General features: G+C 41.6%; 1 protein-coding gene and 2 pseudogenes across 1 annotated transcript; 1 reads left to right on the top strand and 2 right to left on the bottom strand.

The window, feature by feature from the left end:
- Window positions 1–37,801: 37,801 nt before the first annotated feature.
- Window positions 37,802–113,567, bottom strand: prkd1 (protein kinase D1). The gene is made up of 21 exons (XM_076165981.1): window positions 113,361–113,567; window positions 92,721–92,859; window positions 83,228–83,359; window positions 81,014–81,183; window positions 80,885–80,908; window positions 80,589–80,796; window positions 79,491–79,568; window positions 79,126–79,303; window positions 78,888–79,011; window positions 77,945–78,022; window positions 75,265–75,432; window positions 74,797–74,908; window positions 67,918–67,970; window positions 65,766–65,838; window positions 64,864–64,970; window positions 62,784–62,945; window positions 62,389–62,487; window positions 61,456–61,616; window positions 60,375–60,481; window positions 49,723–49,808; window positions 37,802–38,029 (listed from the first exon to the last, which is right to left on the bottom strand). Exons 1-21 carry the CDS (start codon window positions 113,565–113,567, stop codon window positions 37,802–37,804), a joined length of 2,694 nt encoding a protein of 897 aa, XP_076022096.1.
- LOC143012737 (general transcription factor II-I repeat domain-containing protein 2B-like) lies at window positions 55,781–58,873 on the bottom strand (annotated as a pseudogene).
- A 29,177-nt stretch (window positions 113,568–142,744) lies between the features above and the next one.
- Window positions 142,745–144,179, top strand: part of LOC143012741 (uncharacterized) — a 22,349-nt pseudogene continuing 20,914 nt past the window's right edge.

Genomic DNA, 144,179 nt, shown 5'->3' with positions numbered 1-144,179 from the left:
GGGAATATTGCCCACATATGCATCTGACAATTGGGCAAACCCATCTTATGTAAAACAGACGCAGTTGTTATGGATGTCACACATACTAATGATCAAAATAACTGCAGCCACACCTCTTCAAATTTATACAGGGCACTTCCGTGTTCTGTATGGCCCCCCAAGATCACGATTTTAGCCATGCGACACTTCTCTGTGCTTCCACATCCAGTTTAGACCGACACCCAATATAGACAAAGATTAGGCCACTAGTAACATATTACCATGTTAGAAAGCATGACTACTGAAGACAGTTATGTTAAGTATTTAATATTGACTAAGAGCCGGCTGTATTTCATTGGGGAATAATGCAGTGCATACTTTGTTTTGTTACATTTGTTTGTTTTCAATGGAAGATGATTGAAACGAATATTGAAAAAAAAAAAAAAAGGAGTTCTCTTCTCTCTCTACCTGTGCCTCTCTCCTCTACTATGTTATAAACATTAAAAAATAAGTAAATAACTAAACGAATAATCTGTTTATACCAATGTGCTACACGCATGGACCCAACTAACAGAAATGTGACAATGTTGCCTCACTAACATCACTTTGGTACAGAAAACAAATATCCATCACCATCAACGCTGGTATGAACAGCTTGACTGTATAGGTCATTTGCGAGTCCCCTCATACATTTTGTCCACATGTCTATCACATTCCCAAGGTCCCAATCAAGATTTCTTTCCTTTTTTTCCTTCTCTTTTGTTTTTACCCTTCTCTTTGTATAAAAATCTCCCCAAAAAATGTCATTGTTATGTCAAATGCCTTCTCCATTAGGTAAATATATGACAATATGACAAATATTAACCTTCCGGAAGAGAATACACCACCAACTCACAGAAAATGACGACACTTAAAAGTGTAAGTAAAACAGTAAAACCTTCAGAAAAATGTTTTTATTTTACAGCTGGTCATGGCCACTGGGCTTAGATGGCTCAATTTGGGACAGATTCAGAGAGGAGCATTTAGAGCACACATGTATCGTTTCTAGGTTGTTCTATGAATCCTGTGAAAAGTTATTGATATTAAACAAAAAAGAGTTATAAGCGAAAATAACAAGCCAAAAAGAAAGAGACAGACAGACTGACAGACAGACTTTTTTTGATCCCGAACTGGGAAATTGTTTTGTCGTAGCAGCATTACAGGTAACAGTAAAAACACAGTAGTAAATAAAGACACACAAGGGAACATAAGGGGGCAGAACAGAGTGGGCGATACAAGCGTGATTTAACATTGCTCCTTTAACAGGTAGCCTAGCATATAATGTCATAATTCAAAATATTTTGGTGGATAATTTCGTGCTTTGACCCCTAAAAATCTGCACTTCATGCAAAGACCCCTAATAGTAAAAATCAGAGTAGAGACAATACGGTTCCAGCACTTTGTGCTTGGACCCCTAATAAATAAATAGTAAAAACCAGAGCAAAAACTCTAGGGTTCCAGCACATTGGGCTTGGATCACTAATAATAAAAATCTGAGCAAAAACAATAGCGATCAGCTTTTCATGCTTGGACCCCTAATAAGCAGGCTAATGGTCTTGCCTCAATCATATCCTATCAGCTGCAGATCCCAAGCTTGTCAAAGCAGTGAGTTGAAAAGGTGTTTGTACATTGGGGAAAGCTAAGGCATCATGTGTCATGTGCCTTCAGCTGCTCCACCCGCCTACCAACATGTGACAGCGCGAAGCTCCGCCTGCTACCTGTCTGTCAAGATGTCCTCTAATCAATTGTGCGTGTGAGAGAGACTTATAAAAGATGGTTTTCATGTAAATAATGACAAGAAAACAGGAGTTGAGGAGCTGAAAGATGGGAAACAAAATGGCTCATTAGAAGACTATGGGAAGATGAGAAAGAAGAGTCAAAGAAAAAGAAATGGAAATGCTGAAAAAGGAGGAATGATTAACTTAGGAATGGCTAGAGTGTATGGTGTCATGCTCGGTCAGAAATGTTTACATTAACTAATATGTGCCATCTGTTTTCAGACATGAATCCTAAACTGGTAGATCCTGAACCAATAGAATTCTTTCATAGATTATTTGGTTTGTTTTGTTTGTGGTGTATGTTCTGTTGATCCTTCAGTTTCTCACTTGCATTTATTTCCTTTCTTCACCTTTTTCTTTTCATGTTAAAGTACAAATAAACCAAAATATGATTAGATATGTGGCACCATCATCTTCAATCATCTCCTGTGTAAGGAGACAAATTGTTTGAGTGCTTAAAAATATTTAAATCAGCAGCCTGTCACTTTAATAACAAAGTGTAATTTCAACCAAACTTTGTTCCAATTCGTCTGCGGAAATTGTAATAACCACTTTGTTTTTCTGAAGACACGTTCAAAGACACTTCAAAGTCTAAATTTGTGTTTTTGAAATTACATTTCAACAAAATTTTAATTAAACTTTAGGAACATTGGGACATTCTGACATCTCCTTCATTATCTCGTCAAGTCAACTCTGAAGTTCAAAAATCAGCTCCAAAAATAAAACCACCTAAATTAAATAACACATGGTCGCTGTGTTTGCTCTGGTTATTTGTGTTTTGTGGGGAGATTATTGAAGCAGCAAAGCAGTGTGATTCTTAACCTGATATACAGGAGCAATACAATTGCACAGAACTGTTACCAGGACTGTTTTAATTGTGTATTTATTCGTTACTATTTTACCAATTTTGAACACTTAGCAAATATTGGTGTGGTCTGGCTCTAACTGCTTGGCTCAATCTCAGGGGGCTGTACTATGTAGAAAGATTAAATGACTTTGGCCTTGTTTGCGTAAACTGGCTTGACAAAATCTAAACACCACAATCACGCTTAATCAGTATCAAGATGCTGGTAACACTGGTTCCCTCCAATAAAAGATGAGCCTATAGCACCTAGGTCACCAACAGGTGGACTGCGGTACGGACACAGAAGCCGTCCCATAAGGACCCTGACCTACAGCGAAAACAGAAAGCTATGGTTTAAAACTGTGCCGCCGGGGCACACTAGTGTGCCATGAGTAACCACCAGGTGTGCCGTGGGGAATTATCTGACGTCACTTAATTAGTCCAAAAGTGTAGTCCGCATGCAGCTCTTTGCCAGCTGACGTGGGGCTCAGCTCCAGCCGGAGTGCTCACTGATTTTTCTCTTGGTGTACATACTTTTTATATTGTAAAATAAACATCTAAAATGCATTTGCTATATTTGACAATACAGACACAATTCTTTGAATATTAATTAATATATGTTTTGTCATCACGCGATCTTGAGAGATGTCTTTAAGTAACGTTAGAGCATTGTAAGAGCGCATGGCTCCTTTAAGAAGAGAGACGCAGGTATCGCAGGTATATGATACATCTCAGGGTTTGTCTATGTGTGTATTGTCCTATTTTCTGATGATTCTATGTGTACTGAGACATTCACGTCAAATGTCCTTTCAACAAAAAAAAATTGTTTTGATTTCAATTGCAAAATACAAGTTGTCTTCTGTTTTATTAATATGCCTTGTTGATTAAATATCATCTATGATATATACCTTGGACACAGCATTATTCTCGCTAAGTAAAGCAAGTAAGAAGCTCATATAAATACTGTTTGGCTTCTGCAGAGAATCTGTAGCATGGGTAAAGAATATCCTCAAGTATTCTCGCCCCGCCCCATGGTGAGACCCCATAATGACACGTGCACTTAGTTCAACGGGATCCTGTAGGAATGGTGACACTATTTTGATTGCGTGTTTTTTGATCTACTTAAAAAAGAAAGGTATTAACAGCTCAATTCATGGAGTGCATTTGTTTCATGGACATTTTCATAATGCACATTTTCTTTGTAGATACCCTGTGGTTCTGATTAGGTTACCATACCCCTGTTGCTGCTTTGAAGGGCAAATTTTAATTAAGGTTCACGTGACATTACATTTACTATTCATTTAGTTTCTTGTGTCTAATTTAAAAATTCTGGTTTAATTCCCTTGTGAGCTCATTTGAGCCTTAGCACTTTGTTTTACCTTGTATGGTGTGTTATATTAGTTTCCATACCGTTATCAGCCAGTGGGCTTGTCCACATGTTTTACTGCCCTAAGAGGGAGAGTCTTTTGTTTAATTAAATTCTTTTGCTTTTTTCATTTACTTTTCTATCTACCTCCCATGTTTCTACAAACCTCTGCATGTTACAAGTTTGGGATGCTTTTGGTAGGCACTGGTGAGGTGTTGGGTGTAGACTACTGTTGGTTTAACCATTCACATATCCTCCTCCTGAGTGAGTTTGCATACCTTGTATCATATGCTGTTTGCTGTGCATATGGTGTGCCATGCTTATAGCATGCAGTGAAATTAAAGCTTGAAGTGAATAGGTTTTAGTGCATGTGGTTTTTAGTGTGTTGGCTTCGTCTGCACTCTTCCTCTCTCACTCTACATCCAGCTCAGAGTTTCCCTCTTTTCACCGTATCCTGGATCCGTTTAAGCAGGCTGGAATTTGTTCCTGTTAAATTAAGCGATCCTTCCATATTTAATATAATATCTGTCAATATTTGACGGGCGGCATTAAAAAGCGCAACGGGCCACATGTGTCCCGGGGGCCGTAGTTTGCCCACCCCTGCTCTAAACTGTAAATTGCTTCTGTAATTTGATGTACAGTTAGGTCCATAAATATTTGGACATTGACACAATTTTGGGCGTTTACACTAGCAAAATGGACCTGAAATTAAACAATCAAGATATGCCTTAAGTACAGACTTTCAGCTTTAATTTGAGGGTATTTACATCCAAATCAGGTGAACGGTGGAGGAATAACAACCATTTCTATATGTTCTCTTTTCAAATTGGACAAACTAACAATCATAGATCAAATTGTCAATTTTGTTTGTTTGTTTTGTTTTCGTTTATTTGAATAGGGACAGGTATGTGACATAAACCAATGCCACACACCACAGCATTTATAGCCTGGGCTAATTTGCAATGCCCGTCCCTCGAGGGGCCTTTAAAACACATAAAACATGAAGACAACACACAAGAGACAGTAAAACACAAACTTAACAATAAGTCTGTTTCTAAAACATAAAACTCAGAGCTTGACAACCAAACAGAAAAAACAGCACAACATAATACAATTAAGCACCTTAAAACAGGAAGCATCATTCATTAGTACAGGACTGCTCCCTCTTTCTTAACTGTTTCAGCTTCAATTTAAAATGATCCCAGTCTGGATCCAGTTTGAGTTCAGTAGGGAGGTAATTCCACATGTTGATCCCCCTAACAGAAAAAGCAGTTTGTCCAAAAGCAGATTTTCGTAAAGGTACATCACAGTTTCCATTGGATTCCAAGTAAGCAGACTGGTAGCACCCCCTCTGTAGTGCATGTGTTTGTGTGTGTGATATGTAGGGGGTGCAAGACAAATTTCGATTGTGTGTGATTGCTGTCAATTGCATGCAAAATTACTTGAATAAACTATCTCTCTTAAATCTCTCTCTCTCCACGAGTTCCTGAGCCTGAAGCTCTGAGCAGAACCTCAAAGTCACTGAACACCTCGGTGGCCTGGCCATGTAAGCATTTATACATAAGTTTAACATTGGAACATTTTACAAAATTATCAAAATTTAGGATGTTTAATTTTTTGAGAATATGGCAATGATTTGATCTCATCGGTTTTCTGTCCAAAATTGTCATGTTTCGATTGCACATCATCCTAAGAGGCCTGGTTATTTAAGGTGTTGCTTGTGACCAAGAGGTAATACAGCAACTTAAATGTGAAAAATCATAGAGTGCATGAAACTATTTGCAGCATAAAATGGAAGGCAGTCTCTGATCAGTCTAAAAGTGTGTAAAGTGTGCTTTTGCAACCCTGCTCGCTCTCTTGACATGTTAATAAAATTTTAATTGAGAATCCAATAAAAGCCCAAGATATTTGACCTCTGAGACCTGTTCAATTCGTGCCCATCAATTGTAAGATTTAGCTCAGTTGGTTTTATTGTGCCCCGAGTCTTGTGAAACATACTAAAACAGTTTTCTTCACATTGAGTGATACATGAGTTTTTCCAACCATGTTGCCACGGACTTTAACTGTGTGGAGACTGATGAAATGGTTTTTACCAGATAACTATATTACTGTATCATCTGCATACATCTGACGACCTGCTCCAAGACATGAAAGTGGTAAGTCGTTGATGTACAAACTAAAAAGAAGTGGACCAAGAACAGAACCCTGTGGAACTCCTGTTTTGTTGAGTAAAAAAGATTACGCTTTGGAGAGATAAGATTTAAACCATTGTAAAGTTTTATCAGAAAAATTGGGTTTGGCAAGTTTATGAATTACAATATTGTGATTTGATGTGTCAAATGCCTTTTTGAGGTCTAGAAAAACTGCCCCAACTACTTCACCTTTGTCTACTGCTGATTTAAGTTGTTCAAAAGGTTGGCAATTGGCAGTTTCTATGGAAAAGTGTGGGCGGAAGCCAAAGTGTAGTCAGTGTAGATGATTTTTTGATTCCACATATGTCATTAATTGGCAAGCTACAATTATTTCCAGAACCTCAGAAAACACAAGTAGGATACACATTGGTCTGTAGTTGCTTGCCTGATCAACTGCTCCTGATTTAAAAATTGGTATTACCATGGCTAGCTTCCATTTACTGGGGAAGCTCCCACTGGCGATGGACAGATTAATGAGATGAGTAAGAGGCTTTACCCAATGTGTTTTTGTGCTTTTTTAGAAAGACAGTATCTAGGTGAAAAAGATCTTTTGAGTGACTGTTCACGAGTTTGTCTATTACCGAAGGATTTCAGCTGGATTTGTTTGTTGTAATGTGAAAGCGGTGGCACATGCATTTTTGGGTGCAGGCAGCTCCACACTGGGAACATTAAAGTTACTGGCAAGCTCCTCAACAGAGGAAACAAAAAAATAACGATTGAATTCAAAAGCAATTGCTTTGTTGTCAGAGACCAACTGATTCCCAATTTTTAATTCACATATTGTTGATGATTTGCCTAATGGCTTTATAATGCTCTTTATTTGTATCCAAATCCTGGTCAGTCTGGAACCCATAGACACCACCAGGCGTTGGGTTTTGTTTTTCCTGTTGATGCTCTGTCAGGCCTCTTCAGTTTCTGCTTGTTCTTGGGGCATTTTCCCTTCAGTTTTGTCTTCAGCAAGTGAAATGAATGCTCAATATGATTCAGGTCAGGTGATTGACTTGGCCATTGCATAACATTCCAATTCTTTGCCTAAAAAAACTCTTTGGTTGCAGTATGCTTCAGGTCATTGTCCGTCTGCACTGTGAAGCCCAGTCCAACGAGTTCTGAAGCATTTGGCTGAATATTAGCAGATAATATTGCCCGAAACACTTTAGAATTCATCCTGAGGCTTTTTATCAGAAGTCACATCATCAATAAATACAAGGTAACCAGTTACATTGGCAGCCATACATGCCCACGCCAAACCACTACCACCACCATGCTTCACTGATGAGGTGATATGCTTTGGATCATGAGCAGTTCCTTTCCTTCTCTATACTCTTCTCTTCCCATCATTCTGGTACAAGTTGATCTTTGTCTCATCTGTCCATAGTGTCGCGGCACGTGGGAGTGGTTGTTTGAAATTCTATTTAAAGTCTTCCTTCAACCAAAAGCCAGACAAAACCACCTTGGGAATTGCACCCAAGGAGATAATTATTCAAAGAAAAGCACAACACGGCACACAAAGAAACATGTTAAACATATCTGATAGTATGAGTGGCAAAGCCATGTTGAGTGGCATACACAGTGACGTTATGTTATGTTGTGACGCCATGTGATGTTATGACGGGTGTACAGCCACCACCGGAGACACCAGCACCACACCTTTGGCTCTCTCGGCTAACTAAAAGAGGGGCAAACAAAACACCATTACTGGGGGAAACGGTCAAAACAAATTAATGCACAAAACACACAAGTATAAAGGCAATAGGAAATCAATAATAAGAAATATAACTAATATTAATTGAAATAAACAAACAAGTTTAGATCTCCAGGGTCAAAAACTAAACAAAAGAAACAGAAATTAATCCAACAGTCCACAATAAAAAAATTTAAAATATGGCCAGGTAAGGTAATGCACAGTGACACCAAGAGGCAATAATGCAGTTGGCAACCTCAGCAGCAACAACAATAACAATATTTGAAATATGGCCAGGTAAGGTAATGCACAGTGACACCAAGAGGCAATACAGCCGTAGAGGCAAAACAGTCATAGAGGCAAAACAGCAGTCTTCCTGGATCAGGCTTCCAGCGTAGAGCCGATCACGCTCAGTTACGGCAACCACACTGCAGGTGCTTCCATAGCGGCAGCAGACATGAGCTGTAGGATCCCTGCAAGAGAAAGCACGTAGCAGAACCCCGAAGTGGCCTTCATGCCAAAGAGCAAGAGGGGATGTTACGATAATACTCAATTAATCTTATTCAGGAAGGATGAGACAAGCAAAAGGCGTACCTACCGATCAGGCTAAGTTACGGCAACTGCACCGCAGGAGAGCTACATTCTACAGCGGCAGCAGACATGAGCTGTAGGGACAAGCTACTTGGCATGCTAAGCATACAACAAACGGCAGCCACTGCAAACTCACCGGTGCCAGCGAAGGAAACATGTAGCGCAACCCGGAAGTGGCCTTCGTGCCAAAGACCAAGAGGGGACAAGAGCAACACTGACCCCTATTTATAGAGGCTGCCCCGTGTGGTGATAGGGCTGAACAGTTTATCCTGCTACAATAGGATGATGTTTCAAAACTTTACAGGCTCTTTTAGGGGCTCAGTCCGGAGCGAGACCGTGCTGGGAACCGGAGGGTCGCCGGTTTGAGTCCCCCTGTGGACCAAGTAAGCAGACTGGTAGCTGGTGAGTTGCCAGTTTGCCTCCAGAGCACTGCCGAGGTGCACCTGAGCAAGGCACCGAACCCCGAGCTGCTCCATGGGCAGAATGGCTGCCCTGCACCCCCTCTGTAATGCATGTGTTTGTGTGTGTGTATTATGAGGGGGTGCAAGTTAAATTTCAATTGCATGGGATTTGCTGTGGATTGCATGCAACATAATGATCAATAAAATTCTATTCTATTCTATTCTAGATGTATAACCTTACCTGTTATTGGATATTGGCGATACCCAATCTTGAAGTTTCTCACCCCTGACTTGACCAGCTCATCGAATGTGTCGGCATCAACCTCAGTCTATGATGTGTCAGTCAAGCTGAGCACACCTTCAGTCACAAGTTGGGCCTGCAGACTAAATTTGTCTGTTACTGGGAAAAATAAAATAAAAATAAAGTCACATTAAGTTTATTATCAACCATGTCATTTAAACATTAAGAGCATAAAAGGTGGGGGGGGGGGGGGGGGGGTTAACACTTGAGGTGTGAAATACAGGATCAGAGTTTAGAGTAAGAAGTTCGGAGTTAATATTTAAACATTTACACTTAGAGGTCTGTTTTGCTGAAGCCACAAGGCCAAGTGGATCATAGAGACCAGTAGTGGTGGGCGGATCGATCCAAATATCGATAGTATCGATACCAAGTCGGTATCGGTATCGGATCGATACTAGCCTGGTGAGATTGATTCTTTACTTTAAGTTCCGCTCGTTTGCGATGCTGCGGTTTCGGCAAAGAGGAAACAGCCAGGTCGCCGGACTCGCCGCTCCTGTGTCAGCGCAGAGCAGGCACCCTTTGCTCCTCCTCCCCCCTCTTGTGTTTAGGTGTTGCGCCGTCACGTAAGTCACGTCACGTGACTTAGAGGCGCTAAGCAAACAATTAAGTTGCCGGCTCAGAGCCAGTGCCACCAGCTCTGCCGCAACTCCTGAAACTACCTCAAGCTCGTCTGGAGGGGCTGCTTCATCCCCACCTGCAGCAAAAGGTGGGCTATGGAAAGAATTTGATTCTAAAATCGTAGCCTCTCAGCAGCATCGGGCAACTGGCACTGATGCACAAATTGAGATGCGCAGATACACTGAGGAAAGGTCAATTCCTCGGGATCAGGATCCACTACTTTGGTGGAAAAACAACGAAAAAACATTCCCCTCTCTGAGCAAACTTGCCAAAAAATACCTGTCAGTGGTTGCAACATCAGTGCCAGCTGAGAGGATTTTTTCAAAAGCAGGGCAGTTAGTAAGTCACAAACGAAGTGCATTAAAAGCAAAAAATTTTAATATGATACTGTTCTTGAACCCAAACCTGTAACCAAAACGTTTAACTGGATGATTTAATTCCTCCAAATACTGTACAGAGTTCATGGCATTCAAGCATCCATTGAGAAACACAGAATAAGCCTATAAGGCCTTTACATCCTCTGCCTTAATCACTGCCCAGTTGAGACCTTTATCCAAGTAGGAGGTAGCAATTTTGTGTTCTTCTAAAGTGCTTCTTTAAAAGTTCCTTTGCTGCAGTATAACCTCTGTCTGGATGCATATATTGGCAACTACGCACCGGATCTCTTGGTTGTCCCAAGGTGAACTGTTCTAAAAAGAACAGTCTATCCTGGTTGCTCTCAGTTTTCCTTTCAATGCCATGTTCAAAGGCTCTCATAAAGAACAGATAGTCCCGAGGATCTCCCTTAAAGACAGGAATGCTGACTGATGGTAAAGTAAATTGGCCTTGTTGTTTAATGAGAGTTTCTGTTATTTGATTTTGCTTCTCCATTATGTTCATCAGACTGTCAAGTTCATGTATTTTACTTTGATCCTGGATAATTGTAGATCTTTTTCCTTGTAGGTGTGTTATTGTGCCAACACCTCCAAGTGTTCCTGTACCATGTGACATGAAGTCATGGCGGCTACCTGGGTGGGCAAAAAGATCAGATGACTTGATGGTTGAAGTCTGGGGTGGTCTACAATCTTTAGTGACATCTACTGGAATTTTAGTTTTATGGGTGACATACTTAGGGTTCAACGGGGCATAATAAATCTGATGAGGATGTATTGTCCTGTTTCTCACAGATGCAACAGTTAGACTTTCATGTGTAATTGTCTTTACAGGTTCCTCTTGAGTTCCCGTTGCTGTTTCCTGCTCCACAGTGGTACTGTCCAAAGTAGCTGCAGGTTGTGTGTATGCCTGGGTCAGCTCAGTGTCCTCAAATTCATCCTGTTCATCACCTTTTTCTTGTTGAAATGATTGTTGTGCCAATCCTTCTTCCAATAATTCATTCCATCCGTTCTGTCTGTTCTTTCAAGCACAATCTGTGACATTTTAAGTCCTTTTAAAATGCTTAACTTTGCTGTATTTGCAGCCATTTGAGTCTCCAATTCGAGCTTCTCCTGCTCGGCTCTGAGCTCAGCTTCTTTTTTCTCAAGATGATGCTTCTTTTGAAGCCTCTCAGCCATGATTTTGAAGAAATGTCATGATGGCGCATTGGAAACACTGTCATTAGGCACAATATCATCCACAGTAATTGCAGTACCCATTGTAGCATCATTACCAGTCACTTTTTCATTTTGATCAACCCGTTTTGATCATTGTTTTGGAAAATCAACAAAGGTGCAACTTTAGGGGCAAACCACTCACATTGATCTTTTTTAACATCATCTTTATGCGATAAAGATTTGACAGTCATTTAACTCAATGAAGTCTTGGTATGCTTTGAGAAACTCAATTTCCATTTTTGATTTAACCTTTTCAAGATTGCATGCATCCTTCATTAAATCAGTGATTTCATTTTTCTTTCTGGTTAAGACACCCAATTTGCCACTTCTAGATCCTTTGAGCTATGTCAGTCGCTCTGTGTAGGCGGTGTCAATATCCTCCTCCAAGCTTCTGACCCGGAGCAAACTTTGCATTCTCTGCATTTTTCACATGGCTTTCCTTTTTAAATCAAAATGTTCATCACCATCAACAGAGACTTCATAGTAATTTTTCACCAACGTAATTGAAAATAGCCTAAAGTAATTGTTTCGTTCATTTGTTGTCTGAAAATGAGGAACACAAGGCGTTATCAATGAGATGACGTCACTGCATGCACTTCACGGACGCGCATCCAATGAGCGGTGCAGATTCACGTAATTCAACTCTTCACGGAAGCCCAAGATAGACAGTCTTCAAAGAATCGTAGCGTTACTGCTAGCGATCAATTCCTATTAACGTCCCTTAACACATACGCAAGCATTGCGTGCCTGGTTTTTTGACATGTGTAAAAGCAATTTCCTAGTCCAGCCTTAGGTTGACGCGCTTCAAGCACTATATCAATTGTCGGGATGGTTCGTGGTTGATTATGGGTTATTTATTTTAGCAAAGATGAACATGGATTATGTACCTTGAATTGAGATGGTTCGACTAACCTGGAGGTGCAAAATAGCGGTGGATCAAGCGAATTCCAATCTTCCAAACGTAGCGCTTGCTGCGGTCAAAAAACCCTTTGGCTGCATGCCTTGCAACTTGTCTAATGAGCGACGCAACTACACTGCCTTAATTAGCTCTACTAGGTCAGGTGCTGCAGTCACCTGTCAAAGTGGGGAGTGGCTTCACAGTTCACAAAGCAAATCCAAATAACAACAAAATATTATTCAATTAAATTATGATAAATGCAAAACCCTTAATTTCATTTTATCCTAATATTTCATAACTGGAAATAATAACAATTAGCATAACCCATGCTGGCTCCAACATTGACCACCACTCATGATGCCCCTCTACCAGCACATGACCCTTTTCCTTCAGACAATAGGGGCTTTCACACAGCAGGGAGCCAATAAAGGATACGTATAAGACACATTTAAAGCAACCTGGGGTATGCAGCAGAGGACCCCCCCCCCCCCCCACAACATACTCAGCTACCTGCATGAACCGCTGCCCTAGGAGAAAGACTCTATTTAGAACTGCATTTTTACTGTGCTTTACCTTTATTGACATTTCTCTCTCCCTAATCCCTGTCCTGCATGCTATTCCCCAATGCATGTGTAGATATATTCACCTCATGAAATATTGCTATCAAAATAAAATATATTAAAACAATAACTTGAATAAATTAAAGTCTTCAGGGTACATTACGGTCATTTAGCAGACGCTTTTATCCAATGCGACTTACATTACATTACCACCCATTAAGGGGGGAGCAGTTTGGAGTTCGGTGGCAAGGTTGAGAGACTGGTCAAAATAAAGCCACCACCAAATACACCACCAACCTTTTTGGAGGCGCGTCCCATGCATGAGCATGGGTGAAATAGAGGGGGGATGCCTCGTTTAATAGCATATGCTTGAGCCATGTCTCGCAGAGGCTTAACATATCAAGGCTATGCTCTTGAATCAGATCATTAACCAAGAGTGATTCGCTCTAACATCCCTCGCATCCCCCCCCGGTGGGATTTTCTGGGGGTTTTCTTTTAGCTCTCTGGCTAGCTGGCGATGGCTCCACCCTTCTTGACTGACTGACTGACTAACTGACATACAAACTGATTTAAACTTAAATCAGTTGTCCGTGACATACGTCTGGTCAGCAGAGAGTCCGGAAGTTGGATGATATTGTTGTCAGTCAATGGCATCTCTGCTGGTTTGATGACATAAATATTATTTATTTAATATCTAATACATACATACATACATACATACATACATACATATGTAACGGGTACCGCAGCGGCGGCACCGTGCTAACAGATAATACTCCTGAAAATCAGGAAAGAAAGGATGAGACAGGACAACAGCTTCGCAGACTGACGGTAGCGACTTCCTGTGTGTTATGTGAACATGCGCTCATAACTACAGAGACGCCGAAAGTAACCAGAAGCTGTTGTCCTGTCTCATCCTTTCTTTCCTGATTTTCAGGTTTGTAATGTATTACACAACACTTAAGTAGTATTAAACCATGTTAGAATGTTTACAAACTATTTTGGCCAAGTAGTTTGTGATTAGAGTGTGGTTTTGTCTATGTTTATTATCCGGATGCTAATTCCCGGGGAATGCTATGTCTCAATGAGTGAAGCTAGAACGGATTGCTATCGTGGCGCACATATCTTCTCCCACCTTGTTCATGTATATTTGTATGAGCCTTTGTGTAATGTTAAGCGTGTCGCACGCATGAAGCTCTTGTTAATTTAACATGAAAATGTGTTGCACGACGTTGTCGTATGAGTCACCGTATGTTAAGACAGTCAATCGTTCAATTACACAGGTGAAGTTAATTGAATGTGAAGTGACGAGCATTTGATACAGTGAAGTGCTTAGTTAGTGCTGTTTATAAAGACATATAATGTCGTATTGTGATCGGAATTCAGATTTGCTATTGGTTAATTAGACCATGATTGATGCATTTGATATTAAGTACAGTGTAACAAAGGTGAATGAGAACGTGTTTAATACTGTATAAAATATAGTGCTATGGAAATTGTAATTGGAACTCATTCTAATGTGAATATGGATCTAACATTTAACATAAAAATGATATAAACAAGTGTATATAATAAATAATATTATATTATATATTACATTATATATAATTATATTATATTATATTATATTATACAGTATATTATAAAACAAGTGCACTTACTGAAAGCAAATGTGAAATAAACACAACTACAGAGATGCCGAAAGTAACCAGAAGCTGTTGTCCTGTCTTATCCTTTTTTTCCTGATTTTCAGGAGTAGATTCAAGATTCAAGATTCAACTTTATTGTCAAAGAGCAAGTACAGGTACAAGCCGATGAAATGCCGTTTTCACACCATTCATTCCTCAGAGTATGTCAAAAACATCCACAATTATTACAAGTTGAGCGTAATAATGGCACACTTCATAATTATACACCAGCACATATACATTTGGTTGTCTATGTACGCTAAATTTAGAACAGTCGTTTGTCGAATTTGAGGTCTAAAGGGTGTGTGGCCGGACAGCTTCTGGGTACCATCGCAGCCTCGGCCGCAGCCATGATAGGCGCCGCCATTCCGTCTTCACAGTGACAAGGGCAGTCACGGGGGCAGACACACAAGGTGGGGGGGGGGGGGGGTTGAGGGGCAGCGTGCGTGTGTGTGCAGGTGGGTTGTTATCAGTGAGTCTTTGGTGGTGTGTGTGCAGTCCGTAGTGTCCTTGGTCCCAGAGACTGGCTCCATTCACAAGGCAACAACAGATAGAGTGTGTAGAGGGGCGGGCGAAAGAATGAGGGAGATAGTTTGGACTCCGTCAGCAGTGAGTTCTACTGGAGGAAAGGGGGGCATCAGACGACCTTTGCCGTCTGATAAGGTTGAGATGTTTGGGTTAGGGGAGAGCAGCGCATTCCAATCTGTTGCTCAGAGTCCAGCCAATTCATAGTCAGTCAATTCTTACAATTTTATTTAATTTGATGGTCCTCAGGTTTTCATCATCCTTTGCAAAGCAGCCAATACCACCACGATGTTCTCCATTGAACGTCTCAGTTAATTTTTCAGTTCAAGCATTAGCACTGTCTGATTCCCCACTGCTTTACCAACCTCGTTGATGATGACAGGCAGATGTGGGTTTCCAATCTTGTTGGCAGCCCTCTTGCCAATATGCCGATAGGTCAGGGCAATGCCTCAAACGACCAGCAAGGTCCCCGCTATCATAAATCCGAATATGAACAGGTCCTCGGTGTCTTCAACTGAGAGAGGCGCCATGCACGCCATCTGCAGGTCTTCCAGCTGTCGAGCACGTATCCTGCTGGGTGGGTTCCGTGTGGGCACGCAGGTTCCCCCGACCCTGATTTCCTTGTCGAGAAAATGGTGTCAATAGCACTGAGGGACCAGCTGATCAACACCAGCTGATACTTTTAACTTATTACCTGTTTTATTCTGTTTTAACTTAGAACCCGGTGGCCTCTGCAGGGGTAAGACTCAAATAGAGGTAAAATAGAAATCCTTTGCAAGAGAAGGTGACCTGTTTTATCCAGAAATAAGTGGAAATCCTTTGAGAATGAAGGTAACCCATCTTATTCAAAATAGAAATAAAAGAGAAATCATTTGAGAGACAAGGTAACCCATCGTATTCAAATAGAGATAAAAGAGAAACCCTAAGGTAAGGACCCCCTCCAACTCACATTCTGGGCAACTTGACTCAAATTTGGGGTTTAAGTAAGGGATCCGCTGACTGTTCCTTCACTGGCTCCTCTCTTGAGACATCCAGTAAAAGTGTAGCAAACAGTTCAACTTGCTTTTTTTCCTTATCAGAGGCTAGACCGATCTGTGAAGGTGATAGCGAGTCTAACCCAGTTTCTGCAGACTCCTCATGAGTTACAGCACAAGACGTGAAAACCTGAGTGTGATTCATTGCACACTTATCTAGCTTTTTGGAGTACTGAGGAGATGATGTAACCAATACCAGCTGTGACGCATCCTTCCAAACCATACCCCCTGTGAGATCATTGCAAAGCAAAATGTACACCTCTCCCACTGGCAGAGATGGACGCACAAATTACACAGTACTTTCCCTCAGGATAATAAACTTGTATCTTATCTTAACTAACAACAATGACTGCATCACTATGTACTTGATCTGTAAGGGTGCACTCAACGGGACCATCTCTATTCCCCAAAACCAAGCTACATCACCAGTATGTATTCTTGGAGAAAAAGGCAAAACCCCTTCCAAAATGAAGCTCTGCGAGGCTCCAGTGTCTCTTAGAATTCAAATTGTTTTTTCACAACCCTATTTCCTAGAGACACAAAGCTAGTAGTGATAAACGGAATATATCCTTCATCATTTTATATGTTGATCGCACCAATAACCAGAAAAAAATGTAAAGTGTAAACTTAATTGGCAATAAAAGCTATTCTGATTCTGATCTATTTTCTGCGGTGGTGGAAGCCATGGCTTCAGCTAGGGAAAATTTACTTATGCTGACAAAGGTGATGGAGAAACCAACCCCGTAGACTTCACAAAGACACTATCAGAATTCGAAGCAGACTTCCGGCCACACTTACCGATTTAACATTCCCCCTTCCAATGGCCCATGGCCCATTGGAAGGGGGAATGGTTTTTACATGCATGACAGATTCGTCAATAGTCAAATTTCCAATCAGTCCCAGGGACATTCCTGATACTGACCTGCATCAAATCCTGATTAACCGATTTCCCATGTCTGAGGAAATGCTCCCTTTGACCCTAATCCCCATAGTAACAACACATTGTTGAACAATCCGAATGAGTTGACACATAGCTAGCAGCCGCAGATGCTGTTTTTACCTTATTGGATGATATGGATGATAATAGAGCGTGCAAATTTGAATTTGGTTGTCCCCTTTTTTCCAGTTCCCAAATCTTTGTCTGTATGCCTCAGAAACTAATAAGATTAAGATTAAGATTAAGATATCTTGAAATATCTTTATTTTTCACTTTTTAACATTTTTGAAAAAGAAACTTACCCAGAACAGCAATAGAAAAATGTGAACATCCATTGTGTGTGTGTGTGTGTCTGTGTCTGTGTCTGTGTCTGTGTGTCTGTCTGTGTGTGTGTTTGTGTGTATGTATGTGTGTAACTGTCCAGTCATTGACAGTTCCTCTCTCTTTTCCCTGTTTTGCCTTCTTGTCTCATCACTGTATGCAGTTCAGACAAACTACCTGTTTCTGGCTGTGATCATTGCACACAGGTACATTGCATTTCCCACACCTATTGTTGACTTTGCGATCTTTGTTACTTGGGCAGATCTGACACCTCTTTCTCTTTGGTTGGCCCTGTCTGCTTCTTTCCTGTGGCTGGGTTGTGGCTTTTGTCACCCCACACCTTTCCATTGCTTCAATAATCGGGGTTTGCAGTTGGGGGCAGTCTTCCAGTCGACTCCTCATGTGTGGTGTGACAGGCTCCTTTGACAGCTCTTTGAGGAAGAGCCGTCGTGCATTGGTGATGCCGCTCTTGAATTCTGGGTGCTGAGCCGTGAAAAAGGTGTAGGCATTCAGGGTGGCGATGTCAATTATGTTGTACCAGAGCACCATGGGCCACCTCTGTGTTTGGCGCTTGCAGGTGTAGGTGCCAACCATCTGGTCAGTGGTGTCTACACCTCCTTTCGTCTTGTTGTAAAATGTGATCACTTCTGGTTTTTTCTTTCTATGCTATTTTCATCCACTACTTTGTCGTGGTGCATCGTGCTCAGGAGCACAACAGCTTTTCCTTTCTTTCTGACATAGCTGACCATGGTAAGGCTGTCGTTGAATCCAAACTCTGTGCTATGAACCTCCCTGGACTTGGAAGGCTTCATCAGAGGAGGGATGTCTGGCTTGTTCTGACGATACAGTCCCCACAATAGTGAGATCCTTCTCCAAGAGATGCTGCGCAAGAGGCACACTGGTGAAAAAGTTATCCATGGTGATGTTGCTGCCTGTGTTTCTAAATCTACTACACAACTGCTGGACAATGTTTTCCCCCAGATTCTTCTGAACTTCTTCCCCTGGTTGTCTCCCCGTGTAAACTATACCATCTATTGCATAGGGAATGCGTGCATCACAAACCCAGATCTTTAGGCCGTACTTGGCGGGCTTGCTTGGCATGTACTGTAGAAACTTGCACCTACCCCTGAATGGCACAAGCTGTTCGTCCACAGTGACACAATCACTGGGGATGAATCGCTGTCTGCAGTTGACCAGGAACAGGTCCCATACATAGCGGAAGGCTGCCATATGGTCTGTTTCCAGTCGGAAGGCTCTGGTCCTCTTATCATCGAAGCGCAAGGTACGGTGAATGTCTTCAAATCTTCCAACAGCCATAGTGGCCTTGTACATTGGGATTATGTAGAGGACTCCCAAACAGCTCACGGACTGATACATCCCAGTTCTTCTCACTTCCTGCAAGCAGGGTCAATCCAATGAAGGCCATGAATTCATCTTTGGTGACATTTTTCCATTCTTTTCCTCTAGCTGTTGCTACTCTCCGTCCTTCCAAATTTGTGCACTTCATCACCTCTTGTATTATATCATCAGTGAGCTCCCATGCATCTTTTGGTGAGACAGTGGTGCTAAGCCCTTGTGCAGGCCCTGACCGACTTCTGAGGATATTGTGGCTCCGTGTTCTGCCCTGGGTGGGAGGTAACTCGCTCCAGTAAGAGCCCTTCCGACTCATTCTGTTGGACATGATTTGGACACTTTCTTCTTCAGAAGACACACAAGAGGAATCTTCTGAGTCAGATTGATCCTGTTCAGTTGGATTTCCAGGTGGACGACTGCCACTGCCACCTGGACAATAGTCTGGGTCCTCATCATCAGAAATTTCAGACTCGGAGTCCAACCCCGTTACTGCCTCTCCATCATCCAGCAGCATCTGTCGGACCATTTCAGCTGTGTATCTAGCAGCCATGACACCTTTGATGAGGAAACATAAGAGTAATGTTTTCAATAGATCAATATGTAGCTATATAAATGAATACACTCACACACACACACACACACACACACACACTCACGCTCACACACACACACACACACACACACACACTCACACTCACACACTCACACACTCACACACACACACACACACACACACAATACATATAGTAATGTTAGCTATCTTAGTTAGCTAGCTAGTGTTAGCTAGTTATAAAGTAGGCTAATTTGTTGATAAATAATAATAACAACAGTCATGAAAGACACACACACAATATTATATGAAGATAATACTTACACGTATCAGCTCTTGCTGTGTAAAATAATCTTCCTGAGGGGTGACACTTCTGATATAGTCTGTGTGGTCCACAGTTAATGTATTCCTGACAGCCACAGGTGATAAGAATCAAAGGTTCCCATTGGATTCCATAGAAAATGCACTTATGGAAGCTTGGGGTAGTAATACAAAAACTACAATTTCTTAAAATGTATAAAAGGTAAGTTAAAAATGTAAATGGAATTATATCAAAAACATGTTTTTTGAGGAATACCTGGAATATGAAATGATAACAATTTTTCATTACGAAGATATTTCAAGAAAACAACCTCACCGGGTCATTTTTGACCCTCTTATGCATCTAAGGGTTAAGCCCCCAGCAAGCTGGTTACCCACCTTTAGGTGCGCAGGGCAGAAAACAGGGAAAAGAGGAGGTGTAGAAGATAGCCGAGCACAGAGGTTTGTTGTCAACAAAAAATGTTGTTTTGTGTAGACATGTAGTAGCTAGCAGAGTTACATTGAAGCTAACACTAGATAATGGTACAACGATAGCTGCTTGCCTCAGACACAGATTGATCTCAGATTGTTGAATTGTCAAACTCGAAACTCGAAAAGATAGGATCTGAACCAGGCAAGAGAAGTGACAATGATTCCGTTAGAAGCTAATCTCTCTTGGAGAATGTTTTACAGGAATCAAATTTAGAATAAGTGAATAGTCACACAAAAAGTTAAAACATTAATTGTCTTGTACTAATTGTCTTCTAACATTAAATTCAGTGAAGTGACTATAGCACCAGTTTGGATTGTCTTATGTAACCATTTTTCTGCGTTTCTCTATTGAAAAGAAGATATGAAGACTTTCTTGCTTTTACAATACAGACATGTTCATTCTGTTTTGAGGTTGCACATTTGTACTTTTTTCACCCCATCTTCACGTTATCTTCTTCTCTTCTTAAAGATCATGTCTGCTCTTCTCTATTCAAAAAGGGTCTTTCACATCAGCTCCCTCTGATGGATAGAAGCTCATTGAGCATCATCTGAAAATGAACAGAACTTCAGTATCTCATTTGCTTTTTATAATTTAGCGACAAGAATATCTGATAGCTGTGGAAAGGGAAATCACCCCAGGGGAGAGACAGACTCAGAGAGTAAGAGTGGCTTTAATTCCCTTAGTAAGGGCCGGAGATACATGAGAAACCAATCTGAGAGCAATTATCTTCCCTTCTCTCGTCAAAGTGGAAGCAGGTCTGATTTAGCCTTAATCGAACTAATCTTCCCTGCTGCTACTTCACAAAACTGGCTTCAGCTCAAATCATCTCCCTGCCTGCTGAGGAATATTGGTCATTTTCTTTTAGCACCAGGCGTCTTATTAAGAACATCTCTAATTTTCTCTCTGTCTCACTGAGGGCTTACGGGGAGGAGGAGGGGGACCAGGAGGTGGGCGTCGGCATAGTGATTATGGTTGCCTGGGTGACAGTCCAGCAGTGGCCCCAGGATCAGGGCCTGGTGTGGTGATGGAGAGCAGAGAGAGAAGCAGAGAGAGCTAAAATTGCATTCCATTAGTGCTAATACTCAGACATTAAGAGTCGCTGGGAGTGCGTCTGAAATATGCTCGCTAACGATTATTGTCAATAATTCATCCAATCAGCTTCGGAGCAGACACTTCATAAAGTCATAACAACCTGGCAGACTCTTCTCACCAGCTATTACTTGCTGATTGACAGTGGCCAACGCTATTTCTTTTTAAAAGATAAACAGAAGAGGAAAACTATCAGAGATAGTTTCCTGTTTGATTTCTGACAAAGTTCTAAATATTAATAATCCGCACAGCTGTGTTTTAACATTTTAGCAAATGAAGGAAAAATGTCATATGCTTTGTTTCTATCCCTGTTTTTTAAGCTACCAAATAACAAGCACGGGGACACGGGCAACACTAGATGGCAGAGTTTCTGGTATGTAATTCCAATCAACAACAATTGAAAGTAGCTGTTTTTCCTTTTAGCAGCTCTGTGTGGAACTTAACATTTCTTCCCTATTTTTGTGTCATTCTATTATAGTTTTTCTAGTCTAATTACATAAAAGCTGTCCTAAACGTTGTCACTGGTGTTCAAGTATTAGCTATGAGCTCTCTGATCCTTTGTTTGAGGAAATCTATGAGCTTTTTTTGTGATAATGAGCTTTTATGGTGGTGTTTGCTTCATATGAACTCCAAGAGGGAGCCATATGGCTCAAGCTAATAGGCCACAGTCATTTACAATAAGCAGTAGAAACACACAGACTTTAAAGTGAAAGAATCACAGAGAAAGTTTCAAGTTCAATTACAAGCTCACTAAAAAAGTTATGGTTTTAATTGTTTATTTTATTTGTTCACTAAGCTCACCTCCAGAACATTTTCAGAAAGATTGTCGTACAGTTTAGAAGGAATATTACCAAAAGCATCAGAAGATCTGAGTCACCATGTTGGCTCATAAGGTACGAGAAATTCTGAAGTGTAGGTTTCTCAGTCATTACCTTTTATAACAATAAAACCACTTCAAAGTCTCATCTGAATGATACTGGTCGCCAGTAGAGTTGAGCTGACATTGGAGTCACTCTTTTGGCAGCAGAGTTTTGAATAATTGTAGTTGGTTCTTCCTAGTCACCTTGTTTGGATGGCTAGTAGTGCATTGCAGTAGTATAACATGCTGGAGATGAAAGTGTGGATGAGCTTTTTAGGATCTCTCTGGTGTAGGATCTGGTGTAGGTCAGGTGGCCCCTGAATGACATTAGGGAACTTCTGCTGATAGGGACTTGGGTGCAGAAACAAAGGAGGCCAAATCTCGGACAGGACATTTGCACAAAACAGGAAAAAACCAGAGGGTCTGAGAAGTATATTTAGCACATTCTAGATCTACACTTCAAAGCCTCACTAGCAGAGTAACTCTAGGGACGATGACAACAGCCTATACCTTTGTACAAATTGAAATGTCTTAACAACTATTTTATGGATTGTAATCTGGATCAGACGTTCATCTTCCCCAGAGGATACTTCCTGTTGACATTGGTGGTTCTCCAATTCTAATGTGCACATTTTACGAGATTAATGTTACATATTTATATGGTAGTCTAATACATCGACTGTAGCCATTCCATCTAAGAAAGAATCTAGCACAGAGCCTGAGAAGCTCTTAGAGATCCGCAAATGTCCACTGTGCAGAGGCATGTCTTCTGCTACCACCTTCATCATTCATCATGCCCCTCTAGTAGTGAAGTAAAGGTTGGGTAGAACTCCATTTACAGGGGTAATGGGTTGCTGCTGATGCAGGCTCTGTGGTACTAGGTGCAGTGTTGATTTGGTAGTTGTTGGTAAGATGTGCCTCACTTTCAGCTTTGTTTGTTTTGGACCATGTTTGCAAATGGGACAATGAGGCCACAACCACGACAGTTTACCTACCAAAAATGATTTGTTGTTGGGCAAACACAAGCTGACATTTGTCAATGAGGAATTATTAGAAGTGATGGAATTAAGGAAAAACTCACATTCTCTAAAGTGCAAAATGAAATGTATTGCCAGTATTGTGTACTATGTGTCATTTATAATACAATACCTTTCATTACAGTGGATTTTCTTAATCCAAATTTTAAAATACACCAATGTGCAAAACAAACAGCTGGAAACTTTAATGTTTTGACTAAATGCACGTTCTGCTGAGTAATGTTTCCTGATGCTGTTTAAAAGCTCACTCTTGATTTCACTGCTGCAGATTATCCCAGTATGAGCTCTTCACACACACACACTCAGAAATCTATACATGTATAGTTGATGTGGTGAGTAAACAGCATAAATGGTCGACTGGTCTGTATTCAAAACCAAGAATGTGTTTTCCAATAGGAGAAAAACAGCAGCAAAACAAAATCAATCAGAAACATCAGGCTCAGAGAGAAAGAGAGAGAGAGAAAGAGAGAGAGATGGATAAACAGAAAGACACAGAGGCTCAGAGAGAGAGAGTGACAGAGACAGGCTATGCTTAGCTATATTTCTATCCAGACTTTGAGTAAAATTTAAGAATATATTTTACAAAAAGAAGAGAATAAAACTCTTAGTTCCATGAAAGCTTCAATGAAAACTTGAAATATGAATACACCAAGCAACGACATCAACACTGGGCAAGCAATCCTCACTCCCTTGTTATAATTACATTTGCATTTAGTCATTTGGCAAATGCATTTATCCAAACGGAAATATCTTGTACAGAGAGCCCAACAATATTAAGTATTTAGAACCCAAGTTCTGGTCGAACAACGGGACATAGGTGCCAAGAGGCAGAGCCTGGACGCACACATTATTATTATTATTATTATTATTATTATTATTATAAACAAACGGGTAGACATTAGGTATGGAGGTTTTCATGAAGTCGTTTTTTTTTAAATATGTTTTTAAAGATAGAGGGGACTTTAGCTGATTGAATGTTTGAGTTCGGTAACTCCTGCTACCACCTCGGGACCACAAAAGAGAAGTATCTGACTAGAGACTCTGGTTGTTGTGGTGGCACCAGCCGCAATCTGATGGCAGAGCGGAGAGAGCGTGAGGGAGCATAAACCTGAATGAGGGAATTCAGATATATGGGTGCCATATTCTATGCTGCTTTGTAGCCGAGCCAAGGAGTTGAACAGGACTGGTAGTCAATGGTGGAATAATTGCAGTACATCACTATATAGGGCATGTAGATGATATGCAGTAGGTGATAAGTTCCTGGTAAATGCAGGCATTCCTTGACTGTTATGTTTCCCTGATGTAGGTGATTCAGAAAAGTCTTGACTTATTAGTCTTGATTCGCCTTCAAGTTCTGACGTTTCGCAATTAAAAAAAATATTATTCAATTCTTATTCAAGAGATTCAGTACGTCAGTGGATTTAGTATACTAACAACGTCTGGAATTTTTAGGCTCTGAAATGTCTCCTGTTTTACCCAAAGGCCCTCTGTATAGCTTAAACACCCTTTTGACCAAAATGTCTTTCTTTTAGAAACAGAGTGGCTGAGAGAGTGAAACTCCCCTCTGTTTGGTTATGATACCACCCCCCACCCCATTTAGCCCAAATACCCCTCTTTTTGACCAAATCTCTTCTCTGCCTGGTCCAGATGCCCCTCTGTGTATTCAAATTAGCCTAATTTTGGCCCAGATTCCCCCTTATTTCACTGAAATACCCCTGTGAAACAAACATCCTTTACCAACAGAAAGAAGCACTAAGTAAAGTGAGACAGGATTGGAAGAACACTGTTGTTTCTCCTCTGAAAAGAGTGTTTTTGAATGTAGTTTTTCTTTAAACATGCCTCAACTCACTGCACTCTCATTATTTGTCCTTGTCTCCCTGCAGAGATCAATAACGTTTCCTCTCATTTTGATTCGCCAACAAAGCCACAAACAACAAACATCCACAGGAAAGAAAGAGTGAAAAAACCAACACAACAGAGGAGTGTAAACTGTGTGGATGGATGGGTGATATATGGTATGATAATGGAGGATGGACATATCAACAGAGGGATAGCTGGATGGCTGGATGTTGGATGGAAGATGGATGGAAAGATGGTTGGATGATGGAGATGTTGGCTTGTGTCATTTTGTTTTCAAAATTACACAATTTAAATGTGGAAAAACTGTGGGGTCTATTTATGTGTGTGTGTGAGTGTGTGCGTGACTCTGTCGTCATTTTTGTGAAACTGTTTTTACCAACGACAGGCAACAGAAACAGAGATAGAGTCTGAATGAAGAAGGGAGTTACTACGGCAACAAACCCATCATCCCTCTGTCTGCCAGAGAGAGGGGGAGAGGGAGAGAGAGAGAGAGAAAGGACAAAAGCAAGAAACAGAGATAAAAGACAGAAATAGAGGGGGAATAGGGGGAGCAAGAAAGGCAAAGAGAAAGAGAAGCTGTCAGATAAAGAAAAGGTGAGGAGAGAGAGTGAGAAACAGACTGCAAGACAGAATAAAAGAATGAAAGGAAGAAAGATTAACGAAGCGAGAAAGCGACAGAAGAAAACAGAAAGACATAAAGACAGAGAGAGAACAGAGAGTTAGCACAGAGACATACTGTGGTGTGCTCTGAAACATATTGAATGAAACACAAGAGAACATGTGACTAAACATGCAGAAATTTAGGACAGTAAAAACTAGAGGAGAAAAACAAAGCAGAAATATAGCAAGAGAATAAATTAACACAACAAACATCAAAAATAAAGCATATATTTAATTAAAAAAAAAACATAAATATATCGCTCTGTTTGTGTGTATATATATATATATATATATGTATATATATACTAAGAATGAAATTTAGACAACTACTTTTCACACAACAATGCTTCTGTAATAACCATGGTGCCAAAGTACGGTGTTTACAATACATGAACTGATTTTCACCAGTACAGTAACATTGCAGCGATTCTGATAAGGGAAATAACATAAAGATAGAGTTTTATAAGATCTGTTGCAAGGTCTGTTTGTCTTTTTCCACAAAATTGCAAATGTTCATACCTTAGCATTTCTGCATTATGTCTATTAATTATGTATTTATACAGTGATATGTACATGTAAACGATGTGATTTGCAGCAGCTAGTAATATTCAACTACACATTGCATTTAATAACTTAAAGCTCAATTAGAAAGGAATCTCAAAGAATACTTCAATTTACATTCATAATTATTATTAATTCATAACAATTCATGAGGAACTAAGTAAAGGTCTATCTGAAATATGAAGACAAAACCATTTAACAATATACAAACACAACAAATGTCATTCGTTGTCAACCATCAACAAACAGCAAGTTGTTTTTTTTTATTTAAATTGACATTTGTTTCCTTTAACAATCTTTTACATCTGGTATTTTCTATTGTTTCCTTTTTATTTTCCAAATGATCCTGATGATTAGGATGAAAGTTTTAGTTTGTAGTTTGTCACCTAAATTCTGCAGTGTAAAATATCTTCCATTATTCTGGATGACAAAATTTACTTCATTTATTTTCCTTAATTACTTAGTTAAATAGCTTAATAATAAAGTAGCATGTCTAGATTTCTCCTTATTCTTAGAATCATTTATTTTGTATTCTCTGTCTATAAGTTCAAAGTAAAATACTAAAATGCTCCGTAATGTCTTGATTACTGCAGAGATTTTCAGCCCAGGAATTAAGAAAATTATTAATGAATCAAAGAATAAAACAAACCCACAGTTAAGAAAAGTTACAAAAAAAAACAAAACAACTATAACAAAATTATTAAAAAACAAAAAAACATTGTGAGGGGAAAAAATACACATTAGTTATCATCGACAAAAAGCATTAAAATCTCATCAAACTAAATCACTAACATTGCAACAGAAGACAACAATACATGTAAAACATATTTGGATTTTTACTGCTACATTTATTTTATGGTAACTTATCTTTAAAATATGTTGAGACATATATTAAAAGAAAAAGTAATCGTGAGATAAATTAGTTAATTAAACAAGTCAAATATAAATCATAAAAATAACGATGAAATAAACTGAAACTAAATAAACTTTTTAGAAAGCTTTGTTTAGAATGTTGTGTAATGAAGTGTGTCTTGGAACAGGAGCGCGCATTTCATGCTTGTTGTGTTTTTGTCAATAATATAATTAGTTTTTTGTCTTAAACCTGCTGAGTGTTTGCTGTCTCGCTCTGTGTTTTAATTGGCTGATAGACATGATGTTTGTTTTTGTTGTCTGCTGCTTCTTAAATGTGTGTGTTCATCTTCCTGTGGCCCTCCGTGTCCCAACAAGCTCTGCGGTAGGTGCTGGGAACACACACACACACAAACACACACACACACACACTAACACACACACACACACGCGCACACACAGACACACAAACAGGCGCCTGAGTGCGTAGAAATACATGGTAGAATCTCTCGGGACAAAATGTATTAAGACACACAGACAGAAATTCTCTTTCTCACTCTCTCTCTCTCTCTCTCTTACACACAGACACAAACAGAGGGGAAGAGAGAGAGACACAGAGCGACAGATCAAGAGAGAGCACAAATGACACACAGACTAACAGACAAATACACTAAAATACACAAAACACACATCCGACCAACACTGTAACAAAACAAAGACACAGAAACACACACACACAGACAGAGAGTGAGCGAATCAGTCAAAAGTGGTTTGCTCGCACATGGCACCATCTTGTGGCACGATTGATGACATTGTTATTTTAGGGATGTTATATTGCTGTGTTAGATTCAAACTGTTTACACAATCTACTAGCTTAAGATTTACATGATACATTACATTGCATAATTATGTGTTACTGTCTGTAGTTTTAACCAGAGCTTTATATATAATAGCAACTACTACAATATGTCTAATATTTCCATTGTATTGTGTGTAACATGGATGAGTTTCAATTGTAAACCATTTTCCAGTGTTGCATTTCATTGATTATTTCTTTCATTTACCATCTACAACACAGCTTTATAAAATTCCTTTGGATCGGGGAAAATATTGTGGCTTTGTAATATCTGGTCAACTTTTTAGATGGTAAATCCAAGGGAATCTGTATCTGTTATGAAGCCTTACACTTGGAGAGTAAATGTATTTAGGAACTCTTGAAGGTTTTTTGGGGGGGGTTTTGTTAATGTTATAAGTATATGGATTTGGATGAGAGCCAATAGAGGACTGAATAAGGAGTTAAGTAAACATTAAATGGATTGTACTTACATAGCACTTCTCTGGAATGCTTTAAAATTGGAATTGTTTGGAAAGTTTCACAGAAAGCTTTACATTTACCCATTCATACATTGATGGCAGGGGCAAACCATGCAACGAGCAAACCATATATTTCTGTGCAAGATGCAGGATTATGAAGGACCTCAGTTATGACCCTGTTAACAGTGTGTTCAGGTCTGCAGGCTGCGTTCTGTGCAAGATGCAGGATTATTAAGTGTCTGTAAGCACCATTGACCCTCCTCATTTGGCTATCTAAAGACCTCCCCTCCGTGGCCTTTAATGTGTCACTGACCATCACCATCAAAACCTGACACCACCAAACCCTCTGCTAGCACTACTCCCGCTTCATGCCGAAAATACCATCAGTGTGACAGATCTTCTAAATGTATTGATGTGATCAGAACGGGTGTAACAGCACAGGCAGGAAGTACATCAGGACATGGACTGGCGGCATCAACAAACAGGTATGCTCCACAACTTCAAGAGAAGGAAAAATGACTGACTGACTGACTGACATCCCAAACTGGGAAATTGTTCAGTCAAAGCAGCATAACAGGTAACAGTAAAACATGCTAGTAATAAAAACACAACACACACAGTAGTAAATAAAAACATTCGTAATAAATATAAATAAATTAAAACACTAGTAAAAATCTTAATAACTTAAGGGCAGAAAGAGTGAAGTGTGACAAAAACTATGGGGCAGAGTGTTCTCCATAGACAGAGGTAAGGTGTTTGAGGTGTTTGCTATATGTTATAGCAAAAGCAAAGGTGTATATACTGTTAATGAAAGTACTCTAAGCCAAAAGCTGCAATATTTCCATAAAACGATGCAAAGATTAAGTCACGTTGTGCAAACAAAGATTAAGTCACGTTGTGCAAACTAAAGATCAGGGAAGTAAAAGTTTCAACTATATATTGACATATTAATTAATGTGACATCGTTTATGATGTCATTTTCCCACTACTATAAATTTGTGACATCATTCATGGTGTCAAAGGCTGCAACTGAGAGAGGAAAAAAAGAAGAGAGAGGAGAGAGAAATGAAGAGAAAAGGGAGAGTGATTGATGGCCTTGTAGCCTATATTGTGCCTGTGTGTTTCAGATAGGCGGGGCTGTCAATGAGGCAAAAAGGAGCACCTGGGCCCAAATCATCCTGGAATGCCTCTCCATGCATTGATTTGAAATCGTGTTTGTGAATAAATGGTTACTTTGTTTGCAACCCTACTGACTCTTCCTGTTTTGTCCCGGCATTTCAGCCAGTCGTGACAAAGTGGGGGCTCGTCTGTTTTTGTATGGCATGGATGTTTAGTTAGTTTGACGGCAGGTTACATGTTTGATTCTTGTTCCCTTGTTTCATGTGTGATTTGTGCGTTCCAGCTATTGCAAACGCTGGTATTTTGGTAATGAGGTGGTTGTTCAGAATCAGAATCAGAATCAGAATAGCTCTATTCGCCAATTAAGTTTACACTAAAGAGGAATTTGCTCTGGTCCTTGGTGCGTACATATAACATATTAAAAGATTTAACAAAATTTAAAACAACATATAAGAACAGCAGCTAGGCGAATAATTAAATTAAAAACACTAAATTAAATAAATTCACTAAGTGAATACTGTTGAATAAAATGTTAAAAAATGGCAGGGGTTTATTCTAATAAATTAACTAAATTGAATACTGTTAAATAAAGTGAACGGGCAGTGGTTTGTTGTGAACTCAGTGGAAGACCCGGGCCATGTTGATAAAGCCCACTGCAGAGGGGAAGAAACTCGATTTGTGGTGTGAAGTTTTGGTCCTGATGGACCTCAGCCTCCTGCCAGAGGGGAGGGTTAAAAACAGTTTGTGTCCAGGATGGGAGGGGTCGGCCAGAATCTTGCCTGACCACTTCAGGGTCCGAGAGGCGTACAGGTCCTGGAGGGATGGCAGGTTGCAGCCAATCACCTTCTCTGCAGAGCGGATGATACGCTGCCCTTGTCCTTTGCAGTGGCTGCAGCGAACCAGACGATGATGGAGGAGGTGAGGATGGACTCAATGATGGCAGAGTAGAAGTGCACCATCATTGGTCTTTGGCAGGCTGAACTTCTTGAGCTGCCGCAGGAAGAACATCCTCTGCTGGGCCTTTTTGGTGAGCGAGCTGCTGTTGAGCTCCCACTTGAGGTCCTGGGAGATGATGGATGCCAGGAAAGAAAAGGCTCCACAGTGTCAACTGGGGAGTCACACAGAATGATGGGGGTGGGAAGGGCTGTGTTCAGTCGGAAATCCACGACCATCTCCTTTGTTTTTCAGAGGATTGAGCTCCAGATTGTTCTGCCTGCACCAATTCACCAGACAGTCAATCTCCCGCCTGTAGGCAGACTCGTCCCCATCAGAGATGAGTCCAATGAGGATGGTGTCGTCCGCAAACTTCATGAGCTGGACTGACTGATTGCTGGAGGTGCAGTCATGAGGGGAACCGGTGCTGATGGAGCGTGAAGCAGAGACGTGTTTCCCCAGCCTCACGTGCTGCTTCCTGTGGCCTGTTTCTTGGTGGGGATTCCCTGGTGAAGTCAGGGGACTCCCTTTGTTTGTCTCGGCACACCTGATGCGAGTGAGCGCTTTTAGAAAGTTTGTTTGACCTTGTGGTTTGCATTATGTCCGGGAGGGGGATCATATTTCTTGGGTGTGTAATTGTGCTAAATTAAGCATTGTCATTGGGAAATGTTCTGTTGTTGTGCCGTAATAGGTGTGGCAGCGTAACTCCTTTGGGTTTTGTTGTTTGTACTGTTGGGGTGAACGTCGTAAGTAGCGTTTGTTTCAGGAGCATGTCCGTGGTTCATCGAGGTATTGCCAGTTTGCTGGTTGCTTCCCCATGCCACTAGTTCTCAGTGCCTAAATTCCTGATGAAGACTAGGGGCAAGCTTAGTTAGCTCTAGTGTCTCCATCTGAGAATGTGTTGGAGGTGTGCAGGGACGTACTGGATTGAATTTGGTGAGAATCCATCAAAAGAAAATGTTTAATCTATTTTGAAAGCAAATATGTTTGAAATGGACATTCCGACTACAAGCCTGTGGATGAAGTTTCATCGTGTGGTTCTGAGTGCTTGTCAGTGCTGCCGCCACTTCAGAATTCTGTTTTCTCAACAGAAGGAGTTGCTGACGGTGATGCTCATTGATTCTCCCATGGTTTCCTGGATAGTGGACCTTCTGAGTGGTCGGCCACAGTTTGTCAGACTGCAGGACTGCATGTCTGACACTGTGGTGGGCAGCATTGGAGCCCCACAGGGTACTGAGTCCTGCAATCTGCAGAAGTTCTCAGATGACTCTGCAATTGTAGGCTGTATCGACAAGGGGAAGGATGGGGAGTACAGGGGCATCGTGGACTCCCCACACCTGTTTCCATCAAGGGATTGACTATGGACTCAGTAAAGGTATACAAATACCTAGGAGTCTACCTAGACAATAAACCTGGCATAGAACACTGAAGCAGTGGAAGGCCAGAGCCAACTCTACTTCCTGTGGAGGCTCTGGTCCTTCAATGTACGCAACACCATGTGAAGATGTTCTACCTGCTGTGGTAGCCAGTGCCATTTTCTTTGCTGTTGTGTGCTGGGGAAGCAGGGTGAGGTCAGCAGACACCAACAGGATCAATCAGATTTTTAAGAGGGCTGGTCCCATCCTGGGGGTTGATCTGGATTTGTTGGTGCTGGTAGCAGAGAGGAGGATGCTGCGTAGCTGTGTAGCACCATTTACAATGACTATCACCACCAGGTGCAGGAGCACTTTCAGCACATCCCTTTAACCTCCCAGACGCACCACTGAACGCCTGGGAATCCTTTCTTCCTGGGGCCATCAGACTTTACAACGCATCTACCTTGGGTGTGGGGATGGACATAGGTCTTTGCACATTCTGCGCTTTGTCCCCCTTTTTGTTTTTTGCTGTTGTGTATTCTTGCATGTTTTTGCACTATGACCTACCTTTTGGGTATCAGATCGGAAGCGGTCGGACGTTTTAACTAGTGTGCCAGTAAATGGTTTGCTTTATTACTACTGCAAGTATGAGGCGGTAGCTCTACAAAATAAGAAAATATAAGATAGAAGTTTATTATCCTGAGGGAAATTACAGTGGAGAATGAAACAAAGAATCATACTTAGTGCAAAAAAATGTGCAAGAATGCATGCAATATAACAGAGTACACACAATAAGGGGTACAAATAACATACAATACGGGGTACAAGAAAGGTAAGTACAACAAAATACATAAGGAGGACAAAGGGTGCGAAGTGCAGAATGTCCATCTGGCTGGGAAAGTAAGAGTATTTACAATATATACAACTAGTACAGAATACACGTGTAGTGCTTTTAAGTGACAGTGAAACTGTTTGGGGAAAAGACCTCAGATCCCTATGTTTCCACTGTCCATGCCCCGACCCAAGGTTGATCTATTATAAAGTCCGATGGCCACAGGAAGGAAGATTTCCTGTTGCATTGAGTAGTGCACCTCCTCCTCTCCAACACCAGGATCAACGATTCCAGTTCAACCCTCAGGACGGAACCAGCCTTCCCGACAATCTTGTTGATCCTGTTGGCGTCTGCTGACCCAGCACACAACAGCAAAGAAGATGGCACTGCTACCACAGACTGGTAGAAAATCCTCAGCATGGTGTTGCATACATTGAAGGACTGGCGCCTCCTCAGGAAGTCAGCTTCGCCCCTTCTTGTACACTGCCTCAGCGTTCTTTGTCTAGTCCAGTTTGTTGTTCAAGTGGACTCCCAGGTATACCTGCACTGAGTCCACAGTCACCTCATGATGGAAACCAGTGTGGGGGTGAGTTCTTCCTGCAGAGGTCGACCACAAGCTCCTTCGTTTTGTCAGTGTTGAGCTGCACGTTATTCAACTCACACTACTATGATGCCCCTGTACTCCTCATCTTTCCCCTCAGTGATGCGGCCTACTATTGCAGAGTCATCTGAGAACTTCTTACCAGGCTACTGGTGGAGGGAGCAGAGGATGATGCAAAAGGGGGGGGATTGCCATGAAGGATGGGATGGAGAGCGAAATGGGAGGGGGAGCCGTGGAGTCCTGGTGATGCTGGTGGTGGGGCACCCCTGCGTCCCTCCGTGGATGCGGCCGTCCGAGTGCATGTGTTTGTGTGTGTGATATGTAGGGGGGTGCAAGACAAATCCAATTCCATGTGATTGCCGTGAATTGCATGCAACATGACAAGAATAAAGTATCTTAAATCTGTTGTCACTTTCATTTGCACCAAACAGGCGAAATTGATTCACAAGCACTTGTGCTTCCTAAATGGACAGATTGAGATCCCTGAGGTTTAACTGACTTTACTGTGATGATTATGTGTTCCCTTAATTTGGTGTGCAATGTATATACAGTTTATGTATTTGTATAACCCTTTTATCCAAAGTGCCTTACATGTACCTCACATTCATCCATTCATACACTGGTGGCAGCAATACAAGGCACCAACCTGCACATCATGAGCCATTCGGGCTCTTCAACATGCGCTCTAAAAGTGAAGTCAATTGAAGTAAATTGTATTTGTATAGACCAATATCACATACAATCTCTCAAATGGCTTTACAGACCCACAACCTCAGGGAAATTCCGGACCAAAGCTCTCCAGGAAGACGAGGAAAAGGGGTACAAGGAGGTACAAAAAAGGCATGGTTGGCAATACATACAAAATGTCATGCATTACGAAATAGCATGCAAGACATAAAAGGATCCTGATTGGAACCAGGAACCTTCTGATCCCTAGATGACACTCTAAATTCCAGAGCCACACTGGCCCTTTACAGTTTATACAGTATATTTGATTTTACATAAATATATGGGGTCTGCCATTGGAACTGATGCAAGACCTAATATGCATAAATCTTGTCATACTGACCCCTCAAAAGGCAGTGAAACTGTGAGATTCAGAATTAAGTCTAATTTGTAATTACTTAAACCAGACAGTATATATCCAGTCTAGCATCCCATGAGGCCACATTGTTTAAGACTCAGAACTTTAACACAACTAATTTATTTAGCTGGACCGTGTGTGGTGAACTAGGCCAAGGTCGCATGATGCACATAGTCTTATACTTCAAAAAGTCATTTCCACTGTATCAAAATGTGAATAATGGGAAAAAGTCATTAGTGCTGTTTTTAGATTCTTGCAAGAAGGCAGCTTCTGCCAGACATGATAAGGGAGATTTTTGGATCAAGACCACACACTGCAGACACATATTACAAAATCCACACTTCACACAGCAGCACGCAACAGGTAAATGTGCTTGTCGCATTCTTTTTTTTTCTGCAGACCTGACTCACTCTGTTATGTTGATGTGTGATAAAGAGTTAAACATTCTCATCTCGGCCTTTATTATTTATCTGAAAAAACTTGTGTGCAGGTTTTATTCTGTCAATATGTTGATTGCGAAATATAATTCTAGTTGACAAACTTTTGGTTTGTATGCCATGTTGAAGAGAAGTGAGTGTTGTGTTGTATTTGTGTTGTTAGTGTTTGGTACCATCTAATGATGGTACTAAAAATTCCCAAAAGGACAATAACAGGGGCTAATTAAAATGCTGATTTTGAAATATATTTATTAAACGATCCACAAAAAATACATCTTTAAAGTTCCTGCAGAAAGCAAATAGTGTCAGCAGACAAATGTCAGAGAGAAACAGTATTAAAGAAATTGGCAGCAAGGAAAATGAATGAGGCGATACTTATTCGTATCGCAGGAGGGGAATGAGCGTCCAGCAGTGCTCCCTAGAAGTTGTGGTTGACTTTTCCTGTAAATCCTTTATGTTGTTCCGCTGGAAATGGCACTACCTGACGCCTGTCTTGATAGTTGTTACTTCCTGTTTCATATTAAAAGTCTTGAGGCCTCAGGTCATTTGTGGACTGATGGCTCAGAACTGAAGTAGCTCCAGTAATGGACAGTTTCTTTACAACAAACACACCACTTTTAGACCATTTGTCATTTGTACACACGACTATAAAACAATTATTTCAACAGAAAAAGTCTGATGAATAACCTCTTTGCAAGGATAAACAGGAGACTGTTGGCAGGCACAGAGAAAACAAGGCCATGAAGGCTTTACACAAACAGCCCTTTTTCGATTTATGAATATTAACATTACAACCCCAATACAAACTAATCTCATATACTCTCTCTGAATAGGAAATCAACCATTGAAATCTCATTGAACATGATAAAACTTTATCTGTAATGCAATGATCTCAAACACATTCCCAATCATTTTGTAGAGATCGGATATAGTTTTTAAGGTGTTTCGATCTGTGCTCTGACCATGTTTTTTTTTATGGCTCAGCCCTCATTTTGCCCTGTAGTGGGTATATACGGGAATAAAACACAGCTCTAGGTTTAACGCAGCCAACAGCATCACACAACCACGTTCCCTTCATTCATAAACATGCATTACATTATCTATAGTTTTTGTGTCGAAGGAGGCTGTTCAGAGGTAGCTGCTGGATAGGATGTCTTTGGCAGCTGAGTCTAATTATTAATCATGCAGTTATCTGTTTACTGTGTTGCAATGACACTGGAGCTGGTTCCCTCTCTGAGATACACAAAGACAGACTGAGAGATAGCTGGAGAGTATTGAGTGGCCTGAGTTTTAAGCACCATATATTTTTGTTAAGTGGGTTAATAAAGGCTGTTTTGCCTTATCCATATGTTTTGGTACCTGTGGCTCTAAACAACACTGAAATCCTCCCACAGCGTTACTACAGTATACCTTCATTTGCATGCCAGGAAAGCCATTCTTAAAAGATGTGTAAAAAATGTCTGTTTTAGGTCAGGGAATTTTGTTGTTTTAACTGTATTTGGCTCACATTGGTTACCATTAACCCAGAGAAAACATCAGGAAAACTCTTTGTACGAGCTTCAGTTATTGTTCACAGCATTAAAATAGCATAAGCTAGATCCAGCTAACTCTTTTCTCACCAGTGGTCTTGATCAATAAAAATTTGAAACAATTAAAACAATTTGAGTAGTCATAGAAGTCACTTCTGGGATAGTACCTCTTTATGTTCCGTTTTGGTAATAGACCTATGATTTTACTTTGGCACCTATGTCAGAACAATAAGATGTTCTGTCTAGAGAGTTTCGCCCTGCAGTTCCCCAAACATTGTCATAGCCTTTTCTAGAGGAGAAGCTAAAGTGTTTCAGAAACTATAATCACAACTAAAACGGTTCCTGGGTTGTTTAAGTTCCTCTTAAGCTTCTGAAAAGGTTCATGAACGAGTTAATGCAGTTCAAAAGAAGCAGCAGTGAGTATGTCCAATTTGCATTTCCTGAAATTTGTAAAAAAAATATATTCTGTGATTCATGAGAATCTACTTTGGCTGTAATTACTAATTGTAAAGCCAATTGCCTGCTATAGAAAACAAAGAGCTCATCTCATAAATATTAGTCCCATGCCAATCTTGATAATTCAGGGTTAACAAGTTCTTTTCTACAAGGAGTCTATCTGTGCCTTTCTTTTGCATCATTCTTGGTGGATAATTGTAAAGGTTGTAAAGAATTGATTGCGCACCTCAAAAGCACAGAGAGCTAATAGGAAAAGCAGCATCACATACTTTGTGTGAATGCATTCACACAAAACACATTGGTGTTAATGGGTCCAAATAAGGGGTCCCCAACCACAGGTCCGCGGACCGGCACCGGTCCGTGTGTAATTTGGTACCAGGCAGCACGGAAAGATTGATAATTAAGAAAAAAAACTTCATTCACTCTGAAGGATGTCTTAGTTTGAAAAATAACCAGAACCATTCACCTGTGCGTCTGTGTCTCTTGACATATATAAAGCCGCTCGTCAATTAAGCCCACAAGCTAGCAAAAATGAGAGGAAAACAGACGTCTTTAAAACGCCATCATTCTCTGTGCTGATTCACCATGATCACCTGTATTTACTTTTAAAAGTGTGAATCCAGCCTGTCCGTGCCAGAAGAAGATCAACTGCTGGAAATTGCAAATGGCTTGGTGGCCTTAAAAGTTAGTTTCTGACAACAAGTGTTGCTGTCTCCCATTAACCCTTGATTGGGCCAGCTTGTTGCAGAGACACAAGCTCATGGCTCCCACTAATTTAGCCTCATTGTAAGTTGTATTTTTTGTATGCACATTACATATGTTTTAATGCCAGTCGTATCATTGTATTTATTTATCTATCCCCCACCCCCCACCCCCATTCATGGAGTGATGAATCAATGCAGTGGAAGTTTTTGTTTTGATGAATTCACTATCATGTACATAACAGTACAGGTAACTTTGATTTATCCCATCTGCCTTCCCCAGCCTTCAAGAATGTAGTTCAGTTAAGGAAATTGAAAAAGTCTGACATTTCTAAAACATAACATAACTATTTTAAACGTATTATCAATTGTTTGTTTCATTGAAGCTTGGATTTCATTACATACTGTCTTTTAAACCGTCCATTTTGTTACTTAGGTGCTTTTGGTCATTCTGTTGGAGCAGAACTCTGATAAACTGACCCTGTCCTCAGAGTTCACTAACCCTCTCGCTGAGGGTCTCCAGCTCCTCCTGCTCCTGGTAACGATTCGCCCCCTGGATGGTGTCGGTGTGGGTAATGCTGTCGAGGTGCTTTGGGTAGTCGAGGCCACTGAGCTGAGCATGGTGATGCCAGCGCAAGTCATCACTCTCATGGGTGACATAGCGCTCATTCATCCTGCACTCAAGGCTACGTAGGTCCAACCACATCTGATAGTCCTGGAAGGTAAAACAAACACACTTTCATACCACTTGCATTTTCACCAGTGTATACGGATCCATTTGAACTGTTCATAATTTCAAAAGCTAGAATTTAAGATTTCATATTTTAAATCTGGGCACTGTGACAGAGGGCTCAAAAGCGGTTGCACATACAATGTCACCACTCACATTTCCCTTGTCCTTTTCACTCAGCACTCTGTAAGTGCACCCACAGTTAGCACCAGTGAGCATCAGAGAGGACCACATAGACACTCTTTTACATGTCAGATTTGTCATCCCCAAACTGTGAAACACCACAAGCAGAAATATGCATATGCAGGTTGAGGACCCAAACTAAGGCATTAGTGATGACTGATTTACAGCATATGCTGTGTGGAAAAGCATGGGAACCTGTCCCGGGGCATTACCAGACAAGTAAATGTGGGATAAAATAATGTTATACGTAATGTTATTTGTTAAAGAAGAACACTATGTATTTCAAAATATTTGTATCTGATGGACATTGTTAAATGCATTCTATTGTATTAATACAAAAGACATAAATTTGATAAATACATAAAATACAATACAAAATAAATCAAAATGTAGTAATGCATAGAGATGGTACAACCCCATTGTAGGTGTGGCTAGTATATAAACTGGCCAAAACAGTTTTTGACCCAAACAGGTCTATATTCATCTGAGAGCTTGAGAAAAGAAGGCCTGTTTTATTGAGAAGTATATACAGGAGTGTTTATAAATTATTTATTTTCTATTCTATTTTTTTTGCACACCTTTAAGATTTAAGATTTAAGATTTAAGTTTATTCAAGTCATTTTGCATGCAATTGACAGCAATCACACACAATTGAAATTTGTCTTGCACCCCCTACATATCACACACACAAACACATGCACTACAGAGGGGGTGCAGGGCAGCCATTCTTCGGCGCCCGTGGAGCAGTTGGGAGTTCGGTGCCTTGCTGACGTGCACCTCAGCAGTGCTCTGGAGGCAGACCGGCAACTCACCAGACTGAGCTACTGCTGCCCCCTTCAACACTCTCGGACATTCTTCTGTATTTTGGGACTTTACAATGTAAATAAAGTTTCACCTACAATTTGTAGACCATTGTAGTTAGAATTTAGTACTGTGAAGCAGTTTCGGTTTGTGTCTGGTAGTCCTAAGAAGGTGCCAGTGCACAAGAAGGGTCTTCGGTCGCAGATGATCCAAGAGTGAGAGGATACAGTATGGGATACACTGAGAGAAGAAAGAGTTGAGACAGACAGGATGGGGCCAACCAGAACCTTTCTGGCCAGTCAACACAGAAAGGACGAGGGTTCTCCCCAAGAGTTCCAAAGAACCGCTCGAACAGCAGCAGTGATGCCATCCCCCTGAGGAAATCTGAGGTTGGATCTTCCCATCCAAGCACTCTTAATCCAGCATACGAGTACCCTAACCCAGCAGATCAATTCACAGCTATGAGCCATAAGCCATCTCCCAGCAGAATCTACCACAAGGATCCCTAGGGTCCTCCATATCAGCAGGGTGCAAGATATCGAGAACTATTGACTCGGCTTTGAGAGAATTGCATCTTGCATTTTAGGAGACTTTAACATCCACTTTTTAGCATAAAATGTGGTCACACACTTCACCTAGTCCTGGCAAGTGTTTCAATTTTCACAAAATCAAAAACGTCATGCCAAAAAGGTGGGCAGTTTAAAAGCAGAAATAAACAATTATGCTACCAGGAGGACAGTTCCCCTAGATGTCACTATGACAAACCCTTTGTCACTTTGACTAAATTTGGAAAATTTCATAGAATTTCATAACCTGGAATACTACAGGTTTAGATATTACTTAACCAACAGGTCCCATTTGGTATTCAATTGGCATTCAATTTACATGCATCCACTTGAAACTTAGGTTAAAAATAGTTGGCATATATTTTTAGTCATATATGAATGACACTCAGCTTTATGTCTCCATAAACACAATGATCATTCAACTTTGAAAGAACACACACAACTTTTTTAGATTAGTATAATCATACAAGTGTGAAACAAATGATGCAGTGATACAGTCAAAGTTTAATAAGAAAGCATGAATATTTAACTGTGGCCTTAGGCAGCTCCAATGACCTGGTCAGCATCCTCGTCTGGCGATCGTCCTTACAGCAGTGAGCTGAAAAGTCAGATGGTTGGTTGAAATGAAAAACACATATGCAGTTGCTGAAATAAGACGGTATGTGTATGCGTCCAGCAGAGTGGACATCATATACTGTATTATCAGTAATTACAGTGATAATGGGGTTTCAGAAAAATGTCATTTTAAGATACACATAGGAAATTGTATTACTTGACTTTACTGGACAACATTCATGAAAGGTTTTGTGGGAAAGCACGAGTACTTAAATGTGGTCTCAGGTCTGATGTATGAAAAATGAATATTGGAAACATTAATATTTACCTGTGACCCGGGGCGACTCCAATGACTTGGTTCACTAAATTCTCTGGAATTTCTCCTCACAGCGGTAATCTGAAAAGTTGGATGGTTGTTAGAAGTTAGTTGATAATATCCCTGTTCGGCCATGTTTGATGGGGTATGGGGACAGCAAATTATGGTTATTTATAATCGTGAATGAACTTAGTCTTGGCAATGTTGACATTTGAATTCGATTGTTTGTGTATAATGATTATTTAAGGTAATTCTATCTATCCTAATCAATTTGCTTTATGCAAATAACTCCAATTACCTGATCTGCCTCAACCTCAAGTGATTGTTTGCAGGGCATTGAGCTAGCACGTCATTGAAATGAACCACACATAACCAGTGGCTCAGTTTGGATCAAATAATATGTCTTAAGACTCAGTACACTAAAAATACTGGGGCTTCAGAAGAATGTTCAGAAATTATACATTGAACTATAAATAAATTGTACTATATGGATGAAAGGGTTTGTGGGATACATGAATATTGGAAACATCAATACCTGTGGCCTTGGATGACTTCAGTGACCTGGTCCACCTCATTTGTTACCGACTGTCCTCATGGCGCTCAGCTGACAAGTAAAATATTTGTAATTTGTTTGAAATTATGCCAACATAACCCTGTATGAAAAAGGGGTATAAGGAATGGACATTTGAATAAGATGATGCGTAAATAATGACCGTTATTAGGCTCGGGTCTTCAACCTTATTGCAGCTATACCACGCCAACCATATCATGAATGCACAGTAGCACTATTTAGTCTACCTTGTTAATGTATTTATTATTATTACTATCTTTCCTACCAGTTGCTAGGGCAAACGGGCGTTGAAAAGCCATTCCGGCTAAAATTGTTCTCCAACATGATCTCAAAGTAGTGTGTTCCCAAAAAAATTTCCAGACAGAACTTGCATTGAAAATAGTTCCAGCTTCCATTTCATCAGTTTTGCAAATGAAAAATGAAACCACTAATTGAGAAGAATCAGATATTCTGATGTAGTATTTTTGCAGGGACTCATCATAGGGTTTGTTATTCTTGGATAGGTCAAGTTTACCACTACGATTTCAATTTGAAATCTCAAGAGGTTGCTATTTTAATTGATTAAATAATTCAACAATTATCAACTGATAAAATAGAAGAAACCTTATAATTGGCCATACATTAATACAAACCAGAGTTGGACATAAGAACCTTCAGACCTAATGTTGATGATGTTGAATTTAATAAAATTTAATAGATTACTTATATTTATTTCATCTGAATACCCATTTGTAATTGTTTGGAGGTGATCTGAATTGTGTGCCTCAACCAATGTTTGATCGTTCTTCCTCCTTCCGCGCACATTTCAGTGTCCAAATAAAATAAATGCAACATCAGTCTTACAAAACTTACATCTGTTATAAGTAGAGGTCAATCTCATTTCTATCAGAAGCGCTGAGCAACTACCACTTCAAACTTGTGGAACTTAATAAGCAAATTGTTAACTGGCACATTAGATGAAATATCAGTCTTCCTCACATCTGATATCTCAATAATGATTCTATCATAACTGTTATGGATCCTGAGGAAATGAATGATGTGTTAAATGTTATTATTCCCTTTCCTGATCAATTTAATTGACACCTTTAACTTTATTGATGTTATATGATTATTTGGAAAATGGTTTGTTACCTCCCACATTGACTCAGGCCTTTGCCAAAATTATTGCGCTTCATTCAGAGAGGGATTTGATCTTTCAAGCACGTATTACTTCTGACGAACAAAATGGTTTCATTAAGGGACGTCAAATATTTTCTTTTAAATATAATCATTCAACACATTATTACCTGAGATTGTCATCTCATAGAATGATAAAAAGGCATTTCACAGGGTAGAGTGGGGGTACTTATTCGAATTATTAAGGAAATTTGGCTTTGGAGATTACTCTACACAAGCTAGTTGCACTGGAATATAGGACACGTCAAGACTGCCCTTTACACCAAGACTGCCCTTTACACCATTTCTCTTCACCTTGGCTATTGAACCACTGGCCCTCCCCTTACGGTAAATATGTTATTCCTAGTGGTATTGAATATCAATTCTCATTGTATGCAGACAACTAGTTGCTGTATGGGACTGACCCTGGATTATTCTGTCTACGCTGAAAGATTTAGTTTATATTTGGAAAACTTAGGCAACAGGTTTGCAACTTAAGCAAGCTGACTTAAGATCACACTTGTTGGATCTTGGTATTGATGTGACACACATTCTCAGGTCTTTTATCTGCTCATACACCCCCCTTCAGTGAGGCATAGGTACTGGCTTCCTCACCTTGTGCATTTTCAGTGCAGTTTTATGTCAGATCAGCAAGACAAAAAATGTTACACTCATACATAAAAAACATATCCTAGACTATGGAAAAAGAGGACACATGATAAAAGTGTCTACAAACATTATATTGGTGACATATAGAGAAATAGCTACAGGCAGGTAACAGGCAAATGCACACGCTTAATCCAGTTTGTGAGGGATTGCGCATTTCGAGGTGAGCTCATTTCGTCGCTGCGTCACATTGCGTCTCTACCTGTATTTGTGCAAGGAATATACAAATTCAGTGACATTGACAATGAAATGATTAGAATCATACACGAAATTACATTTGTAGCATAAATAAGAGGACACATAGCTTTGATATTTTATTTTATCAGTATTTGTTTTTTTATTTTCTTGATGCCTCCCCTGACTGCATGTAGCTGTCTGGCATTGTATATAAAGCATCTTTTCACTACAGACAAACACTTCACTTATAAAGTTATACACTTACACAAACAGAACTATAAACCTTTTTATGTATCTTGGAACTGGTGCTCATGACAAACCTTATGAGATAAATCCAGGGGGTTACAAGCTTGGCGGTCACACTGTGCAGAACTGGTGCTTTCTACGATTGCTACCTGTCTTAGTTAGACATAATACCAAATTAAAGTGTGCCATCTGGTGTTGCGAGGCAGATCGTTGAGTTCATATGTGCACATGCTATCCCCACTTGTCAGATAGTAAGAAGTGAACATTGAGGAGTGTGCTGAATTTTGTGAATTCAACTTAAGGTTTGCATTTACAACCCTATTAACTGCGCCCACCGTGTTCCGTTCATATTGCTTTACAACATCATATAAGTCTCACCATGGGTCAAGGGGCTGATAATCTTCACCATTTGGAGGGTAAAGTACTAACTGGTGACCAAATATGTGGGTAGCATTATCTGATTCTCAAAGGTTTAATATATTATTTTACAATCTTCATTCTTCTCCATATCTTTTCGGTAATATGAGTGCAAATTGTATCAGATTATTTCCATGTGACATAAATGTGATTTCAGAGTGACTGGTTAATTATCTCAGATAAGAAGTAGTGTTATCACAGTTCACAGTATCACAGACCCATGCTGTGATGAGCGCATTGAAGGACTTCTGGGTCATGATTTGGTCACAGGTTTCTCATGACCAGAGCAGGGTAATCAATCACTCGCAGATGCTCAGTATTTTATGATCCTTTGTTTGGTTTGGATATTTAAGGGAGAATAGGCTAAACGTTGGGATAGTTATACTGAGTGGGGCAACCATCCGTGGAAGTAAATGACCATATTATAATGTTTCTGTATCTGGCCTGTCAGACACGTGGATGGTAGAGATTTAAAGCATATCAGTCCCTGCCCCTGGGCTGAAAGGACATGCTTGCCCCTTTGTCACCGAATTATACTCAAACAGCTCCAGGATGTGTCTCCAGAATGTGTTTGCCCTCTCCCCTCTTCAGAGGTCTACAGACTTCCAGTTCAATCTGTATACCGCAAGCTCTCTAAATGGGGTCTGTCCATTTCATTGTTTAACATTGACAGTATTTCCACATGTTTGTGTTGTTTTGCCTGAATACCTCACTTCAATTAACGCAATCCAAGTGGCCAAGTGCACTTAAAAGGGCCCCTGTGAACACTTCAAATGCTACCCACTGGCTTAGTTAGGTTAAATACATTTTAATTATGTTGAATTTGCTGTGATATTTATCCCCAAGGCCTTGAAAAACTGTAAGTCTCAAAATTCATCCATAACTCAAGTTTTCTATTTAAAAAACCCCGGTATGAGCAAAGACTGCTTCGCGCATTCAAGGTCATTAAAAAAAACTAAAACAAAAGGTTATCATTTATTTTTAAGTATTCACTGTTGCCACTTGTTCACTATAAAGCATTTGTTTTGCTTTAGATTAGTTCTGGTTAGATTAGTTCCTGCTTAGCATTACAGAAATTCAAATTGTGATCAGTCCATCTCTGAAACAAGGGCTGCTTAGAGGGTGAGCTTGCACTTCAACTTAGTGAGGAATGGTGTGAAGAAGTAGTGGATGTGCTACATTCTGTCTTGTCTTGTGCTTGTCTTGCGCTCATTCAGTTTAATAATAAACTAATTTTGGTCATGATAGGAACACATTTATAGCCCTGTCCATTGATTGCCATCTTTGGGACCTTGGATGAGTCAAGTCCATTAAACAATGCAAAAAGAAATGATTAATTTCACTTCCTTACTAGCCAGACATAGTCTACTCCTATTTCTGTTTCACACTACAGATTTAGCTAAACTACATTACACCGATTCTATCAAGAGGTGTGGTGAAAGATTCAACCAGAAGCCTGCCAGAAGCTTGTGGATGGCTACCAAAAGCACCTAATTGAGGTGAAACTGGCCATGGGACATGTAACCAAATATTCACATTGCTGTATGTACACTTTTGACCCAGCAGATTCACATTTTCAGTACACCCACAATAAATTCATAAAAGAACCAAACTTTATGTACAAAAAAAGTACGGGCTCCAATCACTCTATCAAAGAAAAATAAGAGTTGTAGAAATTATTGGAGACCTGAGACTCGAGACTGCCATGACATACATGTTCTTTACGAGTGTATGTAAACGTTTGACCACAACTGTATCTATAACTTACCATTATATTCATTAATTTTCTATGTTTAAAAATATATAACCGCATGCTCATTGTTAGGTCATCTGATACTGTTTCCAATCAAAATACTTGCGATTTACCCGGATTTAGTTAATTGGTGAGATAGGCTCTGCTTAGTTGGTCACAGGAAGATGATATTCATAGAGGTGACGGCTGGAGGATGGGACAGAGAAGCTGAATCTCTGTATCTTATTATCCTCTTACTAGCTGATATCTTTCTATCTTTTGGCCCTCTTCTTTATACCAACTAACAAGCCCCTTGGTCTGTGGGACCATAGATTGGTTGTTTCCAAGTTCTGCTGTGCTGCCTTTGTGTCAGAAGGCTCCCCACCCCAAAATATCCTTGAGTGTGTCGACCCCTAGGGCTCTCAGGATCTTATCCTGCCACATTGGGAACTGTTGGTTGTTGTGGGCCTGTCAAGTCAATAGCCAGTCTGCAATCTGGCTAATGAGGAATGGAAAATCACTTACAACTAACAAAGTAGGCTTAAATACTGTTTAAGTACCTATTATCAAAACGACATTGCCAAAATAACAATATGTTCAGTAAAGTGAAAGGCGCCCTAGCTGTCAGTATTTCAAAATTGTGAATTTGAAATATTTCAAAATTGTGAATTTGAAATACTGACAGCTAGGGCACCATTCACTTCACTAACTACATTACTTTTTTTTAATTTTACCAGGATACAACAGTTTAAACAGCTATAAAAAACAGCAAAGTGACCTTGATGTGAAGATGTCATAGACTCAGCTGCAGCGAGATTGGCCAAAAGGTTAACCCTTGCCTGTGAGGACATTTGCAGAATAAATGCCCTGGAATCCCTGAACTCATTCTCTCAGGCTCATCCAAAGCAGGACACCTAAGAATTTGGATGTTCCTATCCAGTCAACCCAGAACCTCTCCCGATGCTGCTCTAAGTATGATTGGAGGCTCCCTCCATCGCTCTCTGGGTAAAAGACAAAAGGTCTTGGCCCAGTAAACACATTTCCTGTAGATCTGTTGCTGGCTGGATTATTCCTTGATTGCTCGGTGGATTCTGATTGCAAACCAAGAAGGCAAGCGGTTCCCTTCTGTTTCTTCAATTCCCTGTCGACTGACCTCCAAACCTTCCGCCAGGACCAGAGATTTGAAGCCCAGCAGACCTGCCGTTGTGATCAACCCACCAGCGCACGGATCTGCCTAAATCTACCAAGAAGGCCAAACTGGACTCTCAGCACAACAGGCTGCCCTATCCATTCCATGGTGCAATAAGGACACAATTCCATCAAGTAAGGCTTAGACGTCTGGGCAGAAATAGAGTTAGAAAGTGATATTATGTGCATTAGTACTGTGATAGTGTTTGTTCTTAACTAAGCAAAATATAACAAGTGTGTTCTTTTTAATTTTTCATCGGTGTGAATCAACACCGATTGCATGTGCGCCATTCCTCTTGTTCTTTCCTTTTCTCTCCCACTCCTTTGTTCTTGGTAAACTGTGCCAATGTGCAATGCCGCCATGTGTCTGACAGAAGGTTTCGTGCACTGCAAGAATTTCCTCTGAGCCTTTCAGCCTGTCTCACAAACCACCTCAATCAGAACTGACTCCATCCCATCTTCTCCTTCTCTGAGGGGGAACACCGTCGCACAAGCTTTACCTTCCTTGTGTTTGAATTCGTTATTACCTGAACTTCTTGCTATTGTTTTATGTTTTCCGGTTTATTATATTGATGGTGATGACTCTTAGTTATTATTGTGAGTTGATAAATCCTTTCATATTATAAGTGTTTGCAGAAATAGTTTGCCTTGAATATTGCATGATCCAGCCTCTGTCTACGCCAAGTCCCACCCTTCCAGATTGATTTTGAGTGCAAAAGAAATTAATATATTGTTTTAATTATTCCCATTTAATTAATTAATTAATTAATTTCATAATTTTAATTGATAATTAGGATTTAAGGAGAATCTTTGAGTCTTAGGTCAATTATCTGCTATCTTTGTTCCCTTGCAAACAAGGGATGGTTCCCCTGAGGACTTTAATTTATTAAAGTTATTAATATTTTTATTATATTATTCTTATTTCATTTTTATTTTTTTGATAGCAATATTTGATTAAGTAATTTTACCAACACTCTCCACCAGGTTGCTTCGAAATTTGCGATCTTGCTGTCTGTCTCCCGGGCCAGATCACGGGTCAGGCTGGCCAAATCGCTGACTTGATCTCTCGCGGACTAATTAAGTGAAGTTGGATAATTTCCCACCGTACACTGGTTGAAAAACACTGCCTTATTGTGTGTACTTTATTATCTGCATGCATTTTTGCACATTTTTTTTTATTGCACTAGCATAGGTGATTTCTCGTTCATTCTGCACTGTACTGTAACTGTTGCACAGTAATTTCCCTCGGGGTAATAAACTTTTATCTTATCTTATCCGCATCGCCCACCACAACTAGCACTCAACATTAACCAGCCATACAGACACACAGGCTCATCCCTCCCTATCCGTGAAACACCACCTGCAGAACAGCTACACACACATCTACAGACATATAATGAATATTTTGTAAGTTATTTAATTTTTGTTAGTTTTTGTCCTGGTCTAGTGAGTTTTGCAGTGCTGAGTTATCATGGTAATGCTCCAGGTGCCAGGTCGAGGACCCAAACCGAGGCATTAGGGATCAAAAAGTGTGGGACAGGTCACTGCATTACCAGTCAATAAAATGTGGAAAGGTAAATGTTCTGCTACAGAGGAACACTATATATTTCAATATATTTACAACTAATGGATGTATATTGATTTTCTCTAATGCAGTGGTTCCCAAAGTGGGGACTGAGGACTGTAGGTGTGGCCCAAACACCTGTAGGTGTGGCCCAAACAGAGCATGGAAGGTTCTTTTTGCCTTTGAGAGCCTACGACAAGAAGGCCTGTATCACTGAGAAGTCAGCCTTTGTAATTTAAGTTGAATTATGATAGATTAAATTTTGTACATGTTTTCTTCTATTTTTCACTTTCTCTCTTTACATTCTTCACAGGCAATATTTTTATTTTATTTTATTTCAAATCATTCAGTCATAATGAGCTATCGGGCTGAAATGCACATGATTTCTACCTTCACATGTTGAAGAGTGTTTTATTTGTATTAATTTCATTACTGTGCTAACTCATTAAGAATTGTCTATGTTTAAACCATGATACTAATAAAGTCAAAACATGGGTCTTCAAAGTCTCATATCACTGTGTATCAGTAGCATAGCAGAAATAAATACATTTAGCTTAATACTTACCCTTATATTTTTAAATAATAGAAAGTGAGGTTGTTAATGTGGATGGACTAGGCGGCTGTGACCTAGTGGAGAACTACTGTGTTATTACTGTATGAAGGCATCAAGTGGGCTTCCAAATATGTGCCGTCACAGAGAAGGAGAGATTCTAAGAAACCTATGTACAACAGCAAACCAAAATTCTAAGAACAGAACGCTCAATAACAAGCTCCAACTGGGGGGGGCAGTAGCTCAGTGGGTAGAGCTTCCGCTTGGGAACTGGAGGGTCGCCGGTTCGAGTCCCTGCCAAGGTGCCCCTGAGCAAGGCACCAAACCCTCAATTGCTCCCCCCTCTGCGTAGGGTGGTATAAGTCGCTTTGGATAAAAGCGTCTGCCAAATGCTCGTAATGTAATGTAATGTCCAACTAAGGAAATGTCAAGCTTACAAAAGGTTACATCGCCAATCAAAAGAGAGGACCACCATTGGCATACCATTGGGACTTCTTGGAATCCTTTTCCCATAGGGATTTTATTCTGAAAGGCCATCCTAATATTTATGTGGTGTAAGCCATTTTTCACAACATCTCCATTCATGTTATACTATATTTTTGTGTGGAGTATAATTAAGGCACAATTGTTAGTGAGCTATACATGAACACAATTAATCGTTTCTGAATTGGAGTACGAGAAGAGTTTGTGAGGTAAGCATTCAAGCAAAGGTCTCATTCTGATTGTCACAATTACATGCTTGAGAAGAGCAGGGGTAGGCTTGAACAATGCCATTTCAACATCCACACATATAAACAAAGTGTCACCAGCATCCAAAACTTAGTGTTGTTTGGTTGTGCATTGTTTTGGCTTTGCGAATTGACGAGAGTGTGAATTGTAACACACCATGACGGGGAAGAAATACACTAAAGACATGAGAGGAATTTAAGTTTGCCATCATTGACACGCCAGAATCAACACCATCTACAGGACTTTTGCACTAATATCTTACCTGTAACCAGGGGTGGCTAAGTGTCTTGTCCACACTGTACCTCTTCCTCATCTTGACCTGCAGTAGGTTGTTAATCAGATCAATGGCTACAAAAGAAAGAAAGAAAGAAAGAAAGAAAGAAAGAAAAGAGAATACAGTTTAGTAAAAGCAGGTGGTGATGGTTACTAAGTTTTGAGGTGGAGGAGTGGATAGAGGTTATATGGTGGGGAGATGAAGAAGTGAACTAGCAGGGGCCCCCTGTGGTGAAGAGCCAGTGGGGGCTAATCGGCAAAGCTAACATGATGTTAACATTTCTTCAGGGGTCAGTGGCCTGAACAGCTCTGCTGCGGTGAGGGATTCTAGAGCCCCATAGTCTGCAGAGGCCTCTATCGCTTGGCATTATGCACATGAATGGACTGATGCATGAATAGCACTGCCCCACTCCTGTATTGTGTTTTCTTTCCTTCATTTTATTCCACATATTTTTCCCAGACCTAACCACTTGCAAGTGTCAAATCAACAGATATGTTTGGCCCACACCGAAAGAGAGCAATTTTGTGCAGTAATTTTACCAATTGCATTGCAAACTGTCAGAATTAGACATCTCAGAGAGATGACTTCAGGTCTAGTACCTGTTTTGCTTTCTGAGATCTAAGTGTTTCAGACAATAATGCCAAAATGGCTGAAAAATTGACAGAGAAAAATAGGCGGAGCTGATATCTTTAGATGCATCTCTATAACTGTTTAGTGCAGCCATCGGTTTGATTGATGTTTCATGTTTTGCATAAGTGGTAACTGTAGTAATCCTACTGTCAGAAAAATGGTATTACCCTGAATAAACAAAGAAGGCCATGCTGTATCTCCTCAAGTAAGAGGGGATTCTGGCACACTGGTATTCCTGCTGGTATTCCCAACATTCAACAAGAATGGTATTTTCCTGTTGACCTTGTTGTTATGGCGACACTTAATCTGTCTCGCCGTAAAAAAGAGAAGTGCTACTGGAATGGAAAAGTACTGATGGGCATACTTTGTCATACGAGGACGGGCATTTTCCCTATAAGTATCTATGTAGTAGCTATCGAAGATCAGTCGACTCAGACTGCATCTAATGACTGTATCAATGTAACTGACTGGGCTCCTTGCTGCAGCAAGAATAAAGCTGTCTTCAACCAAGTGGCCTGACGTCTTTGAGTCTGAAAGAATTTCCCTAACACCTACAGATAATAAACAAATGGACAAATCAAAAACCAAACTACATTAACAAAAGTAAAACAAAAACATTTCCAAGCACTATCATACCAATTTACACATGTGCACCCTTGTTGTTATTACATAGTTTACAGATTACATTCAGAGGATGAACAATTTTGATTCTGGATCACAGTATACATACATGAGAATGCCTTAAAATGGCTTCTCGGAATGTTTGACCTTTTGACGCACTAGGCTGTTACTCTATAATGTTTAATTCTCCTCCAACTAACAAAAATGACTTCCATTCATTTTGAGCTGTGACTCAGGAGGAGGAGGGAAGTTAAGAGCTTCAGCTTCCAGCAGAGAGTGAGTCAGACTATCTGATTTCAGTCTGTCAACAGAACGGTTCCAGCCAACACACACCACACATTTAGAACCAATGACGACAACAGAATGAGTCAGAGAGGAGAAGATAACCACTGAAAGGATGTGTTCATGCTGTCCTGCCACAGCATAAAACATACATCATATTAAACATATAATTTGTACTAAGGTTTGATGAGTCAGCATGTGTGGGTGTCTGCCCTTTGATCCAGTATCAGGCAAGGAAAACTCCTCTTTAACAGGAAGAAAGTTCATGCTGAGTTCATGTAATTCTTGTGCCCTGGGACACTTCTTTTAGTTCTATTTAGTCTTATTTTTGTACAATGCAATGTTCATTATCATCCTGTTTAGCTTGATTCCATGGTAAGTGCTTACATAGAATACCTTGTACCACACTCTGTAAATGTGAGTTTCATCACAGTAATTTCAGATTATTCATAATATTGTTATTGTAGTTTTCATTAGAACACCAGAGTCTCATTACCTGTCACAGAAAGCCTCATTTACAGCAGGTGAGCTCGTAGGTTTAAGAGAGGTGGAAGTGGGCAATAATAATGCTTATATACATATATTTGTTTTAATTTTGCTGCATTTTTCTTCTTTGAAAGCAACAATTGCAGAATGTATCAATGGTCGTGTGAATCAAAAAAAAAGAAAAAGCACAGGCAGGGACATGCAAATAAGTGAAATGTGCGGAAAGAGTAGAAAGAACCATATGTCAGACAATGGAAAATTACCATTAGGATGGCACCTAGCGTTTATCAATAAGGTAAAACATTAGTGTGACGCATTCAATTTGAAAGTGGAATTAAAGCCTCCTTGATAATTCCCAGATGCTGGGTTTGGCGCTGTGCAAGTGGCAGCCAGCAAAAGTTACTCCCGCTCCCTTTCTAGCTTTTAGCTGTTTTTTGTGTTTTTTGTCAGTTAAGTTAGGGTTGACTAGTGACCTAACATCACATCACAATGCTGTGGAAAGTGATCTCTGTTTCCCTCATTTTTGGGACACTTCTCCTCAACCGCGTTGCCGTCTTCACCCAGCATTACGGCGAAGTCTTTGTGTACATGCACAGTCAGCTGGTTTCTCTTCTGCAGACCGAGAGGCAGAGAGAAGAAAACAGAGATACAAACCCTATCTTCCTTCGATCACCATGGGGAACGTGAGATTGCTAGCTAACAAGACCGATGAGCTAGCGGTCTTGGTGAGGACTCAGCGGGTGTATGGTGAGAGCAGTGTTTTGTGTTTCACAGAGACAAGGCTCCACGAGGACATTCCGGACTCCAACATGACTGTCGACAGCTTTCAGACTATTTGGGCGGACAGGATTCGCAGAGAGTGGCAAGAGAAAAAGTGGGGGACTTGCTATTTTTATGAACAAAAAATGGTGTAATCCTGGTCATGTCACCATGAAATAACGTTTGTGTAGCCCCAGACATTGAATTGCTCGCTGTGAGTCTAAGGCCGTATTATTTGCCACATTCTCACATGTTATCCTCTTGGCTGTTACATTCCTCCCTCGGCGAGCGCGTCGCTCGCGAGTGACGTCATCCACTCATTCGTCGCCAGACACCGGACCCAGCACCCGGACGCGTTCATCGTGATATCCGGGGACTTCAATCACGTCTCTCTGGCAGCGACACTGCCCACGTTCAAGCAGTTTGTGGACTGTTCAACCAGGGACAACAAAACACTGGACCTGCTGTATGCCAATGTTGAGGAGGCATACAGCTCCGTGGTCCTTCCTCCACTGACAAGGTCTGATCATAACCTGATCCACCCGCAGCCCCTACAAGCCTCTCGTCCAGCGGCAGCCTGTGACTACAAGGGATGGTCACAGGAGGCTGATGAGGCTTTGCAGGGTTGCTTTGAGGTTACCGACTGGGACGTGCTCTGTGACTTGCATTAAGAGGACATTGATTATCTCACGGACTGTGTAACAGAGTACATCACCTTCTGTGTGGACAGTATTGTTCCCATAGAGACTGTACGCAGCTTCCCCAACAACAAACCTTAGAGGGCCAGAGACATCAGGAAGGAAAAGAAGCGTGTCCAGAGGCTGCTGAAGGAGAAGATCCAACAGGGCAAGGACACCTACAAGAGGGGGCTGGAGCGAAAGCTTTAGCAAAGCGACCTGAGGGAGGTGTGGAGCGACATGAGGACCATCACTGACTACAAGCGGACCGGTAGCCAGACAGCAGGAGGGGACCAGGACTGGGCCAAAGAGTTAAACCTGTTCTTCAATAGATTGGACTGTCCAGACCACTGTCCACTCCTCCAGCTCTTCAGCCATCAACTCCCCTCAATCCTCCAGCCACGCTGACTCCCCTCCCCCACCATTCCCCCACAACAACACCATACCTGCTATCCTCCCCCTGCCACCACCTCCCCCCACCATTACCAGCACCACTCAGCCACCACCTCCCCCCCACCAGTATCAGCACCACACAGTCTCAGCCTCAGTTTGGAGAACGTCCCAGTGCTGCGGAAGACATCCTGCCTGGTTCCAGTCCCAAAGAAGTCACGTCCCAGCACTTGAGAGACTGATCCTGTCACTCCTTAGGCCCCTGGTCAAACCGTCACTGTACTCCCTCCAGTTTGCCTATCAGCTGAAACTGGGAGTAGAGGATGCTGTCATCTTCCTGCTTCACCGTGCCTATGCCCATCTGGACAGACCCGGCAGCACTGTGAGAGTCATGTTCTTTGACTTCTCCAGTGCATTCAACACCGTCCGGCCTGCTCTGCTTGAGAGTAAGCTGTCGGCAATGCAGGTAGACTCTCCCCTGGTTTCCTGGATAGTGGACTATCTGACTGGTCGGCCACAGTTTGTCAGACTGCAGGGATGTGTGTCTGACACTGTGGTGTGCAATACTGGGGCCCCACACGGTACGGTCCTATTGCCATTCCTGTTTACCCTGTACACCTCCGACTTCCAATTCTGCTCGGAGTTCTGCCACCTGCAGAAGTTCTCAGATGACTCTGCAATAGTGGGCTGTATCACCGAGGGGAAGGATGAGGATTTCTCATGTCCATGGTGTGTCTGCTTGTAGCAGCTGGTGAAGTTGATGCAGTAATGTAGATAACTTTGCCACAAGCTTTCCATAATAATCCAGCAATCCCAGGAATGATCTTAACTCTGTAACATTCTGTGGAGCTGGTGCGTTTACTATGGCTTCTACCTTGCTTGCTGTTGGGTGAAGTCCTTGTGCATCAATTCTGTATCCGAGGTACTCCACAGAATCTTGCAGGAACGCACACTTTGATTTCTTGATCCTTATTCCATGCTTTTCCAGTCTTTTCATGACTTCATCTAATAATGCGAAATGTCGTTTTTTTGTAGGTGCTGAGACAAGAATGTCATCCATAAAACACACTACATTCTCCATTCCATAAAGGATTTGGTCCATTGTGTGTTGGAACACTGATGGAGCAGTGACAACGGTGTAGGCCAGACGGTGGTATCTGAAGAGGCCTTTGTGTGTGTGTTTATCGCCAGATACTGCTCTGACTCTGGATCAAGCTGCAATTGTTGATAAGCGTAGGACAGGTCAAGTTTACTGCAAACTATCCTGCTGGCCAGAGTAGCAAATAAGTCCTCAGCCTTTGGTAGAGGATATTCCTCTAGGACAGGGGTGGGCAATTATTTTTTCCATGGGGCCACATGAGAAACAGAAAATATTGTGGAGGGCCGGGCCAGAAGGCTGAACTCAATTCTGCATAATATTAATTGTATTTCTTTATAAAAAGCAGTAAATAGCATTGTTTTGACAAGCTGTTAAGAGTATATGTTATAATTAAGCAATGAAAAAGTGAGGTTGCCTTACAAAAAATGTCATTTATTTAATCAAATTTTCCCAAAACAATGGTAAACAAAATGTGAACGTTTTTTACCATTTGTGACTCATATTAGTGAACATTTTCAGTCACATTAATTCCAAAACACATTGAGTCATATACTTTTGGAAAGAGGTTCTTAGCATTCTAAAGACATCACAACATTGTCTTTGTGCTCCAAACATTAAGCAAGATACATCATATTGAACTGTCACTGAACATCACTGAACTGTGATTTTGAGAAAAAGGCTTCCAAAGAAAGTGTCCCAGTTCACTGCTAGTGCTGGTGCCTTTACATGCCTACATTTGTGGTCTAACCACCTCATTTAGTGTTTTTAAGTTATTTGTTCTTGTTCAGTGAGAGAAATCTAGTCTCTGCTGGGCTTTAACAAGTGCATCGTAGTCAGGCTGAATGTCTGAGGTGGAGATGCGAAGCACAGCTGACAGATGATCATCAGTGAGAGAGGATCTACACCTGGATTTTGTAAACTTCATCAATGAAAATGTTTCTTCACCTATGTAGGTAGAGCCAAAGAGAACCAACATCTTCTGAGCATGTCTCCTCATGTTTGGAAAGTTCTCCTCCTTGAGAGAAGAGTAGAAATCCAGCAGAGATCCTGACTTAAAGTGCTCTGCCAGTACTGCATCAGACTGCAGGTCAATGAGCTCCAGTTAAACATCACTGGGTGCATTATCCACACTGCAGGTAAAGGGAGAGGAGACCATGTGCATTTCGTCCTCGATTGTTCTGAGATCTTCAAGTCGCCTTAAAAACTCACCATGCAATGCTCCTAACATGGATGAGTACCTGCGGAGGTGATCGGCTGATGGTGGGACTTCTTTCAGGGTTTGCATGTGAGTGAGAGTGTTGCTCTCCAGTTGGCTTGAAAGAAACTGCATCTTTCTCATGAAAGCCTTCACCAGGCTGTGCATTTCATGAACAAATAGGCCCTTGCTTGCAGTTTGGTGTTAAGTTCATTCATCAGTGCAGTCACATCAACAGCAAATGCAAAATCTGCCATCCAGTCCTCATCTGAGAGCTCTGGGATGTCTTTCCTTTCTTCTCACAAAACTCTTGAATCTCTGCTTTCAGGTCTGTTTTAAACTCTTTTTAGCACTTTGCCCAGGCTGAGCCACCTGACAGCTGTGTGGTAGCCGATGTCACTATGCTCAGTCTCATGCTCCTCCAAAAGTGCGACAAACTGTCTGTGATTTAATGCAGACAGTTTGGGAGGCAGTAGCTCAGTGGGTAGAGCTTCCGCTTGGGAACCGGAGGGTTGCCGGTTGAAGTCCCTGCTGAGGTTCCCCTGAGCAAGGCACCAAACCCTCAATTGCTCCCCCCTCTGCGAAGGGTGGTAATGTAATGTAAGTTGCTTTGGATAAAAGCGTCTGCCAAATGATCGTAATGTAATGCCCGTGCCCTGATGAAGTTTACTATTTTATTAACAACGTCAGTAACATGGTTAATTTTTAGCACTGACATGCACAACACATGTTGGTGTATAATACAATGCAAAAATACAAATTTCTGATCTGCGTCGATTTCAGTCGCTTTATCATGCATACGTTTCAAAAGTCCGACATTTTTCCCTGTAAGATTTGGACAACTATCCGTTGTGACACCTGCCAGTCTGTCCCATTTCAGTCCCAGCGTGTCCATGCACGCATTTACCTCCGTGAACAGATCGCTCCCTGTCATCGTCCCTTTCATCGACCGCATTGCTGCCAGCTCCTCCGTAATCTGGAAGTCTGGCGTTATCCCAGGGACAAATACGAGTAACTGGGCTGTGTCGCGAACATCACAGCTCTCGTCCAAAGCCAAGGAGAAAAAGCCAAAACTTGCCACCTCACGTTGCAGCTGAAGCTCCAGATTTCCTGCAATGTCCTCGATCCTTCTCGTCACAGTTCGCCTGGACAGCGGGACTCAAATGCTTCTTTTTTTTCAGGGCATATTAATGCTGCAGCGTCCACCAAGCACTCTTTGACAAACTCCCCCTTCGAGAATGGCTTACTGTTTTTAGCGATTTTGTGGGATATCACAAAGCTGGCCTTGGTTGTTGCATCCCTGGATGTGTGAAGCTTGGTAAAAAAAAACTTACGGCCTCAGTCAAGGTGTTGTATTTCTCCGCGTGTTTTGTCTAGTAATGCCGACTCAAATTGTAGTCCTTAAACACGGCGATCTGCTCCCCGCAAACTAAACACACGGCTTTACCTCCAACCTTCCCCAGCACAGGTATGATATCTCCTGTGTATGAAGACAGGTGAATGGCAGCTGGTTTTAGTAGGCAATTCTTCAGTTGCTCCCAATAAAGGGGCTCTGGAATCAAAGATACTGACGCACCTGTATCCACTTGCATTTTCACTGGTTTCCCAGATAACTCCATGTCTTTCTTTCGTGTGCAGTGTATACTGTTAACTCCAGCTCATCGTCATCGCAGTCGTCTGAGTCACCCATTTCCCTGGTTGCTTTGACCATTTGCACTTTGTGAACTCTGTCTATGTCTGAAATCCTCTAGAATCATCCTGCCGGTTGTAACGTGAACTTTGACCTTTCATGTGATGTCTGTCGCTTGAAGTATTGAAGACTTCGTTAACTGCACCTTTTGGTTTCTCAGCATGTTCTCTTAATTCTTTTGTGTCCTTGTAGGCCAATTCTAGAGCAAGTGCAATTTCACAGGCCTTTTGGAAAGTGAGCTCTTTTTCGGAGAGTAGCCTCTTGTGATACTGTTCCCCTGAGAGGCCACATACAAACTGATCCCTGCAACCACATTTTTCAGTAGTCCGTATTCGGTCGGACCCAAAACACTCAGGAATACATCTGCATTCCTCCCTGCATCAATGTCATTTGCAGACAGCCATCTTTACATTACATTACATTACGATCATTTAGCAGACGCTTTTATCCAAAGCGACTTACAATAAAAGTGTTTAACAAAGGTAGATAAAACTTTTCACTTTCAAACATTTCCAAATATGAATCAAAATCTTCTTTCTTACTGTCAAATTTCGGAACCTTTCCAATACATGCCATTTCTGCAGTGAATGTCTCTCCAACTTTATAATTCCCCCTCTTTCAAGAAATCCTTCATTTGACTTCCTTTTAGTTTATCTCTGTTTTTGTTGTAGTTACAGTCACTCACCACAGGAAGGCGCTCTTGCGCTTTCACAATGTTGTGCTTTGCTTAGCCTCGAGAGCAATTTTAGCAGCTAGCACTTTTGGTCTCTTCTGAACCAGAAAACATGCAAAATCTTGCATTTAGGAGAAGTTAGACTCATCAAACATCCTTATTTTTCATCACCGATGTGGATTCACTTCATTACCTCGTCGCCACTGTAATATTTGTAGGTGAAAGAACAGTACACGGAGACTAAAGCATGTCTACTTGCGGTTTACTCCGGGACTTGAATGCCGGAACAGGTACCGTAATTACCTTAATACTATGGGCAACATTACCGTAATACATAGGATCATGTGAACTACTACACATGAGAGCATCAAAAATCAAGAAAGACTGCCATCCAGCACACAGACTGTTTGCCCTCCTGTCCTCTGGGAGGCGCTACAGGAGTCTCCGCACAAGAACCACCAGGTTCAGGAACAGTTTTTTCCCCACAGCTGTCTCTCTGCTGAATTCTGCCCCCCGTCACCCCACCCTCCTTCACAAACATGCAAACACACTCACCAAACCCCATCCGCCACCCCCTCACACACACACACCCACACACTCACCATACCCCCTGGTTGGACTGAACCAAAACTGACATCTCCTGCACTTTTCATGTTCACTGTTAGCTTTCTTTTTTTACTGCACATACTGTAAATCTGTAATACTTTAAATCTGTAAATCATACTCAAAAGAAAGTTTGTATATACTGTAAAATTAATTCTTTGCGCTACTGCTCAATGAGATGTGAAAATTAATTCAATAAGCAGCTACATGGGTGATTAGGCATCTCTTCATCCTCTACATCACAGGTGTCAAACTCAAGGCCCGCCACGTCATTTTATGTGGCCCGCGAGAGCAAAGAGCTGTTAAGCGTAAATTGTCCATAAACTACATTTCCCACAACGCATGTCGATTTTGTGACCCGCGAAGTGACAGCATCCCGCCACTAAAATGCAGCGTTTCCACATGGAGATGATTGGAGGTGATTTTCCGAGGATAGTTTCTGTGATATTATAGTAAATGATTCTTTCATGTAATCTGTGAACGGCTGTCCGTGCCTTACAATCTTCTCAAATCGATCTTCTTGATCGATTTGCTCTCCCCAGCTTTCCACAGCAATATCCAACTCCTAAGCTAATTTACATTCATTTCCTGTTTTGTACTTTTCAGTAAATGCGTGTTTGTTCTGGAAATACTTCTTCATATCGCAGCCCGAGAATGAGCGTCAAGATAACATAATTGCTCCATGTATTTGTATGCTTATCCATTGTTTGTTTTTATCGGCGCCACTTCGCAGTTAGCGCTGATCAGCTGGTCTGAAGCATCGTTAGCTTGGCTAGCCATTAGTTTAGCGTTACAAACCCAGTTGTGAGGGATTTAACTAATTATTATTATTATCAACGCAGGAGAATGAGCGATTGCCCGCTGCTAGGTAGGAGAGCCATGGCCACACTCCTACCTTTGACACATCCTACCTATGTGAGCCTCAATTTACACAAAATATAGGTCGGAGCTGGACATTGAAAAGTGTCAGTCTGATAGCTGCAACCCGGATTTGAAAAGATCTGTAGCACAAAGCGAGCCCACACCAGTCACTGAAAAGATGTGCTAGTAAAAAGTGTTCTTTTTTTGCAAAGAATTACTTCATTTAGAAATTTAGTTAAACAGTATAACACAGTTGGACTTAATTCATAATTCCACTGTAAAGGTGATTTGTCACCTTACTTATTTTGTAAGCTCAATCTAAATTGAGCTGAGTGTGGCCCCAAACTAAAACAAGTTTGACACCCCTGCTCTACATTGCAACATGCAATTTATTTGGCCTTTCTTGAATAAGCTATTAGTTTAAGGCCTTGAATATTATTGACTGTTGTTATTATGCACACTAGACAACACATGCATGCCTTGGATGCTGCTTGCCTGCCTGATTACCTACTTACCTGTATCCACTGCTCACAACTACTTACCTACAAGTGCTTCATTCTGCAAACTCAAAAAGGTACAAACACTGGTTGACACTGTTGAACAATGGATTTCCTTTCACTGTGGCTTTAACTTTAAAGAGAGAAGCTTTTGAAGCATGTCTTCTGTGTAAATACCTTCATGGGATACTTTCTTCCAGGGGTGAGGAGGGTACATGAAGGCAGCATTCTGGATCTGATCATTGATATCTTCATCTTCATTAAATGGAAAAGTCCCACTGAGGCTTCAGCAAAGACACAAACACTAATTTCAATAGAAACCAAAGGAATCACATACAAACACACAAACACATAGTCATGTACTGTATAATGAATTTATATATACGTATGATCGGTCACCCATTAAGTTGGATGAAACAATTATTCCAACCTTATGGGCAAGTGACAGTTATTAACTTGAGAGTATGTTCTCAATAATAAAAATGAGTCTGTGTTTATCAGCTGATCATAATGGAATGGAAATTCCCCAGGAAAATGCTTGAGTGTTGTGTTGTATTGGCAGGAGTTTACATATTTTGTTCAGTCATGTGCTAAAATTAGAAGACTGGTTATGCAATTGATTGAGTGACTGTTGGATTTATGCTGGTATGGAGGTGGGAAAGAGTTGCCTTAATTAACCAAAAATGAGAAAGAAAGTAAATTATTATTATTCTCTCTCTCTACTAATTTGCATATGTCTCTTTGAATCTATATTTTCCTATATTGAAAAAAAGATGCAGTGTATGTCTATACACACTGTATGTATATAAAATTAAATTTACACTTTTCTGTTTTCATAACATTCTTTTGTTTTATTATCCTTGTGTATTTATAAAGCAATAGCACAGCTACACTTCACTGTACAACTCCTCTTGTACAATGACAATAAAGGAAACCTTGAACCTTACACCATGAATGAAGGCCATCTCACATCATCAAACTATCTGACTTAACAAAATAAATCCTTAAACAGTGCAGATGTGGTGCACACCCACCAAGATGCATTTACAGATTTTTCTGTGCATAACCACGTGTCTCCATTCCACTAAAGCAGTGGTTCCCAAACTTTTTCTTTCGCGCCCCCCTTATATAGATCAGAAGTTTTTCGCGCTCCCCTCTTACATCGAAGAAATATCGCTCATCTTCCGATCCCACGCGGCGCCCCCCCCCTGCAGTAGCGCTGTGTTGTGTTTTTCATGTCATGTTCTTTCATGCCTACCTGACATAGATGATCACCCCCACTGACCACATGTCCAGCGAACGGTTGTAACTTTTGTTCCTCAGTACTTCAGGAGCCAAATAGGCTGGCGTGCCAACCACTGAGCGTCTGAAAGATTTCTCACCGATGATCCTGGCAAAGCCAAAATCACACAGCTTCACCTGGAGCAGAAACACAGCTCACACTGATGGCTCCAAAAAGGTACAAAACACAAACATAATGCACGTCTGCACTGTAAAGTATGCAGGTCAAATTTCCCTTTCTTGAATATGCTGTATATACTGTACTGTATTAAAGTGAAGTTGGCAAAAATTGAATTAATAATTATTAATAATAATTTTCTAAGTTCCAGAATGAATACACCAGTTACTTTCTACGTAACAAATTTCATTTTTTGATCACAGAATACAATTACTCCATATTTATTATGAGAACAGGATTTTGAAACAGAAGATGAAATTCCACTCATCTCCAACCACAGATGGGCATGGAAAAATAAATAACTGTTTCTGTTTCTGATGATGATTCTATTGTTTATTTGTCATCACATTCTGTGATCAATCCATCTCTGACTCCTTTCTGTCCCTCGCAAATTTTCCTGAGGGATATTAATTTATGTTTTATGAAAATGACTGCCATCAAATATTTTTTATACACAATATTTTCAGAGAAGGAGCAATGCAAGAAGTCTCTGTGTCTTTCCTGTTGATCATTTTCCCTCTCCCTCTCTTAGTGTGGTGCTTACCTCTCTTGTGAAGAGAGTGTACCAGTTTTGCACATTGCTAGAAGTTGTATACCTCCTCTCGACAGTGAAAATTGACAATATTTTTTAGTTGATGAAAATGAGGACATTTCTGATTCTTACAGTATCAAAACAAGCATGCACACGCACGTGCACACACACACACACACACACACACACAAGCAAGATACCTGTGGAAAAGAATCAGCTGAGGCTAGCAGGACGTTCTCAGGTTTAAGATCACAGTGAACAATGTTCTTGAAGTGAAGATGACGCAAAGCCACTAGGATCTGAAGAACATACACATATGCATGTATACATGCACAAGCGTGCACATACACACACACAAAAATTATTTGTCTCTAAAGACCCCAGCAGTCTGCTTTGGAAAAACATAAACATGAATGCAGTCAGAAGATAATTAATAATCCGTATCACAACAATCGGATTGTATTTGGCATGTCCTGTACAAGTAAGTATAAAATGTGAAAAATAAAAGATGTTGGTGCTAGAGGGAATGTCATGGTGCTCACCAAAAGAAGTAGGATTATGGTGTGTGTGTGTGTTTGTGTGTGTGCGTGCGTACCTGTGTGACCAAGAACTTGGTGATCCTCTCAGGCAGACGTCCTTTCTCACTGGACAGAATCATCTCCAGCATGTCGCCGTGCAGCTTCTCCATGACGACAAATACTCGCTCTGGCGTCTCAAACATGCAGTCCAGGTTCACCACACCCGGATGGTGCAGGCTCTAAGAGGGGAAGGAGAAGGGGCACATGTCTTCATCGTCTCATCAACATCCCCATAACTATTCTATTTTACATCCAATTGTCATCTCCCAATACATTCATTCCTTGATTCATCACCATCATAACACTTGTAGAAATCTGACAGCAAATACAAATCCTACTTGACAATTAAAAAACGGATGAAAAAGAGGAAATCACACAACAGCTAACCATCGAAGCCTGTGAGAAAACTGTACTCAGTCAGGAAGAAAAATGGAAACTAAATGAAAGCTAAAAAGAAATTATTTATAAAAAACAAGACGTACGATGACTAAGTCAATGCTTACATTTTTTTTTAATTATTAAAAACCAAATAAAAACTATATTAAAATAAATTAATAATAGGTTTAAAGGAGAACACCTAAAATTGTGAATAAACAGACTAAGGGTTGAGGTAAAATTTTATTCATTTATCTTCTTAAATTTACAGTACAAGTATCTTTTGTATTGATATCTGCCATAGAAACACATTGTGGAGGGTATGCAATAGCACTATCACAATTTGAGTCCGGTCCGGTCAATCACGAAGGTAATGTGGGTAGATCGCATAGCATTGAAAAAAAATGTTAGCCTATCGTTAAAAGAGCGCCACCACCGGCCACTTGACCTTCCATCATTCACAGTATCGCGCACTCGGTGGTGCCGGCGCAATCGGTGGTGCCGGCTCAATCGGTGGTGCCGGCGCGGCACACAACGTCAGCTTGATAGCTCTGCATAGCTCTGCCTCTCAATAGTGCGTATCCAATCAAAAGACGTGCATGTGCTGACGTTATCGTACGCCTGCTAGCGGGCCTGTACTAGCTAACTCGAAATCTGATTGGTTAACGCCACAGTTTCGTTTGCATTGACTTTAAGCTACAGGCGGCCGCACTGTTGATTTTGAAGGCCTAAGGGCAGATTTCATGGAACCTGGCAACACATTAAGGCTGAAATATGATTGGATAAAAGTGCTAACATAAAGCCCAGCCCCCTCCAAATCCTCTTCTAAGGCTGGAAGCAGCGCAACTAAGACGGAAGCTATGAAATGAAGAGAATAAACTATGGGGAATAATTTAATACATATTTGTGAAAAAAATATATCAAAATTAAATTTATATTCTGATGATGTTTAGGCCAGTGGAGAAGGCCTTGCTGGCCCTGACGACCCGCCACTGCTTAAAGGGGATTTTAATCACAACTGAGTGTAATTTCAATAAAACTCAAATTAAATTGTTACTAAAAGTAACCTAGTCGGGGGCCCATAACTATTAGTTCAGTGGCTTGAAGCTGTTGGTTGTGTGGGTCAGACAACAAAACAAAAACTTGGAAAAGGGATTTTATCCCATAAGTGTGCTGGCAATTTGTTGTCTGAATCATAGTTGTCAAGTACATCCATGATATATGGTTGTCAGCCTGATTGAATCACCAATCAATACATGTACTCTCACATAGGCATGTTCATCCACACACACACTTACATTTCACAAATTGACATATACGGAGGTCACACGCAGGTGGCAGATTAATGAACGTGACATCGTCGCCAGGAAAGTTTCAGTTTTGCCTTGTTCTGAGAGCAGCTCGGTTAAAAAAGAAGAAAGAGTGTATAAATAAGCTTCTTCTGTGTGAGCGTGTGCGTGATTTTTTTGCATCACGCAACAATACAAGCCAGCATACCTGTGTATGCGTGTTTATGTGCCTGCACGCTTGTGCCTGTGTGCGCGTGCCTGCACGCATGTGTGTACGTGCTGCATGCATGTTGGAACAGCTGAGCAGTGCTGCAATATTATAACATGTCACACCCCTACAGTGTTGCTACGTTAATTAAGCTATTACCAGTTTTCGCAGCAAGAACTCTCACTCATTGCCAACAGGTGTATGTGTCTATGTCTGTGTGTGTACCTGCAGGATGGCCACCTCGTTGCGCAGTTGGCTTTCCTGTTTGGTGGGGAAACGAAGTTTATCAATGATCTTGATGGCAACATCTCGACCAGATTTCCTGTGTTTGCCTGCACACACCCACACCCACACACACACACACACACACACACACACACACACAGTATATTCACAATTATGTTTAATTTAATGTCACCTGGTTAAGCATGTATAAACAGCTACAAGCCCCCACAAGCTGACTGAATGAATTTGTGTTCATCTTTGCAGCACTAGCAAAGTTAATCCCTCCAGTTTTCCGCAATTCTGTGATTGCAGAATTCAATGCAAATCAACAAAACGCTGCATTTTTCACAAAGCTGCATGATTTCCAATTTTACAGCATAATAATCACATATCACTCTATTTCAACACAAACATTTAACAAAAAAATGTAAAGATTATTAAAATTTTGCATTTACATTCCTGTTTTCATTTACATTGCCTGCTGGTTCCATTTACTGTAGCTCATAAGCATTAAAAACATTTCATAACCGAGCGACATGTAGATGTCCGGTATGAAGGAAGATGCAGGCAGTGGACTGTGACTGAACAAGTGGGTAAGATGACAGCAGCAGCAGAACCATATACAGTATGGACTGGATGGTGAAATGTATTATCTGTGCTTAAATATCTGGCTTTGGTAAACATTGCCTTATCAATGGAACAAGTAAGAATTGTTCATCAAAAAAAGATAACTAGATGATGATAACATGTTAATGAGGTGTCCACAATTGAAGTCGCTTGTGACAGGAGAAAATAATGATTGTTTAATAAAATGATGCAATTTGCCGCAAAATTGTCAAATCAAAATCAGTGACTTTGATAGTCCCTTTGGGACTGGTTAATGCATCCTTGTGGTGTCTCACCTCCATAGACGATTCCAAACTGTCCTGAGCCAAGCACTTCATCAGGGAAGATCTGATAGACAGAGTTAATATCCTGGAAAAACAACACAAATCACTCAAAATCACTCAGTGTACATTACTGTGTGGCTTGTTTTCTCACAATGCTTACAATTTGAGCTTCTTGGCACACATAAACAGTTTTGAGGCTAAGAGGCACACAGAGTTTTTTGGTGGTTTTCCAGGAGGTTCTGTGGATCTTAAAGCTTATAGGAGTCCCTGAATCTGTATGTAAATGAGGGTTCAAGGCGTTATTGAGAAGGTTTAAGGCATCATTGATGGAGACATGCTTTTTTCAGTTTTTGTGGACTATTTAGTTTGATCTATAATGGCAATAAAATTATGTAGAAATAATAAACATTGTCCGACCTAGCAAGAGTTAATGTATACGTTACTGTCATGCATCCAAATTGTGCCCAATCAGCAGAAAGAATATGTCCAAGAAAAGAGGCACTGTGAGCTCAGGTAAAGCAACTTTATTTATTTTATATATCACATTTCATACGCAAGGGAGATCCAATGTGCTTTTTATTGGAGTTTCTTCTTTTTCATTTTGAAAACTGCAGTGATACTTTATTATTATAAATAAACATGCTCATCAATTGAATACCCATTTTAAAGAAGCAGCACATACTTGAAGCCTTTAAAACAGTACTCTTAGCCAGCCCTTCTGCTCATCAATTACTTTAATACTGATTGCTTGAATAAAATGTTGCTATAAAAATAAAACTGAACTATAATGTATGTGCTGCAATAAAAGAACAACAACTGCCAGATGGAGTTACACGAGATTGGTCTTTCTATGCTAGGCTAGGAACTAATCAATCAAAAGATGTAGATTTGAGTGTCCAAATAACCTGATTACTAAATGAGGAAGCTACAGCAGGTGGGGAGATGCTGTGTTCATTCAAAGCATGATTTAAAATATTTCCTGTCTGAAAACCCCCTGCTGTGTGTTAATCACCACAATAGCAGGAGTTTTTGGTGTGCATGTTTCTCAATGCCGTCACTGATCTGCCACAGCTTTGACACCAAAACTGGAAAATATTTTCTTGTTATGTTAGCGGACAGCCCAATATCACACCTTAATAAAGAGGACAGAAATACAATATACCTCCTCTGCTACCTAATTATCATCTGTCGCTATGGCAACCGTTTGCCTGAGAGGGTAATCACAGTAATCTCCATTTGAGGTGCTTGAAGATAAGCTCACCTTGGAGACGGTGAGGTGCGATGTGAGTCTAATTTATGCTGTGAAATGGGTGTACATGTTCTGTACTCGAGTGCATTTGCATGAATGTAAATCTCATGCTACAACTAAGTGCATGCTATCAGGAAAGATTGGAGACAGGAGCTGTTACATTAAAACTCTTCGGTGTTTGGTGCCATCAGTGTAAACAAGACAATATGTCAAAAGACACACTTTATGAATTTCCACTGATGACACATACAGACAAGCAAATATTAACTGTGGAACTTGAATGGTATTAGACCGCAAATCCAATGTTTTACATTGTTACATTGTTTTACATTAAAGTAAGGGTGTCAATGTTCTACTTTCATTGTTTTGCTATAACTTAAGTGGATCCAAGTGAATTGCAACCAAAAGCCTCAATAGCCGTATGGGGTCATAATGCATAACCCTTGTTTCACAATGCCTGCGTAGGCACTGCTGAAGTGGCGCTGATGCAAACTGCTACTGCTGGAACATCTTTGTCTTTCGCCTTAGCAACAGAGCTGACAATGGGAAGAGATGATACCCAGTGGTGCAAATACAGCAAACTTTAAAATTCAGTTACGCTCATGCTATGCTTGTGGGATACTTTGCCATTCCTTTGCCATTCTGAGGTGTGATGGTGTAAACTGAGCAGAGAACAAAAAAGCGAGATGCTGCCTAGGCTTCACCACCACATATGCAGGCAGTGTGAAATGAGCCTAAGGCTGCTAGAGTAAAGCAAAAAAAGCTTTACCTTTATTCATCTTTGTATGTTTGCGTGCGTGCGTGCGTGCGTGCGTGCGTGCGTGCGTGCGTGCGTGCGTGCGTGCGTGCGTGCGTGCGTGCGTGCGTGCGTGCGTGCGTGCGTGCGTGCGTGCGTGCGTGCGTGCGTGTTCTCACCACGTTCTCCTGTATCTGGCAGTTGGACACAGAGATACTGATGGAAACTTCTTCTGTTGGCACATACACAAAAACAAAATGAATGAATGAATAAAGAATGAATGAATAAAAACATACAATATCAACATACAATATGACATTACATTTTTCAGGATTAAGCAATAAAGTCTAATAAGTTTAATAATAACCCAGAAGACCGGCCACCAAACAGACAGTAAACGTGGCATGCAGCAGAGTAATACAAGTGACGATATACAAACCCCAATTCCCAAAAAGTTGCCCAGAAGTCTACAGAGGTTGAAAACTTTTGCCATAGTTGCCCCAAATGCCAAATCACAGCTCCAAAACCCACCTTTAGGAACCCCCTAATACCCTTACCCAATGTTCCCTCTAATGTTTCATGTGTCTGGGCATACACACAAGCTCACTGAGCACACTGAGGACCACTGTGAGCAACATGAGATGGGGGTCCATCAATCCCATTGTACGGGAGCACATGGAAACAGCTCAGCGCCAACAGCAAACCTCCTACAACCGCCCAGGAAAGCTCAGAGAGTTCAAACTAGGAGATTGCGTGCTGGTACTGGTCCCGACGGTTCAGTGTAAGTTCTTGGCCACCTGGCAGGGCCTGTATGAAGTTACTGAGCGGGTGGGAGAGGTGAACTACAAGGCAACCTGGACAGAGGAAGCCAGAAAAAATTACTATGTTAACCTGTTGAAGAAATGGCAGGCCAGGGAAGCTATGTTCAGTTGTCTTCCCCCCAGGGAATCCCAATCTACCCACAGAGACAATGTACCGGACTTGGCGCTGCATCAACAGCAACAGGCGCACAAACTTGTGGATCGGAACCAGGACATCTTCTCCTCCACTCCAGGACAGACCCGGGTGGTTCAACATGAAATCCGCACCCTACCTGCCTGGAAGGTAGCCATACAAGCAGAGGTAAAGAAAATGTTGCAACTTGGGGTTATTGAGGAGTCCCAGAGTCTGTGGTCAATCCCGATTGTGTTAGTGCCCAAATCAGATGGAACAATATGATTCTGTAATGACTATAGGAAGTTAAATGAGGTGTCAGAGTTTTATTCCTACCCAATACCCCGAGTAGATGACTTAATTGATAGCCTAGGACATGGTCGATTTATAACCACACAAGATCTCACCAAAGGATGCTGGCAGGTACCCTTGACTCCAGCCTCCAAGGAGAAGATGGCATTCGCCACCCCAGATGGTCTCTTCCAGTACACCATGCTCCCGTTTGGCCTCCATGTTCCAACGCATGTTGGATCGAGTTCTCAAACCCCATAAAAAGTATGCCACTGGTTATTTGGATGATGTCGTCATCCAAAGTCCTGAATGGGAAAGCCACTTACCCAGGGTGCTGAGTGTACTAAGTTCTCTCTGGTAGGCTGGACTCACAGCAAACCCCAAGAAGTTGAGACCAACTACCTCGGGTACACCATCCGACGTGGGCTGGTTAAACCCCAGAAGGTGAAACTACGGGCTGTACAATACTGGCTAAAGTCGCTCACCAAGAGACGGATGAGATCCTTTCTCGGCCTAGCTAATTATTACCGGAGGTTTGTTGCAGGTTTTGCCGTCTTGGCTGCACCAGTAACGGAACTGACCACCAAGAAGCATTCCAGGATGGTGAAATGGAATTCGGGAACAGAAGAGGCATTCAACAACCTCAAACGGGCGCTGTGTTCCAGACCAGTTCTGATGGCCCCGGACTTCGTAAAAAGTTCATTGTACAGACCGATGCCTCAGAAGGGGGGCTGGGCGCGCTGCACTCCCAGGCCAATGGAGGTGAGGAACACCCAATTATTTGCCTGAGCCGAAAAATGCTTCCTGGGGAGAGGAACTATTCAACTGTGGAAGAGGAGTCTCTAGCGGTGAAATGGGCTCTCCCGACACTGCGTTACTGTCTCCTCGGCCGACAGTTCACTCCGGTGAAGGACCATGCCCCTTTACAATGGACGGCCAGAAATAAAGAAACCAACAGTAGAATGACCAGATGGTTTTTGAGCCTTTAATTTTTCGATTATTCACAGATCTGGCCAGCACCATGGGACTTGCTGATGCTCTCTCCGGACGGGATGCCCTCTACACCGCCGTTACCCTGCCAAGAGTCAGGTCTGAGAGAGGGGAAGTGTGACACCATGAGAGGCCTGGATGGGAAATATGTCCCCCTCTGCTGGTGGCACTCAAGACTATAAAACCTAAAATGGCCAACGTAAAAAGACTACAAAGATGGGGTACAAGGTGACACACCTGTTGGACATCAGGGTGGTAATCACCAGGCCTATATATGAAGACAGACAGCAGAGAATCAAAGCCCGTTCCATGCTGGAAGGAGGGATCTGGGCTGAAGCTACAGTCTGGTGATACTTTGGTGAAACCCTGTTACGTTTTTTTGAAGAGTTGCTGAAGAGACTTATGTTTTACCTTTCTTTTTAGACAAGGACATTTAATGTTGAACTTGTTGGATCAAACCGTGTGGAAAACCTTGGAACTTTTGGTTGATACTTTTGTGTTTTTGGAGAGATTTATGTTTTTGCCTTTTTGAACAAACATTTTGTTAAACCTTTTGGATAAAGCTGTGTGGAAATTAAATCCCTGACATCCGGAGGAAAAGCCTCATGATCTCACAGCATGTATTCACTGAGATGATGATTGATGATTGAAGTATACTACAGTATATAGAATGGCATCACGTAAAGGATTGACAAGAGCAACCGGGGGGGTTGGAACTCGTGTGCGTCTCCCCACATAGAAATGGCCATTAAGAGGTGAGCAGATGCTTTTTTCACTAGTATAGTATTCTGTGTGAGGGGGCTGCCTGGAGGTCCGTCGCCTGGTTGCTAAGTTCAGTAGACTTACACTCACAAAAAGAATCTGGCTTAGGGGAGGGAGACTGAAGAGAGAAGGCGTGTGTGTGCGTGTATCTGTGTGTGAGATTTGCGCAATAAATCTGGGAAGTCCCAGTCGTCTTTAACCCGAGGACGTACACTAGTCAAGAGATGAGACTTTAAACTTAGATTTGAAACTGTTTATTCATGGGATCTTGAATGATTTCGACCAGGGTGTCGAGAAACGTTCCATAAATGTCAACTTGGAACGAAGATGAAAATATTTCTTATTTGCCGTCTAACTTAAGGAGCTCAGAAGCACTGGAAGAACTAACAAGAGACTTTTCTAGTATAAACCAATATAGGAGCACTATGTGGCTCACTATGAGGAAAGGAGCAGATTAGCTGGCTCACAGCAAGACCAAGGAAAAAACTACATTGCAGTTTCTCTATGAGCGGATCCGATTAATCAACAGTATTAAATATATAACAATGATATATAACAACTCGTCTGGAGGAGAGATAGTGAAGAAGTACTGTAGGTAAATTAAAATCAATCAACCGAGAATTCAACAGAAGAAAAACATTTAAGTGTAGTTACTGAATTAAACTACAGTAATTAGAGCATTTTAGATGTGTTGATTTGCTATATTTCTGCATAATTGAAATTGACTGGTCAAATGCACTGAAGTGATTTTCAGAAATCTAAAAGTTGATGATGCTACAGCATTACATGTGTATTGAAGAATTAGAGATCAATAAGAGGAAATAATTGATGATGCATGAGCGGTCCCGTTAAAGTACTTCGAGCTACAGTGTTGTCTTCCAAAATCTCGGAGAGAGGTAGAGACACACACCAGGACATTTGTTACACAATCACACCTTGCTCACTCCTCAATAAGACCCAACCAAAATTATAAGTTCAGAGATACATAGGTCAGAGTAAACAACTTATTTGGACAAAAAGAGAGGGGTGAATTCAAAAGAACAAAAATCTTAGAAATATTACAGTTGCCGTACAAGCTGTTTATTGTTACAATTGCTGTCCCTTTCATATTTAAGTTGACAATAGCATTGTGTGTGTGTGTGTGTGTTTGTGCACAAGTGTTGGCAGCGCAGTTGACAGTTTGAATGCATGTGTGCAGTGAGGAAGGGTGTGGTCCCTGTGTGCAGTGTTGTTTTGTGCTGCGTATTCACTCAGTGTGTTGAGACAGAGGTGCACAGATTGGTGTCCTGCTCACGACTGAGACGTGGGAGGGGCGTATGACTTGTTCTCACACATTCGGCCCTGCTAAAAAGAGAAGCAGACAGGTAAACCTGCTCCTCCTCATCCTCATTCTGTACATAAACTGAGAGCTGCAATACAGTATTGGCATTTATTGTTGGATTATCTGATGAAATGTATTATCAGATGCTGCATTCATAATACGGGCCTAAGAAAAGGTGACTTAGGACATACAACAACTATAACTTGTGCTTGGAACATGTATGTTGCTCAACTTAGTTATTAAGACTTAATTGAAATATATTGCTGTTCTGAAACTATGCAATTGAGCCCTTCCAGGTATAAAAACATCAAAAGAAAATATTCTAATTGTTGATAAGTACAGCAGAAATGGACTGATACCGTTAAAAAGACATGAAAACAAGAAAACATCTGAAAAATGGAAGAAGCGAACTAAAAACCTCCAGTACTTGAGCTGAAGGCACATTTAATGTCAACGCATGTGAAGAGATGCAACTCATAATAAAAGACTACGAACCATCAGACAAAAGCAAGAAAAGACAACAAAAGCGAGAGAGAGAGAGAGAGAGAAAGGGGAAGAAATAATAAAACTGTTCAAAGATGAAGGCACTAACTACAGGAACAGGCTGAGAGAAATACAAAGTAATTTAAGAGGTAAAAAGGTTAGAGCAGAGAGGAAGCAGACAGAAAAACAGCTGGTGTCAATAGATGCTGCAGGAATATATCCAAATCTGGCAGGGGTTGTTCAAATTTCATCAGACAAAAAGCTTCCAATAGAGAAAGGAAGGTACAGAGGACAGACCAAAAGTCTCAGATTGCTATGCAGAGAGAAACCAGGCTCTGAAAGATGAAGATGTATATTGGTTGAAGTTTGATCAATCAGGTGAAGAAAACCAGGAACAAACTAGGTATCAAGAGATAGAAGAAGAGGCAGAAATGGAAAGACGGCAAAGAGATATTGTGAGAGGGAAAGAAAGGACACAGTATGTGAAAAAGCAGGCCAAAGTAGGAAGTGAAGCTAGAGTAAACTACACTGAAGGACCTCTGGAAGTAGAACAGAGAGATATTGTGGCAGGAAGTCTTACATTTGCTGCAGGAAGCCAACAGGGAGCGATAGAGAAAGATTATGACCTTAGATGCAGACCTGCAATATCCAATATTGATAAAGGGGGCACAGGGACAGTATATCCCTTGGCAACCCTAACCCTTGAGGGGTTGATTGCTCTACTTCCTAAAGTCCAAGAGGGGGCCAGCAAATGGATAAAAGTATTCGAGGAAGAGACAATGGGCAACATATTGGCACTTGGCGACATCAAGGCACTGTGAGCACGAACCATGGGGGTGCCAACAATGGAAATTGTCTTGCGCATAAGTGTTGCTGACTGGATGATTAATCCATTAGCCGATGGAACTGAATACAATGGAAGCAGGAAACTGAGGAGGAAGCTGAGAGAAGCCCTCTACAAACCACACTGTTAAGAACATCAGTGATCAAGGCCATGCCAAGCCCAGTAAAAAGCAGATTGGAGGACGTTGTGAGACTGACATCAAAGCCACACAGAGAGTTCTGTGACCATGTCATACACAGTGGTGCCATTAGGGGGGGCTTCCCATCACTCACACTATCGCGCAGTCGGCGTTTGCCGGCGGGTGCGCGATAGTCTGCCGGCGCACTCAGCGGCGCATTCAGCGGTGCATTCAGCGGCGCTTCAGCGGCGCACCCACCGATGCACTCATCGATGCACTCACCGGTGAACACACTCACCGCAGCCGGCACAATTACCGCTTTACAGCCCCCCCCCTCCCCCTGATTTTAAGGTCTTACTTTTTACCCAAAAGATACTACATGGCTTAGCTCAAGTGTATCTTTCTGACCCTATCGCCACATACGTTCCGGTGCGATCCTTAAGATCTGAGCAGGCAGGCCTGCTTGTCATCCCGAAGGTCAAGACAAAGACTTTTGTAAAAAGAGCATTTTCGTACTGTGCTCCTTTTCTCTGGAATGCACTTCCTGCACTCGTTAAAAAGGCAGGCTCCCTAGAAATGTTTAAATCCTTGACTTTCAGCTCCGTGGCTTCTGGGCTGTCTCAGCGAGAGACGGCTGCTTTCCCAGATGGACGCTCGGGTGCTCCACCTTCAGGACTTTGCGGCTGTCTTTCCTTTTTCCTCTGTCTTGCATGCTATTTCCTAAAGCATGGTGTTTTGTGTGTATTGCCTTGCATGCCTTTTTTGTACCTCTGTATAATCCCACTGGTAGTTCCTATTGAACACCCAGCTGTTCGTGGAGAGGGAATCTCTCCACAAACTCTCTGGTTGCAAGATGTATAAGTGGATGTCATCAGCATATAATGAATGTTTATATGCCCCTGAAAAGCAAAAAATGGAATAGGGAACTGATAGATTAAGAAGTTATCAGTGCATACTGGGTGAGTATCCTTTACTCGAATGCACAGGCCTGTGTTTAAACATGATTCAGAGACACTGTCACAAAATTATTGTCGAAGTCTGCAATGAAAGTAGTAACTGCTGGTTTCCATTTGTACTTTTCATATTACAATATATATTTGTCCCCTGTATAGTGTATGACTATAGTATTAAGTATTATTACACCCTTCAAATGAGCTTTTAACACTTCCCATACCTGTTTCTGAGTTCTGATTTGTTTGTAGCTACATATGTAATAACCTAAAAGTTGTTCAATATTCATGCACCACATGAATGAGCACTCTCCCCTAGTACCCGCCCACAGCTTAAATGAAATGAAATAACTTTCAGAATCTTACTGTGTCCGCTACGGTGTGAGCTGTGAGAAATTCCTGTAGAGACGGCTGGCATCAGAGCGTGCTGGAGTGCCATCTCCCACATCCGAGCCACATCCAGCCCCACCCCACTCACCTGACACCAGCAGGAAAAAACAGTCAGTAAAGCTGGAATCTATCCCATTGAAAACAACTAAAATTAATCCCATTGTGCAAAACCTAAACCAATTAGAAAACACTGTACAAACAGCCAGCAAAGAAGCAAAATTGGTTAGTAAGCAGGTCAAGAAACATGACAAGCAGGTCAAGAAACATGACAACCAGTCCTGCCCCACCAAAAACAGTTCTGACTTCAAAACATCATCCAGTCATCCAACCATGTAAAAATGGCAAACAGAACAGAAGATACAGTGTATAGAGATAAAAGTATGGTGATGATCTGGAGAATAGCCATTTTTTCTACAGGAAATGTGCATGAGAAATGTATCTCACCAAAACACTGCTGCTTGACATTGAAGCGTCAGCTCTCTGCAGGTTTTCTCCAACATAATAAACCAAGGAGACTGTGGCGATCTCAAAGCAGTGAGGATTGGCTCCATCAGGAAGCACAGACAAGGTCTGGGCAGCTTCCAAAGACAAGATCTCTGACAGTGGGATTTCCTGAAATGAAGGCAGAGAGGGAAGGAGAGAAATAGGAGAATAAAGGGGAGAACAGCTTGCATATTTGAGTAAAGTAGATCTCTGACAAAGGATATGCTACCCAGAGGATGAAAAAGTCAAGACGAGTTAAGGTCGTCCTGACAGTATGCTTCATCTGGTGAACATCCAGGGAATGGACATTGAGATGTAAAATCCCGGGTGGTACCTGGGTGTTCACCTGAACGACAAACTGAACTGGTCAGACAACTGCACTGCTCTCTACAAGAAAGGACAGAGCACACTCTTTCTACTCAGGAGACTCCGGTCTTTTGGAGTGGAGTGAGTTCTCCTGAAGTCGGCTGTAGCAGTGGCATCTCAGCCACTGATAGGAAGAAACTGAACACACTGGGGAAGAAGGCCAGCTCTGTCCTGGGCTGCCCTCTGGACTCTGTGGAGGTGGTGGGGGACAGGAGGATGATGGCCCAGCCGTCATCTTTGTTGGACAACTTGTCCCATCCCTTACAGGAGTTTCTGGCACCGCTGCACAGCTCGTTCAGTGAATGGCTGCTTCACCCGCGGTCTTTCCTTTCTGCAGCAGTCAGACTATTCGGCACCTCTCCCATTAAACCCCGTCTAGTGATCACAGTTTGCAATATCACAGATGTGCAATATGTAACATATTCATTTATTCAGTCATTCATCCACTCATCGAATTTGCAATAGAAAAAAGAAAATGTTGTACTTAGCTGTATTAATTGGCTCTTTACTTTTGTTAGGCTCTTATTTTATCTTCATGCCTTTTATTGCTTTGCACTATCCTCGTTGCTGCTGTAAAGTGAATTTCCTGGTTGTGGGACGAGTAAAGGATTATCGTATTTTATGGTCTTGTTCTGGAGGAATGGTGGGGGAGGGGAGTCAGCTGGGCTGGAGGGTTGAGGCGGGGTTGATGGCTGAAGAGCTGGGGGAGGAGTGGACAGTGGGCCTTGCATCAAATCTATTAAAAAACAGGTTCAAAGTGTTGGGCCAGTCCAGGTCCCCTCCTGCTGCTGTCTGGCAACCAGTCTGTAGCCAGTGATGGTCCTCATGCCGCTCCACACCTCCCTCAGGTTGTTTTGCTGGAGTTTTTCGCTCCAGCCCCCTCCTGTAGCTGTCCTTGCCCTGTTGTATCTTCTGCTTCGGCAGCCTCTGGACGCGCTTCATCTCCTCTCTGTCACCGACTCGGAAGGCTCTCTTCTCCTTATTTTAGAGGGCCCTGATGTCTCTGGTCACCCAAGGTTTGTTGTTGGGGAAGCAGCGTACAGTCTCTTTGGGAACAATACTGTCCACACAGAATGTACTCTGTTACACAGTCCATGTGATCATTAATGTTGTCTCCATTACAGAGCACATCCCAGTCAGTAACCTCAAAGCAGCCCTGCAAAGCCTCATCAGCCTCCTGTGACCATCTCCTCACAGTTCTGTTAGTCACAGGCTGCCGTTGGACAAGAGGCTTGTACTGGGGCTGCAGGTGGATAGGGTTGCGATCCGACCTTCCCAGTGGAGGAATGGCCACGGAGCTGAATGCCTCCTTAACATTGGCATACACAGGTCTAGTGTTTTGTTGTCTCTGGTTGGACAGCCCACAAACTGCTTGAATGTAGGCAGTGTTGCTGCCAGAGAGACGTGATTAAAGATAAAAGTTTATTACCCGAGGAATTAAAGTCCCCAGATATCGCAAAGAACACGTCCAGGTGCCGGGTCTGGAGTCTGACGACGACTAAATGGATGACATCAGTCGCGAGCGCTCACTCATAAATACATATAGTAAAAAAGCTAAAAGCTAGAAAAGAGAGACAAAGCAACTGTTGCTGGCTGCCGCTTGCACAGCGCCGGAACTGGAAGAGTTTTTTGCCTGAATGTTGAATCCATCTTTTGCCACATTAAGATTTCACTTGTACCTTCAGTGAGCTGATCTTTTGGTGTTGTAAACCCAAAAGTAATTAGATTACTGATGAATGATTGAATTATTAATTGAAATATTAATTGAAACCCTTCTGCTATCTTTTTCCCTTTGTAGGAAGGGGTTGTGCTCCGAGCAACTTGAATTTGAACAAAGATATAAACTTGAATTAATATCACGTTTTGAAATCCCTGATAGCCAAATTGATCTTAATATGTTGTTGCACCTACACTTTTTTCCTACAGCTCCTATATCTGCCCTGGACACTGTGCTCTCAGTTTTTTCATATAGTGTTTCATGTAGTTTTTATAAATTTATGTGTGTATGATCTGAAAGTGTTTAAAAGTAATTTTGAGCACAGATGAAATGGTTTTGAGGCAACTGGTTGTTTTGCTAGTAGGGGTTTTGTGAATTTACAGTTAAAAGATTTGGTTTTGTGTTTAAAGACAGTTAGTTGCAGCTGATTTGTAGCAGCTAAGCTAAGATTTCTATAGCTGTTTTTAGTTTAAGTTTGTGTTTGACTGATTTCATTTCTAATAAACTGACACAATTTTTTGTTCATTGACCATGTTATTTTCCAGTAATATGTCTTACCTTGTAGTATTTACTCCCTGTGTCATTCTGAAACATTGTGATGCATTTACTATCCAGCCGCCAATAATGTCTTTTCCTCTGAAACACAGATTGACAGAAGGAAGAAAGGAGAGACAAAGGGGGGAGGAAGAGAATGTTAGTAGTAGCAGCAGTAATGAAAGTAGAGAGAGACAAAAATGACATTGGCAGAAAACGGCACTAAAATAGTGGGAAAACAGCATTTACAAGATTTTACATTCTCTATTTACAGTATTTTTGAGCTACAAGACTTTAATGAAGTCACATTTTCTATGTGAAAGTTCGTAAAGACAACAGGTAAAAAAAGCAACCAATTTCTTAACTATTATTAACAAATCATAAACACTAAAACAACTCAAGACCATTCAGATTCAGTTATGACAAATCTTGATGCCAGGGAAGGTAGCACAGTCTCCGGGATGAGGACTGGAAAGCATGTCATCCTCATACTTAAGTGTGCAGGAGTATCAATGAGGCGGAAAACCAATATATCACTACATCCTGCGTGTCTTATTCTAATAGCTACATTACAGACTAACTGAAACCAAAACAGCCGCTGTCGTTGCCCTGTAGTTGGGAGGCGTCCGAGCCACGGTGGATGAGCCAACTGCACAAGGTGATCAACGTCAAGCTCCACGTTGGCTGTTCACTACAATACAATATTTATCATTTTCGACACTGTCTAGTTTTCATTAACTATATTTCAGGGAATTCTCCTACTTAAAGTTTTTTTAAAAGCAGCATAAAAACAAACAGGTTATTCGACACACAAACACTGAAACACACAGACAAAATAACAAACGTGCAAAAGAGAACCAAAAGAGGTACTCAGACATATACTGTAGGCAGCAAACAGATAGTTTAGACAGAAAAAGACTTAACAAAAACGTGGACAAAAGGGTTAGACAGACAGCCAGAAAAGTACCAGTGTGTCCTTGCTGGTGTAGTGGACCATCCAGCCCTCCTTCATCACATTGCTGCTCTTCCTCTTGGTGTGTTTGATGGACTGGACAACCCGCATCAGAGGGATGTTATTACTGGTCGACGGGCTGCAGTGGGGCAACAAATGTCATCTCTCTGTGTGTGTGTGTGTGTGTGTGTGTGTGTGTGTGTGTGTGTGTGTGTGTGTGTGTGTGTGTGTGTGTGTGTGTGTGTGTATTTACCTGATAGCGCGGTTGGACTCGTCCAGGTCAGAGTCATGAAGGTCACAGAGGTCTCCCTGCCCTGTCTCCAGCAGGAGACCCCCATCTGCTGCCATCACCTCCTCCATGTCACCATCATTGTCATCAAGGCAACCTTCCACCATGATTACATCTGACTCTGCCCCTGGGCTCAAAAGGTCTGGGGATTCATACATTTGAATCATTTCATGTTTGCAACAACTGTGTATCAATGTGTGTGTGTGTGTGTGTGTGTGTGTGTGTGTTTGTGTGTGTGTGTGTGTGTGTGTGTATGTGCTTTTGTGTGTGTGTGTGTGTGTGTGTGTGTGTGTGTGTGTGTGTGTGTGTGTGTGTGTGTGGAAACTTGCCTCCGTTTCTGGAAACTTCTCCCAGACAGTTATTTGGCACTTTAGGAGCACATCGCTTATGGCAATTAAATTTGCAATCTGACGAAGCAAGAGAAAAGCAAAGAAATGAAAACAGTCATTTTGCTCCAAATAACACACTGTCAGTCATATTAAACACAACACAAAACACCTTTCAACACCAGGGTAACACCATCCAGGAAAAAACACCAGAGTCAACAAGAAATTCCTTACCCACATACCCACACTTGAAATCCGAGGCAATACAATTAGCTAATATGCTAATCCACAAAAAAGATTGATGTACAAAAATGTCAAAATGAGCATTCATGCAGCTCATGTACAAATTGCACCATTTTGTGTAACTATTACATTACGATCAATTGGCAGACGCTTTGATCCAAAGCGACTTACATTACCACCCTTCGCAGAGGGGGGAGCAATTAAGTTTTCGGTGCCTTGCTCAGGGGCACCTCGGCAGGGGCTTGAACCGGCGATTCTCCGGTTCCAAAGCGGAAGCACTACCCACTGAGCCACTGCCTCCCCTATGACAGAACAAAACAAAAAACTCCACAGTAGTTTAACTAACTTACTAACTCAACTAACTTGAAAATGACTTGGCGGTCGCTGTGCTCTTGCCTCTGTCTGCCATTGTGGATCAAAAATTTCACCAGAGTCTCAGCTGCATTGTATTATGGGTTTGACTTACTCCATAAGTCACCATGACATGCTGACTTAAAATTGTATTAAAATAAGGCATCTTAGTAGACAGTGTCTAAGAATTGGGACAGCCCTCGTGTCACGGGCGCTCATACGATGACTTATGAATTGAACATGTTCACCTCATGTCGGTTTGGGTTTCTCTTGGTGTCCTGGTTTCCTCCTAGGTAAATCAGAAACTCTAAATAGCCAATAGATGTAAATGTGAGTGTTTATGTTTTGCTGTGGGTTACACCTGTGATGGACTGGCGACCCATAAAGGGTATACCTTGCCTCCAGCCGAATAACGAATGGGATAGGCTTCAGTCTCTGTAAGATTGAGTACAAACTACTGTATAAAGAATGAATGGATGGATAGAAAGATGGATGTAAAATGATCACCTTTACACTGTAGCCCTTGTCTGAAAAGACCTTTCAGCAGCTTCTTGCAGTGCTGGCACACAGTGGGTCGGGTGTATGAGTGGATCAGGAAGGTGTGGGGAACTTTGACTTTAGACAGCAGGATCTTATCCAGTTCAATGGGACGACCGACATAAGACTGAGAGCTTGAACGCCGCTCCCGACTTCCAAAGTAATCTAATTGGTTCTTCTGGTAGGAGAGGAGGAGACAAAATGTGGAAGCTAAATATTGATATGTGTGTTTTCAGTTGAAGAAATGTAGATGTGTTTTAACTTACGTCCATGTTGGGACTGACTGGAGACTGGAGAGAAAGAAAAAAAGATAGTAAGACGGAAAGAAAATTTTTTATTTGTATTTATTTCCTGATTTTAAGTAGTTTGTTTTGAGCGTGTTAGTGTATACAGACCAGTAATGCTTCATCTGAGTAATTGGGGGGCGAGGGCTCAGCGGAGAGGGGGCGGGCCAAGTTGACCAGCCCCCCTGTAAGGGAGACGTTGGAGGGACGACGTCTCCTCAGACCGCTGCAGTTGTTTGGGATTTTAAAGGCACAACGCTTATGATAGTTCAGACCACATCCTAGGGAGAGAGAAAGAGGGAGAGAGTTACACATGCCTTACATGATGATGATCTGCTCTGCCACCTTGCACAAAGTTCCTCCCTTGTCAACTTTGTTGGTGGCTTAACAAGTGTGCAACCAATACCAGAATATTTGTATGTGACGTAAGCAAAAGCAATCTGCTTAAGTCCTTCACTGCGAAATGTGATCATATACTATAGTCAAAATTAGGTTAACGTGCACAACAGAAATATTGCTAAACAACCAATAATTCTTCTAATCCTATGAAAGCAGACTTAAGACCAATTTTGCTTCAATATGGTTGAGCACAGGGACAATGGCAGACAGTCCGCCTCGGTTCTGTGTGCCGGTGTCAGCGTGTGTTGGGGAGGAGGATGCTGCGCAAGCTACTTAGCATCATGAACAATGACTCTCACCCTCTCCACCAGGTGCTGGCCTCATACAAGAGCATCTTAGCATCAGTAATGTGAAGTAAGGAGGGACAGTGGGATCATAGGGACCCCCACCCCCCACCCCCCCTCCTCCTCACTGTCACTTTATATTATGTTGCACTACATGCTGCTGTATATCATAAATACAAACTTGTATGCTGTAGTCATATTGCCAGATGCACATCTGCACCTGTACCCTTGTCCTCCTCATGCATTTGTACTGTCATGTACTGTATTTGTACTGTCATGTACTGTATTTGTACTGTCATTTGAAATGTCATGTACTGTTCCCCAATTGTATGTACTTCGTACCCCTTATTGTGTGTACTTATTATGTTGTACCTAGTATCTGCATGCACTTTTTCTATATTGCACTTGTTTGGTGATTTCTCGTTCTGGTTTTATTCTGTACTGTAACTGTAACTGTTGCACAGTAATTTCCCTCGGGATAATAAACTTTCATCTTATCTTATCTAATCTTATATTATGCGCACAACTTCTGATTGTTTGTTATGGCAGGCCATTTTAACATTTAATAGCCAGACTGGATATGTATTGCAGACGTCCGTACTTCAATTCAGGTCAAAATGAAATTCAGATTTGCAGCACATCCAGTCTCGACACACACAAACACTTTAAATAGTAATTGTAGGAAAGGGAAATAAAAAATGCGGGTAGAGTCTGACTACCTCGCACAGCCTCTCTTCAAATTCAGCGTCCATGTTTATTTGCACAGAGAACCCTGCTGCACCCTCATACTTGCACACTTGAGAATGTGGAAAGTATAACCCTGGCTTAATCCAGAGGTTACTGGATAGGCTACATTTTGGTAACAGCTGGGTAGGCATGGTTTATACAGCACCCGCTGTCCAGCATTGTGGATAACTGGAGCACAGGGTTTTTCATTTGGGCAATCACACACATAGGATGACCCTGGTGGAATCAAGCTATGTTGCACAGAAAGCATTCATTGGTCATAAGTAGTGTTGTGTTCAAAATACTTCATCATGGCAGCAAGAAGGACATCAAGTTGAGAGAGATCTCACTAAAGCTGTTTAATTAGCAAAAGAGGTTAAAGTCGTGATACAGAGCAAAACTCAACTGAGGTCTCATGGTCTCAGCCCAGGTCTGAATGAGTCTCAGTGGTCCACAGACTGCAACCCAGTCCTGTTTACACCTCCACTCAATGAGCCCAGAACTCAGGATCTTCAAACTATTTCAACTGTTCTAATGTGGGTGGGTTTCTTCCTTTGTGTTGGTTGGAGGTCTGATCTTGTCAGTTATAGATCACCTTAGTTAGACCTTCCTGTTGACCGAATCTCTATCTCTGTGTCAGCAGACTTCTCTGTATCATAGTTAACCCATTCCCATAGATTACATCACAGTTATATGACAAGCACAGTTAAATGTAAATAAATATGATAAAACTCCTCAATAGTAGTTATGTTGCTGTTAACTGTCCACTATTGCTAACTGCTGCTGACAACTCCTTGCTTATGCAAAATCCTTACTTATGTTAAGTGCATCCTCATACATATGCTGCAGTACAGCATAAACAAGAAACTTCGATTTAGAGATTAACATACATGCAAGCATTCTTGATAACCCGTACCTTCACATTTGAGTCCCTGTCGTACGAGCCCCCACAGCATCTCTCCGCAGTGGTCGCAGAAGGCTGGTGCTCGGTATGAATGAACAAACAGACAGTGAGGACGGATCTGGAAGTCTTCTACAGTGGCTGACACTGCAGGAAACAAACCGAACACAAACGGAATATAAACTGATTGTTTGTATGGGCATGATGGTGGGTTTGCCACCAACATAAATATCAGATTTGGGTTGGTTTCAGGGAGTAAATCTGTGGGTTTGTTGGAAAATGCACCAACAAATTCTCACCCCATACAGTATATGAAAAAACCTTTAATTCATTGTAATCACAATCTTTAAAAACCTGCATTTAGCACAAAAATGTAGCTCAAAAATCACCCTTAACCCTCTGAACTCTACAGTTATATATTTAACTCAATTTTTCTTGTTTTGATTATTTCTCAGAAAGTTTCGGCCCCTCTGTTTGTCAAATAAGGGGGGCTAACATGCATGTGCTGCATGCTACCTCTGTGGCAAAGAGACTATGCACCAACTGGAAGCAGGCTTACCCAGTTAGGTGCTATGCATAGGAGGCTCATTGTAGGTGTGGGAAACTTAATATACCGTATCTTATTGTGCAAAATGTGTTGTATTGTAGAAATTTCCACAAATAGCCCTGCCCCTTTCTTCCTTTACTTCAACTTTTCTGTAAATATGAAAAGTTCTAAAGGATATGAGATTTCTTATCTTAAGCAAAATTAAATTATGATAACATTAGAATGGGCTAAATGCAGAGGCTTTCGTTGCTTTCATTGCACCACACAATGAAAATATAGGCTTCTTCATTTTTTATACTTATTGCAGTTCAATTAAATGTAAAGTGATAAAACAATCTATGCCTCCCACAAATAATATACAGTATTTGGTTCCAGACTTTATGAGGGTGTCTTCCTTTGTGTTGCATCTTAAGTGGAACATCTGGTATCCACCATCTGAACCATCATGTGATGAGTGAACACTTTCTACACCAAAATACAGAGAGACAAAGAGATAAACAGCAATACAGACTGAGAGATTAATGAATGGGTAGTTAGCGGGTATTTTGTAAATGTTTTGGAAAAATGAGTGGCGACAGATGGAGCCGCAGTTGACCAGCAGGCTTGGCAAGGCCTGATAGGTAGTTTGGGATATTGCACTCTTACTGATTTATTCTCTCTTTTTTCCCCTCTGTAGATCTGGATCTCTCGCTCACATTTTCACACAACCACACACACACACACACACACACACACACACACACACTGTATCGTGGCCCTCCAGCAGAATACAGCTCTGATTAGGCATTCTGCTGCAGGAAATTACCTCCATTTACTCAAATTATTGTTTATGCCTTTTGTTTGGAGGACCAACATACGTTTAGAAGTCTTAACAAGCTCCCAAACTGTTATTATATGCTTCAGAAAATGGGTTGTGTGTGTGTGTGTGTGTGTGTGTGTGTGTGTGTGTGTGTGTGTGTGTGTGTGCGTGCGTGCGTGCGTGTGTGCGTGCATGCGTGCGTGTGTGCGTGCGTGGGAGGGGGGTGTAGGGTGTCTCAGGGGGTTTTCTAGGTAGTCATGTCTGAATAGAGATACATGTTTATGTGTGTGTTGGAATTAGCACCATTGAGGAGTGCTTGCTGCTAGCTTGTTAACCCACAAACCCACAAACAAACATGTTGGTTGGAGAAACTGTAAACCAGCAGCCATCAGTCTGCTAACATAACCCTATTATGACCAGCTAATTATCTCAGTACTGACAGAATAACTCTGCAACAGTAAAATAAAATACAGAAAAGCAGATATAAATACATTTGTTTTGGCTAGCCAACTGAATGTTTTCATGACCACAGCAAAGTTCAAACATCACCCAAAAAAAATCTTACACATGTTACGCATGTTATAATGACCCATAAAATCATAACTCACCATCACATCCTTGATGTTGGAACATGGATGGAAAAAACAACACACATGTCGATACTGCCAACTGCTTGCTTACAATCTGCCATAAAGTCTCATAGTTCCTCTTGTCATATTTTGAAAACCAGCCCAACCTGAGGTGAAAACAGCCAGCGTGCATTATTGCAACCAAGCGGTGACTCACCTAAACTAAACACCTGGACAGAGAAGAACAGGTCGGCTGCCGATTTGCGGTGTGAATGCCTCTGTGGAGCGCCACTTCACCGAAGTCCACACACTGATTCTTGAGAGTCGGGACAAAACATGTCTCACATAGGCAAGTCTTATTTATATCAAAAATAAATAAATTAATAATGATTGACATACTCACAAAGTTAGATCTAAAGGAATTGTGAATACTGATGTTCTGTTTTCGCATAGATAATTACTTTTTTGAGGGATATTTGTTTAAATGTATGACCAGTGGTTAGACGGCCCATGTTATTTCTCTTGTCCTCAGCAAGAGGTCACAATATTCACCAGCCCCCAGAATCTTTAAAAACCTCTACAATTGTGAAAACATTTATATCAAATCAAACATAAGGGTTATGAATGTATTAAACAATGCATGCCATGAACATCTAAAAATATTTTCCATAGAAATCTGCCTATCAAAGTTGTGTCCTCTGTTTCCGTCAACTCCGTCAGATTTTGTCATAAACCTCATTAAATCAGGCAATAGCATGGTCAGCTATATCCCTGAGGGTCCCTTTTCATTCCCCTGGCTGTGGTGAATACATCAATACCACACATTGTCTGGTTTGTTTGACATTTTTTGATATTTTAGATGAACAATGTCAATTTTCCTATGGTCACAGCTGGAGCATGTCAACACCATCTCTCTGTTATGATACCTTTTAATAAACCATATTGGATTCAATGAAAGTATTTTATTGAGATTATGGAGACAGCTAGCAATAGCCAAAACACTAGCTAGCTAGCTGCAGTGTTTTTTTCTGCAGAGGGAAAAAACATGCCATTTCGTCAACTCCGTCAGAGTCAACTCCGTCAGGTTTTATGTCTGACGGAGTTGACATGTAAGCTGACGGAGTAGACAAATCCACCAATAACCACTTAATGTGCCAATATTATACTATTTTCGAACATAGTAAAGGAATAGAATGTTGTAATGGCTGTGTCTTATCTCCCACTACTTCCACTGGACATTGATTTTGTCTGCACAAGCCAGTGTATGTTTTCAACATCTGGTTGTAGGAACACACACTGCACCTTTAAGATTTTACATCAATCAATCAATCAATCAATCAATCAATCAATCAGTCAATCAATCGATCAGTCATGTTAAGTAAATGGACATCTGATTCCAAGACCATTGCTGTGGATACTGAGCATCAAGATGTGAAAGTGGAATTTCTGCATCCCCATGGTCCAACAGCAAAGGTTAAGCCCAAGTGTGGCAAGAAGGATGTCTGTTTTTAACCAGTTCAAGACATCATAGTGAAACTAATGGGAAATGCATCACCAGTCCAATCCAGAACAAGAGTTATCTACAGTATTGCCCCTGATGTGATGGACTTCATAGAGCGTGAGCATGTCCGACGCCTGCTGCTCAAGGCAGTCCCTTGTGTGACAGCATTCATGCTTTAAAGCATAGTGTGTTTTTTCAATGTAAGCACCTCCTCAACACGTGTGTTCCTGCTCTCTTCTTTTTCCTAGTTTTGAAGTATGCCATGTTTTGCAGCATCACCTATGGCTGATTGTTAGCTTATTTACATTTCTTCACTTATTTTTTATAATAGTTGGAAACGGTGCAATTTGTTATAGTTTGAAACGCTGTATTTACAGTTTGTTTATTTCAGTTGAATGAAAAATATGTTCAGTATAAGACAAGGAGTTGTTATTTATTAATTTATTGTCACTTCCATCTGTTTAAAAAAGCATTTGTTCATTAATCAGAAATGCAAATACAATTTTGTCAACTCCGTCAGTTTCCTGTCAACACCGTCAGATCTTCATCAGCAACCTCAGATGTATGTTTTTGTAATTTTTCTGGGAAAAAAATAATTTTTTCTTCAGTTTTTGTTGTTTAAGTAATAAAGGATCATCAGATCGACACCCTCTTGTGTCTTATTCCCTTAAGGATTTTTTTTCTTTAGTGGTAAAATAAAAGATAAAGTTTGAAAATGCAATTTTTTTGAAATTTGTGTATTCATAACAGTGTGAAATTAAGCCGCTAGTTTATATATTATATTTTATTGCGTATAAGAGTAACTAAACACTATTACAACATACAATATTACAACATTTAGTGTGTCTGACTACGTCAGACACACTAAATCAAGTCAAGTTTTTAAGGTAAACATGTGAATTTATTAAAAATGTGTTTTAACCTCCAGCCTGCACCTTTACATGGTTAAATAGAACAGATCTTAATCTACATGAAACTCTAATCAATATAGTGTACATTTTCAAAAAATGTTTTTCAGAAAGTGTTTTGTCCCGACTCTCAAGAATCAGTGCACAGCAACTTTTAAAAGGGACTTTCCGGCTGCTAGCAGGGCGTGATGTGTTGTTCGCGAACAAAACCGGCTCGAAAGAGATGGCTCTTTTAGGTGAACGACGGGAGCCGGCTCCCGTCCAAGAGCCGTTTTTTTTTTTCTGCTACCAAATACAAGACAGAATGATAGGATGGTCTTCTCCGTGCCATGAATATGGAGACTAGACGTTTGAACTGATGTTGTTTAGTTGGAAGAAAGAAAGGCAGGCTACTGCTACTGTCAGTGCTTCTACAACTGTTGGGATTTAGAAGCTCCACCCAGGCTCTCAATCCAGTGTATGTTCTTCCAAACAGAAAAACACTGAAAGAAAACACTGAGAGAATGTTTTTTTCCTTCTGCGACCAAAAACTCTCCGAAAGAGAATGTGCTTTGCTGCAAGAACATTCCAAAACAGTTCCTCATGAAAATAGCACCACACTCACTGTCATCTCACTAACATCTGAACAGACTGAATGCATGCAAAGTACAGATGATATGGGAACTACAGGGAATTCCCTGAATTACAGGGAATGTGAAGGGAAATTGTGACAGCGATATGTGGACAGACAGAAAATATAGTATAGTATAGGTAAAATAAGTAATAACATTGTTTTGTTTTCGATGAGATTAACATTATGTGAATTCATTAATGTGAGCTTGACACTGAAAATACAGAAAAAACATGCTCATGTTGCTGAATTGAAGTGCATTTTGATACAAAATGTGAGTATTAGATATCATCATTTTGTTCACACAAAAGACGCTTATTCAGATGGTTTGGGTGGAGAACCAGCCATGTGGATGAATGTTTCTAATAGTGTAAAAAATAAGTAGCTCTCAGACACTTTTATTTTGTCAAAATAGGTCTCAGAGGCAAAAAGGTTGGAAACCCCTGGTCTAAACAGTGACAAAATATGTGCTGCACATGAGGACATATGGAGTGTCACATACTTTTCCCTTCCTTCCAGCTGGTGCCTGACAACCTATCGCCTGACTACATACATGGAGGACATCAAGGAAGGATTTGTTTTGCTTGCAATGTGAGTGAAAAATACAGCTATGGGTTAAGATCTTAACGAAACCTAAATTGCTTGGTGTTGCCCAGGATGGTAGAGCGGTCTTCTTTTAATCAGAAGGTTCCCTGTTCGATCACCCCTGTGCAGGATGGTTCTTTGCATGGTTTGTCCCTGCTGCCAGTGGATAAATGGATACATCAAGGACATTGCGCTATATAAGAGACAGAGGTGTTAATCATTAACAACTGTTGCTGAAAGTGAATTAAGTTGATTTCTGTTTACAGCATGAGCAGCAGTAATGACTGTGGCTTTTCCGAGTTGGAAGTCCGAAACTGAGTTTTAAGGGTAAGACAAAAGCAGTTTACAGTATATGTGCAGTGTCAACTGCCTCTCACTGCTATTAGTGCTGCTATTTGCAACTGCTAACTTTTTGCTTATTCTAACTGATTTATCTGACTGCCAGTTACTGTCTGTGACTGTCAGTGATTGCTATTTGCATTGCTTGTACTAAGATTGCTTCCGCAACCTACTATGACGGTTGCAACTGCCTCTCTCCTTTATTATGTTTTCTGCCGCTAAATGCTATTGCATCTGCTAACTGCTATTTTAGGATAAATCATACTCCATACTTACTGTTTAGAGCTGTTTGTGTCTGAATTGTGCCTGTGAACTGACACTACTGCTACTTAAATGAGCTCTTAAGCATAATATAATAAACACTGAGTATTCATTTCAAGATATGCATAGTGGATGGATTAATGTGGGAATTACCATGAGAATAGTAAGGTTAAAGTCAGGAAGTCAAACTCGCATCATCCTCAGGGGTTGTTTTGGTTTTGACACAAACAGTAATTAATATAATTAAAAAACTGCAGGAAGGAGGATTGCTCAACACCTTCACAGCCAATAAAAGCTGTGTGGTTGTGCATTTTGGGATTTATCAGGATGTTTTTGAGGGCTGTTTGTGACAAATCAGATTGCTTGGCTGAAGCTTCCTGTTAGACTGTACAAAGTTAATTTCCTGTTTGTTTCCGTCACACTTTAACAGGAGCGAGCTGTTGCTACAACTGGCAGACATCCAGTGTTTTTAATATGGTTGAGGGGTACGCAATAAAGGCAAGCGGGAAGAATGAAAACAACAGAAAGAAGAAGAGGGGATGCAAAAGGAGCAAAAGAACTAAGTGCAAAAGAGAAAAAGGAAGATGAAAGGAAGTGAAGCTGAGCTGGAGGTGATGCTGGGAGAGGGTGAGGAATCGAGGATTAGAATAAGGATGTGAGAGAGGAGAAAGGACAGAGAAAAAGTAGGAGGAGGTGGAGAACCAGAGGAAGGAGAAGAACAAGAGGTATGAGAAGAAGGGTATCATGCGACACAAATAAAAAATACTTGCATTATTACAAGCATTTATGAAGGAAAGCAAACATTGTATTAAGCAGTAACAGGCAGGAAATTAGTAAACAGGCTGTTAGTCAGGCTGTTAATACTGATCAATATATGCACCTGAGAAAGAGAAAGAGAAAGAGAGAGAGAGGGAGAGACAGGGACAACTAGATAAAACTACATTTTAAAAGCTATATAAACATCATTATTAATATTATGGGGGTGGCGGTAGCTCTGTCCATAGGGATTCAGCTTGGGAACCGGAGGGTTGCCGGTTCAAGTCCCGCATAGACCAAGTAAGTGGACTGGTAGCTGGTGAGTTGCCAGTTTGCCTCCAGGGCACTGCCACGGTGAGCAAGGCACCAACCGCTGCACGGGTGCCATAGAATTGCTGCCCTACACCCCCTCTGTAGTGCATGTGTTTGTGTGTGTGATATTTACGGGGTGCAAGACAAATATCAATTGTATGTGATTGCCGTGAATTGCATGCAAAATGACAAGAATAAAGAACCTTAGTTTTTTTTTGCTTACGTGTGTATGTTCAATTTCAGAGATCAACTTTGAATGTTATTTTCATGAAAGCTATGTTAGCCTGGGAGCTAGGATGAATCTCAAATCACTTCCAAAGTTAGTGAACAAACTATGAAAAAAGGATTTTCACTGGCTCTTAAGGCCTCTGCTATAAAGCAAGATAAAGGGCTTAATTGACTATGTTGTTACTGAAGTCTGATTTTTCCGTATCACGAAGCTGACTCACTTCTGTCACCATGGCAACTTATGCTCCACAGTTATCCTTGTCCGGAGCAGAATTCGATTGTCACTGTAAGAGGTGGATGAAGAGGCCAGTAAGGAATGTATGAAGATTTTGGGGTCAACTTTAGGTTTGCATTTACAAGCATGGTTATGGCTCCTCCTGTTTGTTCATTCTGTAAATATTGTTTTCCAACCTCCTCCAAGGACCAGGGGGGCTGATAACACTCTTCACCATTTGAGGGTCTGTTAATCTATTAATTTGTGACCAAATGTGGGGGAGCAATATCTGATTCTCAAGGTTTAATAAATTATTGTAGGATCTTGATTGTTTCCATATCTTTTCTGTCATATAAGTGCAAATTGTGTCAGATTGTTTCTGTGTGACTTATGTGTGATTTCAGATCAACTGGTAAATTATCTCAGATCTGTTCAGGAGAATTTATGTAGTGTTATCACAGTTCTCTGTGAGTGACCCATCCAGTCACTCAGCAGAAATAAGGACAGATCAGGGCTTTCTCATGACCAGAGCAGGTTAATCAGTCACTTCACAGATGCTCAGTATGTTATGGTCTTTGTTTGGTTTGGATACTTAAGGGGGAGCAGCAAAGATTTTTTTGGGGCATTCTGTAACCAGGACTCCCACACCACACTTTGTGTAATCTCCAAATTGCTGTGTGCTATACTATCCAGGTATTTTCTAATACTGTTATTAACTGTTTATGTTATGTTGGGAACCTGCTTGTTATTTGGTACCTTGTCTTAACTGGGACAAGCATTGGGTAAAGTTATTGAGCATGATAGAGTGTTGGCCTATCAGACACACTATCTAAATCAGGTTCAAATAATTTTAATCTAAATTATCACCATTTAATTGATTATTTAATATGTTTGTCTTATAGAGCCAGGTGAATGAGGTGTTGAACTGTACATGATAACAATTTCTCTTGGAAGCTAGAGTGGGAGCCGCCCACCTTCACCATGACACTGGTTTTTGTCATTTTGCCAGGGACGGTCCTTACATTAGGCTGAAATGTATAGCATCGCCTCTTGACCAATCACCTCACTTGGAAATAAGTGACACACTACCTGCAGGATCCCCTTGATGTATCTTTAGGGGTATTCCCTGTATAGAGCAGCGAGAGGATATTTATACAGCCGCAAAATACAGTATGCTTAAATTCCCAGAGGATATTCATCCCCAACGCTACAGATATGCTGTAGTGATGCTACAGATAAATGTGTGCCTTCCACAGAAGGCACACATTTATGGATGCTTCTCACTTGCCGTACGTTTCACACGGCGCGGATTGCAACTACAACAATAATGATGAGAATAATGCTTAATTTAAGGTATTGATCACAGATGATATTCGATCAACAAGTTACAATAATGACACTGCAGACAATTCTCTAATAAGTAATAGTAATCTGCGAGTGAAGTCAGATCAAATCTAGCTTTTTCAGAAGTGCATTTGACATTGACAGTTCAGTATTCTTTACATAGAAGCATTAAAAATAGGACAATACATGCACTCAAGCCAGAAGAAGCAAAGCTAGTTTCTTAGCTACAATATTTAGTTGCTTAACAGTAGAGCCGCTATTTTAAAAGCAATGTAGCTTTTCCAGTAACATACAATTTTTTGTTTTTAGTTGATTAAGCTATATGTAAGCTGTACTGTCATTGTCACACCTCAATAATCATTCAGCCCTAATTTAGTGACTACCTTTGTCAATTCAAAACATTTATATTTGATTAATGACGATGATGATTAGCATGATAATGTCAAACAACTCAGGCTCTTATTTAAAAAAAATTGTGCCGGGTTAACCTGCTTTGATACATACATTTGACATCATTACTGCCAGCCACTCCTACCTGAGAGCACAGCCTCCACCAAGTCTCCCTCCTGGATCTGAGACGCAGAGCGCAGCAGCTGCAGAACATTTTCTGACATCTGGTCATGGCGGAACAATAGGATCTTCTCATACATCCCATAGAAACCACACTCTGGTAACTGAGAGAAAGAGAAAGAGAGGACGATATATTCTGTTAAAGGTAAAATTATAACATGATTTTAGAAAGTTTGTGTCATTATCTTCAGGTTAAAAATGTTAACCTTGCATATAAACGTGTGTAACCATGGAAACACGCTGGCAAAGCTTTATAAATGGTTGAGATTCACTTCTGAGACCAAGTGACCCTGATTCATACAAGTTGCATGAAACAGATCAAGTCATCTCAAATAGTTATAATTTAATTTTCCCATAGTTGGCTATGTGTTAAAGATCGATGGGTTTCTGCTGACATGCACAACATGTTTCACTCAAGCTTTCATTGCCGAAAGAACACACATAGATAAACAACACACAGACCTAAAATGTTCATTGCTTGGGTAGTAACATAGACACATAAAGAAAATGGTGATTTCTTTAATATGTGCTAGTTCCTTTGTAAATTTAAAATCCTCCAATATTATGCCTAATTAAAGCATCAATGTTGATACTTTTATGAGGATGTCATGTGGTCTGTAAATAGAGCCTGTAATGTAATAAAGCATAACAAGGGGACATAACCCAAAGCTGCCAGGTTGTTCTGTTCTAAGTCTCCTCGATCTAAGTGCAGCCTTTGACACTGTGGATCATAACATCCTATTTGATTGTCTTGAGAACCACATTGGCATTCGTGGCCTCGCACTTTTTTGGTTTGGATCCTACCTAACAAATAGGTTTCACTTAGTTTCATTAAATAATACTAATTTGCCTCGCTACCCTGTGAAATTTGGCGTTACACAGGGTTCTGTATTGGGCCCATTACTTTTTCAATCTATATGCTCCCTCTTGGAAACATTTTTCATGAGTTCGGCATACATTTTCATTCATATGTAATCCAGGCAAAGTAACTCATTTTGGAGCCAAAAATAGAACTAATTGTAGAATAATTTCTTTCAGCAGGGGCCAGTCTAAAAGCAAGCATTGCCATCACCTATTGGCAGTACAATGATTGGATGAAGACTGGGCCGATGTATTTGTCGTACATACGAATGGTGTTTCTGCCTATGCAAATTAGGACATATTCAGTAAGTGTGGTAAGTGCTCATGTGCATATTCAAATTAATTTCAAAAGAAACTTGTAATACAAAAAAAGTTAATTTTCATGTATACTTTTACTATGTAAAGTTTTATTGTGGTAGGAGTAAAGGAAAAAATTAAGCCTATTTGGCTGTATTTTGGGCATATTGGATTAGTGTATAGCTCATTTGCATATTAAAATTCATTTTCAAAGAATCTTGTAATACAAAAAATTTTACCTTTCATGGGTACTTTCATTGTGTAAAGTTTCATTTTGATAGGAGTAAAGAAAAAAAATAGCCCCATTGGGGTGTATTGTTGCCTGGCCTTATTGGCACACATCTCGGATTGATGAGAATTAAACATATTTCCTCAACTAGGATTTCTTAGGACTTTTAGTATGTTGTTCTGGACACCTCATAGAAATGATCTAAGCTGCAAAAAATTATTTTACAATTAGTCTGTCGTAAAACGCTACTTTGCCTGGACTAATGAGGACAACACAAATTTGTATGTTTCCATAAATCCCTATGACCGCTCGAGTCCTGTCTCCTAGCCTTTAAAGGCTGGATGTAAAGAAATTATCCGCATCTTAATGTCAATCAAACTGAAATGCTGATCTTAGGGCCAAAGAAGCAGAAATTTAAATTTCAAAACCTTCTAGTTAATTTTTGATGATGGTCCGATCGGTTGTCCACAACGGCAAAGAATCTGGGCGTAACATTTGACGAGGATCTAACATTCAGCAGCCATATTAATAATGTGACAAGGGTCGCTTACTTCCATATCCGAAATATCCCTAGAATCCTCAAACCGTTCCTTGGCAAAGCAGATGCTGACCTTATTGCCACTGATGTTCCCGCACAATCTTTAAGATCTCAGCAGGCAGGCCTGCTTGTCATCCCAAAGGTCAAGACGAAGACCTTTGGAAATAGAGCACCACGCTCCTTTTCTCTGGAACGCGCTGCCTGCACTCATTAAAGAGACAGGGTCCATAGAAATGATTAAATCCCGCCTAAAGATGCACCTCTTTTCAGTGCATTTCGATAACTGCTAAATGGGCACATTCTCCTACTTGCAGGAGAGTGATTAGCCAACTCTCTTGGAATTGACTCTCCAGAGGTTTCTTTCTTTTTTGCCTCCTTTTTTCCCATGTTTTGGAATGAGAATCTTGGATCATAACTGATAATGTTAATAACAACAACTATAAAATCAACTCCAACTTTATTGGCAACAGTGTGTATTCTCTGCTCTATGGTGAACCATCACTGCCAGGATTTCAACTAACACAATAATATTGAGAATAATGCTTATTCTAAGGCAGGGATTCCCAAAGTGTGGTGCGCGCACCCCCAGGGGTGAGTGAGCTGCCACCAGGGGGTGCGCGAGATGAAAAATGTAATGGTGGTCTGGTGTAAAAATATTACACAGTGTTGTTTTTTAAGTGGGATTTTTCCATAGGCTACAATAAAAACATGAAGAATAAACATTTCCTTTGTAATCCCTTTTATTTTAAATCAAAAAACTATAATTTATAAGTTTTTATCTCCCGCATCGATGGAATACTCTTTTCTGATTGGCTAACCTAACTAGGTTAGCCAATCAGAAAAGAGTATTCCAGGTAACTAGGTTTGTACGCTAGCTAGGATATATGCGCTAACTCGTTTAATTAATTCTTTCAAATATGCTAAACTGGCTGAAATCAGGGAAACTGTCAAGTGGGACATCTCATGACAAAGTCGTTAGTCATGAAGGAGGAGAGGGACCAAGAGAGAGTGAGGATTTGGAGGCAACAGAGACGGAGAGGATAGTAACGGATCGGAACGGAAATGATGTGCCGAAACCGAAGAGGAGGGAAGGAGATGCCAAAAAAGGGGTGATGAGGGTGAACACCAGACGGGGAAAAAAATAAGGAAATACGATGAAAATGATCTGGGTCTGGGTTTCACTTGGATCGGCGATACAGATTGCCCAAAGCCTCAGTGCGTAGTGTGCGGTGAGGTTCTAGCAAACAGCTGTCTGAAGCCTTCTTATCTCCGTCGTCACCTGCACACGAAACATGGCAATACAAGTCAAAAGCCCCTCACATTTTTTAAAACAAAGTTGGAGGAGTTGCAGAAAAGCCAAAAACAAATGCAGTTTCATTCATGCGTTGAGTCTACGAAAGACGCATTACGGGCTTCATATCTGCTCAGTTACAGAGTAGGGAGAAAGGGGCGGCCGTACACAATTGCCGAAGACGTGTGTTTGCCAGCGGCCAAAGAGATGGTGGCGTGTATGATTGGAGAGAAAGAGGCAAAAAAGGTGGACATGATTCCTGTGTCCAATAACACTGTGTCGCGCCGCATTGATGCCATGTCTGAAGACATACTGGCTACACTAGTCAGCAGAATGAAGAAAAGTGAGTTTTACTCTGCAAGTAGACGAGTCTACAGATGTTGCAAATCTGGCCAATCTTCTTGTGTATGTCCGTTGCCTTTTTGAAGGAACGGTACAAGAAGATTTTTTGTTCTGTCGGCCTACTGGGAATACTCACATCCTCCTCCCCGTCTCTCCCCCCTCTCTCTCTCTCGCTGCAGGTTTAGCGACTTTTGCGCTGGGCTTCAATTTAGGCCTATTTTATGTTTCTGAGCCTATGCACTTTGTTACTTATGTTGTAGATTGCACTTGAAAAGTTTGAGTGATCCTCGTTTTTATGTTGATCGTTTGTAACTTCATTGCACTTTAATCCTACTCAATCCTACTGTCGTTCTAATTTCCATAACCGTTGTGTTATGATGATGTTGATGTTAGCTCCACGGTCATTTAATATTCCTGCAATTTTTCTTTTTCTTTTATATTGAAACTTTGTTGTTGTTATCGTCACGTCTGTTCTGGTTATTTGCGCATGATTAATCATGTGTCTTTATATGGCGATAAAACAAAGCTATGTTGCGTTTTTTTTTGGTGCGTTTATTTGGGGGGTGCCGACATGAATTACGTATCTGTCACAGGACCGTTCCAGCTTGCGCTGCCTTGTGGGTGCTTTAAAAAGGCCAGCAATAAAAAGTCCTGCTGATTAGGAGCTTTGTGATACTGATTATCCATGATTGCAGGGTTTCGATTTTGTTTGGAGCTTGTCTGTCTGAACATTTATTCCCTTTCCAGCTGAGGGGAATTGAACAGTAAATAGCTATATCTGTATATGTACATTCAATGTATTTCAGACCTATAACACTGTAAGAAATTGCATGCCAATATGTAATGTAACATGTAATGTAACGTAAAAGTATACTAATGCTATGGTTGTATTAATATATATACATATATATAATGTTATAACACACTGGATTTGTTATCTTCATCAAACCAATAAATCACCATGAACATCATGTAGTATATAAACATGTTGATCTTTATTCAAAAAGTTCAATAAAAAAATACATTGGTTGGGAGCTTTATAGGCATTCAAACAACCATTTTTATTATACAAATAATATAAAATAAAACAATATTTCCATTCTGAAATAATACATGTTCTTCACTTATATCATACTTTATGTCCATTTGACGGTCTTCTTAGCCATCACAGATAGCTGGCCTGGAGATTTTATGGATCACTCTGTCAAAAAACAAACAAAGAAATGTAATTTTGTTTAAGAATGAACAGATCAGTCTTTGTTTGCTTTAATATACGCTGAGCTTCAACACTAGACAGAGAGAGTTAACACGATCAGTCTGACAAAGAATGTGAGAAAAGGTGAATGACAAGGTGGATAATGGTAAACAATCTAAAATTGCATTATTAATGTGGGTTGGGGTTAGCTAGTGTCCCAACAAAATAGCAAAAACTGAATTTTAGTAGACACAAATAAACATTCAGAAATGTCTGGCACAAAATAACTCACACTCACAATCTGCTGACTCCTACATGACACTCCAGGGTGACATGTTAAGTTATCAGGCACATTTGTTGTTGGCCCCTCTCCGAGGTCCTCCATCAGACGACGTCTCTTTGATGGTGGTCTGATTAAGCCAACAGAGGGTGCATATACCAAAGTCTCTGCAGGATATTTTACAGGGCACCTAGACCTGATGAGTGCATTTGGGGAAAGCAATGTCATGGACTGAAAGAGCTGACAGGTTGACTTGAATTCATTTAAAGCAGGGGTCGCCAACACGTCGCTCGCGAGCTACCAGTAGCTCCCCTAGAGTTTCCGAGTCGCTCGCCGAAAGGTTTAAAGAATACGTACATTTGACAACACATTGTCACTTGGTAAAATTTCTATCCAATCAAATTCACAAACATCCCGCCTCCTTTTGTCACAAAACGATTATAAGCCAATCAGTGGCCAGTCCAACAAATGACGCTGCTGTCATGTTTGGTTACCTGACACATAACATTCGGCTAGCAAGCGCACGCCGGATTTGACGATGACCGCCCCAAAAACAACCCCCGATAAACGGCAACAAATTACGAATGTGAATGTCAAGTGTGTGTGTGTCTCATTTGCGGTGCGAACGCCTCTGTGGACCGCCACTTCACCAAAGTCCACGCAACTTTTCACAGGACATTCTGGCTGCTAGCGGGGCGTCATGTGTCGTTAGCGTACGCACCGGCTTGAAGATTTCCCTGTAGTACCTATTTTATCTCTTTTTAGCTCTTTTAGGTGGAAGATGGGAGCCGGCTCCCATCAGAGAGCCCTTTTCATTTTTTCTGCAACTTAATACAAGACGGGATGATAGGATGGTCTCGGTCTACTACAGGTACAGAGCAGTGCGCAAAAAGATGAGTGACAGCTGGGGGGGAAAAAAGCAGCATTTGGATGCATTTTAACAATTGTGACAACATAAAGGCAGAATGCAGAATTTGCATAATTATGCTGTCATGTCAAGCAGGTGCCACAAAAAACCTTCACAGACACGAGAACTGTGCAACATTCCAAAAACTGTACGACAGAGAACATGCGTCACTGCAAGAACATTCCAAAACTATTTTAATTCCTCATGAAAACAGTACCACACTCTCTGTCATCTCACTAACATCAGAACAGACTGAATGCATGTAAAGTACAGATGATATGGGAACTACAGGGAATTCCCTGAACTACAGGGAATGTGAAGGGAAGTTGTGACAGTGATATGTGGACAGACAAATGTGAAATATGAAAGGTATAGTATTATAGTAAAATAAGTAATAACGTTGTTTTGTTTCCTAAGAGATTAATATGATGTGAATTTATCTGTGTGAGCTTGACACTGAAAATGTATACAGGAAAAAAGAAGCTTATGTTGCTGAATTGAAGTGCATTTTGATACAAAATGGCGAGTGTTGGATATCAAAATTTTGTAAATGTTCACACAGACGACGCTTATTCAGCTGGTTTGGGTGGCGAATCAGCCATGTGGATAAATGTTACGAATAATATAAAACACGAGTAGCTCTCGGACACTTTTACTTTGTCAAAGTAGCTCTCCAAGGCAAAAAGGTTGTAGACACCTGATTTAAAGTGTGAAAATGACAAACTAAAAATACTTGAAGTACTGTGTGATTGGAAGGTAAGCAGTAACCACCCGATGACATTGAAATGATGAAATTCACAAATATGATGATAGTACACAAACAATTATTCCAACCTTATGGGAAACAATATATATATATTCTCTTGATATATACAGTATATATATTCCAACTTTATGGGCGACCGTGTATCTTGACAAATATCGTGTGTCATCCCCACATACAAATCCATATAACAATCCCTAAAGAAGTTTGCAAAGATCAACAATGAGGATGGTCTGATTAAATAAATAATGAAGTTCATTCATACAGACAGACATGCAGTTAAACCCAAGTTTTAGGGCCCAGTGTTAGCCGGCAGCTCAGCGATGGCAAAATGAACACTAGTGGTCCGGTTAGTCTCAGCACAGTCTGCACCTGCACGCCGTATGTGCATTTTGTCATTTCCAAATAAGTAATTACCAACATGAGCATAAAGTGTCGATACTCACCTATTCTGAGTTTGTAGTATCATTGGATGGAACTGCCTCTGAGAATCAACCTCCCCTGAAATCTAGTACTGTCCCATGTTAACAAATCAGTCAGAATGAGAAAATGCGCAGCAAGAGCCATGCTTACACCACTTATGGAAACTTCAATTCTTTAAAATCCAAATGTGATGACATGAGTTCCTGATAATCTACTCAACCTGCACCAGCAGCTAATCCTAAAAACAATCACCGCCGAAAAATCCACAACACTTTTAGGTGGTCTGCACATCAGATATTTTGTATTATATCTATATAAAAGTTGAGGGTTAAAGTGTTACACCATTTGCACATTCATTCATTTGACAAAAGTTCATTTGGCAAATTTATGGCAAGCTGCTGTTGTTTAAGGAAACTCTTCAACAGTTCAACTCTCTCTGAACATGCAATTCACTTCATCAGTTGCTGCCTACTCAGTCCAAGTTTTTTTTGTACACATTCCACATTTTTGTCACATTATTTAAATTTCAGGTGTGCCTGAAATCCCATCATACTGTACCAATCTGCATTGTCTAAAGTTAAACTGTTAAATTGTATCACAGTTTCCCAACAGACACTGGATCGATTGTAACGTATAGAGATTATATTTTACTTCCATTATAGACTTAAGAAACATTATATGTTATGGCTCATGTTGTGTCAAATGAGAAAGCAGATAGAAAAAGCTCAATTATTTTATTTTGTATATCCTAATATAAACAATCTAATGAGAGGACATATTTCTGTCAATCAATGAAGAAAGGTTGAGGAAGAACAGAAAGAAAAAAGAAACTATTGATGACCAGGGTGAGGGTAGAGGGAGGAGATAGAGAAGGAAGATGAGAAAGACAAGGAGGAAGAGAAGGCAGAGAAAAAGGTGGAGGCTGACCAGATGGGGAAGTACAATGTATTGAGGAAAAAGAGAAGAGGGAGATGAAATAACAGGAAGAGGGGAGGGTGTAGAGATGCAATTAGGAGGAAATTCTATGCTGAGGAGGAAAGGAGGACAGGAGGCAAAACAAAGGAGGGCAAAGCAAATGATGATGTGAAAAAAGAGAAATATAAGAAAGTTGGAATAGGAAAATAATTGGTTAGGCTAAGGAGGAGAGGAAGAAGACACGTGGCTCCTCTCAACATTTTTGACTAATTAGACCTCTACCTCTATCGCATTTCTGTCCCTCTCTTTTCTTCCTCTCTCCCATGTTCCCTCTGTCTGCCATAGTCTCTCTCTCAGGTAGCTTGTCTCTGTCTCTTATTATCCTCAACAACACTCTTCATAGGTATGTGTGTGTCTGGATGTGTGTGTTTGATGTGTAACCATAGCAGCAATGCCACCTTGCTGTTGTCATGGCAGCAAGAACCCAAGGCTGATTTCCCTCTATATATAAAATAACAAAAAGTGAATCTGAAGTACTTTTCAAACAGACAATGTGGTTTAACATAGATCAAAATAAGAGACATTATTACAAGAAAGAAAAAAGAAAAAAGAAAGATATGTTGGATGAATGATGGTAGCTAGATCTTACGTGACAATAAGAAACCATGAAAGGAGCAGGACACTTAATATGTACACACAAGCACACACACACGTTGAGAAACTAACAGAATTAAAGAGGGTTAAAAAATAGTAGAACGGAACTGTAAGGACGGAAATAAAAAGTAATAAAGGAAGGAGGAAGGAAGAAAGAAAGAAAAGAAAGAATGTGGAGAGGAATGACAAGGATGGAAAGGATGAACAAATAAGGCTTAATACAAGAAAGAAACAACGATCAGTCGATGAAAGGAAAGAGAGGGGGAGTTGTCAGAGGGTAAAAGAGAAGAATAAAAAGATGGAGAGAAAAATTGTGAAGAAACAGAGACACGTGTGTGTGCCTCATAATGGCACTTCACAGCTGCAATCATCATCAGTTGCTTGGCAACAAGGTAAAAAACTGTTACTGACACACACAGACACACACACCTTTCTGTTAGTTACGAAGTGTAGGAAAATGGGGACGTAAGTCAGTACAACACATTATGATAGCATATATGTCTTTAATAGAAAAAACACTAACAATTACTTTACTGTGTCATTTATCAGTCACATTTGTGTTACATCATAGCTTTCTGTGTAACTTTCACTGTGTAACAGCATTTCTGCTTTCAGCAAATTTTCTCTCTTGTCGCGCCCCTCCTGCAATACCGATGCGCGCCCCCCACTTTAGGAACCACTGCCCTAAACTACACATCGGTTCAGTTCAAAGAAGGACAAACACACGAATGCCTGACCTGAAACACATAAGAAAAAAAAGAGCTGTGTGTGTATGTGCGTGTGCTGGCAATGCTGTTAGCATCCTAGGTTCTCGGGTTTCTGTGATGCTTTCAGGTATAAAAGTCTCGCTGTAGGGGAAAGAGGTGATGTGATTCTCATCTGAATTGAGACGATTAGTGAATCTGAATGGAGACAGTGGACACATCACATTAACACTGTGTGTGTGTGTGTGTGTGGTGTGTGTGTGTGTGTGTGTGTGTGTGTGTGAGAGAGAGAGAGAGAGACAGAGAGAGAGAGAGAAAGGTTGTCCACAATAATGGAAATAATTAGAAAAAAATAATTTTATGTTCCTTATTCTGTCTACATTAACTGGTTATTTTTTAATGAGGGGCGAAAAAGTTTACTTTTAACAGGAATTTACTGCAAACTAACAGCAAAGCATAAATCATTTTACTGACCTCATACTGTGTTATAACTGCTATAATTGTAAATGTATATATTCAGTATATTGACTTGACTTGATGTCGTACACTTTTATCATTTATTATGTTTATACATCAGTACCCATAATCCGCAGTATACAGTGATGGAGGTGACTCAGAACCAAACATGGCACCAGATCTGCTGAACTGATCCAGAATTGGGCAAAAAGATTGAAATTGCTGAATGTGAAGCAACTCCTGAGCAGTCAGCAGCATATGCCAAATACTCTTTTCTTGGACTTGAGACTTGACAGTGTCCTGTGTCGTTTCATGTTTTTTGTTGAAGAAAAGGTCAAGGTTGGGAAACTTCATCAAATGTGAGTTGTCAATTACTGTGCCCAGATATTTGTACTGTTGGACAACAGCCTGACCATGAATAAAAACAGAGGGGATCTGTGGAGGTCTCTTCCTGAAGTCCATTGGGGATCCTTTCCTTAGTTCTGGAGACATTTATATCCAGGAAACAGAGCGTTCACATCAGAAGTTCAAATCATCCAGCATATGAAGATTGATGAGAAAATCCTGCAAATATTGTCTTGACCAATACTTTTTTTCTTTAAAAAGACAATAGCTCAGTGCATAGGTGACCCAGCTTGGGAACCGAAGGGTCGCTGGTTCGGGTCCCCGTATGGACCACAAAAGTGGACTGGCAGCTCAAGAGTTGCCAGTTTGCCTACAGAGCACTGCCGAGGTGCCCTTGAGCAAGGCACAGAACCCCCAAACTGCTCCAGGGGCACCGAATCATGGCTGCCCTGCACTCCCTCTGTATAAAGCATGCGTGTGTCGTGTGTTACATATGTAAGAGGGGCGCAAGAAGCATTTCAAATCTGTGTGATTGTATGTGACTGCATGTGATTGCATGGAATTGACATATAAAAGTATCTTATCTTTTTATCTCTTTCACTCCAGTGTCACTATCAATGTGTATTTCTGTCTGTATTGGGGGAGTATTCTGTACTGGGGGAGCATCCTGTACCGTGGGAGACAAGTCATGGGCACAAGCTTGTTGTTGTGTCTGTGTTGTGAAAATTATGGGGCTGTCACACATAGACATCACTTGCTCACATTTCTATCATCCTATCGTCGGTGGGCACGGCTGGTAGAGCGGCAATCTCAGGATTGGATTGCTTTGGATAAAAGTGATATGTCACCCTCCTGCTCTAACTCTTGCTCTTGCTGCTCTAAGTTCTTTGACCTAGAAAGATGGATCCGCCGGCTGGAGGAGAAAAAGGGTAGCCAGGTTAGCAAGTCGCTAGTCGTGGTGGGTCCTTCAGCGGTAGCTGACAGCCGAGGCAAGAATATGCCTGCTAAGGATAGCTCAGCTAGCCCTTCCCCATCTACTATGGGATTTGTCACAAAGGGGTTACTCCCCCCCACGTCCCCATTGCAAACTCACAGCATTAGACTAGCTTGGCTGGCCTGAGTTTGCTGTTTACCGGGGGGCAGAGCACCTGGCGTAGAGGCCAATCCTAGACTGCTGGCAGACACCGGAGCTAATCCAGCTAGGAACCATGTATGTGCACATTGCTCCTGGTCCTCCCTCTACCATCTACCTAGCTCGTTTTCTGTGGAGCCGCAAAAAAATTATATGTAGTGTCTGTGCGGCACACTCGTTATAGAGGTGCTCTTATGACACTTCCAATCTAATAACAGAAATAAACCTAACACGCAGGATTTTGCATGCCCCCCTGTCAGCGTGACTTGCCTGAATTTAGGCCTTATTAAAATGAGATCTCTAGCCAGCAAGTTGCTTCTGGTCAATGATCTGATCCAGGAGCATAGCCTGGATCTGCTGAGCCTCTCTTAAAAATGATGACCTTATGCCATAAAATGAAGCCTCTCCCCTTAACTTTATACATGCTCATGCTTGACACACCTACAAAAAGGTGGTGGTGTAGGCCTTAAATTTAACCAGTCTCTAAACCTTGCCACCAGAAGATGCGAAAGCAGACTTTCTGTCTTTCAAGCTATTAATTCTTAACCCAGCACCCTACAAGGGGGACAATTTTACTTTTGTGCTGTAGTCATCTACCCACCGCCTTGCCCTTCTACTAAATCCCTAGACTCAAGCGGTTAACATCATAATACTAGCAGACTTTTACATTAATTTAGAGAATCAAAAAGATCTGCTTACAAAAGCTTCCTCCGCCCTCAGGATTTCCCAATATGTCCAAGAGTCAAACCACAGAGGTGGTCATACACTTGACCTAGGGTTGGCACTGTCAGGAGCTGATCGCAATCGTTATGTTTTGTTATGTGTTTCTCCTCTCCCTGTTTTCCTCTCTGTTTTCTCCCTACCTGTGTTGTTGTCATTCCTGTCTTGGTGTGGTTACCTGACTCCTGTTCCCGTCATCTCACTTCACACACCTGAGGCTCATCAGCCATCCAGGATTCATCAGCTGCAAGTATGTAAACCCCGGATCATCCCACCAGTCTTCGCCAGATAGATCCGAGTTCTACGCTGTTCTTCACGGTACTCGTGAAGGCTTTGTGCATGTGTTTTGCATCTTTTTGGAATGTCAGTCTTTTTTCGTCATTTGTGCCGGTGTCTCTTCCTGGACCTTATAGATCACTTCATTCGCTTCTCCCTGGAATAGATCTCCGTGTCTCCGTTCACCACGCCGGCTTCCTCGTCATCACCTGTCGCTACAGATTCCACTGAGGCTCCGGACTCTGCTCCCTGTGGTTTCAATTTCAGTGCAGACCAGATTATAATAAAACCTTGTTCCATACTTTGATTACAAAGTCTGGTGTTGCATTAAAAACAGCTAGAATTAAGCCTCTGTTGAAAAAGCCTACTCCGGACTCAGACATTCTGAATAATTACAAAAAGATGTATTATCTTCCTTTTCTCTCTAAAGTTCTTGAGTGTCTAGTAGTGGATCAGCCTATGGACTACCTTGCGTCAAACGATTTATTAAAGCCGTACCAATCTGGTCTACGGCCCCTACACAGTACCAAGACCGCTCCGGTTAAAGGATCAAAGGATCTACTTCTTGCCGCTGATTCTGGTGCTATCTTAGTTCTAATCCTCCTCGATTTAAGTGCAGCCTTTGACACTATGGATCACAGAATTTTACTTGATCGTCTAGAAAATCACAATGGCATTTGTCGTGTTGCACTTTCCTGGTTTAAATCTTTTTTAACAAATAGGTTCCACTTTGTTTCATTAAATAATACTAATTCGCCTCACTACACTATATTGCATTCCACAGGGTTCTATATTGGGCCCATTACACTTTTCAATTGATATGCTTGGAATTATTAATGTTAAATTCATATTATTAATATGTGGGTTTGGTATAAATGTGGACAGTAAACAATTGTGTTTCCATTGATCATTCAGGGATCTGCAAGACTGCTGGACATTCTGCTTCTGAATGTCCACTAACAGGGCTCTGTGGACCCTCTGCCATCTGCAGACCCTCTGCCATCTGCAGGGTCCACTCTCTTTCTCACTAATGGTATCTTTATTTTGAACTTTAAGCCGTCCCTTTGATCGTTCTAAGGTGGCGTACATCATCTCCCAACTGATGGGTAGAGCCATGCAATGGGTTACTGCAGAGTGGAACCGGCGGTCCGCCATCTGTAACTCCCTGTTGCAGTTCTACAAGATTTTCACACAGATTTTCCAGCAGACCGCCCCTGGCCTTGAGGCGGCCAGGGCGCTCGTGAAACTGTGGCAGAGGAAGTGAAGGCTCTCCGGTTATGCCATTGACTGATGATTGGAATCATATCGTCCAGTTCAATGCTTTCCTTGAGGGCTTCTGCGGGACCCTCAAGGAACGACTTGTCCCCTTGGATCTGGCCTATGACTTGGACTCACTCATAGCTCTTTCATAAGGTTTGAGAAACTCTGACACTAGTGAAACAGAGAGGGAGCCCAGTCTTGCAACTCACCAGCGAAGGTGCCAGAATTACTGTTCCTCTGTGTCTTCCTCAAGACATTGTTCTCCACCTGCGGAGCGTTCCACCCCTCTCCCTGCTGGTTGGGAGGAGCCCAGCCGGGTCGTACCCCGCTCACTCCAGAGGAGCGTCAGCAGATAGGTGGAGCATTTGCTGTGGCCAGGAGTGCCATTTCATCGCCTCCTGTCCGGTGAAAATATCGGGTTTCCCAGCCAGGGTGACATTTAATCAAACATTAACTGTTTCTTATCCCTCACAATTGCTAACTTATGTGATTCTTACCTCTCATGTCTTTGTGTCATCCAGTTTTAGTGGATTTGGGGTCTGATCTTAAAAAAATGGACTGTGCTCTCACCAAGAGGTTTCGTCTCCAGGTTTTCCTTCTTCCTCTGCCTCATGTAGGGCTGCACCCAACGTTTTGTTTTTTTTAACGATTAATCTACATATCATTATTTCGATAAATTGATTAATCTATAGATTACATTTATTACGCAATATAGCAATTATATCCACCAAAATAAACATCAAACTTATCTCATTAATATTTCAATATTTACTTCAATCATCTTCTCTTGAAAACAAACAAATCTAACAAAAAATTTGCAATGCAATATTTCACAAATAGCCACCTTTTGACTGATCTCCTTTTTACAATCCAACATATTGCTTATTCAACTCAAGTAAAAGTGATCGAGCGCAATCTGCAATCTGCCCAACAAAAATACATGAGACTCAGGTCAGTTTGCGCTGCTATCAGTCGGTCTGACGTGAGGTGGGGGGAGACACAGGTCAGTTTGCACTTCCGCATGTCAGCCGGCCAAGGGCCGCATGAGGCCCACGGGCCGTGTGTTCGCCACCCCTGTCCTAATGTATCATGCTTGGTGGGCGGGGACACAAAGTGCTGCCGCCTTGACAACGTGCTCAAAAACAGTTACAAAAACTGATGTAATAACTGTTTCATCACCTCTCCACCCAGCAGGCTTGAGGCTGCTGGGTGGAGAAGCCTCCATATATCTTTCCTTATATCAAACTGTCAAATTCCTGCCTGCTGGCTGCTGAATCATCTGTTTGTTCCCTCTGCCCTCTGCTCACAGGTTATTCGGTCTCATGCCTCACAATTCTACTGGGGGTAAGAAGAACCATGTCAATTATCCAGCAGAAGGTCTGGTGGCCGGTCACAGACAAGGAGGTGTCGGAGTATGTGGCAGTGTGCCCTGTGTATGCTCACAGCAAAACCCCTAGACGGTCGGCTCCTATTCAGCTGCACCCCCATCCACTTGATGACCCTGGTCAGATATCTCAGTGGACTTTGTGAAAGGCTTGCTCTTCTCTGAAGGTAATAGTCATACTTACCATAGTTGACAGATTATCTAAGATCGTTCCTTTTGTCCCACTGTCCAAGTTTCGCTGGTCCAAGGAGACGTCCATTGTGATGATGCATCGTGTGTTCTGTCTTCATGGTCTCCTGTGTGACGCTGTATCTGAATAGTGTCTGCAATTTGTAACACAGTCCTGGTGGGCATTCTGCTCTCTCCTGGGTGCCTCAACCAGTTTGTATTTAGGTCGTCACCCCCAAATTAACGGAGAGACTGAGCTGGAGACCGGTCTATGCTGCCTTGCCTCCCAAAATGCCTGTTCCTGGATCAAGAAACCAGGATCAAGAATATGCTCACAACTCACTCCCATTCTCTTTCTCTGCCTTCTGTCCTTTCCAATATGCATACGGATACCAGCCTCCACTCTTCTCAGCATTAGAGAGAGGTTAGTGTGCCATGAGCTCTTGCGCTGGTGTCCCACTGTAGCCGCCCCTGGGAGAAGACGGAGGATTCCAGCTCCCGCCTACCAGAGTGACCTATGTGTGTGGCTGTCCACTGTCACTCAGAGTAGAAGACTGGAAACTAGCCCCCAGATTGATCGGCTCCTTTCCCATCTCCAAAGTCATCAATCCAAGTTGCCAAATCCATAAGCACCCTACCTTTCATGTCGGCCAAATAAAACCAGTCAAGGAGAGTTCCTTGATCCCTGCCTCCAAGCCCCCTCAGAGCCCCCAATTAATTGATGAAAGACCGGTCTATATGGTCCAGAAGCTTCTAGCGGTTCGGCACCGGGCTTGTGGTCACTAGTACTTGGTAGAGTGGGAAGGGTACAGGAAAGGTTGTGGACTTCCTCTAGCTTCATCTTGGACCGCAGCCTTATTGAAGACTTTCACCATGAACACCCTGGAACTAGGCTATCCGGTGGGGGGTACTGTAAAATCCTGCCAGTCAAGATAGTTCCCATTTGTCTTTTCCCTCATGTTCCTGTATTTGTGTTTCCTGTTTTATTTTGATACTCACCTAATGTCTCCTTTCAGGTCCCTTCACTTCCTACCCGCCCTGATGTTTTGCACCCGTGTCTCATTGTCTTCCCTGCCCCTGTACAGCCTGCATTATTTCCCTAAGTCATTTTTTCTGACGAGCCTGTGTATGACATGTATTGCCCTGAGACCTTCCGTTAGCCTGCCACTCTTGTACTTGCACTTGATTGGACTGATTCTTGTGCAATGAACTTTGGCCTGATTAAAGACCTTCTCTCTAACTGCGGTCTATCCTACATTTGAGTCCTCCTTCCTGGTGCAGTCATTTCTTCCTGTAGGTCAGGGAACCTACGGGTTTGATCCGGCCCGTGAGACAATTCTGTGTTCAATAATTTAGTGTGGCCCCTGATGGATGATGGCAAAATCAAAATGGCCCAAGATAGGGCAAAGTTTCCCCACCCCTGCTGTAGGTCAAGAAAACCTACAGAGAGAGTTCATACATTTTTGAGTTACACTGAAGGTTATGGTTTGGGGCAGGGCTATGTAGCCGCAGATTACAACTATAAAGCCATATTCCTACAAAACAGAGAGAGATGGGGGTTTTTTCACTCATGATTGTAAATGGCCAATCATATCCTTGGAACTTTAATTTTAATCAGAAAAAACGTCCACTTGCATTTCCTCACCCAGTGGCGTCCCCTCATACTAAGATAGGAAAAGATTCCCATTAATTGCATCCATGCATACTTATTCACAGTGTAGATAAAAAGCACTGGTAGGCTTTTTGGTATTCTATAATCTTTATGGTATTTAAATGGTATTCTTTTTTAAGTTTTTTGACAATATTTGAACAGTATTTCAATGACTCAATTACTGTACCATACTGTCAATCAATGCCCTACAACACCCACAACTCAAATCCATCATCTTAGCGGACACAGTGGGCCATATTCATAAAAGTTATCTTTGGATTTAATTTCACAGGCCTTTTTACCAACTGTGTGCGTGAAAATGCGGCCCTACTAACCTTTGAGCTACATTTTTACTGATCTTCATGCCCTATCAGTGATTCAGAAATGCATACAGCCAAATTAAACTGCTTTAGTTTAAGCTGAGAGTGGTTGCTGGATTCCCAGTAGTGTCGCAACCCTTTTCTATTTATAGTTTGACTCTTATCTTGACACCGCTTTTGTTGGTTTTACGCACATGATCACCTTGCCACAATTGTAGCCCAAATAATTTTTCGCTGTTTTACTGTTGGTGCACCTCTGTGGAAGAGAGATTACCCACTAAGTCTTTTCTTAAAGCTACAAGCTCTTTTGCATTAAACTTGGGATTTCTTTTATGTGTAAACATGCTCTTAAATATGCTTAGCAGCATTAACATGTTTATTATGATGGCTACTGCCTAAAATGCAGCCACAGATAACAGGACAGTAATGGGATTCCAGTGCTCTAATCAAAACCCCAGTGACCTTATGAATGAGCTACCATGGCAGATATTGTGTGGCACAGCATATTTACCGATGACATTTATGAATATGGCCCAGTGACAAGAGCTTGTGTGGAGAACATCTGCTCTCACACCATTCAATCGGTCTATAAATTAAATTTCCTTTACATACATCTGAAAACACATAGTTTCTCAGAGATTAAATAGCAAGATACACGTCCTCAAAGCCATGGTGTGGTTCTCCCCTGGTCATTCCCCCTAGAGTCATGGCAGTTGATCTCATCCTTAGCAAACATTACTCTGAAAATGGCAGGGGCAAATACATGGAAAGTGGATGGTAATGTAAATCTTTCTGAGTGAAAAAAATTGTGTTGTGGTGAAAGGCACAATAGTGGGGATGCATTCACAGTAATGGATTATCTGGAGCATCCTTACATATGCAGTCTTTGGAGGGGTTTGGATACATCCATGACTCTTAGTATAATTTGACCTTGAGAAGTACAAATGGCACAGTGGTCCAGTGACTTGCAATCTAGCCTCACAGCAAGAAGGCCCCAGCCCAATTCCCAGCAAGATCCTTTCTGCTTGGAGTTTGCATGTTTGAGTGGATTTCCACCTGCTGTTCCTGTCCAGTTTCCACCCCCCAAGACATACAGCTTAGGCAAATTGGAAAATCTAAATTCCCCTTAGGTGTGACTGAGTCGTCTATCTCTGTGTTTGCCCTGCAACAGGCTGGCAACCTATCCAGGGTGCACCCTGCCTCTCGCCCAATGGCTGCTGAGATAGGCTCTGAAGTATAAGCAGCTATGAAGGATGAATGAAAGGCTGAGGTGCAAATGGGAAGGGGTTACACAGTATTTTTTTCCTTCTAAGCACAGATAAAGCCTACTGTGTGACATCTGAATATCCTGGTGAGTTCTTCAGGCATTTGGTGAAACATGAACATAGTATATACAACATATATGCTGCACGATTAAGTAATTTAGCTGCAGAGCAATGATGAGCTCAAAGCTCGGTACTACGACTTGACTTGACAGCTATTAACTTTGGCACTAAGCATTTTGCCATTCTGAGAAAACAAGCACTGAGCATCTGTGTTATACCTTCTGCTGCGAGCAGCACATGTAAGACTGACACTGGCAGATTTGACAGACTAAAACCTGTAAAACCAGAAAGTTCCAACCATGACAATAGAGGTAAATTAGATGTTTTGAACTTTAAAAATCGAATTAGTCATACCCAGTAATCTCCATCAATACAGAACAGTTAGCATGAAGAAGAATTATGGAGTGGAAAACCACACCACCACAAACATCACTAAGATATCATTTATTGTGGAAAAAAATTACATAAAGATCAACTGAAGACTTTATACAGTTCGGAACTGTTTAATAATGCATTTGGATAGAATTGTAACAGTCTTTTTATAAGAACTTCAGACCGAACATCATCAGAATCATTCATCAATGTTTGTGGATTGTTCTTACATTCTTCCCTACCGAAAAGCATTCAAGCATTCATGGCAGGTGCATAAGACAGCCAATTGGATCATACGCTTGTGCACTTCTTGATTAATTCCACCTGATGTTTTATTGTGTTGTAGTCAGTTGTTGAATTATTGTAGTCAATAAGTGATTAGCATAAGGAAATGCCCCAAAAATATAATAATAGCTAAATATTGCTTGAAATTTACTGTTTTCGGAGAATGGATAAATGGATGGCTGGATGCCACAAAAGAATAAAAATGTGTTTATGAGAACTAGAATCCCTTCTGTGTGAAGTTGAGCAATGGTGTTGAGATGAGTCAGCAAATTTTGCTTACTCGTGTGTTTTTAACACACCTGTGTATTAATTGCAGTAGGTTGGCAAAAATACCTGTTTGCTGAGGTAAAAAAAATGATTTGAGCTTATTGTTGAGTATTGTTTCAGCACTAATATCTTCACATAGAGTCAATGTTGTCTATCGTGATTCAATTCTGATTTTATTCCGACAGTTGTCCATCACTGTGAAATGTTTTACTTGTCTGATTATGATTTTCGACTACTTTGCCCAATGTCTAGTCTGCTCCATGTATTTGTACACTTTTGACAATCAAATAAAAATCCGTGGCTTTGAACATACAGTACAAGTGTGTAAAGATGCACTGTTATTAAGTGGAAAACTTTGTGCTATTATTGAGTGTTTTATTATAAATGTGATGGCCTGCAGCACCAAGAACAGATTATTTTTTGATTAATACTCACTATAGTAAGGATGGCTGATGTAGTCTCCCCCAATGTCGAATCATTTACATTGCTATCAGATCATTAAAATTTTGAAAATAAATAAATAATTGGTTCTAAGAAATGTCTTCAAATATGTCCATATGTTTGAACTGAATTCCTGTTTGTTCTCATAAACCATAAAAAAATTACATGATGAAATTGATTCATGTGGCACCATTCTGCTACATTATCGAAAATGAATTATTGATCAAAAAAGTTATTGAATTTACAGATATAATTCACTGATACATGAAGAATGAAATGTCATACAAAACCCTGCATGTATACTGTACCTGTAACAACATTCTCTCAGCTACTTCACATCATGGGGGGACAAGCACCAAGTGATGTGAGAAAGCACCCGGAAGTCACTATAGGATTCATTTTGGAGGCTTTTCCACGTCTTTCATGGATTGAGTTTACAAGAGTAAACAAGACTACGGGTCTACAGCAGAACTGGTAAGTGAATTCCAAATATAAAATGTTTTGCCACTTTCAAAGAGATAATATCATTGACCTAGTTTGGATGTAATTTTCCCAAAAATCAGTACATCTTGGCTTTATGACATTGCAGGTTTACCTTTTACCATGGTGGTACTTTGAGTGCAGTTGTACTAAATATTTACTTAAGTGGTATTTCGAATGCAGCACGTTTAGTATTTTGTTGCTAATTCAGTATTTGAGTGCTTTGGTAACACCATATACAATATCTGTGCTTGCAATGTACACACACACACACACACACACACACACACACACACACACACACACTGCGGGTCTCCACTTTACCTTCTGTTCCACGATAGAGCACGCCACCTCTCGGATCTGACTAAGGCTGAGTTCTGCGGCATCCAGCAGCACCGGCTCCCGGCTCAGACCGATCTGAATGTGGAAGGAGATCACTCCGCCTCCCCCTCCGGTACCGGAGTTGGTGCTGTTGGTCCCCCCTGGGAAAGGGAGCGGGCTGGGCGCACGGATCAGCGGAGGAGCACTCATATGTGAGCCGTTCCCCGGTGCTTTGCAACCCCGCCAGGAGATAGTTAGGAGTGCCGATGATGACGGTAAAACAAACCAAAGGGATGAGAGGTAAAACGGTACCGGGAGCCGAGGTGTCCACGTGGGGTAGGCTGAAGAGGATAGGAACTGGAGAGGAGAAACTCCGCCGTGTGTCAAAAAAGCTCAAAAATCTGACCGACTCTAAAAAAGTGAGTGTAGAGGAAAAGAGGGAGAGAGAAACCGGATACAGATAGAATTAATACAGCCATCATAACTACAGGGGCACACATAGAGCGAGCGCGCTAGAGAGAGAGAGAGAGAGAGAGAGAGAGAGAGAGAGAGAGAGAGAGAGAGAGAGAGAGAGAGAGAGAGCCACATACGTCAAAGAGGTGCGTGTATATGGTGTGCGTGTGTGTCGGGGGGGATGCTGAATGACTGAATTTATTAAGGTGATATTTTTTCTCCCATCTAAGTTCTGTAGAAAGAATATTTGTTTGTAAAATAAAATAAAAAGGATATACTTGTTTCTATCAGTTAGAATAAACTCCACATCTGAAATCCGAAAAAATAAAAATAAAACCTTTAAAGGTAATGTTTTGAATGTAGGTTTTTGAAATTAGATTGATGGATGGAGGAACAGATGGATGAACAGATGGATGGATGATGGTTGGATGATGAATGGATAGGTGATGAACAGATGGATGGATGAACTGATGGATGGATGAACAGCTAGATGTTTTAGACATTATTTTACACGTGTTTATCTGTGTTTCATGACACATATTTACATTCGTTCTGAACATGGATGATTATCCATCATGAAAGAGTAGAAAGTTAAAGATTCTGAAATCATTGCCTCTGTCCAAACACACCTGTTGCTTCTGAGCACAGATCCTTCAGAGTGCTGCTGCTGCTCACAGAGACAGAAAATTAAGTGTGTCGGTTGCTAGGAGATATACACAAACACACACACACACACACAAAGACAGGCTTCTGCTGGGCCTCCCACGCTTTGACCTTGCTTTCATTTTCTTCCACTTTACCACATTACCAAGGATGATGCCAGAATCGTGGCACAAGGTGTGTGTATACATGTTTGGTTGGTCAGTATATAGTAGTTTCTAGGGCAGGGGTGGGGAACCTCCAGCCCGCGAGGCCGTTTGATCCGGCCCGCAATTATGGCTCTTTCGATTACGGCATATAAATTATTATACTGTGATTTCAATCCCCCCGTCAGACCGGCAGATCACAACGCAAATTTAAAAGATGATTACCTGGAGCTCCAGCCCCCAGCTAAAACAATCCTGTCCAGGGACTCTATACATTCAGGTGGGGAAACAGGACAGTGCATCCACTGCTGCCACCTTACTCCAGTCACACACCTGCAATCAAACAGAGAGAGAGACGCCCTGCCACTGCCTCCCTCCTGCACCGGTGAGAGTCATTACCTGACGGCAGGGCGCGGCGGAGAGGATACAGCTAACGCCACACGTAACAAACCTTACCGATTTCAGTAACTAAATACAATGCCTTTTAATTAAGTCACTTTTCATCACTTCTTTCCATAAGCCCTGGTTGTTTTGTTGATGCATTTTGAAATTCTCTTCTCAATTTCATACCTCTATCCCCAAATATAGAAATACAAAGTTTTCACTCTGCTGCACTCTTTTAGACATGGATGGATGTTTGAATTGATGGATTAATGTCAGTCAGATGGATGGTATCTGTAATTGATCTAATTTGTAGTGAAGCTGAAGTTGGAGTTACATTGTGAAAGGAAAACCTTATATTTCAAATCTGTCATTTATCTGAAATGTCTATGATTTGTTTTTGTGTCTCATTAAGTAAAATTTCATCCAGCACAGACAAGTTTGTAGAGAAGCAAACAAAAAGCTGTAAAAATCGCCCCTGTGTGATTATAAGACAGACATATCTTTTTTCAGTCAGTAAGTCAAGTGGGTTCCCTGTGGTCTACCCAGGCTAAAAATGTAATGGTTTTCAATTCGGGAGGCTGCTGGTGTTTGAAGAACTGGTGAATCATACTTTGATAGTGCTTTAACATTAAGAAACAAAATGCTAACAGATTTTAAAAAACAAGCATGTCATTGCAAACCTGGAGACGATCTGACTCCAGCCTTCTCACGTGAAAGTCCTACTGTCATAGGGAGGGGTAGTGTGTGAGTCTGTAAATAATAATTGTTGTGATAATTTTGGATTACTGTTTAAATGTGTTTATTCAAGAAATAAACCTGTTCATTTTATGACAGTACTGATGTCCGTGTTAACTGTCACGATATGACTGGAGTGGGATGTGTTTATTTGCGCATGTCAGTGGGGTCGAACATTTAACTTTGTTGCAGTTGTGTTGGGGAATCAATTGAAGACGAAGCTGGGTTATTGCACACAGTCTGACCCCTGAGCTGCGACACTGGCAGGATTCAGTGATAGGGTGAGCTGATCAACTATGAGAGCTGAGAATTAAACAAATCAATGTATTCAGCGAAATGTTTTGCAGATACATATTTAACACATACTATGCCTCTCCCTTGTAGCAGATCTGTGAAGTGCAATTAACGAACTTCCTGGCAAAGTGCCATGATGCAAGGCGACACAATGCAGGCCCTCTCACACAAGGGGTGTTTTCATGACCCACTGCATAATGAGTAAATGAAAACATCAGTATTTTCATTGAAAATTTGTTTAGAGCAGTGGCATTTCGACCATAGCAGGCACAACAGCCAGTCAGAGAAAATAATTTAGGAACAATCAATTCTTCTCCCTGACTGGCACATGCATTAAAATGCTCAATTTCTTTTTTTCATTTCATATCAGGCGTAGTCGCTTTGCAAAAATATGTTCAAAGTCAAGTCAACTTTATTTGTATAGCCCAATATCACATACAATGTTTCAAAGGGCAGACCCACAACATCAGGAATGCATAAAATACCCAAAAGATTATGCTAAAGCAGGCCAGCTCCTCCTTTTCAGGATTAGGGTTAGATTTGGTCACCATGTAGAAAATGAAATGATTTATTTTCTTTTTTTGTATTCCATAATTGGGTCTCCAAGTATTATCACGCACACAATCAGTTCCTATTCAAAAAGTATGATAGCACATAGTGACACAATGTGGTGAGACAAGCCCAAGGCTTTTCAGGGCCTTTGGGAAGCCACGACCAGGTCCTATGGGACGTTATGGACCAGTTAGGTTAACTTGGTGAGCAACTTGTCCCTATGCCAACAGATCCCCCACTCGCTGCCAACCACTCTATGAAGGAGTGGGAGTCTAGTCTCCAGCATCCTCAGATGCCAGCAATCACCTAATCTGCTGCTCTTTTCTTAAACCCGGCCCAAACTCCCAGAACTCATTAGATTGCAATTAGTCAGTTTGTCTCTCTCCAGCCGTTAATATACCTGAGAAGTCTTGTGTTTTACCTGCATTCTCCCCTGTATTTGTGGCCATTCTCGACTTGACTCTAGCCTCCTTCTCCAGCCCTGCCTATCTGTCATCTGTCTCTCGTCAGTCCATCCCTCGATTCTGTCCTCCAAAGCCGGGGACTCTCTGGAACTCCCAGCACTTCTCACTCTCGCCTCTAATAAATTATTTGGCATCATCCTGATGTCTCTGCCTTCAAGCCATCATAACCTACAAAACAATTCTACTAATTAAATTCATTCCATTTCCTGAAATATTGATAAATAAACATGTACATGCTGCTGTATAGTTGAAATGTAAATGAAGGTGCAAAAACATTGTTGTTCCCAGCTACAGTATACAACTGACATGTCACTTTAATGTTCATCATAAGTACAACTCAAAAGAACATGGGGATGTGTTCCCCCTTTACAGCCAGGAGTTTCTTTCTTGATACAGTAGTACATTGCTTGCTCACTGGTGTCGGGCCTCCTGGGGGTCAAAAGCATGCAGACCTTTGTTCTGCTACAGATGATAAGGCAACGTTAAAACAGCATGACCATAAAGCTACAGACTAATATTTAAGGGTTATGAGTTACTGCTTGCTCACTTGGAATTAAGATATAACATGTCAAGTACAAAGTACAAATAGAACACATTTTACCCCTACATGTGCTGTTAATGCTACACACAAGACAAATTTCTATTACACTGACATGTATTAATAGGCCAAATGTTAGTAATCAATCATATGGTACCAAACTTGCCATCTCATGCTACAAACAATACCTTAATTGAGGTAAAAAATTATGCATGGGAAGTGACATTTTCATGTTTTTTTATTAATTATACTGTATTGCAGCATTCTGCAATAGGCACATCCCATCAATGTAAGAATGCAATACATTGGTCAACCATAGCGTTATCCAGATGATTGACATATTTTCACTATTCCGAAAGAGCAATTTCAAGTGTTGTGACCAATTAACTACACACTCATACACACAGACTGAAACCTACCTAACATGCACAGTAACTCACTACTTTACATGTGTGTGAATATGTATGGCCATGTATGTATATGTGTCAGTCTACATTAGCATGTCTTTGAAATGAAACAAAAAGATCTGCTAGGTGCTTGTTGTCATTCACTGTGCGTAGAAGCAAAGCACAGTCTCCCTCCAGTACCTCCGGCAGTGACACAGGTGTTGTTGCACTGAGGAAACCACCAACTCCTCCTCCTAAGTGGGAAATAAAGGGGGCTAGTAGCCAACAGAAGCCTCAAAAGGTGACAACCCAATAACTGTAAGGGAATTGTGTGCATACTCCACCTAGGGCAGATAATTGCTCACAACAGACACAATGGAGAACCACCTCCAAATCCTGGTTGGTCCTCTCCATCTGACCGTTGGTCTGGGGATGAAACCCTGATGAAAGGCTAACATAAGCTCCCAAGGCCTTGCAAAAAGCCCTCCGCACCTGCGAGGTGAACTGCGGTCTCTGGTCGGAGATGATGTCCTGAGGAATTCCAGAGGATTTCTGCCAAGACCCTGAAAGATGGTAGGATCAGGTCAGGATCAGCGGGACCTACATCAGGGGAGAACTGGTGGCGTTTAATTACTCTTGTTAAAAAATTGCCTTTTTGTACTGTATCCCTGTGTATCTAGTCAAGTCAAGTCAAGTCAATTTGATTTGTATAGCCCAATATTTCATACAATATCTCAAAGGGCTTTACAGACCCACAACATCGCAAAAATTCCCAAGCCCGCCCAAAGCTCCCTAGGAAGACGAGGATAAACTCCAGAGAAAATCTTATGTATGTATGAGAAAATAAGGAAGAAACCTTGTGCTAGACCAAGTGTGAATTACTGCTAGTAAAGTTTTCTTTGTCAGTGGCAGGCTATATTAGGTCAGCAGTTTCCATTTGGTGGAGACTGCTGTTGGGAAAACATGCTACCTGAGGGCCTCAGTATTGTTAATTGGAAAATGTTTGGTTACCTGTATTTTTGTTTTTCATTGTGGGTGAAAATAAACACCGGGTTGTCTGCCCCTAACACCTCGGGAGAGGCAATTCCAACAGAGATTCCCTCTCCATGAATGGCTGGGAGAGAGAGAGAGAAATAGATAAAGAGAGTGATACAGCACAATACAGTGCAGTCTTATTTTTGAGAGTCTCTCTCCCGGGGCAGCAGTTCATGTACATAGTTGGGGGAGCGGTCCAGGTCTGCATGTGAGCTGAAGATGTTGCAGGGGGTGCAGCTTGGCAAAGCAGATGGTGGGATCTGTTGTCATCTCCACAGCTGGCTTTTCCAATTGCAGAACTGATGAAAATGTGTTTGTATTTTCTTGGACTAAAATGCTCTAACTTTGTAAAGTAAATTAAAATCAGATTGTGCTGGTTGAGTGAAATTAATAATATATACTGTCAAAGGCTCGAGCTCACTGTGCCAAAATGGTGGTCATGTTCGAATTATCAGATTATTTCTGTGTGTGTGTGTATGAGAGGGCGAGAGAGGGAGAGAGAGTGTAAAAGAGCGAGAGAGATTAAAGAGGGAGGCGGGGGTTCACAGGTCAGATCACTAAATGAGCATGTTGCCATGGAGATCTGTGTAATAGCAAAAGGGGGAGGAGTCAGGCTGTTTAAAAGGACAACATTATTGACATGTCAGTGCTGAACAACCCCCCACCCCCACCCCTTTTTTTTCCTCTTTTTCTTTCTCATGATAAGCAAAGTAGCTTTTGTGGAAATGCTGCAATTATGCTGCATTGGGTTGGTATGGGAAATTGTTAAATACCAATTTTACATCTTCGAAATTGCAAAACAAAGGCCGCCCAAGTTGACTGGAAGAATTGGTTGACTGGTTCACACTGATAAATGGAAAATAAACCTGAAAAACAAATAATCACATGTGTTTCTATTCTTGTTCATGCAGGAGAGACAATGTTCCAAACAAAAGCATTGCACCCATAACTTGGTGCTCATACTTATGTTAGATGCTATCTTCCATAAAAACATTCAGGAAAAAAAGAACAAAAGCAGTATTGTGATCTTGTGCTCCACCGTGTTCATACTTCTGTATTTTTTTCCTCCGAGAAATGCTTGGGAAACAATTAGGTATTTACTACTAATGAGTGCCAGAATGCAGCATTGTAGCAACTTACACTGCAAGCGTCTCATTTCCACAACAAAAATCCACAATTTACAAATCCTTGAGAAACCATATGTCTGAGAGTATTGAGCTGGTTGAAGAATAGCCTGTTAAACCTTTTTTTTTTTTTCATGCTTCCTGCACCGTCTGTCAGAGCTGCTTTAATCAGTGAATTCAGTTTGGTTTCACAGTGCTAGTACATGTAGCAGCATTTGGGTTTTGCGGTGTAAAAGGGCAGCCACCAAGACGATAGGGACGTTTTATTACACACCACCTATCTTCACTAGTAACACCAGTGAACACACACACACGCACACACAATACTGCTCTGTTACACAGTTATAAACACTCGACCGTGGTAGAACTTACACACACTTGTCCATAAAACACAAAATGAAAACAAATCTAGATTGTCACATCATTCAGGCTGAACTCAGACTCTTCACTCTAACAGAATGCACACACACCACTCAAACTAATTCAACGCCATCATACTATTACATTTTTACACCTCTCTCCTCCCCTGACATGGGTGCTATTCCAGTCACCATGGGTTGTGTGAGATGTAGCAATGTGCTAAAAAGCCGCCTTGTCAGAACTCATGAAGTTGTGTTGTTGGATGTTGTGTTGCATGTTTTGCAAATGTTTTGAGGGGAACTTTGCTGACAAGGTCCAACAGTGTTTGAAGGGCAGCACACACTTCCCACATATTACACTTGGTCTCATCTGAAATCATACTTTATAGTCGCAAAACTCTCAAAGGGGTTGAAAGGAGTTGAAGCTTTCTGATGTTAATCGTAAACCATGTCATGTCGGCATAGGGCCAGTTGTAAGGGAATGGCATTTCAGGTGAACCTTGAATGTTCTCACTGTTAAGGAAATTAGGAAGGCAATCTTAAATACTCAACAAAACTGTTTTCAGCGATCATATTTTTTAACATGGTAAGCCTGTTACAATAATTTTGTGGCCAAATCTTTGGTTATATGTTTGGTGTCACAGTCTGGCCATTATCAAAGTAGTTTTTGTAGAAAAAGTAGAATAAATTGTTAATTTCTTAACATGAAACGAAATTTAATGTCAAATCTTGAGAGAAAGAATATTTTTTTTACAGAATTGCCCTGCAAATCTGCCGCACAAATGGTGCAAATGTGAAATTTAGAACTGCGGTCAAGCCAGCCTAATCAAATCAGCCACGCCTACAGTAAGAGTGCACACATATTATTGCCTTGATGGTAAATGCATTAAACGTAACTTGCCAAAGGTAGAGCTAGGATGCATGTAGGAGTCATGAGAATAACTAATGTTTGATTATTGCTGATTGATTGTTGTTGGGGGCGGCAGTAGCTCAGTCTATAGGGGACTCAGCTGGGAGGGTTGCACGTTCGAGTCCCTGTGTGGACCAAGAAAGTGGACTGGCAGCTAGTGAGTTGCCAGTTTGCCTCCAGGACACTGCCGAGGTGCCACTGAGTCCCTCTGTAATGTTTGTGTGTGTGATATGTTCAATTGCATGTGATTTGATTGTGAATTGCATGTAATATGACAAATAAAGTATCATAATCTTATTCCTGTTACTGGAGGTGGTGGGTGTGTCACCGGGATTGTAGCACTATTGGGTGATTGCTTATAAGTAATGGTATTCACCTGTGCACGCTGTTTTGACTCAGAGAGGGCGTGAGCCCGGGGATGGGTACTTTCTATTGACCGCAACGCAATGCAAATGCAAACGCAATGCAACGCATTTTCATAACGCACTGTTAATGTTGCTAACTGGTACCAAGTGTTATTGGAAGTGCCAAGAAGAAAAATAAATTCTAAACGGAACTCCATGAAGTGGAACTGCTTTTTGTGGATCGATGATTGTCACAGGGTTTCTCTCCATGTCAAGCTCCTCACAGCGTTGTTTTTAAACAGCGTGCGATACAGCCGCAATATTGATCAACAGAACATAACTCTTTCAAGGAAACCAAGTGTTGATTCACAGTTTGGACCAAGGATTCCAGGAGCATTTGTGCATTAGTGCATGCTTTGAATTCTGATGCACAGTTCTGCATGAAGTCATTCACTGCTGCGGTGGAAGTAGACAGGACACGACACAGCTTCAATTCTTACTGGGTGGATTCTATGGATACAGTGTGAATAATCACTGCTGCTCGTCTACTGGGGACGTTTTGTCGCTGGCTTGTGTCTCCGCTTTGGATGTTGCTTCATAAATGCAATGAATGAGTGATTGCTATTGCGCTGTCTGGATGGGATGATTGTGCAACAATTGCTAACTGGATATGGCAACAAGTGAATCAATGGCTGATGTAAATGCCGGTGGATCGAATATGAGTGAAAAACTTTGGGAAGTCAAGCACTGGTTCATAAAATTAAAGGATGCAAAATAATGACAATGCCACACAAATACAATTTCAGCTTGAGAATGTATGTGAAATGGCAAAAGAAGCCACATCAATTCAAAGATCTATGATTCTTTTGCTTCCAAAGGAGGAACAGGAAAAACTAAATGAATGGTTTGCAAACGTAACCCAGTATAGTAATGGCTTTGTGGCGGATACAAAGCAATGGCTTTCTGGAACTTGGAAACCAACAAGCAATATCTACTCTCCATTCCTGCAATGGAAATGAATGAGGAAAACGAACCATGTGTATCAAAACACACTGGGAAAAAGTATAGAAGGATCTGGTAAACAAGATGAAATTAACCCAAGTGATAGTGTGTCAAACACAGGAAGCAGGACTGGAAGGCGGAGCGCTGCTTGAACTGGATCATGTGTCTCGTCTACATCATCAGCACGCATAAAAGCCGTGGCTGACATCGCCACCCTCATGGCAAGGCAGAGGCTAGTAAAGGAACAACATTGGAGGAACAAGAGGAACAGATAAAAAGGGGAACAGGAAAAAGGAGCAACGTAAGCTGGAAGTGGAAATAGCTGCATCAATGACTAAAGTCAACGTCCTTAAAGACTCAGGGTCTCGTCCTGCAAGTGATAAATCTATGAATTCCAATGGCATGACTTCATATTTTGAAAAGCAACAAGGGAAGCACAGACACTTTGTGTTGATGCTGAAGCGTTTGTGCATGAGGTCAACAAAGCAACAGGTGTCAATGTACCATACAATGTTGACACAAGAAAAGTGAGAAGTGTGGCTCAAGATTCACAACCTCAAGTCACACTCTCAACATACACAGAAGCCAGTGGAAATGCAATCAATCAATCATATCCACAATCTCGGCACCAAAATGAACATCCTGCAGGACTTTCACCAAGTAACAATGATCAGAGTCAGATAATGATCGTTTTGAAAGACAGAATAACAGTTTCTTTCATTTCTGCCTAAAAGAGAAATTCAGATTTTTGATAGTGACCCTTTCCTGTATCGTACATTCATGGCTGCTTTTGACCACAATATTGTGCAGAAGACTGAAAACCAATAAGACTATTTATATTACCTTGAGCAGTACACCAGGGGGTAGCCGAGAGATGTGGGAGCTTTGCAAGCATATTGTCTCTTCCTGAGAGGATGATGCAACGCCATGGATGAGGTTGAATACATGTATGAGTTGAACATGCCTTCCAATATGCTTACCATCATCAAAAAATTGCCTCATAAACATAGGGGATAGATGGAGGACTGTCACCATTGAATTACAGGAAAATTGTGGCCGGAGGGCTACATTCACTAATATTGTCAACTTTATTGAAAGACAGGTCAAGATTGCCAGTGACTCACGCCATTTTAACACCGCACAGAAGGAAATGGTCTTGTTCCCCTCTCTGCTTGCGAGACGCCGCCTGCTTTTGCATTGGAAATCCCCTATCCCCCCTCTATTTCGCAATGGCTGAAGGATACAATGTATTTTCTTAGACTCGAGAAAATCAAGTACACTATGAGGGGCCACACTGATAAGTTCTATCAGAGATGGCAACCGTTACTTTCTTACTTCACAGATCTACAGGCTATGCCAGTTTGCTTCAATAAAAACAAATAGCAAAAAAAAGATTGCAAGTGATCCACTGTTTGGGGACATTAAGCATGCTCCATCATAACGTTGAGCAAAGATGGGAGAAAAGCTTCAGCTTTGTTTCAGGGCAAAGGGAAGTAGCTTTGCTACCACGGTTGCAACAGCTGAAAGGAAATTTCAACATGGACCTGTCATGTCATCTAGTTCATGTTCAGTGTTTAATGTTCCGTCCTCGTCTCACGTTTTGTTAAGTCACCATCACTCATGTCTCATCTTGCACTCCCTGTTTTGTTTTGAAACTCACCTTCCCTCTTGTTCCAGGTCACTTCACTTCCTCCCTTTGTGTGTTTTCCTGCTTCTGTGATCGTCTAGCTCGCTGACCGTAAGACGGACTTCCAGGCTTCAGTCACAGCCCAGGTGAGCCACCTGACAGCCCAGCTACAGCGACTCATCATCCAGCTGGAGACTGCCCCTCCAGTCATGCCTCCGGCTGTGGAGGTTCCATCTGCTCCAAGCCCTGCCACCGTTCAGACCACGAACCAGATGACCTCTCAGCCTCTGCGTCTGGCTTCCCCGGAAAAGTATTCAGGCAAGTCAGGTGATTGTAGGACATTTCTGGTGCAATGCGATTTGCATTTTAAATTCAATCCCGCCGCCCTTTGTTCGGATTAAGCTAAGATTGCCTTTATTCTGTTCCACCTAACCGGCAGAGTAGCCGCTTGGGCTACCGCCGAGCGGTCACGAGACTCCTCTCTGATTTCATTTAAAGACACATTATGTAAGATTTTTGATCATACGTCCCGGGCAAAAGAAGCGTCACGCATACTCATGCAAATCAGGCAATGCCAGCAGCAGGTAATCGATTACGCCATTGAGTTCCGCACCATAGCTGATGATAGTTGTTGGAACACCCCAGCTCTAATCGACGCCCTCATGAACTGATTGTCGGATCCCATTAAAGACCATCTGGCACCCCTAGAATTACCCAAAGATCTGGAGACCATCGTCGCCATGGCAATTTGTGTGGACCGCCGACTGAGAGATCGGGACAGGGAACGGCAAAGGCCCGCGATTTGCCCTCACTACCATCTAACGAACCAATGCAGCTGGGAAGGACCAAGATTCCTCCGCAGGAGAGACAATGCCGCCTCCAGGAAGGTCGCTGCTTTTACTGCGGCCAACAAGGGCATTAACTCGCGGACTGTCCAGGCAAGAAATGGGGAGGCTCAACCAGCCCAGAGGAGGGCGCTGATGAGCCAACTGTCCTCATTCCCTCCTTGTTCGATGAGCCAGGTAACCATTTCTGTTAACAGTCAAGTTTTTAATCAAGAGGTGCTTGTTGATTCAGGGGCTGATGAAAGACACCAAACAATGTCATGTCAAGCCAGTGCTGTAGTTGATCGATTGTTGTTTCAAAGTTACCCACTGTACCGAGCCCCTACTAGTTGTGGTAAATGGTGACAACACTGAATGGATGAAGTTTCATTTATTCAAATCATTTTGGGCTACCCATGGCTAAGTAGACACAATCCCCATATTGACTGGTGCACAGGCAAAATTAAAGATTGTAGTGTGGAATGTCGACATTCATGTTTTCCTGCTTTTAAAGCCCCTATAAACGAACAAGGTGATGACTCTCTGCACCCAGATTTGACAAAAGTTCCCTCCTGTTACCATGATTTGAGAGAAGTGTTTATCAAGGCTAAAGCCATGTCGCTCCCTCCTCACCGTCCTTTTGACTGCCCCATTGACTTGCTGCCCTGGGCTCCCATCCCCAAGGCACGCCTGTACTCGATCTCTGGGCCGGAGAGATCGGCAATGGACAAGTATATCTCCACTTTCTTGGAAGCTGGAATCATCCGTCCATCCTCATCTCCAGCTGGGTCGGGAGATGAGGATGGTCAGGCCATGTATAGACTACAGCCCGTTTAATGCCATGACAGTCCAAAATCGATACCCTCTGACACTAATGTCATTTGCCTTTGATCTGCTCCAAAAGGCAAAGGTGTTCACAATACTTGACCTCAGGAACGCCTACCATCTCATCAGGATCAGAGAAGGTGATGAGTGGAAAACCGGGATCAAAACATCTAGTGGCCACTACGAATATCTGGTCATGCCCTTCCGACTTACCAATGCACCTGCTGTTTTTCAAACATTTATCAATGATGTTCTGAGGGACTACCTCAATGTTTTTGTATTTGTGTATCGTGATGACATTTTGATCTTTTCCCCAGACATTCAGTCCCATGTAGACCATGTTCGCCAGGTGCTTAACAAACTGTTAGCCAATCAACTCTATGTCAAAGCCGAGACATGTGATTGCCATGCTGCCTCGTCTCCTTCCTGGGTTTTATTATCACAGCAAACAAAATACAGATGGACCCTGCCAATCTCACTGCTGTGGCCGATTGGCCAACCCCTGTTAACAGGAACCGTAACTTTAGCACTATTGCTGCACGCCTGCATGCACTCACCTCTCCCAAGATTCCTTTTTCATGGAGTCTCCAGGCAGAAAAGGCTTTCCGGTGCCTCAAGGAACGATTCACCACGGCACCAGTACTTACCGTCCCGGACCCCCAACGCCAATTCGTGGTTGAGGTGGATGCCTCAAACGAGGGCATTATGGCGATCCTGTCCCAGCAGTCCGCAAAGGACAACCGAATGCAACCATGCGCCTACCTGTCGTGTAAGTTGACCCCTGCAGAAACTAACTATGATGTAGGCAATAAAGAACTGCTAGCGGTCAAAGTCGCTTTAGAGAGGTGGAGACATTGGTTAGAGGGGGTTTGACCAACCATTCCTTGTGTGGACCGACCACAAAAACTTAGAACATACATCATAAATATTATAGAATATATTAGGAATGCCAAGAGACTTAATTCATGCCAAGCTAGGTGGACCTTCTGGATATCGTATTGACGGGGATCACAAAATGCCAAGCCAGATGCCTTGTCACGCCTGTTTGAAGCTGACCCTAGGGCCAGAGAACCCGAGTCAATCCTTCCACTTAACCATGTGGTTGGAGCGATGTCTTGGCAGATGGAGGAAGATGTTAAGCAGACTAATGTCTGTCCAGCACCTAGTGATTGTCCAGGCAACCGTTTGTTTGTCCCAGTAGCACTGCGAGCCAAGGTAATTCACTTGGCTCACACGTCCTTGCTATCATGCCATCCTGGGGTTAAGCGGACCATGTTTGTGCTGAAGCAGCGGTTTTGGTGGCCGTCCATGAAGTGGGGGGTATCCGAATAGGTGGCGGCCTGTCAGGTCTGTGCCCAGAATAAGACATCATCCAGGGCTCAGATCGGGCTGCTCCAGCCCCTTCCAGTTCCTCATTGCCCATGGTCCCACATCTCCCTTGACTTTGTGACCGGATTACCACCTTCTAAAGGTAACACAATCATCCTGACGGTGGTGGGCCCCTTCAGTAAAATGGCACATTTCATTGCACTAACCAAGCTTCCCTCTGCCAAGGTAACGGCAGAGGTCATGATGAATGAAGTGTTCCGTATCCATGGTTTTCTCAGTGACATTGTATCCGACAGAGGTCCTCAGTTCATTTACAGGTTTTGGAAGGAGTTCTCCCACCTCCTTGGCGCCACCGTCAGCCTGTCTTCCGGTTACCACCCGCAATCTAATGGCAAAACAGAGCACCTGAACCAGGACCTCGAGACAAGCCTTCGGTGCCTTGTGTCCCAGAACCAGACCACCTGGAGTGACCACCTCGCCTGGGTTGAATACGCCCACAACACCTTGCCTACAGCTGCCCCCTCCAACGAGATGGAGGTCACGGCCCCATCTGCAAACGCTTTGGTCAAGCGCTGTTGCCGGATCTGGGCCGGTCTCGGCAGGCTCTCCTCCGCAGCTCAATCCGGATGAAGAATTCAGCGGATCACCACCGCAGACCAGCTCCACAGTACAGACCAGGCCAAAGGTTGTGGCTTGCCACAAAGGACCTACCTCTCCACGTCCATTCCAGGAAGTTGGTTCCCAGGTTTGTGGGTCCTTTTTCTGTTTCAAAAGTGATTAATCCAGTTTCTGTCCATCTCAGACTCCCCAGGACATTAAAGGTCCACCCAATATTCCACGTCGCTAAAATCAAACCAGTCCAGGACAGTTCCTCCTCCCCCTCGTCGAAGGCGGCCCAGTATAAACAGTCAACATGCTTCTTGCCGTTCGCACGATTTGTTAAGTCACCATCACTCATGTCTTGTGTCGTCTTGCACTTCCTGTTTTGTTTTTCGAAACTCACCTTCCCTCTTGTTCCAGGTCACTTCACTTCCTCCCTTTGTGTTTTTTCCCCGCTTCTGTGATTGTCTGCCCCGCCCTTGATTGTTGTCAACTGTGTCTCCTTACCTCATGTATATGTAGTGAATTGCTCCCCTTGTCCTGTGCCAGTTTGTCTTGTAAGGTCGTGGTAAGTAGAGTGTCAAGTAGTATTAAGTCTAGTTTTTTGGTATCGTGCATATTTTTGTGAAGCCTTGTTTATCAAGAGTAAAGGTTATTTCTGTTATTTGAACCTCATCAAATTTTGTGCCGTGGCATTTCTGACAGGACTTGCAACCAAAGCAAAGGAGAAATACTCACCTTGTGTGAGGGCTTGCCTGTTTTGTGGAGGTGAACATGCATCTGGATCATGGATCTGTGTCTTCTATTGGAGAAGAGAGCACACAGTCAGAAAAAATTTCAAAGAACATGGTGCGTGTTTCGGCTGATTATGCATTGGGCACATGAGCAAGGATTGTAAGAAGCGCCTCTTATGTAAAGTATGCAATCTGAAACACCCTACTGTACTTCATGTTCACATGAAAGCAAAATACATCGATTTCATGCAAGCTACGGAAGGAGCTGAAAAAGAAGAGAAAAGTGATTTGATGTTCAATTCAGTGGTTTGACAGGGACCGGTGAGCAAGATTGCACACTTTCAATTGTACCAGTTCAAGTAAGGTCAAATAAAGGTAATGAAACATTTGCACTTTCCTGGATCCTGGGAGCTTGGCATCATTTTGTACAGAGCGTCTAATGAAAGAGGTGAATCTCAGGGGGAGAAGAACAGGCATTCTGCTTCGAACTATGAGACAGGAGAAAGTGGTTGTTTCAGGCTTGAAAGTGGCTGGATTAAATTGTGATGCGTCCTGTGGTCTGTCTGACATCTATACACAGAAGACCATGCCAGTTCATCAAGGCAACAACCCTTGACAGAAAGACCTTCAAAGGTGGCTGCACCTGAAGCACATACAAATAAATGCGATCGATTCAGATGTTGACCTTCTGATAGGAACCAATGTGCTCAAAGCATGGAGCAATGGCAAGTTGTTAGGGGTGTGGATGGAGGCCCATTCACAGTCAAAACCATGCTGGGCTGGACAATAAATGGACCTCTTAGAGGCGTCAAAAGTAGCAGGACCGTTTGTGGACGACCTGATGTTATGGTCAATAGGATCTCTGTTGCTAACCTTGAGTGAATGCATTCAGGATGGGCAGATTGGACTGGCAATAGAGGATAATCAGTTCATGGAATATGTAACAAAATCTGCTGAATTGATGGATGGCCATTATAGTATCTGCTTACCTCTAAAGAAAGGGGTAGTAAATATGCCCAATTACAGAAAGGTAGCAGCACAGCGTGCCTTGTGTCTCAAAAGGAGGCTTCATAAAGATGCTACATTTCATGCTGATTACACTGTTTTTATGAATGACATAATTTTGAAGGGCTTTGCAGAGAAGGTGCTAGCTGATGATCTGGAACGCAGTGACGGCAAAGTGTGGTATATACCCCACCATGAGTATATACATATACCACCCAACAAAGAAAAAGAGGCTGGTTGTCTTTGACTGTGGAGCTACATTCCAGGGAACATCACTAAATGAACAACTCTTACAGGGACCAGATCTCACCAGTCACATCTACAGAATCAACAGAGTTGAGAGATGAACCTCCATTCTCTCGTGTTAGAGTCGATTAATTTGGCCCTTTTCAAGTAAAACGAAGGAGTACTGTGACATGGACATGGATTCATTCATCAATGCTCTTCGATGCTTTACAGAAAGACAGGGACAAGTGTTGCAGTTGCGCTCAGATAATGGAACCAACTTTGTCGGAGCAGAGCGACAACTGAGGGTAGCAATTGAAAGTTGGAATCTTGTTTGTATAAATGATGCTCTCCTTCAGAAAGGCATTAAGTGGATTTTCAATCCCCCTACTGGATCCCATCATGGAGGGGTTGATAAGGTCTGTGAGAAAAGTCCTTAATTCTATCTAAAGGTGCAGAACCTTGATGAAGAAGGTCGTCATACTGTTTTCTGTGAAGCAGAGGCCACCATCAACAGCCGTCCCATTACCAGGGCATCTACCGATCCTAACAACCTGGAAGTACTAGCCCCAAACGATCTTTTGCTGCTCCAGACCATGCCATCTTTGCCATTAGGACAGTTTGAAAGGGAAGACATATATGCTCGACACAGGTGGAAACAGGTTCAGTTCAGTTCAGCAAGATAGAGGAGGACATCTGTGTCAGGTGCGAATCAAGACCAAGCCCAACTACCTGGATCGGCCTATCACCAAGATGTGCCTTTTAAAGGAAGCAGAGGAGCTGTGAAGCCACCGAACCCTCAATTGCTCCCCCCTCTGTAATGGGTGGTTATGTAATGTAAGTCGCTTTGGATAAAAGCTTCTGCTAAATGACCGTAATGTAATGTAATGTAATGTAATGAAGGCAGCTGACCTTTGAACCCCATAGACCTTGACACTGATATTGTGACCTGACTGACTTGGATGGTGGTCAAGACCACTTTGGTTTAGGCTGAATAACTGCATTTTTCTTTTTTCTTTGGGCTACAGAAGAAAAGGACTCTTTAAATGAACAATTTTGTCTTTGCACGTTTTGTGCTGTCTCCTACATGATATGTAAATGTGTAATTATTGTGTTATAATAATTATGGGCCTGAATGTAGGAGCCATGAGAGTAACTTATGATTGATTATTGCTGATTGATTGTTGTTCCTGGAGTTGGTGGGTGTGTCACCAGGATTGGAGCACTATTTGGTGATTGCATATAAGTAATGGTATTCACCTGTGCACGCTGTTTTGACTCAGAGAGGGTGTGAGCCCGGGGATGGGTACTTTCTATTGATCGCAACGCAATGCAAATGCAAACGCAATGCAAACGCATTTTAGTTTATACTGGTAACTGGTATCATGCGTTATTGGAAGCCCCCTTATAAAGATCAGAAGATTTTTTGTGGAAGACATTCTTAAGATGCAACCCCCTGGATTGGCCAAATCTACCACTCTAACTTCAATTCATAATCCAGAGGGGTCGCCATTTAATCAACATGCAAACCAAGGTTTACTGGTAAATGTCTATGCGCTCAATTTTGATGGCGTTGAGTTCCCCAATAGATTACTTGGTACTATTCCTCACCTAAATACCCATCGGCTAATATTTAGTGGCGATTTCAATTGCGTACTGGACCCAATATAACATTGTTCTCATTCCCGCACTTTATCCCTGTCAGCAATGGCCAAAGCGTTTTCTGACTTTGTTTCCCAGAATGGTTTGGTTGACCCCTGGAGACTTCGCAATCCCTCGATCAAAAAGTTCTCATTCTTCTCCCAGGGACACAATTCATACTCTCGGATAGATTATTTATAGACAACTCTCCCAAATCCTGTGGTGCTTACTCTGACTACCTAGGCATCCTAATATCTGACCATGCACAATTATTAATAGATATCCAACTGTCTACATACAGATCCTCCCCACCTTAACCTTCAGAACCGAATTTGATCTTATCTCCACCAAGGATACGGAGCATCTTCTACTGAAAACCCAAGCAACCTTCCACAGCTTCCAAGTTCCTTGGCATCCACATCTCCGATGATCTCACCTGGTCTATAAACTCCTCCACCCTGGTTAAAAAGGTGCAACAGCGCCTCTACTTTCTTCGGAGCCTTAAGAAAGCTCACCTTTGTCCCAGGATCCTGGTGAACTTCTACCGCTGTACCATTGAGAGCATTCTCACAAACTGTATCACAGTACGGTATGGCAACTGCTCTGCATCAGACCGGAAAGCACTCCAGCGGGTGGTGAAAACTGCCCAAAGGATCACCGGTACACAGCTGGACAGCAACTCCATCCTCCCACTAGCATCATCTTGCACTCCACTGCCATTTGCACAACTTTCTGTTTGCACTGATCAGACTCCTTGCACTATTTTCATATTTATTAATTTATAGTTATACTTAGTATATATAGTGTACATAGTTTATTCTGTATATATTCTGTATTCTGTATATATAATAGTACACTTTTGCACTTCTGGTTGGATGCTAACTGCATTTCATTGGCTTGTACCTGTACTTGCTCATTGACAATAAAGTTGAATCTATTCTAATCTAATCTAATCTAAAAAAAAAAAGCCAGTCGTCTATTAGCACACTAGTTAAAAAGACAATCCACCTCCCGTCTGATATCCAAGATCAGTACTGAAATGTTTAATGAATCTCTAGAGAAAGGCACACTTCCTCCCACGTTGTGTCAAGCTTCAATAGCTCTCCTCCTTAAAAAAAGAGAAAGACCCCACCGCCTGTTGCTCCAATAGACCTCTATCCCTATTGAATTGCTGATGTTACGATCTTAGCCAAAACAATTGCTCTTCGCTTGGAAAGGGTCTTGCCCACTATTATCTGGAAAGAGCAAAATGGCTTCATTAAAGGTCGACAACTATTTTTCAATACTCTCACCCTTCTAAATATTATCCACTCCACTAACTCGTGAAATTTCACAAGAGATTGTAATCTCCCTGGACGCTGAAAAAGCCTTCAACAGGGTAGAATGGGAATTTTTATTTGCAGTACTGAAGCAATTTGGCTTCGGAAACAATTTCAGCAGCTGGATTAGATAAATATACTATATACAGGCCAGTGTCCATACAAACGTTATCCGTTCAGAATACTTCACACTACAATGGGGGACCCGCTAGGGTTGCACCTTATCCCCACTCCTCTTTGCCCTGGCCATTGCACCACTGGCCGTAACTTTATAGTCTTCCACTCTCTTTTAAAGCGTTTTCCGTAATGGTGTCAAACATCAACTATCGCTATACGTGGATGATTTGTTGCTCTACTTAACTGATCCCATATCTAGTCTTCTAGCTGTCCTGTCCATCCATGACACATTCAGCAGTTTTTCTGGGTACAAAATCAATATTTCAAAGAGCAAATATTGGCCCATTAATACCTTAAGTTTGCAGCTCCGCCAAACAGACTTCCCCTTTCATCTCCGTAGCTCAGGGTTGAAGGATCTCGGCATCAATGTGACTTGTACATTCTCAGACCTCCGGCCCGCCAACTACACCGTGCTCACCACAACCCTGAAAACCTACTGTCTTAGATGGAACAGCTTACCACTCTCCTTAATTGGGAAAATAAACGTGATCAAAATTAATGTTCTGCAATTTCTTTACCTGTTTGAATCTCTACCTCTATCCTCCCTAAACATTTCTTTGACTCTTTAGAAAAAATGATCAGCGCCTTCATTTGGGGTGCGAAACCCCCATGGATCCGCAAACCACTTCTACAAAGATGTAAGATTCAGTGGGGGTCTCGCCCTACCAAACCTCAGATCCTATTACTGGGCAATTCATATTGACTAATTACGCTACTGGGTTAACTCTCCTGAGCTAGCCTGTTGCAGGCTGGAAGCCCAATCCTGCTCCTCCTTCCCACCGCAGCTACCCTAATATACTCTTCTTTCCCAACCAAGATCTCTCAGTTCACCAAAAACCATGTTGTTCTTAATACTCTACTGATTTAGTACCAATTCAGGAAACACTTTAAATTCGCAAGCTCATCTCCCCTGAGTCTAGTCTCAGCATGGCACCACAAAGGCACAATGTGTCCTTGACCTGTTTTCCTAGACCTGTACTCGGCAGTTTTAAAAGCTTCTCCAATTTGTCATCTCAATATAGACTAACTGCTAACCAATTATTTATGTACTTCCACATCAGACACGTTGACAGCAATTTCAAAAACTTATCTTCCCCTCCTCCTCAACTCATGTGGGTAGACCTGCTTATGTTTAAGACACCACTGAGAGGGACTGACTATCTCTGAGATCTATTGCCGCATTCTGGACCTCAGGGACCTATCTAATTCTAACAGGGGCCGTCTGGGAGGCTGAGCTCGAACTCCAGTAAGACATACACTGGTGGGACAAAGTCAGTCCTGTGCTCGTCTCGCTCTTATCCAGTTTAAGGTTGTACACAGGGTCCATTTGTCGTTCCAATTGTCATGTTCACCTCTCTGCTTGCTAGACGCCGCCTGCTCCTGCATTGGAAATTCTTCACCCCTCCCTCTATTTCACAATGGCTGAGGGATTTGATGTTTTATCTTAAGAAAATCAAATACACTATGAGGGTTCGCACTGATACTTTCTATCAGAGATGGCAACCGTTTATTCCCTACTTCACAGATCTACAGGCTATGCCAGATCAATGACTGAAGACCTGAACACTGAATAGTTTATTTTTCTTTTCTTTTATATCCCAGGCGGTCCAGGACGGGGTTGTGTGACTGCGGGGTTGGGTTGGGTCTTTGGGTGGGATTTTTTTTTTTCTCTTCTATTCTTTTCTTCACAACAATGCAATCTGTAGTTGCCTACATTGCTGTTTGACATCAACTGCACCCGAGATCATCGCATCAACATCACTGATGTCATCCTGAACTCTGCGTCTACACTACTGTGCCATGTTCTCACAAGGCCCAGTGGCCGTGGTTACCTGCAGTCTCAATTTCAATCTACTTGTACCTCATATTGCCTATTTTACCTCAGGGTCTCTAAAGAGTTAAACAACAACAATAATAATAATAGTACAACCTTCTTTCCTTCTCTCTATCTCTCTCTCCTTTTCCTTTCTGTATAAAAAACAATCTCCAAAATGTCCTATAACTGTATGCGCACTGTCATGTCAAATGTTTGCTTTGATAAAAAAATATACCAGTCCATAGGGGACTCAGCTTGGGAACCGGATAGATATTTTGTTTGATTGTATGTGATTGCATGTGATCTGACAAAAATAAATCCTAAAACAAAATCAAAAAAACAAAAAAAAGATGGGCCAACTCAGTCTTAAAATCTGGAACATGGGCCAGGAGCTTATCTAGGTGGAAGACACACTACTGTTGGGGGTGTCAGCCAAAACCTTCTCCATCAGGGGCTCAAAGATTGCTGGAGCATTGCAGAAAACCAAAAGGCATCACTTTATACTGCCACAGTCCCTGGCCAATAGTGAACCCAGTCTTTGGGTCGTGCTTCCGGTGCCAACTCCACTTGCCAGTAGTCACTGTGGAGGTCAAGGGAACTGGACCAGCAGGACCCGGTAATGTAGTCAAGGGCATCGTCGGCAGGTGACGATTCTATGGTGGGCCTTTTAGTCATTGACATGGAGGACTCATGAGCTGAAAGCGAGGTGACTCGCAGTGCTTTTTCATCGTCTAGTTTAACCGGGGCTGAACAGCTGAACTTCTTTGGAAGGGTGCTGGGCAATAGCGTAGCGAACCTGGCTGGGGGAAGGCCTGCTTGGCGGACCTGGTTTCTCATACTTTGGGAGTCCAACCTTGTGTTTCACTTAGGCCTCAGGCAAAGTCTTTGGTGCAGCCATGCAGATGTGCTCTTTAAGTTGCTCTGGCTGGAGCCCTCCGGCAAAGACTTGGAGGGCTACCTCCTCCTGTGCAGCTGCGTTGAAGGTGGGGTAGCCCTGTCGTGCATGGAGGCGGATGTCACTTTAGAGATTCAGTCTCCGGCAGTTCATCTCGTCTGTTACATGTGAGCGTCCCAGTGTTTTCCTTGTGTTTCTTTATAGCATGATTTCGACCTTGTTAGTACTTTAAACTCTGCCTCAGCCTCTCGGATTTGCCTTGGTTGATTGTCTTCCTATGTACCGACCTTATCAGTTATTAAAGACTGTTTTCTGGATAGCTGAATTTTTGTGTGTGTCTTGCTCTTGAGTCCGACCTGTTCCCCATCTCAACAATGACATTTTTCAGAAATTACAGAAGAGGGTTTCTTTACGAATATTTTTCATTACCAATATTGAAACTATTATATGTTTTCGGTCAGAAAAATAAAACCGTCTCGTGGGACAGGGATTTTATACCGTATAGCGAGTTTACATTGCTGCCTCCATCTCTCTTCTCTGCTTCCTTCCGCTGTTTGTCTCTGTGTGATGGATTCCAGCTGACACATTTAGCTCAGTGGTCAGTGTGACTACCCCTGCCCGCTTTCTGCAGGGCTGTCCCCTCTTCCCAGTACTGCCCAACAGCACTGAATCTTTTGGTCGTACAGAGTACTAGACTGTACCTACTTCCACCCCTGTATGTAGGGCAACAGACACAAGAACTGAATGGTATGTAATTTGCAAACAACAGCAAGTCCTCATTTTAAGCCAAAGCGAGATGACTCACGACCAATTCAAATACATAAGATAAGATCAGCGGATAATATCAAGATAATATCATCAGCGGAGTCTTGTGATTGGTTCTTTCATGCCACGTGAAAGCGTCTTATAGATCCAGGCTAGCGGAAACATGAGTACTTGGTCTGGAGCTGGAGGAAAGCTGTATAAAAAAGCCATGTTATCATTGGTGTGCCAATTCACACCTGACCCCTGTTAAAAAAAAACACTTTCCCATGGCTTATTCTGCATTTGTGAATGGGGTTTAAAGCTATAAATACAGGATGCCAACATGTAATATTCTGTGTAATGTCGTCTACTGGAATAATAATTCCAGTAGATGAGTCCCAGAAATGTTGACGATTTGTACTTATACAAATGATATGATCAAATTCAGTCGTACGAAGGTTTGATGATTTCGGAATTCTTGAGTGTCACTGCAAGTTATTCCAAGTGGTCACCTTTGTCACATGTTTCTGTATGCAGGAATGGGCAGACAATCATATACAACAAGGTTTGAATGCTTAAATGCTCTAATTGAATGCTTTAATTTGTCTCCAACATGTGAGACTTGTACACGTTAAGTCAAGAAGCTCTTTGTGTTTTTTTGGACAAACACGTTACTATTTTATTTGAATTTGTCACCCATATTATGTCTGTGTGTATGTGTGTGTGTATGTGTGTGTGTGTGTGTGTGTGTGTGCGCGCGCGTGCGCCTGCGCCTGTGTGTGTGTGTGCTCACGTGTGTGTGTATATGTATGTGTGTGCATTACTAGCAGAGGGAATTGGACAACCTTCCACTTTAATGTACATTTCATTGGTTTGCTGTTTAACAGCACCCTCCTCCGTTAACTGCTGAAGGTACGTCCACAATAACACACACGCTGTTGTTTCCCTGGTGATGCTTATGTAAATATTGCCTAGGCCTGAGACCTTTGGAGCTTGTTGATCGAATTGCTCATGTTGCTCAAGGAAATGCAACTGCCAGCTTTCATGCTGCATTTCCTTACACGTTTACTCATGACCATATATGCATAAATACGAATGTGTCACTTTAGACACGGTTACATTTTTATGTAATTTCAACACAGAAGCAGAATTAGGTGCCGTGTCTCGTGAAGGATTTTTGACTGTGTAGTTTTTTTAAATTTTAAATGAAAGAAAAATCTCCAGAGGGTTAAAGATCATTTCATGAAAAAAAACATTTCTCACAAATCTTTCAGCTTTTACACATCAGTGTACTTGTGTATGAAACATTCATGTTCAATAACAAGCAAACATTGAAATTAAACGTAAGATAGATTGCCTTGATGTTCTTTTAATATTGCTTTAATTCCAAAGTACAAGCAAGACAGTCATGAGCTTGACATCTTTTACAGCATGGCATTTGGGACATGATGCTGTGAGAGGCGACAGCCTCTGAGATGATTAAATAAAGGCTGTTTGGTAATTTATTCTACAGTGTGGCAAGGGAACATATGTCGTGAGAAAATAACTGCTCCTCCTGAGGCCTTTTGTTGTACAGCTGCTAATACAGTTTAAAAATAAGGTGAAACTTAGTATGCTTCCACTTAGCTCCAACTGCCTCAACATTTGAAAGAGCTTTGTGGTAAATTATGTGGCATTTCAAACAGCAGCCATGAAAGTAGCAGTGAAATATTCTGAAAACCTAAAGAACATCTCAGCCTGAGTCAAAATGAAAGCAAGTCAGTATTTATGTTGCTTCAGTAAAACCTTGATCACTTCTAGACTAACAACTTATCCGACAACTTGCCCATATATTTAAGGTTGTCCATTTATTTGTTGATTCTTTGCAAACCCCCATGGGTGGTGATCACTGTTGCAATTTATCCCAAGTCTCTAGTGATCTAACATACACAAAGGCACAGAGCCAATTAATGTTGTTTGTTCAAAGCAAAATAATTAAAGATGCCTTAATGTTGCTGTTGCATCTGTGTGTGTGCTTGTGTGCATGTGTGTGAACTCGCATGTGTATGTGTTATATGTGTGTTAATAAAATGGCTTCATCTGTCACTTCTATTTCAATGATTTCATTCACTACACCTTCATCGCAGTTTAATTTAACGAAAGAAGTCTAGTATACTGTATACACTGTATGCTTATGAAGTTAATTGCATAGTACTAATTAAATATATGCTTTTACTTATTATATGCATAATATAAATTTGGTGAACAAGATGGTCCTGGATTTGATTCCCTGCCAGGTCATTTCTGTGTGGAGTTTGCATGTCCCGGTGCTTGTGTGGGTTTCCTCCAGTTGCTCCGGTTTCCTCCACCTCCAAAGAGATTGATGAGCTTTGGTGAATCGGAAACTCTAAATTGAACTGTGTGACTCAGTTGTCTGTCTGTGTTTGCCCTGCGATAGACCGGCGACCTATGCAGGGCGTATCCTGCCTCTCACCCACAACTTCCATCCCCCTGTCAGCCATGACAAAACATCATGTGCTAGCTAGACACACTGATCTTGACGAGTGCTAACCATGTCTTCGAAGTCAATAACACAATTATTGAAACTGGGTACATTTTTGTTAATTTCATAAAACAAGTCAGGACACATATGACTAAAATACAGAAAATAATTACTTTCATACCTCGAAAACAAATGGTTTTCATACATACCTACATGACATGCTCCAATCAGCTATTGTTTGGCAGATCTGTGACACTCAGAAGAGATGAGACCACTGCAGTGAAGCATCGGAAATGTTGACTTGTGACCTTTCCAGGTGGATATTGCCATATCAGGGGCTAAATGCACACACAACGCTGGGGTGCTGCCATTTGTTGATGACACAATTGGACAACCAAAACAATATTAATAATTAAATTTCAATTTAAAAATCAAAGCTTTCAGTTATTGTTTACAATAACAAGAACATGGATACGAATATTTTCAATAGCTCTAATCAGTAAATGCAGGCTTCTAAAACTGTTGTTGTAAGATGAAAAATAATAATAATAATAATAATAATAATAATATATGTATCAATAATAATCAGAAGATTAACAAAGGTTACATTTATAATCAGGGCGCTGACACCGCAGTGGCGCCGCTACCGGCCACTTGACCTTCCATCACTCACAGTATCACTCACTTGCCGGTGGGGGAATGCTGTCCGTGATTTTCGTCGACAGGAGTGGGGGTGCCGCCGTGATTGCCGCCAAGTGCGCCGGAAGTAGTTTTCCTTCAAATTGAAGAAAGTGGGATAGTCATTCAGCTGGACCACAGGATGAACATCTTGGTTGAGTGGGAAGATTTTATAAGACCTCAAGTTGTCAATATAACTGGATTTAATACTGGTAAGAAACAAAATATAATTGCGGAGAAGATTTTTGCCAAATTGTGGCAATCCTCCTTCTTGTCCCACAGAAACAAAGATCACCATATTTAGTACCGTAAATGACAGACCTTTTTTTCACTGGGCACACTGATTTTCACTGTTTTTTTGCTGTGCAATATTTTTTGGCTACCTCAACACACTGATCCTTGAATTTGTTAGAACAGTAAATCAACGGTACATTTCCTAACACTTTAGGTGTGAAAATTACTTCTCCCACTCACAATGCTAAACTTGATGTCATGGTGCATGATGTGTCATTTAACTCAAACAATTGGAGTCACTAAACTTTTTGCAATACTTAACTTTTAAATTGTAATAACTTTTACGAGGCTTTTTATTAGTCATAACTCAATTGCTATGACTACAATTAACTATTGATGTTTACAATTTCCCTTAACTAACTTGTGTATGACATGTTTTTGTAGTATTGACCATGCATGAAACCATTATTTTGTAACTTTATCAGGAACTTAAATACACTGTACACTTGTTCTAACATTTTCTCAGTTGGTCTCAAACTGATGCGCATTTCCAGTCACTCAAACACCAAGACATCAACTCTCTTTCCAACAAAGGGCGGGGACGACGACGATATAAAACGATACGGGACCGCTGATCAGTCTGACAGGGGGAGATACGATATCAAACAATACGGGTGGCTGATCGGTCTGAGGGGGGATGGCGCTCTAGACGCTCATTCTCCTGCAGCCAGACGAAGAAGTATCGCCTTATTCATATTCCTGAGTCGGTGCTTATTCATTCCTCTTGTTTATGTTGACAAGCTATGGTTCTGTTGATGTTGTGTTGGACCAGATCTGTCACTTCAACATCATTCACATTCCAGTAGTCTTGTTTCTATGCTGAATCTGTGCTCATTATTTTATTTATTGTCTTGATGTTTTTCTCACACAGCTGTCCCACACTTCAGCATTTACTGTCCAAATGAACATCAGGTGATTGAACAAATCAACACAGAGGCACATTGTAGTTGAGCGACGTCCCAGGAATCCAATAAAACATGTTTTTATCCCATGCATGGTGTGAATGACGCACATCAGGCTGATTGAGCGTGTGTGTTTCGTTTGTTTGTATTTGTGATGATTTGAGTGTTTGCTCTCTGCACCTTCAAACACGCAAGTGTTGTTTAAGTGTCACCGGTTGTGTACACATATTACTGCATGTTTGCATGTGCTGCTGCATGTTTTCCTGCTCACCACCATTTGTGTGTTTGTGTGCTGTTTACCAACCTCTGTGCCCACAGCAGCCGTGTTGTTTTTTTGAGTGTGTATTATGTGTGTGTGTGTGTGTGTGTGTGTGTGTGTGTGTGTGTGTGTGTGTGTGTGTGTGTGTGTGTGTGTGTGTGTGTGTCTGTGTGTGTGTGTGTGCATGTGTGTGTATGTGTGTATAGAGGCCTCAGTGAGCCATTAGACCACAGCCCAACACACACAGTAATAGAGCCCATTGGGACATGAACAAGTCTACAGTTGCTAGCTGTAAATTGACTGTGTGCGTGCGTGCGTTCGTGCGTGCGTGCGTGCGTGCGTGCGTCTGTGTTTGTGTGTGCATTAGGGAAGCAGCAGCATAGATCCCATGTTATCGCTTCAACACAGGCACACACAAAGCCAAACACAGACATACACCTTTACCCAGCAGAGCAGCTATAATAATCAGAGAACTGTCAATCCCACTGCTTCACTGCTTTCCCAAAGAGAAGCAGTCAGACAGACAGACAGACACATAGTAAGGCAGTCTATCTAGTTCACTTAAGTCCTCATGAGAGTTCAATGTTTCATTCCATTATATCTTTTTTTAGTGTTAGTCTATTTGGTTTCACAAAGAAGGAGACACAAACTGATGTGTTCTTATTCATTTTACAATAAATAATTTCCCAAAATGTACACAGATGTTGGAGCAGTGGTATGTGGCATTGTTCAGTGGTTCTCTGAAATCCTTTCTTGCTTATTCTTTGACTGAGCCTTTATTAAATATGTTTTTGTGCATTTATCCTATTTAATCCATAATGTAGTCCCCATTCAATATTTCAAGACGACTACTAGACTAACAAATATTTCCTGTTTACAATACCCATAATCCATAGTGTAATTATTTTTAGTCTGAGCTATGGTGAAAATGCGAGTGACTCAGTCACTGCCAGGAAGGGCAGTCTCAGTTGAGTGGCCCACATTGAACCCGGACTGGTGGGGGTCCAAGAGGTCATTCTGGTGGAGGTACAGGGACAGTTCATTAAAGACAGCACGTTCAAGAGTTTTAGATAGAAAGGGTAGAAGGGATACCGGTCTGTAGTTCTCTGAAGGGTCAAGAGTTGGTTTCTTGAGAAAGGGAGTGACTCTGGCATCTTGAAAGCAGAGGGAAAAGAGCCAGATGTCAAAGACTTCACCCTCAATGAAGTAAACTAGGGTTCACTTGGAAGCAGTTAGTGACCAACAACCACTCACTGATTGCTAGTGAGTGTTCATACCTGGTGAAATGATCCAAACTATAGATAATGTTTGGTTAGTGTGCACCAAACAAAGTAGGTGAAAAAGCCCTTACTTACAAAATCAGACAGAAACAGACAGGTGGAGAGTAAGTGAATGTGAAGGTTGTGGGTTGGCATGTGAAACATCACCAAAATGTTTCCCTAATTGACATCTCAAGAATCAATAATCCCAGGTTTTGAATGAAATTCAGGTTAAAATTGATCAAAATCAAACTGTGACATGAGCTGCGTTCCATCAACTGTGCCTAAGTTAATAAAATGCTGGCAATGTCACGAAATTGAAACCTCATTTGTTCACAGTACAAAACATGACATACAGTACAAGCGATGCCGATGTTGAAGACCACCATCAACATCGGCATCGCAGCTACCTGGCTGAAAGAAGTTTTCGGGTTCGACCAGGAGCCCCCGCTGGAGCGGACACACCGCACGTTCCAGCAGAGGCACAGACCCGGGGATCGTCTTCGCCCCATCATCGTCCGGTTCTGCAGCTCAATCGATGCCGCCAACATCCTCCACCGGGCTCGAGACCTTCAGCTGACCAACACCAGTGGTACGAGGATCTCCGTGTTTCCCGATCATACGCCGAAAGTGGCCTGGGCCCGGGCTGCTTTCAACGCAGGGAACCAGGAACCAGCTACAAAGCATGGAAGGAGTTTGTTACGGTCTTTACTACCCGGCCTGTCTTCAAATCACCTACAAGGGCGCTGAAAGGAATTTTCTCTCCGCTGAAGAAGCCCAAAGCTATGTCAACACCATGTTGAACTGGTGATGTTAGTACAAAATAATACACTGTATTTCAAGGCTCTCATATTCTGTTTATCTGTCAACTAAAACCTATATCTGGTATAAGGTCATCTTATCTCATTCCACCTGTCCACTATGGGTCTCAAAACAAAACACTGTAACTCAATAATTTTTGAAAGAATATATTCACATAATTCGGATACTGCGGGAGCCTCTCTCCCTATAGTTGCTGCCTCCATTGTGTGGCAACAACTTGACTTCCCGAGTATTACACTGCTCTCTCCTCCGAGGAGACTATTTGGTGTTTCAGTGTGCATGGGGTTCTGTGTGTATGTGTGTGTGTGTGTGGGGTGTCCTGGCCTCTGCTTCGTGTACTTTAATCCGTTCCTCTCATATAAATGTGGTCTGCCCACCTGAATGCCAGCTCCTGCTCTGGCATGCCTGTACGTTTAATCTTCTGGAACATTTGCGGCATGGGCAACCCTGTTAAAAGATCCAGGGTCTTCTGTCACCTGAAGCGGCTCAACTCTGATGTAATATTTCTTCAAGAAACCCACCTCAAGCTCAAAGACCATCATAGGCTGCAACCCCCCTGGATTGGCCAAGTTTACCACTCCAACTTCAATTCAAAATCCAGAGGGGTTGCCATCCTAATCAACAAGACTACACCCTTCTCATGTACAGACATTGTTGCTGATAAAGACGTCAGATTCATTATAGTTGCAGGCACATTGATGCAAACCAAGGTGTTACTGGTAAATATCTACTCGCCTTCCTTTGAAAGCGTTGAGTTTCCCAACAGATTACTCAGTATCATTTTTCACCTAAATACCCATCAGTTAATACTTGGTGGCGATTTCAATTGCGTACTGGACCCAGCACTAGACCGCTCACACCCCCGGACTTTTTCTCTGTCAGCAATGGCCAAAGCGTTCTCGGACTTTGCTTCCCAGAGCGGCCTGATCGACCCTTGGAGACTTCGCAACCCCTTGGTCAAAAAGTTCTCATTTTTTTT

Source organism: Genypterus blacodes, unplaced genomic scaffold, assembly GCF_046128005.1.
Source record: "Genypterus blacodes isolate CSIRO-AG114 ecotype Tasmania unplaced genomic scaffold, CSIRO-AGI_Gbla_v1 ptg000154l_1, whole genome shotgun sequence".
Taxonomy (NCBI): domain Eukaryota; kingdom Metazoa; phylum Chordata; class Actinopteri; order Ophidiiformes; family Ophidiidae; genus Genypterus; species Genypterus blacodes.
Note: the sequence above shows the minus strand (reverse complement) of the source record. Positions and strands in the feature narration are given on the sequence as shown.

Excerpts from the sequence above, each read along its gene's own strand:
- prkd1 (XM_076165981.1), bottom strand. The coding sequence starts at position 113,567 with ATGAGTGCTCCTCCGCTGATCCGTGCGCCCAGCCCGCTCCCTTTCCCA. Across the intron at positions 79,569-80,588 it reads ACAAGGGCTACAGTGTAAAG|ATTGCAAATTTAATTGCCAT; the intron begins GTGATCATTTTA and ends TTGCTTCGTCAG. Across the intron at positions 74,909-75,264 it reads TGTCAAGCAGCAGTGTTTTG|GTGAGTGGGGTGGGGCTGGA; the intron begins GTGAGATACATT and ends TGCTGGTGTCAG.